The sequence below is a fragment of the Pteropus medius genome, unplaced genomic scaffold, assembly GCF_902729225.1.
Source record: "Pteropus medius unplaced genomic scaffold, Ma_sr-lr_union100, whole genome shotgun sequence".
Lineage (NCBI taxonomy): Eukaryota > Metazoa > Chordata > Mammalia > Chiroptera > Pteropodidae > Pteropus > Pteropus medius.
In genome coordinates, this window is record NW_024345600.1 from 1,751,888 (window position 1) to 1,855,160 (window position 103,273).

At 33.6% G+C, this 103,273-nt stretch overlaps 1 protein-coding gene and 2 non-coding genes across 5 annotated transcripts; 2 read left to right on the plus strand and 1 right to left on the minus strand.

Annotated features, from left to right (window-relative positions):
* Positions 1–20,767: 20,767 nt before the first annotated feature.
* CDK17 (cyclin dependent kinase 17) lies at positions 20,768–101,507 on the plus strand. 3 transcript variants are annotated; one of them, XM_039874064.1, is made up of 17 exons: positions 20,768–21,243; positions 62,155–62,301; positions 69,716–69,880; positions 73,483–73,616; positions 75,396–75,521; positions 83,717–83,773; positions 84,804–84,918; positions 85,652–85,746; positions 86,125–86,187; positions 88,347–88,470; positions 91,181–91,301; positions 93,648–93,745; positions 94,244–94,349; positions 96,387–96,429; positions 97,433–97,523; positions 98,501–98,578; positions 99,106–100,814. In XM_039874064.1, exons 2-17 carry the CDS (start codon positions 62,184–62,186, stop codon positions 99,141–99,143), a joined length of 1,572 nt encoding a protein of 523 aa, XP_039729998.1. In that variant the 5' UTR covers positions 20,768–21,243; positions 62,155–62,183; the 3' UTR covers positions 99,144–100,814. The 3 variants fall into 3 exon arrangements, with proteins under 3 accessions (XP_039729998.1, XP_039729997.1, XP_039729995.1); XM_039874063.1 differs by lacking the exon at positions 99,106–100,814 and adding an exon at positions 101,212–101,507 and having other exon boundaries at positions 20,770–21,243; XM_039874061.1 differs by lacking the exon at positions 20,768–21,243 and having other exon boundaries at positions 98,753–100,814.
* Positions 31,436–31,538, plus strand: LOC120611771 (U6 spliceosomal RNA). Its single transcript, XR_005655285.1, has one exon. It is a non-coding gene; the product is annotated as a U6 spliceosomal RNA (small nuclear RNA).
* On the minus strand, positions 32,881–32,999 carry LOC120611766 (5S ribosomal RNA). Its single transcript, XR_005655280.1, has one exon. It is a non-coding gene; the product is annotated as a 5S ribosomal RNA (ribosomal RNA).
* Positions 101,508–103,273: the final 1,766 nt, after the last annotated feature.

The window sequence follows — 103,273 nt, forward strand, 5'->3', positions numbered from 1 at the left end:
TGTCAATGATAATTGCACAAAGATATAACACGGTTGTTTTTGAAGGGTGGGGAAAGCAGAGTACAGGGGAGGTCGTTAACCAAAAAATATTAATATTCAAGAAAAGTAGTGGAGGAAAGTATAGACAATTGAGAATATTATTGTCAGCCTGTCTTCTTTATCCTTTTCTGAATTTCACATAGATTTTAGCCCTAAAGGATAAAGTAAAAAAAGAATGAGAAGAAGTGGTAAGAAAACATATCAATGGTCTAATTGGGCCTTTTTGTTTAATCTTCAGGAAGAGTGTTTTTGTTGTTGTTGTTGTTGTTTTATGTCAAGCATGATCAGAAAGGAGATTGCATGTTGCATCTCTAGGCAAAATCCTTAGAGAAGGAATTAACTTCGCTGTTTATCATTTCTTTCATTTTCAACCACCAATTTGTATACATTTTTTCTTATAGACAAATTTTTCCTTTAAATTCATTCCTTTTATTAAGGACGGCCTGGATACCAGTCAGCTTATGAACTGCTGCCACAGCCCATCTCCCAATAGCTTATTCTTGCTTCATTCTTTTCTGTGAAATCATAGCACGAGTCAACTTCCTCAAGCATTATTTGGCCTCTCGCTTTTCAAATCATACTTAAACTCCTGATCCAGATGTGAGAACAATTTGGCTGAGACATCTGTTGCCCCTTTGTTCTTCAGCGTTGAGTCTACCGATCTGATTGGTGAGGCAGATGTCCTCCTTCCTCCCTCACTGCTCCATGTGCCCCCCGCCTTCCTGAAGCTGCACACGTGGAAACACTGGCAAACAAACAGGAAGGGAAGCCATGGTCTTGGGTGAGATCGTTTAATGAAAGAGTAGAGAGTAAGAGGAGAGGGAGGCCTGGGACCAAGTTTGACATTAAATGGCCAAGTGGCAGACAGTGAGCCTGGAAGGAAGCAGATAAATAGATGTCAGGGAGGAAGGGGTAAAACCAAGAAAAATGGTTGTGGAAACTAAGGGAAGAGAGGGCCTCAAAAAGTAAAGTGAGGTCATAAACAAAACATGGTGTATATACATATGATGGAATATTATTCAGTCTTAAATAGTAAGAATTCTAACACATACTACAGCATGGATGAAACTTTAAGACGCTATGCAAAATTAAATAAGCCAGTGGCCAAAGGACAAATTCCATATGATTTCAATTTTATGAAGTATCTGCAGTAGTCAAACATGTAGAGACAGATAGTAGAATGGTAGTTGCCAGGGGCTAGGGGGAGGAGGGGCTGGGGTGTTATGGTTTAATGGGTATAGTTCCTAATTTGTAAGATAAAGAAGGCTGTTGGTGAATCGTGATGATGGTAGCAGTAGCACAGCAGTATGAATGTACTTCATACCACTGAGCTGTACGCTTAAGGTGGTTGAGATGATAAATGTTGTTATGCGTATTTTGCTACTTTTTTTTTTAAGGAAATAAATCAACAGTCAGATGCTGCTGAAACATCAGGTATAGGGGAGGGCTGAAACACACCTTGTGTTTAGTGTTGTGGATTCTGCCCATGACAAGTGAAACAGAGGTCCTGGATGACTTCGATAACCACACATGTTTTCTGGCTTATAACTGACTTTCAGTAAAAGTGAGTCATGACAGACTCAGGCCCTCTCTGGTTTCATGGATCACCTCTTCCTCCTCTTCCTGCCCTCACTTGGTATATTTCCTTCTCTCTGATGTATTCTCTGGCTCCCACACACTTTTCACCATTTTCTGCATAAAACTTAGCAAGACTTAAATGTCCTGTTTCCCAAGTAGACTACTTATACCTCCTCTCTGCCCACCTGTATCTCTCCCTGCTTTCAGACAGTGGCTGAACACTTCCCTCTTCCAAAGCTTTTTCCTACGTTAACTCCATTTGGCTTCAAAAATTCTTACCATTGTCTTCATCGTCATTGTCCACTAAATAATTTTTTGTCTTATAAAAAATGACAAAATGTCATTTGTCATGTCTTCAGTAGTTATTTATTAATTTAACATTCCATAAATATTGGTAAAGCCTCTACTTCATACCAGGTAGTATGATAGCTGCTAGAAATAGTCTCTGCTCTTAAACAGGTCATAGTCCAGTGGGGGAGAATTTATCTTCTCCTGGGCCTTGTACAGAGAAATTTTTGCCTTGAGGTTAAATTTTAAAATGTAAAAGGCCCGGGGGCTGGGTTGGGGCGGGAAACATCTTTATAAAAAGATGTACAACTATTTTAGGAGACAATATACTATTACAATTTTAGTTGGAACTCCTTCTCATTACCAATAAATTAAGTCTACTATAAATTCGCCATTCTGGCCTTCTTATATGCCCACAGCATAACTTCTATAACAGAACTTTCTCAGCTCCCCTGCACATACTCTATGTTCCAGTAAAACTGAATTACTTTATTTTCTTATTTCTAAAATGCAACTGATGATTATGACACATCAATTAAAATTTTAGAGAAAAAAAGATATAACCATAGTACACTAAGATAGTGATAATAAGACGCATACCAACTATACCGTTCGGGAAATGTTAAAATGGAAGGGAGAAGCAGGAGGATGAAGTGTGCATCTTAAGTTCAAAGTTATATAGTATTTGTTGCTCTCAGAAAATGCTTTGCATTTCTTGGGCCCCAAACATTTGCTTATCCTTTTCTTTCTGTTTGGAACGTCTCTCTTCTCCCCATCCTTATCTACAACCTATCCAGTTTTTAAAGATTCCCTTCCTTCCTCTCATGAAACCTGCCCTGATTCTATCAACCAAATGTGATCTTTTGTCTGTTCATTGGTTAATTCAACAAATACATATTGAATGCTTGCTATGTGCCAGACTTTTTTCTGGATATCAAGGATTATATAGCAGATAAGACAGACAGACGTAGTCCTGCCTTCGTGGACCTTATATTTTACATGGGGAGACAAATAAAAATCAAGTATATTAACAAATAAATGAATGATATGAAGAAAAACAACAACAAACAAGGAGCTGAGAGAGAGAATGGTAGGGGGGAGTCTCCTCTATGATGGGTGGGCAGAGAAGGCCTCTATAAGGAGGTAAAAATATAAGCTGATCCATGAAGGGAAAGGAGGAGTTATACATAGAGAGTAGGGGGATCATTCCAGGCAAAAGAAATAACATGGGCAAAAACCATGAGGTGGAGCTGAGTTTGATGGGTTTGAGGAATTCATCTTTCCTTCTTTTGAAACTCCAGAGCATTTTATATCTTCCTTTGGGGTTTACACTAGTTTCCCTTGATCATAGTCCTTGTTATTATTTTTTTGTTCTCATTTCCATGCCTTATAATTAGTAAATTCTTGGGGGCAAGAATTGACTCTAATTTATTTACATTTTCCTCTACAATCCCTAGGACAGTACCCTACACAAATGAGATGCTCACTAAGTATGTTTTGAATTAAGACAACAAATCAAGGCCATATTTACTTAGTCCATTTTATAATCTTTTAATGGAGCTACATTTTAATTGAATACTTTTGGTTTTTACCAAAGGTTATAATAACAGCCATATTAAATTCATTACAGTATTTGCTGTAAAATGTTACTGAAAACATTATACAATGTATTATAAAATGTATCCCTTGTGAGTTCTTTTTGGAATTCAGTGCTAGCAAAAATTTTATTTCTGAATTAGTTTGCTTCTTCCCTTCTGAAATTCAGATTTACATAATGGATTTTGTTTCACCTTATTGTTGTGGGAGCTAGAAAACTAAAGATCAATCTGACTATTTAATTGGAACAAATAAAGCGACATGTTTACCTACATGGTTATGTTTTTGTTTTTCTTTTTCTGAAATTCTGACTTTTCTCTTGAATGATTAATATCACAGTTTGCCAGGCACTGTGCAAAGTGCTTTACATGAATTATCTCATTTAACCTTTACAACAACCTTGAGTTTTACGGATTAAAAAAAAAAAAAAAAAACTGAGGCTTAGAATAACATGAAATAGTAAGTGCTGGAGCTTGAATTGAACCCAGGCAATCTGATTTTATTAAATATTAAAATATACTGTATTTTAATATTTTATCATGTGGGATATTATAAGTCTCAAACTAATTTCAAGAGAGAGAAAAAGAAAGATATATTCCTATGCTTACATGTGCATATGTATATTTACATAAAATTATTTGAATTGAATTAAAAAGTAAAATATAGCAGATATTAATGACCTATCTCACATATTGTTATATTTGGTTGTCAAAATGAAAAGTACCAAGAGGATTCTAACCCTTCAAATTTTTGATACAGATGAGTAGGACTTAAATAATAGAGTATTTTTTATGCAGTTTTAATACACAATAAATTTAAGATGTAAGATATTTTATTTTAATTTTTATCAGAAAATGAGTTTAGATAAAGAATCCCTCAAACTTCCAAGTTCAAAATGTGATCCAGCACACTGCAGCAAATTTCAAAGAGAGACAGTCCCCAGCTGCATTGCAGTAAAATTTCTTAGATAATATTTGCCATGTTTTAATATAAAATTTGTTCCCAATAGAGAATTGGATCATGGGTTCCTGGCTTTTTCAGACACTCAAGTTGAGCTCATCAGGAGAATTTCATATTGTGTAACACTTAAATAACTGCATTCTCTGTCAGCTAAGATTGCTTTTGAATTTTTATAAAATAATTTATGGAGAGAAGGGAATTATTAGAGTTTATTCCCAAGGCAAACGCTATCCGCTAGGGCAGTATTCAAGGCTATCTTTTTTTTTTCACTCGTGACAGGAGTTTACACCAGCACTAGGTAAGAAAATGGGGCAATTAATATATTGAGAACTGAAAGAATTGCCAGCAAAATGTATTTCCCTTCACCAGAGCCGCAGAGGCAAGAAAGCTCAGTAGGAGAACCTGTTTGAGGAACAAAGCCACCAAAGGAAATCCTCCCAGGGTATTCAAACCCATTTAGTGAGAGCCCACAGCTTTTCATTTGCAGGAAGAACAGGTGTTTCCCTAGAAAAAAAACCTGCGAAGTCACCTTGCCAAGCCAACATACAATTGTAAAACGTCAAAAAACGGATCACTAAAGAATAATTCAGGAGGAAGTAACATATCTGCACATCTACAGCATAATATGTTTTGCTTATCTGCTATTCACATAATGATATTATCTGATAATATTACTGGGGGCTTGAGGAAGGGGAAAGAATTGCTTTCAACTGAGAAGAAAATTTAGTTCTCTCCTTCGTTTGGAAGGGATTAATACAAAAAGCACAAATTAATTGCAGCATATTATCAAAGTGGTCAGAATTTGAGCGAACACATTTTAGCATGGCCAAAGGCAGCGGAAAAATTATGCTTTCCAAAGATAAGAAAATGATGGCATAAGATGGTTGCAAAAAGGCCCAAGAGACATAAGGAACTGAAAGACGTGAGTCAGCATCAATAAGGACTGCACAGTTTAGGCACATACTTGCCCGAACAAAAGTTTGCCATGCAGGAATTGCAATATGGTTCTGCCCATTGTTAAACTCGATGTCATTAATGAGATGGAGGTGGAGGGAGTAACTGCTCAGTTTTGTCTAACTATTTCTCCCATAGCACCCTTTCAACAAATTGCCGGGTGTCAGAGTCTACTTGGTGAATCTTTCAAAACCTCATGCATTATTTTATCAGTCAACTGACATTAATTGGGTGCCCACTAAACTGCCAGACACTGTGCTAGGCTGGGAGGATACAGGGGTGAATAAAAGAAGGAATTCAGAGGAGATGGCATCATTAGGTCTCAGAAAAAGTGTCTCATGTTGCTCAAACTCCCAAGAGCTTATTTTACATGAAGGAGATTCATTAGTTTATAACGAAAATTTTTAAGAACCTGGACTGTGAACTGGGACTCCATCCCTGGTGTTTACTCACTGTGGAGCCTAAGTCACCCATCAGAAGACTCTTTGGTTACACAAATTTAGAGCAAAGGGAGCCACATCTGTTTGTAACATGGTACCTTTTCCAAAGATACTTTTATTCATTTCTCTTTAAAATTAATTTCCCCTGCTATGAATATGGTATATTTTCCCTTTGGCTAAAAATTCTGCTTATACTTATTTTCTCACTTGCACCTCTGATTCCTTCACATTTGTGTAGTAATTAAGCATGCAGGCTTTGGAGTCAAGGAGACTTGCTAGAATTTTGACTCATCCATTAGTTGCGTGACATTGGACAAGTTGCTTATGCTTTCTGAGATTCAAATTCCTCATCTGTAAAATGAGGGCAATAATCATACCTGTCTCACAGGATTATTATGAAAATCAAATGAGATAATATATGTAAAACAGTTCAATTAGTTACAGCCAATACAACTATTATTCTGGTAGTATCTACACTCGTATCAAGTGGCATATTATCTTTTTCACTTCTGCAAGTCTTATGTTTTCCAATATTCTGTTTCATTTTAATATGTAATTCATATTCTGAAAACAATATAATAGCTCGTGGAGAATTCAGAAATTGGAAAGATGCAACAGCTCTTAATTTTGCCCTCCTAACCCAACCATTAAATTTTTTTTAAATGACAGTTTATTTTTTTTATAATATATATATACATAATTTTTTTTAACATTTTATTTTTTTAATTTCCCCCTCCCCGCCTTCTCCCTCCCTTCTGGTAACCACTAGTTCATTGTCCAAGTCCATGAGTCTCTGTTTGTTTGTCCTGTTCATTTGTTGCTTTTAGGTTTATATCCTACATATGCGATATCATGTGATTTTCAACCTTTCCTGTCTGGCTTATTTTGCTTAGTATGATTATTTCAAGGTCCATCCATGTTGCTGCAACTGGCAGTGTTTCATCTCTTCTTATGGCTGAGTACTATTCCATTGTATATATGTACCACTGCTTCTTTAGCCAATCATCATAGGACACTTTGGTTGCTTCTGTGTCCTGGCCACTGTGAATAATGCTGCTATGAACATTGGTGTGCATATATCTTTTCGAATATGAGTTTTCAAGGCTTTGGGGTAAATACCCAGTAGAGGGATTGTTGGATCACATGGTAGGTCAATTCTTAGTTTTTTGAGGAACTTCCATACCCTTTCCATAGTGGCCCACCACTATGTAGAGGGTTCCTATTTCTCCACATCCTTTCCAACATTTGTTATTACTTGTCCCCAACTATTAAAAATTAAAGTGATTCCTGACATTATATTTACAGATATCTGTTTATATTGGATCTAGCTGAAGTTGAAAGAAAAAAAAAGTGCTTCTAAGCATGGCATTCTTTGGTTTGATGTGCACTGCTCGGTTGTTATGACATGTGAAAGCCAGATTGCTTGCTGTGCACCATGACTCTGTCTCATGGCAGCTAACAGGTAAAGGGCTGAAGAAACACCTTTATATCTCTCTACTCTGAACATACTTGAGAAAATAAAGTAGTTTCATTGTTGTTATTTGTTTGTTTGTTTGTTTGAGAAGACAACTTGGAAAGGCGAGAATTTTCCAAAAGCTTACATTTGCTTCAACACTTCCTGTCTGAAGGTGTCTAATTGCATTGCAAGGCAAAAGAAGCCACATATAAGACTTGTTCTTTTAAATGGTCAAGTTAAATTATGGCTTGGAATAATGGAATAATATGGAACCAGTGCCTTTGCCAAATGACATACTCTGCTCTGGATTTACTGACATTTTATCTGCTATTTTGAATCAGAACATGGAAGAATTTGCAATTATGACATTTTTTTTATTCAGCAAAAAAAGCACCAATTATTTTCTGATGTTCATCTGTCAAATATGTGTTGAAAATTTTAAAGAATTTTATTTTATAAGCCCCTTTTGGAAACCTCAAAGGCCTGAAGTCCTTGAAATAGTAAAGAGTTACTTCTTCAGTTAAAAATTCCTATTGCAAATAAAATTTTAGAACTATGGTGCACATGGGATGTTTGGTAACACATCTGGTTTTTCTGCTCTGATGAAGAAAGACTGCCATGAGTCACAGCTTTCTACATCATCTTGCATGGACATCAAAGCCCTTGCCAATAGTCCTGAAGAAGTTTTGCTTATTGCCACAGAAGCCATCAATTTCTCCAAACTCAGGGCTTTAACTCATTGGTGTTTAAAGAAATTATTGTCAAGAAATGGAAGCAGAATATAAAGTTATTCATTGGTATTCAATCCTAAAATAATTCCATAGGGGAAAAGTCATCTGCAGTTTTGATTTATTTGATCATGTGAATAAGGTAGGGCTTTTTTTTTTTCGGCATAAGATCCTGTAGGCACCATTTGGAAGCTAACTGAAATACACACACACGCACATAGAAAACCCAGGAGCCCTTTTGGCCCAGTTGCCACTGTGGGAAAAGAGGTTGGAAGCAGATAAATGTGAATTCAGCCCATACTAGAGGAGATTCTCCTGGCTCTATTCAAGAGTGATAATATTTGTCAATTTATTCACAAAGCAAAAATCTATGGACACCTGGAATCGCTGCAGAACTTCTCCAAAAGTTATACTCACTTGACATGGTTTGATAAACTTGAAATATGGATTTTAACCATTTTCTTGCTAATATATACAGCACTGATGATGCAGATTTGCAAAGATGACCAAATTCATTGACCTGAAGATGGAGAAAATGATGCAACTGTATCAGCTTGAAGAGTCCTAAAGAAATCCAGTGTATCTGGACATAAGCCTACCCATTTGCCACAACCTACTTTATTGATCGGGGCTTTCTTTCACTCATTGCTCTCAAAATTAAAAGTAAAAATTGATAGAATAGCACAAATGACAAACATTATGATGTAGACTGTTTCTTAATTTCTTCTCTTCAAGTCAAACAATGGCAGCCTTCTCATTTAAATTTGCTTTGTGGAAAAATATTAATTTTATTCTTTATTTGCACACTTTGAATTTATTTCAAATTACTTAACTTATGTGAGTAAACAAGAATGAGAGAAGAAAAAATATTGTAAGTTTTTTCTATGCAAAGGAAATAAATTTCTAATGTAATAAAATAAAGTTTGTGCCCCAAATTGAAGGGAAATTTATGTGCAATTTAAAAAAAAAAAGATTCCCTTTTTTCATCATATCAAAAGAGGTGAATGACCCTCCACAAGAAAATAAAAATAGTTAAGAACAATGGATCTAATACAGTTACCTTATTTTACAGTGAATAAGTAAAGACTCTGGAACATGAAAAAATTGCTCAGAGTCCCACAGCTAATAGGTGTTAGTACTGGAATTTGAGCCCAACTTGCTTGTGTCTAAGACCATATACTAGGTCACCATTATATATCCTCAATGGGACATCCTGCAGTCACATAGAAAGTTCTTTGAAACCAAACCAAACCAAAACAAAACAAAACAAAAAAACCAACCAACCAATCAAAAAATATCTGTGAATATTGCACACCTGAAACTAATATAACTAATGTAATATTGTATACCAGCTATACTTAGAGAGAGAGAGAAAAAAAACTCTGTGAAAATGAAAGCTTCTGTTGCAAATGTGTTACTATCAGACTTTCCCAACCTTGAATCCTTACCTGTCTAGACCTGCACTGATTGCCAGTGCTTGGAAAATCCATCTGCCACCTACTCCATCTAGTTCCTGCCTGTTTTTCTTCTTTAATGACAGATGTCCCGGTTTCAAATCCACTAGCAGATTTAAGCATCTAAGCAACCAACACTGGCCTTCCCCTAGGTGTGTCTCTATTCTTTAAACCTAGATCATAGCTTTTCCTGCTGTGTCACTTTGTCATTGTCTAAACTCTCTATATAACACTATCTTAGTCCGTTCAGGCTGCTCTAACAGAATACCATAGATGGGGGGTGCTTATAAACCACATAAATTTATTTCCTACAATTCTTGTGGCTAAGAAGTCTAAGATCAAGTCACCTGCAAATTCAGTGTCTGGTGAGAGCCCACTTCCTATTCATAGACAGCCATCTTCTTACTGTGCCCTCACAAGGCAGAAAGGATGAGAAAGCTCTTTGGGGTCTCTTATATTAGGGCATTAATCCCATTCAGGTTAACCTCACTCTCATAACCTAGTCACTTACCAGAGATCCCATCTCCTAATACCATTATATTGGGGGTAGGATTTAACATATGAATTTTAGGGAAACATAAATATTCAACCTGTAGCAAATAACTTACACTACAGTTTAGTGAGTTCTGTAGTGAATATATTGTTGCCATATGATGAAATGGACCTTTCACTTTAAAAAGAAAAAAAAGGAAAAGCTAACTTAAAGCCATTTAAGTTATGTGAAAGTCAGTAAAAGTTAGATATTTTTTACATTTTATTCAATAAATGTCTTTTTGATAACAAGAACAATTTTGAGTTCAAGAATTTTTCTTAAATTGCTGATCAAAACTACAAAACAGAGTTGAAAATTTGATTCTTAGTCTATAGTTCCAGTCTGCCACTTTGAAGATAGGGTAGGCCATTTGCATTGTCTGTTTCTGATATATGAACAATTAGTAAAAACAATGTTAGCTATCAATATCAATATAAAACTGGGAGCTGGACAAGCATGCCTCTAGTCCTTACAATCACTCTGCAAAGTAGAAAGTATCATCCCATTCTATAGATGAAAAAATTGAGATCGAACAGGTTAAGCAACTTGCTAAGAATATAGTAAGTGGCTTTGCCACTTCTTAGCAATATTATATGTTACCTGGAATAAATATTTTTTAAAAAATTCATATCAAACCCAACATTTAGACACAACATCTCTTTTACCACTAAAAATGAATGTGGTTTAGATGTAGGTCAGGGAAAATGAGTGCCTACCGCTGGAGCCCCAAAAGTCTGTGGTGGCGCCCAGTCCAATTTCTCCTCTCTGCAAGTAGGAACCCTTTAGAGTGGAGCAGCAGTAAGTGAAATCAGGGCAGATGACTTGAGAGAATAAAATAAAAGTCCTATCTAGGAAGTCAACAGTAGCCAGGGGAAATTGTGGCAGAGGCAGCATCAGTTTATGCAGACTCAGCTTTCCTGAAAACATGATGGTTTCCAGCAATAGAGCAGAGTAATTAAATAATACATGTGGCAGTTTTCTAGTGAGGGACACAAGTGAGGAACCCTCTCATTGCAGTGACTCCCAGGCACACTTTGAGGAATACTTTTCTGAGGCAGGGAGGGCCCATGAAATACAGGTTACAGAGTGTTAGACAGCCAATAAATAGGGTAATCATGAAGATGGCAGGAACAACTGTTTATGATAACCATAAGTGAAGAAGATGATAAAAATTACCTGTGTACTATGAAAATATATATGAATATAAAAATAAGGGCTGGAAAGAAATACTCCAAAATGATAAAAGTTTCTGTGTTGGGGTTCCAGAGTTATGGGTAATTTTCTTTATTTCTTTTCTAAACCTTTTGTAATATTGTTGTATTTAATTTTTAAAGAGTTTTTACCAAAAAAGAAAATGTAATGAGTGAAGAAAACATTTAATTAACATTTTTATATTCTGTAAGAAAAAGAGAAATTCTTAAAAACCCTAATAATTTTTCTTTCCATCTTTCCTCTGTCATCTTTTCAAAGCCTGTCTTCAAGCTGCTTCTCATTCCAGTTTATTCTTTGTTTTGAATAAAACAGATCACTTCCCTCAGGTTCAATTATGGTATAATTTGAGCCTGTTGTGTTTTGCTGACTCGTATGTCACTTGTATGAGCCATACAAATGTTCCTAAATCTGAGTTGGAAGTACGTGACTTGCAAAAAAAAAACAACAACAACCAAAAAAACGCTGAGACATCAATTTGTAAGACAGTAGAAAGCATGAATCAGGTACAAAAGGACAATGTTTCTTAGGTGAAGAAATCAAAAAATTTAGATGCTAAACTTAGACAGTGAGGAAACTTGATTCTAGGAAAAGAAATAAGTCATTTTACATTTAATGGGCTTATAATATATGAAAAAATAAATTTATTTCTGAAGATTATTTAAAAATAATTTGTTAATAATTTATAGCATATCTCTATTGTGAAATAAAATGTTTAACTTTTCTAACGAAACTTTAGTACTCATCTTAATCTTGCCATGCATAAACACTAGACCCAAATTTCATGTGACTCTATAGTCATTACTCCGTCATTAATTCTTTAAAAACAAGGGTCTAGGCAATAACCAAATAACTAATTTAGAATTTAGTTTTTAAAATATTGTCAGGCAGCCAAGATTCATAAAGAATGGAATGGCCCACCCACAGTTTGGAAAAGGACTAGAGGCTACTGCAAAATGTCTGATTTCCTTTTTTTCTTTTTTTTAAATTATCTGTTTATCAAATCACTCACATAAAGAGAGATATCTGCCTTTTTTCTCTATACGTAATAGAGTCACTGATTTTAAAGACTGGAGTACTGTTAATAATGGAATTACTATTAATAAACAATTGGCATTTGAAATAAATATATATAAAAAATTATAGAAGGAGTAGAGATCGCCTGCCTACCTTGCAAATTCTGCCAAACATATTCCATGTGGCTAGGGATTACCACTTAAGCTGCTTCAGCATTCTCTAGTGCACTCAATGTTAGACTCCTAATTAGTCACCAATAAGTACTTGTTGACTTGTCTTACGTAAGCAGTGTAACCTGCCTTGATTTCCTACTTCTTCCACTTCTCCCAGCTAGAAGTCCTCCTCTTCTCCTAAGCAGCATATTTAAACTTCTATTTTATGTCTTTAGTTCTTTCTGAGTTATGGCTAGGCCTTCTTCTCCTCTGAGAGACACTGAGCCCTTTGAGGACAAAGATATTGCTTGTCTCTTTCTATTCTTTACAATGTCTGGTACATTATATATACCAAACACATTTTGGTTGAAAGAATACTTGAATGTAATAATAGTTGAAAAGTAAATATAAGAGCTGGAAGACTTCTTGCTCGCACTCCTACAACTGCTTATCTCTGATCAAATAAATTGAGGTTTATAGTTGTACTCGTAAATATAAGGTATAGAAATTAGGTAAATAAGAATTCGTGCTCATGTGTTTTGTTCCTCTTACAGGAAATGCTTTACAGATCACAAAGTACATGTGTTTTATTCGTAATAGCTACTATGGACCCTTCGTATTTTGAATGTTAAATAATTCTTATAATGAAATACACTAGAATATAACCATCTAATTGTTTTCTAAATGGGGCTGCTAATCTTCCAGCGAAATGTTTATTTTTCTCCATTCCTTTTCTCTAAATGTTGTAAATCCTCTCCTTGAAGACAGATTATTTCTCTTGAGCATTATAAACTTAGATCTCTGCCTTCCTAGATGCATTATCATCAAAGTATTTTTCCATGACTTTTATAGTCATGGTGTACTGGAGTGGAAGGAAGAACACTAGCATTTATTCATTGGCTGTTAAGTGCCAAATATTGTGAGGCACTTTTATATTTGGTGTCTCATTGAATCCTCATAAAAGGCTGTAGGAGATGTGTCCATTTTACACGTGAAAAAAGTGAAGCTCAGGGCTCGCTTTGCAACATATTCCACTAAAAGAAAGTAAAGCTCTGGAAGATTAGTCATTCTCATTGTCTTACAACAAACAGTGGAGCTAAGATTCAAATCTAAGTTTATTTTACTTAGAATTTTATAGACTCTATTACATCACTTTTTGTGAACATTTACGCAAAATAAAAGAGGGCTGGAATATTGAACTCCATTGTGCCTAACAACGGATAGAAATTAGTGAAAGAATGAAACATGAATGCACACAGAGAACATATGAAATATTTTTTCAATAGGCTGTTACTAACATTTTTATTGTTGCAATAAAATTATCTTTTAAACAACAAAAGTAGCCTTTGTAAAATGTCTTTGTATTTCTAGGTGTATGAGAGGTAATACTGAAATATTTAGCGCTTCTGACGCCTTCCAATCAAACTAGAATTTGAGGATAGATGATTGTCATGAGCTTTGGAAAGCGTTTCTCACTGCGGTCTACCTAATGGCTTTGACTTTCAGGGTGCCCAAGAAAACAGGACATCTGACCCAACGGCAAGCTTCTCCCTACCTAGAAGGAAAGCACTTTTAATTGCATAGATAATCTACATTTCAGGAGTATAGAAACAGAAAATACTTATATTCAGTAAATATGAAATGAATATTTCTAACTTTTTGGATTATTTTCGCATTGAGGAGGTGGAGGGATAAGGGAGCCGACATTTATTGACTCCTGCAATCTATTTTAAAAGGATGTTCTAGATTTACCAGGTCAATATTTTATATAGGGTAAAGTAGGCTTCAGGCATGGCTCACTCACTATTGCCCACTGTCATACTCTTTTTTCACGGTGGAGAGAAATCCGTCAAGAAAAATATAATCTTATTTGTAGCTTTTATTAACCTCTTCTTTGGCCCTGAGGCTATAAACTACCTGCAGGTTAAGTGGTGTGACCTCTATACAGATATACTTGCAGAAAGCCTACATTTATAACACTGTTGGAAAATTCAGACTTGTACAGACAGGTCTGATGATAGTTTTGAATGCCATTAGACAGGATAGTATTTTGGATCACATTCTCTCTCTCTCTCCAGTATTATTTAGTGCCTTTTGCCACTATAGATCAGTTTACATTTCCTATAATTTTACAAAAATGGAACAATATAGTGTGTGTACTCTTTTCTTGATCTGACTCCTTTGCTCAGTTTAATTACTTTTGAATTCATCTATGATATTGGATACATCAGTAATTCATTCCTTTTTATTGCTGAGTAGTATCCCATGCTGAGTATGAATATACCACAATTTGTTTATGCGTTTATTCATTCATTTGCTTTTCTTCTTGGTTCACCCTGCCCTCCTTATCAAAATTACTTTCTCTGATCTTTAATTTCTGGTTATACACTTGGCATTTACCCAGGTATAGTAGACACATGTGATCCAGCAAACTCCACCCTGGCTTTAAGGGTAGAGCGTATGTGGCCATTCAATCACTCAATTGCCTTGGCCACAGTGACAGTTCATTGATTCGGGCTGGGCTAATTAGAACGAATGTTTGTGCTATTAGGAATGTTACTTCCTCTTTTCTGCAAGACTTGAACAATAAAATGTAGAGCTAGAAATATTGCAGCCATCTTTGGGTAGAGGAGCCAAAACTGTCAAAGGCAGAACCAAAAGAAGGAAAGAACCCAAGTCCTGATGACATAGTGTGGGTTGTTGGATAAGATGTCTCTGAAGCCTGCGTTATCCCTGCTCTTTGAAGTTATGTAAACAACAAAGCCCCTTTTTGTATAAATTATTTAAGTTGCTGTTCATGTCACTTACAAGAGAAAAAGCTGTGAGACAGTTGCTTTACATTCGTTATCTCATTTATTCCTCACTACCTGGCAGGTATGTTGTTATTTTAATTTTACATATTGGGAAACTCTTAGTTAAGTAACCTACCCAAATCTCACAGTGGCAAAGCTAGAAATACCATCCAATGCAACTGATTGCAAAGCGTAGTTGCTATGCAATACTGCTTCAGGGCTAGAAGCCTGACCTGCTTAGCTTTGTGTATTTTTACACTTCCTTCTTATTATCTGACATTTAATACTATTAACATTTGACTTCCTTATTGCCGAAATAAAATTACATTTATCAGACTTAATTCTTCTCCTTTTCCTCTGCTGCTGCTTTTTACCTTTCTTGTCTTTACCTCTTCCTCATTTTTTATTTTTCTCTTTTCCCAATGTTAAATACCAAATATTTGCTCTAGTCTCTTCTTCACAGGTCATATCAACTCTAAAATGATCTGGGTAATGTTGGCATGGGCAAGGCAAAGTTAGTTTACTGAAAAACTTGCCTTTCTGAACTAACAGCTAAATACTAGAAGGATTACCTTTACAAATGAGTCTGATAAACTTGCCTAAAAACAAATCACTGGGCCTGATTTCAAAGATGACAAAACCAGAAGGTCACTGCTACTCTCTCCCTTTCTTCATTCTTTAAGAGGACGAAAAAGACCAATGATCATTTTGAGAAGCCCCTGGGAAAATGACTAATTGACTTATCTTCCTTCTTAAGACGTTCGAGAGGGGAAAACCTTTACTGCCCTACCTCCTACTTTTCAATATTGTTTTTTTGAAAAAGGAGGAATTTGTTAAATCTTAAGAGTGGCATCATGTTGTGCTTTATTTTTCAGGAAGCTCAAATAAGCTTTCAATGTATTTTATTTAAGAGTCCACCTCTGCTTCTTTTCAGCAGACAGAACATCAATCTAGTTAAGAGCAGTTAATATCACAAAATTTAAAAAAGAAAGAAAAATGATTTAATCCCTTCTTAGTCTCTTCATAAAGTCTTGTGCAGAGACTTCCTAGAAGCCAGAAGACTAGCACTCCTTAAGCACTTTGTCAACTAGAGAAAAACTTCATTTTAAAATGAAATGTTTGAATTATATCTTTTAACTGCCAAGACTGAATTAGTTCCTGAATTCATTTCCCTTGTAAGGACACAGGACATCACTTTCCAGAAAGCTTCTTATAATGCTCCCTGGACTGTACCAAATATTTTGGATGTTGTCAAGCCTTGGCAGTTAAATCCAGTACTGCAAATCTGAAATTTTAACTGTAGAGAGGGAAGAAGTTTCCCTTCTCAAATATGTATCTTACATGTCTTTGTAGATATTCTGATAATGATTTTAAGTAGGTCTGGCTATGTAAAATCTCTATAGTTAAACTTTAAAATAATGGGCTACAACCATATCATTATGCAATGGTATAAAGCCGTTTTGCAAATGTTGGAATGGTTCAAAATATTTATAAAAAATAAATATTAGGGTGAGACTACCTGTTTTGTTTTTAAAGGTGGTTTAAAAAAGTCCTTTGACAACACTCTTTTCTTATCTATACAGGCATATGTTTTTTTATTGCGCTTTACTTTATTGCACTCCACAGGCGTTATTTTTTACAAATGGAAGGCAAGACCCTCCGCCAGTACAAAGATTACAACTCACTTATTGCTGTGCTCACTTTATTAGGTCTGGAACCAAATCCACGGTATTTCAGAGGTATGCCCGTAGTTTCATTTTTGCAAAATATAAAATTGTTTTATTTTCTATTTTGACATAGGGGGAGGATAGTTAATTTCTGCCCTTAGCTTAACTTGCTTCACTCTTGTTGCAAAAAAAAAAAAAAGAAAAAGAAGAAGATTTATTTTATTTTGGCCTAACAAAATAAGGGATAGAGCTAGACGAACGTTTTTTCTCTGTTTGGTAAGTTAACTAATTTCTTTGAGAAATTTTTTTGCAAGTATTAACAATTGGAAATGGTTCAGCAATTCAGACATATGGAAAATTGTTTTGTAAATAGGTAAAGTTATGTTTTGATGTTGTAAAGGGCAGTGGTTCTCAAACTTTATTGTGCAACAAAATTCTAAAGGACTCGTTAAAACAGTTTGCTAGGCTCCATCCCAGAGTTTCTGATCCCGTTGGTATAGGGTGGGGCCTGAGAATTTTCATTTCTAAGAAATTTTCAGGTGATATTGCTGCTGCTGGTTCAGGGACTATCTTCTGAGAACCACTGATATAAAGAACTGAAAACCGCCTTGTCTCTTTCCCGTGTCTTATCTGGATATGTTTCACTTTTGTTTCCTAAATTATGTCACTCTCAAAGTGAGTCACAGCAAGGACTTTTTGTTTCCGTTCCCTTCCACTCTCTCTGTCCAAAGTTCAATGACCTTCAAATTCACCCCTTCAAGAGCCCCCATTCCCAAGGCTGAATAGTAAATGCCTAATGCTTCAAAAGGACAGTTTCCCAAATTGCGCTCATCAGCACACATGTGTCCCTAAATATTTTCATATACATCCTGTGATAAAGCTATTCAACGGTCCAAATGTTTTGGGATACACTGGTTCAACCGGAAAAAAATGCATAAAAACTTCATTATATTTATATAAAAATATATTTTTGTATTATAAAAACTATTAATTTCAGAACTTCTCAGAGCTTTTAATATGTAAATGTGCATTATCTCCAAAAGGGAGATAAAGTACAGGGCATTTCCCAAGTGGAATTCTTTCTCAGCTCTTCTTCCACACCAAGCGCTAGGCAATCTCTAGTAACCACAATTTGAAAAATGCTCTAAGTAATTTTATAATTTAACTTTATTTTACGAGGTTAAAAAAAAGTTCATATTACAACCTAGGGAAAAGGTCAACTAACATGTCAAAATATGATATATAATTTTAAATCAATTTAGAAAAGTAAATAAACTCACCTATTATTTTAATTGTATGAAATTTTTTTTCTGTTTTCTTTTCCTTTATTGTGATAAGAACAGATGAGATCTACCCTCTTAACAAATTTTTAAGTGTACAGTACAGTATCGATAACTATTGGCACAGTGCTATACAGCAGATCTCTAGGACTTATTTATCTTGTGTAACTGAAACCTTATACCTAAACAGCAATTTCCCATTTTTCCCAACCTACAGCCCCTGATAATCACCCTTCTACTTTCTGTTTCTGAGTTAGACTATTTGGGATACTTCACATAAATGGAATCATACAGTATTTGTTGACTTCTGTGACTGGCTTACTTTACTTAGCATAATGTTCTTGAGGTTCATCCATATTGTTGTACCACTTTCTTCTTTTTAATGGCTGAAAAATATTCCATTGTATGTATGTACCACATTCTCTATTTTCATGTGATCTTTTATTGATCAAATAATCTACTGAGAGATAAAAAGAAAGAACCCATAGCTTCTAGCCTCTGCTGATCATCAGGACTTTCCTGACCTCACCACCTAAAATACCCCTGCTTCTCCCCACCTCCAATTTCTTATCCATTATCGTTCCATTTTATTATATTTTTCATGATTCTACGTTATCTTATTAATTCTTTAAGTGATTTATATGTTTATTGCCTGTTTCTTCCACTGGAAAACAGTTCCAGGAAGGCAATACTTCATCTGTCGTGTTCATTTTTCTGTATCTTCAGTGCCTAGAATAGTGCTTGGCACACCATGCACAGTCAGTAAATATTTTTTGATGAAAAGAATAGATCAATAAAGTAATCATCTCAGTTCTAATTATAAAATCTTTATTATAGCAATAAAAGATATAGCAAGAGGAAAAGGGGCTCTTGAGCAGCTTTAGATGAGGCAATTAGAACAATCTTAATCTCTAATGAAATAATTCTAATCTAATGGTATGAAAGGGGAATATTGATATGAAACTTAGAATGCCATTTTGTAGACTCACTTTTATTATGATTTTTAACAATTTACTAAGGGACTAAAAAAAGCATACAATTTTTTTAAAAGCAAGTATGTAAAAAATATTTGACATACAAGTAGACCTTATATAGATATCGATTTTTCTCTCTCTTTAAAAGGCCTCTGAAAAGGATGCTTGTTCTTGCTATATTATAAAGTTCTTTGACTTGGACAAATCTAAAAAGCATTATTGACAGTGCTTTTTTAAAAAACACACATTTGTTCGAAAAGAAAGCTTGTGTTATATATTTGCGTTCTGTATGACAAGCAAGTGTTAAATATGTGCAGAGCACAAATATTGCTAATTTGTGGATCCTGGTAACTTTAGAAGCATTGGAGAAGTCTGACTGAACTGTATGATTGTTGGACGTTACAATAGATACATTTAACTTTATCCAACAAAATAAGAGAAAGAAGTCAACAAGCATAATTTTAGGGGGAAAGGATTCATCCAGGAATCCAAGGATATAATTGTCATGTCTTTAGAACATAATGTGATTTGAAGTTGCATTAAAAATTTATTATGTCTATTTCCTGGTATTAAAATGGAAAAATATTTATATCTCACTTCACCAGGCCTTTTATGTGGTTAAAAAAATTTTTTTTCTGTTTAGGTTGTCTACATCCGGTCCCCATTCTCTTCTTTTCAGTCTTCTCATTATCTCCCTCTGGACGTTTATGTTTGTTTTTACTTTATGTTTTTATCCTTATTAGTGGAAAAAAGTGGGTCAGTATTACTTCAGTTTGTCTTCACTTTCACTCGTCTGTTCATCCCTGAACAGCTTTTAGCCTCTGGAAAAGAAGAAAGTAAAAACATTTACAGAAACTGGGCCAACCTCTTTGCAGCCCTCCTCCTTCAAGAAAGCAAAACCTGTGCAACTGTAACAGTATTTCCTCTCTGTTCTCATAGCACCCTTATTTCCCTTCTCATAAAGTTCAGTTTTATAATTGTTTATTGAGTAACTTTCATCCCAGCTAGACTCTCAGTCCTTTGAGCACCCAGTATATTGCCAAGAATATAAAGAAATTTGTAGTTTAAATGAATAAGTGCTGCATTCAGGAATGACGGCTGCACTGGTACCCACCATCCACACGTAATAAAGGAGAAAAGTTGCAGCAATCAACATACTCAAGAGTGGGTCCTTTGACATCAACCCTCTAGAAAACCAGTGAACTGTGGCATTGGTATCTTAATTACATAACTACTAGGACAATTTAAGTAAGAGTTTTGTTTTGCTGGGGGTGGGTGGGACGCAGATGAAGGGGCTGAATTATTCAAATAATTTCTTCCCAAGTCGCTGTGACAGACAGTGCCTAAGCTTCTCACTCTTGCTGGGTCTTCTCACGCCTCCCACCCACCTCCCACCGCTTGGGAAAGCAGGCACGATGGACCCAGGCCCCCTCCTCCGGGCCGGGGGTTTCCCGGGGATACCCCGCCCTCCAGGCCCCGCCCCTGGCCCGCCGGCCCCGCCTCCTCCGCCGCCGCCGGCAGGGGTCGCGCTGCCCCCAGCGAGCAGCTCAGGCGGGGGTGGGGAAAGCTCCGGTGGCCGGTTGCTTTTCGCCGCCGCTGCTGGTTGGATCGTTTCAATAAGTCTTTTTTCTCGCTCGCTCGCTCGCTCGCTCGCTCGCTCTCCTCCGGGGAACAGGCGGAGGCGTCAGTCTGCAGCCGCCGAGTGAGAAAGCGACGCACACGCAGCGAGCGAAAGCGGCCGCCAGTGGTCTCCGCAGCTCCTCACGGTCCGGCGCCGGAGAAGGAGCCCGCGTTCGGCCGGGCCGCCTCAGCCGGGCGTCGGCGCCTCTCTCCCGCCCCGGCTCCTCCGAGGGGATTAGTGGGCCGCCCGCGCGGCTCGGCGGCCCGGGAGCCATGTTGACCGGGGGTCTTGGCAACGCGTGAGGGACCCGCGGCCCCTCCCGGAGGCTCCGGACCCTCGGCGAGAGCCGGAAGGCGGCTGCGGCGGCGGAGGCCTGTGCCTCGGAGGCGCCTCGGGTCTGCCAGCTGCTGGGACCCGGACTTGCATCCGGTCGCCGCGGGCGTCGGCGGAGCCGCTTTACCCCCCGCGCCTCGCCTCGCCGCGGGACGCGGCCCCCGCACTTGCTGGTGAGTTGGCGGCAGGCGTGGGCGCGAGGCTTTCCCTGCCGCCCGGCCAGCCCCAGGCGGGGAGGGTGTTCGGGATGGAGGGTCGGGGCGGGCAGCGGGCTGGAGCGCTGGAGGCTCGGGCCCGGCCGGGAAGTTCAGAGAGGGATACGCGGCGCCGGGGGCTAAGCGTGTGCCTGTCGCCCCTCGGGTTCAGCAAGGACCTCAGGGCATCGGGGCATTTCCGGGGATGGGATGGGGTGTGGGCGTCCGTCGGGCTCCTTCGCGGGAGGCGCCTCCAGCCGCCGCCGCCGCCGGTGCTCGCTGCCGTTTTGGTCTCCGGGGAAAGGCCGGTCTCCCTCGGGGCCGAGGAAGGGGAAGAGGCTGAAAGTCCCCCGAGACACAAAGGTCTCTCAGCGGGGGTGGAACTGCAGGCGCGGGCAGCGAAGCTCGGAGGGGAAAGGTCCGTGGGAGGTGGGCAAGGGGGCGGCGACCGCCGCGCTTCTAGCTCCTTGGAGACGCCGGGGGTGTGCGCGGGTGGGGAGCGCCGAGCAGGAGGGGGAGGAGCAGCCCTCGCGTGGGGCGTGGGCCGAGACAAAGATCAGGGCAACCTCCCGCTGGCGGGTCACACCCGGGTGTTGGTCAACAGCAGAGGTGGAGGGAATGTGGGAAACCTATGAACTGGGAGCTGGGAAATGGGGGGCTGCCAAGTATTGTCTCCGTCGCCGTCGCTTTTCTCAGCGTTTTTGTGCCCAATGCTTTTGCTCCCCAACTCAGCTGGATAGCTCCAGATTGCCTCCCTCTCATCACCTCGCTGCCACATTGGCTCTCCTGTGGTTTTCCCCTAGTTCTTCCCCTACTTTTCACCCACTCCTTTTCGGGTAAGCAGTGTTTTGTCTTCAGCTTGGAGAACGTTTGCTAATGACAGGATGCCTGAGCTTGTTCTGACCCTGAACTGCCTTGAACTCTTCTCTCTTCCTCCCACCCCTTCCTTTCTGGGATCTTGTAATGTCACGTGGCCATTAACAATTAGCTTTTCTTCTTCAAAAAGGGCAAAACCATTTAGCTGAAGTCTGTGGCTCTCGTCCTTTACGTTAATATGTCCACCAAAGACACGTCGTTGATCGTGGCTTATCACCTTCTTTAGTTAGCCATATTAATTTTCTAGATACAAAAGTGACCAATTTTGTTTGGAGTTTTGTCCATTTCTAGGGTCAGCAAAGTGTGTATTCCTAGCAGCTAGACCTCCTGTCACTTATCAGGAAGTGCTTGACTTAAAAGACAGACAATTCTTTCCTTAAACTTTGCCTATTTCTTGAAGGATTTCTTTGAAGAGGCGCTTGTGTAAGATCAGAGTAACAAATTTGAATTACTATATTTTAGACTTATTTTGTTAACCATTGGGCAGAAGAAAATGAATGGGATCTTAAGAGATTAATGCCTTGAGTAGAGGAAATCCTCCCTTGAAGCTAGAGGTTCAACCAAATTTTAAGAAAAAAATTAGCTAGTCGTAATGTCATTGATTTTGTTCTTTTATGAGACTCACTAGCTTATTAAATGTTAGGATGTTGTTTGGTTGAAATTATTTTAGTCTTTGTAATTCTAACGTCTGTAATTCTAACAGTGTTCCATAAACAGTTGGAACAAAAGAAAAAAAGTGGCAGTATTAAGGAATATTCCTGGTTTTGTGTTATAACAGAGAATATTGGAATATAAAAAGTGCTCTCCTTTTATCTGGTAAACTATCTCATAGGCCAGAAACACTAACAATTTACATGGTGGACTTCAAAGAAAATAGCCGAGCCTTTGAATTTTAGCTATTTTAGAAGTACTATGCAAATATGTCATTTTTTTACAGTGAATATACAAACATTGAAATACGAATGGAAGAAAATAAAAGTAAAGCCTATTTGATATTGGGATGTTACTGTTGATATTGTTGTGTAAGAACAGTCATACTTTGTTGCTTGCTACCATTAAAATGTGACACTGTAAAAACTGTCAAAGAGATTTCCCTTTAGGAACCAATCTCTAAATTCTGAGACTTCCTACCTTATTCCTCCTCTCCCCCCTTACCACTTAACATATTTTGAATGTCTTTGTGAAATTAACAGGTCATATTAATAATTGATGTTTTTATAACATTTATCAAAAGACCGTATTGAAGATACCTTGACTTTTTTCTGCATATTTATTAGTGTCTAATTAGATAAGCAAAATTTAATTCTCACTGGAAGGAAATCTACCAAAAAGTTAACAAAGATTTCTGGGTGGTGTGAATTATGGGCGAATAAAAATATATATTCTTTATTTCTCAAATTTTCACATTACTTTTATAATCAGAAAAAATATATGAAGAATTAAAGTCTTGTTAATATCCTAATTTGCCTATTACTAAAAGAAGCTTCTATAAAATGTGTAATTCTCAGCTTTAGATTCAGGCCCAAAAAAGTAACTTTTAGTGTTAGGTATTTGAAATAGTGCAGCTTGCCAAATGTACTCTGGTTACCAGCGGGAAGAGAGAGCTGGTAGTATGGAAAGATGAAGTTGGAAGAATTGATTCAATGTATGGTAGCTTTGTATTCCAGTAATCTCATTCTAATAAATCATTGATTTTATGAAAAATAGAAAAATTAAATTTTATTTTCTCTGTAGCACAGAATAACTGTGTTAACCAAGCAGATTTTAATGTATATGTTGATCTTTAGTTTTCAGTATTGGTTCACTCCTACAATTACAGTGGAAAGAGATAGCCTATAAAATACTTTATTTTGGCAAGGTTTTTGTTTTTTTTCCCCTCAGCAATATTTACCTCCTTTCCTTTTACTAGTGAAATAGAACTAAAAAACTGCAGATATTTCATTGTGAACAATGGAAGCTATTATGGCACCTGAGATAGATACTCAGTAGTGAAGATGGTGATGTCCCTTAATATTAAAAAAAAATCTGTGAACACAAAATTTTTGCCTTTGTATTTTCCTCGTTATTGTCAAGCAGTGCTGAATATTTATAAGGCATTACATTTTGAATCGTTATTACTGTTCTCTAGTGTGCAAAAATTACAGCATCATGTCATGGCATTCTTTCATATAGCTTTTGTACTTCCACGGTGGATAATTACTTAATGAATTTATTGTTGTGTTGTAAAAAACTATATGTCAAATCCAGCTTATAAACATATTCTTTAGAGTATTTTATTGATTTAAAAATTTGCCTCCTTTCCTATGTGAAGGAAGAATAATTTTATGATCTCTGAATTTCGAATGACATTTTTGCTTACATTTTTACGTAGGAAAGAGTTATTTAAAGGGCATTTTATAAACTGATTATGGCATTTTGCATTTTAAATGAAGATAAAAAATAGGTTATGACATTTAAAAATGAGCTTTTCTTAGTTTTTGTGAGGTAAAAACTGCCTACAATAGAAAAACCTAGTATAGCTTCTAGCCTTCAACCTATAATGTTGGTAATTTCTTTGAACTGGTGGGAAGAGGACCTATTAAACTAGTTTTTTTTTTTTAAAAATTCTATGAAACATTTACAATATTAAGTCAAGAATTCTTACTGTCCTTAGTGGATTCTTTGTCATTTATTTTGTTACCAGGCTTTTTACTTGGTAATTACTTTGATATTTGCAAAATTGGAAAGAGGAATTGCCAAAGGCCAGAAAAATGTTCTGAATACATCTAAGTGTAGCTTACCTTTCCTAGAATGTTTTCCTCTCTCTGTTGGCCAAATTGGAAAATCAGTAGACATCTACCAGTAAATCTAATAGGTGGGGTGCTACTATAAATATGTTCTGCAGTAACATATGATACTGAATACTGTATATGAGGGAGAGAGCGCTGAATTCTAGCCACTAGACCACCAGAGAAGTGTTGAATACTGTATTCGAGATGGTAGATTTACAGATCCATGGTATATTGGGATGAGAGAAAATTATCTTGCTTCTCTAAGGCTTCTTGTTATAATATATTTTGATAAAAACTATGCGGAAGAAATTAAACTTAATACCTATTTTGCTAGGTATATGCCAAGTGTTGACTTGTTAAATCTTCACAATAAGTCTATCCTGTAGATATTGTGCCTGTTTTTCAAATGAGGAAACAGAGGCCTTAGGTTAAGTAATTATCTCCAGGGTCCTACCTCTAGGGTGAAAATTGCTATTTAGGCATTCAAACCACTACGTTACACTGTCTCCATGGGTTTGTGATGTTAAAAAGTCAGTGTTGAGTGTCTAAAAAGTGGTAAATTAAAAAGTTCGTCAAAATTAGATTCAAATTTCATTGAATTAGTTTTATTTCATAAAAAATACAAAATGTATTAGGGAGGACATTTATAGCTGAATTAAAATTAAGATGCTAAGAAGGTTTAAAATACTTGTAAATTTATTTTTAATCATGGATTTATCAATTAGAGTTCTTTAGGCATAAAGTAAAATGAATATGGGTGCCGAAGAGCAAAAAATATACATATGTATATATACTTGGCCTTGTGATACAAGTATATTTACTTTCATTTTTACTTATTTGTTTGCTTATTTATTTTGATTTTTCATGTGTTAAAATTAGTTTGCTTTATTTGAGCATATGCCATAAAAGGGAAGACAGCCCACATGCATGCTCTGTAGGTTGTTTCAATATTGGTTGAAAATTTTGCTTAAAGTAGATAAGTTTTATATCTATATATACTATATATATATATATATACATATGTATGTGTATATATATAGTATATATAGATATAGACTATATCTATATATACACTGGTGTAATTGCCTGTTGGTTTTTGGTTTTGGTATTGCTTATTTTAACCAAGTAAAGTGTAAATTTTGATCTGGTGTTTTTATTTATATGTGGCTACATACTACTGAAAAATGGAAATATCAGACCAGAAGGTAAATTTTTGGTTGTAACTTTTTATATTGAAGACCGACCCTTATGATATGAAAATTGCAAATTAGTATTGTTGATATATATTTTATCTCCTGTTCATATTTAAAGAACAGGAAATTTTATTGACTTGACTTGATAGAAGTCCATTAAAGTGAAAAACAATGAAAGACTTGTTTTTTTGTTGCTGTAAAAATTTTAAAAAGTTTGTCAACTTTTTACTAGTACATTCTTGTTTCTGTTTACGTTCTCGTTAGTCTAAATGCTCTCAAGAATAGTCTAAATTTTGTATGCGTATTTGTAAAAAATGGAAAAAAGAACCCAAGAATAATTTTTCTTTCACTATATTCTAGGTTAACTCATTTTGTTTTTAAATGATATATGTAATACTGCTATTCTTACTGATGGTTAATATTTGTTATTAATGTAAATGTTAAATAACATAAACATTGGTAAAATTGATAATATTTGTGGAAAATTATTAGGTAACAACATTGAGGCTCTTTTTAACACTCCAAATTTAGAAGCATTATTCTTTAAATTAGTTAATATGTATATTTTAAAATAGACTTTTTTGAAGTATAACACAATTACATATTTTAATATTTTAATTTCTAAGTTGTACTGCTTTTTCTGGTGGGAAGAGAGCTTTTCATTGGCTTTTGAAGTAAATTTTGGATTTCTTAAGCAGACATTAGCCCTTTATTGAATTATTTTTAAGAAATGATCCTTTACGGCTTTATTTTACTTAATGAATTTGATTTTCCAGTTAATTCAGGGATGTAGGTAAGTACTTTTAAAGCATTCATCGTGTCCTCGGCATTGTGTTAGCCATCGTACATATTATAAAAATATAATCTAATGAGATATTGTAACAGTGAAATAATAGCAATATTGGTTGTCTGTAATATTCTGTGCTGGGCTCTCTTCTTATGTCTTACATGTTCCTTGGACAGTCTCATTCATATTTTGTGCTTTGTTCCTATCACCTAAATGCTAATGATCTCATCTTTATTTCTAATCCAGACCTTTTTCTGAGTTCCTCTCTAGCTACTTCCCAGATGTTGCTTCTTAGCGCTTCCGTACCTGAGCTGAACTCTTTCATTATTCCTAGCTCCATTTCCAGTCACAGGGAATGAACCACCACCAGCCTAGTCACTTACGCTGAAACATTTTGCAGTTTCTTATGTTTTTCTACTGTATTCCCCTCCCCTTAGTCCAGTCAGTTACACCAAATCTTGTTAATTTTATTTTCTAAATGTCTTTTAGGTTTATCTTTTCCTGTTGTCATTTTCATATATTAGAGTTTTGGAATGCCTCATCTGAGGCATTCCATCTAATTATTCTAATTACTACTACCAATTTTGCCCCCATTTTAATCTAAAAATTATTCATCCTTTCTTTATATATGTGTCTGTCTTTTTATCCCTCTGTCAACCCTGTCTCCCTCCCACCTTCCTTCTCTCCCTTCATTCCTTCCGGATATCCATCCATTCATCCATGTCTGAAGTACCCTGCCTGTTCTGCACTTGCACTACGGTCAGTGCTAGTATACAAAGATGAGGAAACTGTTGTGTTGATATTAGAGTGCTGTGACACTTGGAGAGAAATTCTCATTTTTGAGGAAATGTCACTTCCTCTGAAGTCTTCTTTGATCCATTCTGGCAGAGTTACGGTGATTCTGCTATCATATTTATATCTACTATAGTACTGAATACATTGCATTATAATTATTTACAAATCTCTTCCATCTTGGCTGGCTTGTGCTTCAGAGGGACCATACTTTATAAATTTTGGTATTCCTCTCAATTTTTTTATTGTTTAATTGAGTGTACGAATTGATGAGATTACGAGAAACAACACTGGATTAGTAAATTAGGATCAGATTAGTCATGACCTAGAAAAAGCTAAGAGTTAATTTTAATACAATAGATAATAACGAACCATCAAAAGTTTTGAGTATTGGAGCTATTTATAGGCAGTATTTGTGTGAGAGTAATCTGGAAGCAGTTTGTAGGCCAACTTGGAGGGGTGATTAACTTGGCATTATTGCTCCATTTTAATTACATGTGAATTATACTAACTTTATAGTTTAGATAAATTGGAAATATAAAATTACAAATCTATGTGTAAATAAAACACTACTTTCAGAGATCTCAAAACATTAGTCAATATCAAGAGTCAAATTTGGTTTAAGTGATAAAATTTTATCCTTAATGAAATCCATCTCTTTAGCTCTATTGTACTAGGCTTAAATGCATTTACTGAAGTACAGAATTACACTCAAATGGGTAAAACAGCGCATTCCTCTTACCTTGATAGTTTATGTATACAGTTGACCAGGAGCTTTGTTTTCATTGGGATTACTGAAATTAAATAAAAACTGTTTTATATGGCTTCCTTTTAAAATTAAAGACATTTTATTGAGGTTTCTTAATTGAGTTTTAAATTATACCTCTGTTATAGTATGTGTATCACAAGAACTAGGTTTATTTTAGAAATCAGATATGCCTTGATAACATCTTATTTGAGATGTGACATTTAAAAATGAATTTTTATATTTGTGAAATTTGGTGCTTTTTTCATATTTCTCGACTTATTATATGGTATTAAAACATAAAAAAATATTTATATTAGTTAAATTTTCAAGATTATATTTTATTTACCCACATTTTACCACTTCAGGAACAGTGGAGTCAGCATTGCATGTTGCAGTAATTTTTATTCATGAGCATGGATTTTTGCCCTTCCACCTTCTCCAAATATTATTTACATTTCTATTTTCTCCTGATCCCTTTTTTCCCCAAGAAGAAATGGTTGACATTTTTTTTTTTCTTTTTAGGTACAATTGATTTCAAAAAAAATATGCAACTCTCATTTCTATTGTATAAAGTTTAGGATTGGTTACTTTTATTTTCCCCCCATAAAGACCGCTTCTGTAACAAATGAGAACCATGTGCTCTTGAGCTAATTAAACTCTTCAGAGTCAGTTTCTTCTATAAAATTTTGAAATGCTAGAATAGATGAAGTGGGAATTAAATGAAATATGTATAAAGCACTTTGCTGAGTACCTTGAACTTAGCACTCAGAGTAAGCAATTATTTTTGTTTGTACTCTTTAATGTAAAGGGAAGAACTGTTGGTAATGGTACTAAAATTGTTAAGCTGATTGATTCCTTCAGGTTGATGAATGTCTAAATAAGTGATTCACGGGGACAATTGAATTAAAATCATCTCTCTGGCCTTTAAAACTATACATACTTCCTAGATTTTCTAATATGCTTCCCATTCTCATGGAATCTGAGTGTCAACGTTTTAGTGAGTTAGTGTTATTAATGGATGGTTGTATGTTTCATCTTTTAGGTATAAAGGAGGGAGAGGGATAGTATAGACTAGTGGACTAAATGATGTTGGATATTCATTGTTTCTTCTAATAGCCAATTAGAAACAAAGCTATCATAATCTTCCTAATGAGCACATTGATATGCTTTTCAACATAGGGCCAACCAAATTTTTCTTGTGTTTGTCCTGTCTGTTCCCCTTCTTCAGATCTGTGTTGTACCACTTGTTTGACATCTTAACGGTTGAGACTGTATTTGCTTTCCTTGTTTAATACTTTTGTATATGACTCAGGTTTTCTGAAGTCAGAATAATAGTCCATATAACATTCATTAAAAGAAGAGACTGGCTTCTCATTTCATCTTTTGTCATAAAATTTGCTTGAATGCTTACTACTCATTATCTTATATTTTCGTTTTTTATCTTATATTCTTCTAGTCAGTGGCCTTAACCTGAACTTCAGAAGTACTCTTGGTGATTAAAAAAAAAAAAAGGTAGATGTGTGTGAGTGTGTGTGTAAGTGTGTGTATCTAAAATCTCAAGCTCTGTCCCAGAACAACTGAACTGGAATCTCTGAGATTTTAATTAGGCAATTCTTGGGTTTTAGAACTACTCCATGGAGATCAAAATGAAAGGTATACCAGTAGTTCTAAGCATACTGTTAAGGGGAGGAACCACTCATATAAATTAAATTTAAAGTAAAAGTAAATAATGAAAACTTTCCATCATTCCATCTTATTTTGTCTCCCATTTTATTCAATTTTGAATTTTTTGTTTTGTTATGTTTTGGGGAGTTTTCTTAAGTTTATATATAAAAGTCTTCTGTTCCAATTATTTATTTTTTATCCCTTTAGTGAATGCTTTGGTCCTGCTTTTTTAGTTTGTTTTGTTGAAAGATAAACTGAAGCACATTAGAAATTTCAAGTTTATTTGAGCATACATCAATTTCAGTCAGTCATTGCCAAACCAAAGATTGTTAAGAGTGGTTCACCAATAGGAGCCAGGGTGGGGGTGGGGGTTGTTTATAGAGAAGATGTGGAAGCAAAGCAAGGAAATTATTTGATTGGCTATAGCTTAAGCAGTTGCCTTATTTGGGAAAATTTAATTAGCTGTTTGTGATTGGTTGTTCTTAAGTTTTATTTTCTCAGATTCAAGTGCATTGGCTTAGGGTTTTGGTTTGCTTATAAAGGTTACCAAGTTAGAACAACTTCACTTTAATGGCCTTCTCATTTAATTACTTTAATAGTTTATTACCAGTATCTTACTGTTTTCTATCTGTATAGTCTCAATTATTATGTTTTAAAAATTATTTTAAAATATAAGAATATGATAATGTAGAAAACAGACCATAATCTAAATTCCCTAGCAATGGTTATTATCTTTAAATATTCCTTTTGTCTTTTTTTCATATATAGAATTTAATATTTTTTATAATGTAAAAAGTTTTTATTTTTATGGTACCAAATAATTCTTATGGTTATCATTTTCATTGGTTGCATCAAACTATCAAAAAAAGTTAACCATTTCATAGCGGTTGATAATTATTTATTACTTTTCACTTTACGCTACTTTAAATTTTGCTGCGACAAACTCTAGCATCTGACATACCATGCTTCCTACCATCATTTTACATTTCTTTAGAGTAGATCTACAGAAGTGGAATTCCCAGATCAAAGCCTATGAACCTTTCCTGGTAAAGTCTTTTGTACCAGTGCCACTAGTAATGTGCCATATCTGTTTTTAGTGATACTAGTATTTAAGGCATTTGCTTTTGATAATTTGTCGAAAGATGTCGTTGCTTGTATTTGAATTTCTTTGCTGGGATTTTTTTTTTTTTTCTTTCTCTGTATTTTTCCCTCAAATTGCTGAGGAGACTGTTATCATTCTTTGAACCTGACAACTTCTTGTTTTTATTATTTCATGATGTTTTCATTTGATGTCAAATTGATATATATATAGGCTATATATATTAATTTGAGATAATCTGTGCTTGCTTTGGCAGCACATATACAAAAAAATTGTAATACAAAGATTAGCATGACCTCTGTACATGGATAACACACAAATTCATGAAGAGAGAATTTGTTTTGGTGATCCATTTATTATATTAGCTCTAGCTTATTTTAATTATCACTACTTTATAATATACCTTAGTATCTAGTATGGCAAGACACTCAATTTTTTTCTCTCCATAATTTTGATAGTATGTGTTTTTATTCTTTTGCAAATGACAAGCATACAGGAAGGTAGAAATAGGTGTCTTTTTTTTTTCTCTTCAAAACTGGTCTCTTTACTATAAAAGTTCAACTTTAGATATGTCAGCACATCTCTAAGAGTTGAATCAGGAATCAGGGTAAACTTATATTTACTCGTTGTTCGGGTTGTACCATGTAAAAATTAGGGAACTTATGATAGGTTTTATCCATTTTTGTATTCATTCATCACCAAAAGTGGACTTAATAGTTGTCCTGAAGAGAAGGAAGGAGTGACATTTAGTCAGGTAGATTTCTCAGAGGAGGTGATGCTAAAGATAATTACCTTTAAAACAAGAGGAATGAAGAAGAGAAACACTTCCGAGGATAGGAGAGAAATATGTAGAAAGGATGTATGAAAAAAGATTTATATTCTTTAAAATGATTTTTATTCTCCACCAGCCTATTAAATATTTCTCTGTAGTAGAAATAGAGTAATAGAGGTTGCTTGTGGTGGTAGTGGTAGGAAATGAGATCAAAATGAAAGGTATACCAGTAAGGAGTTTGGATTTTATTCACCTATGAAATTGAGTTTTTGAACATTTTTAAGGCGTAATATCTTTTATACAGTGAAGCCATTGGAAGAGTTTTATGAACAGCTACAAATGTGTTATTGAGTGTCGAATGGGCAGCCTTTTGTAATATGTTGATTGTTTCAGAAGTGGCCTCAAAGGATTGCTTTCCTACATTGGGAATGCTAAAAAAAAATGGTTTGATTCACCTCAGAGACATGAAACTTATTTTACTGTCTCTTAGTAGCACTTGGAAAAGTTGCAAACCTTCTGCCATTATCTTCCAACAAGGGCATGTTTTCATATATTAGAAATTACTTTTACCATTTTGTTGGAGGAAATAAGAGTTAAAACTAGTAAAATTATAGCAAATAGAAATAATAGATCTTTTTATTTAACTGTGAATGTTATCATACCAATCAAGAATAGAAATATTGTGCCTCTGCAAATAATGCAGGTGGTCATACAACACTATCAATTTAATAGTAATTCAGTTATTATACAGGTTTTAGAAATAGGCTAATTTTAGCAGCTATAGCGCATTTTATTTTTTTTCTAGCTCTTTTTTTTAAATATTTTTTTTAAGTGAGGCAACCCTTGGTTGACCTCATAGATTGCAAGGACCTTATCAGCTTACAATCCCTTACTTTTTATTTTTTATTTTTTACGTCTACAGCACCTGGGATTCCTAGGTGGTCTCCCATCCAAGTACTAACCAGGCCCGACCCTGCCTAGCTTCCGAGATCAGATGGGATCCGGCTTGTTCAGGGTGGCATGGCCGTAGACTCTATAGTGCATTTTAGTACTTTAAAGTTAACTAAGTTTGACTTAAAGTACTTTCGTTTTACTAAAGATTGCAAAGAATTTTTGATGCATAAAATTATTAAGTTAGTGTTATCTTGTCTCATAATATTTACTCTTCAGAATGATTATCTCCCCCCTTTCTTAATTTGAACCTTTCAAATCTTTCCACTTTTGTAGGCATTTTAAATTCTTTTTAAAAATTAAACTTAAGGGGATGTGCCAGGCCATGGGGGCGCCATGAGCGCATGGGAGGAGATGCCCCGCCTTCAGAGATCCAGTTCTTAAGGGGAGACGGCAACATCTGTAGGTCAGGAGTGGAGAGGGGCGGGAACTAAAGAGGGGAAAGAAAATTTAAAAAAAGAAAAATTTAATTTAATTTTTGAGTAGGTAATATGATTAAAAACTCAGAAGTACGTGGAGAGAGATGCACAGAAAAGTCTCATTTTCTCCTTTGCTCTCTCCTTCCTGTTTTTCTTCCCATACTTTTTATAGGCAGACATTTCTTCTCTGTATTCTTTCAGTGTTTTCTTTGCAGATATAAACAAATAAATGTATATTTTATTTTGGAGATTTTTCCAAATCTAGATAAATATCTTCCTTTATTTTTAATAGCTGAAAAGTACTTCCATGGATACAAGATAGTTTAGTCACTCAGTCCTGTGTGGGCACTTGGGTTATTTCCTACCTTTTGCTATTAAACATTGTCAAATGAGTAACATGCATATAACATTTTGTACTTGCATGAAGTGGGTGATTTATATTCTAAGAATAAAGGTCTTTAGGTCAATCTGTAAATGTTTCTTTACACACATATTTCCTTGCTTTGACAGCCGAGAGAGCCTTGAAGAAATGACACTCCAAGTAGCAGTGAGCACACCTAGTGCCCAGATCTTAGTTTCTAATACCATTATCCCATAAAAGGAACTGGGGCTTCTTGAAGAAATGGCTGAGTCCAGGACTGGGACAGGAAGTAATGTATAAGGTGAACCTGGAGCATCTTATAATGCTGGAAAGTAAGGAAGTACTCAAAAAACAGACTGAGGTATATAAAAGGGACAGAGGAGACAACTGAAAGAGCTTCCAATGGCTCATACTAGAATAATTTGAGCAACAAAATAAAATAGTGTTGGATTATAATTTGAATATAATATCCATGAATCCATACTGATATAAATAAATGGGGAGAATAGACAAATCTTCTGTGCAGAATAATTCCAAATAATTTATGTAGATATGCAGCTTTCAAGGAGGTGTGACATAACTCTCCTTTTAAGGAGAGGAAAAATAGGGAAAGGGTAATTTGACATAAGAGAAACCTGACAAATACTACATTAGCCATCTAACCAACGTTTACTGCCATAAATATTATACTATTTGATATACTTTTTATATACATTAGAAAGACTGTAAATATATTCAAAATACTATAAACATAAATATGTATTATTGACCCTATAGAACAAATGTTTATTTCCCTCCAAAATTTGAAACCTAATCCCCAGTCTGATAGTATTTAGAGGTGGAACCTTTGGGAGGTGCTTCTACATGAGGGTGAGCCCTCATGAATGGGATTGGTGTCCTTATAAGAGACCCCAGAGAGCTCTCTCCTCCCTTCTGCCATGTGAGGACTCAGTGAAAAAAGATAGCAGTCTTCAAATTAGGAAGTGGGCTCTCACCAGACATGGAATCTGCAGGGGCCTTCATCTTAGACTTCCCAGCCTTTGGAACTGCCAGGAATAAATTTCTGTTGTTCATAAGCTATCCAGTCTAAGGTATTCCATTATAGCAGCCTGAGCAGTCTAAGAGTTAACTTTAATAGTTATAAATCATGTTGATAGTATGAAGTGATAAGAATGTCACGTCACCTGTAGAGTCTTCTTCCCAAAAAACCATAACTCTAGTCTAATAATGAGAAGAACATTAGACAAATCCCAATTGAGGGATATTCTACAAAATCGTAAACAGTACTCCAAAGCATCAAGGTCATCTGAAACAGGAAGTCTGAGAAACTGATAGTTAAGACAAGACTAAGAAGACACAATTATACTATAACGTGGTATACTGGATGGGATTCTGGAAGAGAAAAGGAGCATTAGGTAAAAACTAAAGTAATCTAAAGAATGGACTTTAGTTTATTATAATCAGTTTTGGTTCATTGATTGTGACAAACATATCATACTAATATACCATACTTAATAGCAGAAACTAGGAGTGTGGTAAAGGGTAACTCTGTACTCTCTTTGCAATTTTTCTGTAAATCTAAAACTATTATAAAATAAAACATTTATTTAAAAAAGATAGATGCTTCTGTAAGTCTGTAGATATAGCCAAATTGCTGTTTTGTATTGCAACCTGAATGTGAGAAGCTTGTTTTCCTATAGCCTGACCAGCTGAATGTGTTGTCAGACTTTTGGAATTCTTCCACTTTGATAGATGAGAACTGGTATAACTCAGACTATTGTTATTTCTCTCATTATGAATGACGTTAAGTATTTTTTCATATATTTAATGGGCATTTGTACTTTTATTCCCCACCTTCTGTGAACTCTCATGTTCTTTGTTTATTTTTCTATTAGATTGTTGGTCATTTTCTTCTTGGTTTCAGAAGTTCTTCATAGGCCCTTTGTAATATGTATATATTATAATATTTATGTCATATATATTATAATATATATTTAGATTATTTTTTATGCAGAAATATTACTTTTTATATGGTGGTATAATATATTCTTTTACATTTCTGTATTTTGAAATATAGTTAGAAAAGTCTTCACCACTCCAAGGTTATAAAGGAATTCTTTTATATTTTCTTCCAGTACTTGCGGTTTCCTTTTTTACAGTTAAATCTTAAAAATTTGAATCCTCCTTCCCAATCATTGAGGCATTTTAAATGTTTAACCTTTTCTTTCAAATTCCTCTGGTGTAAGCAGGCCTGTGGCTTTATGGGTGCTTTAAATGATTTGTGGGAAAAGAAATGTTTATGTATTTATTCATGGTGGATAAGAAATCTCAACTTTCTGGAAAATGTATTCAGCATTTCATTGTGTCTTAATTCCAAATTATGGTTTAAAAATAATTTCACAGTAATGAAAACTCCTTTAATTTTTTTTTCACTATTCAATTAGAATATATTTAGCAGTATTTTTTCTTCTATTGATTATTAGTGTTGTAGGTTATTTATATATTCATTTTTTTTCCTTCTCCAGGTTTCCCGCTTAGATTGTAAACCTGTCTGTAATTTATCTCCTATCTTCTTTAGAACTCCTTACTGGTTTAATGACCCTTCTGATATTAGTAAGCTCTTTGCTTGGTATTATTTAGAATTTTAATTAGTGGGCCAATTAGCTGTTTTAACTCCTGAAGAAACTGAAACCAGTAGTGTCAGCAGGTGCTGCCTAATGTGGGGTGATGATTTCTTATTTCTTATAACCTTTTATAAAGGTATCGATATTTTCCTTATCCTACTTGTGATAAAATTAGTGTTGCTGAATTGAATTTTAACACATTTGGGGAACTAGTCGTATGGAATATTAGCTCCTGGAAAATACTACCAAAAATAACTTAGTGAGTTTATTGCTCATGGTAGTAAAAGAGAGTACCACCTTTCCAGAGTTGGTAGGATCTGCTGGGTGAAGAATGTGTGTATGTGTATGGGTGAAAAGAATAGCAAAGTAGAAAGGGAGAGCAAAATTGGGACATTTATTGAGGATTTGGAGTCTTTAAGGCAGGTATTTCAGTGCAGGAGCTGATTAGAATTAATCATGATCATGATATAATAGTTTAGGTTTGGCAAGGGTTTTGAGGAGAGATTTTCAGAGTATTGGAAAGTGCACAATCATTTGCTGCTATTTATTGAAAAGTTGAATAGTCTGATGTTGGTTTATATGGGGTTTTGGGGAAGTTCCTGAAATGAACAATGAAGTTATTTGCAACTCTTATCGGCCTGGGCAAGAGTTTCCTGGAATAGTAAAGTCATGTTGTTGAAGACATCTGAATGGTGATGTTAATGTAGATTGTAAACTCTGGGTGCAGATGGTTTCAGTTCTTGTGCCCATTCAGAATCATAATAAACTTGAAAATTATTTATAAAAAATCTAATTCTTAGGCCCATCTACAAAGACAACACATTCTCTTGATGTGAGGGGTTTGACATTGAATTTTTCCCCTGAGGAATGAGAGAGACAGAGACAGAGACAGAGAGGGACACCCACCCACCCAGTATAGCTGTTGAGCACCAGAACTCTTAAGGCCCAAGTATTTTTCTTCTCACTCTATGCTTCCTCCCTAGGCAAACTCATCTAGGTGCATGTATTCAATCTAAGCAGTAACTCCTAAATTTCTATTTCTGATCCTTTTCTATCTCCTTTCTGAGCTACAGACTTCTGTATCTAGTTTCTTACTTGAGTATCCAGACTCTTAATTGTCAAAGTTAAGCCTCATTCCTCAGGGGAAAAAATTTATTGTCAAACTCACTCACACCAAGAGAATGTATTATCTGTGTAGATGGACCTGAGAATTAGATTTTTTTATAAATACATTTTCAAGTTTTGTGTGTGTGCGTTTGAATAAATCTGCAAAGGAATATCTAGAGAGGTTGGAAGAAAACCAGGACATACGTAATCTCTGGAGATGAGACTGAAAAGTAGTTGGGTCAGAGCACAAAGGCCATATATGTCTAGGTGGAGAAAGACCTACTGGCTTCAGTGATAAATTTTCACTCAGCAGTTCTTGTGTGCATGTACAAAATATGGAAACATAGGCTTTCCACAGAACTATTCAGTCTGTCAAAACATTCTTCACATAAGAATTACATAGTAGGAAATTCTGTTTGCAGAGTAGTGGTTTGAAATTAATATTTTCTTAGAAATAATTTTACCAACTTACTCCCACATTACCCCATAAAAGTTATTTAATCTCTCATTTTTACTGTGATTGAGGAGGTCAGTGGTGTGTATCCTGCAATTTTATGTACAGTACATGTATTGTTGAATGCCTACTATGTGATGTGCTAGGCACAATACGTACATTTTAATCTAGATCTCACATCCTTTTGAGGTAGTTATTTCCCTTCTTTAAAGAGGAAACCAAAGTTGGCTTTCTCAATGTCATACTTCTCTCACTCTCCCAATGCTTATATGAAGGAATCAGGATTTGAACCTGTGTTAGGCTTTCTGTCAATTTCTGCTACACCAGGTGGACACCCTATGTGCTGTGAATCCTTTATCAACCAGTCCCAAAGTTGTATGTAGTTAACATTTCACCACAGGTATTAATTAAGTGTAAGAGTACATTACCTCTCAGCTTTTGAGGATCAACACTGAGCAGGTAGTAAGCAACAGTGAAACAAAGAAGCGAATCTAGGCCCATGTTACTCAATCTTGGTTTAACTACAGTCCATTTAATCCCACATAAGGAAGCTATTCAGGTCACAGAATAGTATCTTGTTTGTCAGAATTCTGGTTAATTTGTGTATTATTATTTTTAAATATTTTTCTCTTCATACGAAACCTTTCTTTGAACTTTTTTTTAAAGTCTATCATTTGTAGTGGATATGCACATTTGACCTTTTTTTTTCATTTTGTGTTAATCTAATTTAGTATTTTAATTTTCCTTTTTCTAATATGCCAAGGTTTCCTAAATAAGTAAAATTAGTAGAACAGAAAATCCTAGAAGTAAAATTGAAAAATTGGAAAAAAACAAAGTTGAGTTTAGTCAGATACAAATTTTTTTCTTAATCTTTTGATAGACTCTTATACCCTGGCCTCTACTAAAGATCTTATAAAAGTAAATTAAGTGTACTTGTTAATTGGTTCATTGTTATGCCCCTTCCCTGTTAGGATTGGTATGTGAACAGTTTCTAATTTTCCATTTGGCAAGTAATGTGGTAGAGGATTAAGGTTTTTTTTTTCCCTCCAAAATCACAAGAAGGCTTTTCTGACAGTGGTGATAGTTTAAAATTTTTGAGGTCAAGTGGTAAATGATTCAGTCCTAGGAAGAACCGTTTTTGTGGGGGTATTTCCAATATCTTCAAAACTAACTGACCACTTTATAAGTAATTTTTCCCCCTTAAACAGCCCTTCCCTTCCCCAAATAAAAACTTTATCAAAAAGTTGAAGAGTGTTGGCATTTTTAACATGTTGCCAAGAGTCTTACACTGTTGGCTAGGAAAGTTGGCTGCTATCCAATAAAATTTGTATTTATGAAAGCTTTGAAAAAGTGTTAGCTTGTTTTTTTATGTGATAAACAATTATTGTGACAAACATTATAGAATGACAAAATAGCACATTCAGTTGTCCATTTCAGATGTCTATTAGAGTGAAAGGCTAGAAAGTTGTCTACATACTTTCTCTTTTTAAACATGAAGAGAAAATCCATATTTACATTGTTCCAAGTATGCTAAGGACATTCTCAATGAAACCTACATGAATATTTAGAAGGAGATTTTGTGAGATTTGTACTTTGAAAACACATAAAAGACCATACATAATCCTTTATTTGGTGGTAATGTGTCATATGATACAGATTAGATTACTATTTTTTAAGGAAATTGAAGTTTCATTCTTATAGTAGCTATAAGAATGTGGCCTTTAAAATATACAAATGTATATTGTCTACTTAATTCTTCCTGTTAAAATAAGGTTCCTAAAATGCTTTTCACATTTCTTACTGTTGCAGTTAGGAGAAAGTCAAAAGAGTGAATGATTAACTGAGCCTTACAGAATATCTTTACAGCAGTAGAGTCATCATGTGTCACCATGTGGTGATGTCTGATCTTCTCAATTTTGTAGGTTGACATTCCTGTTTAGTTCATTTTGAGGTGATGTGGTACTGTAGAATGTTTTATGTAATTTAGAGGTGAAGTGTAGTGTTAATTTAGAAATATACAATGAGAAATAATTTGGCTTGATATAACAAATTATTTTTGGACGTGAGTGATGTGATGGAGTTAGGGAGGGACACAAAGATTTAAAAAATGTTTCTGTCTCTAAGGAGTGTATAGTATAGTAAATTCAGGAGCTTTTCGTTTATATAGGCCACTTAATCCTAGTGAGTAAATCAATTTGGAGGACCAGATTTTAGATTTGCAGATTGCTTGAGAATGGCTTTAGAGTAGTGGCTTTTCAGCCTTTTTTGGCCTGAGGACCTCTTTATAGTCTTAAACATTTCTTTACTTAAAAATTAAATTTGTTAATTTTAAAATGAAAAATAACTACAAGTATTTTCAAAAAATACGGTGAGATGAGTGGCATTGTTTTACATATTTGCAAATTTCTGTAATGTTTAGCTTAATTAAAAGACAGCTGGATTCTCAAATCTACTTTTTCATTCCAGTCTATTGTAATATTCTGTGCAGTGTAGTCTCTGGAAAACTCCACTGTAGGTACATGAAAGAAAAGTAAAAAAGGCAAATAACTTCTTAGTATTATTATAAAAATAGTTTTGACCTCAGGACCCCCCTCCCCACACTGGTGAACCTCTGCTTTAGAGCAAAATGAAATTGGATCCTAATCCTGCACTTGATCTTCCTCTTTCATTTGGGTATTCTTAGGGGCTATTTCTATTAAGCTGTAGTAACTCACTGAATTCCATTTTCGAATCTACTCCTGGGTATGTTCTACTGTGAACAGCCTTGGAGCTGTAGTAGATTCTTCTGTTGTTCCCTTCCCTCCTTTCTTTTTTTTTCTTTTTTTTTCTTTTTTTTCCTCACTTAGACACCACCAATTAGAAATGGCAAGGCTTGATAGCTATATGATCTCAGGCAAATTTGTTAACATTTTTGAGTCTGTTTCTTCATTTGTGAAATGGCAAAGTGATACCAACTCTTAAGGCCTTCCTGGGAGTCAAATAAGATAATTAAAATTATATATAGTTGCTAATAAAATCTTACTGTTAATAGAGGTTAGCAAAAAACACTACCTGAGATATGTTCCAGTTTTGTTGCATATATTTTCGACTACTTGATTAAATTTGCAAAATGTCCTAAACTCAATAAGATTTGGGTCTCTCTAGTTTATAAGTTACTCTAGAGAGTGACTTTTTGGTTTTTTTTTAAATTACCCCCCTTTATTTCCTTCTGTCCAGCACTTACTTAGGTCTTCTTTAGAGCTAGGTTCTTCACAAGGAAATGGGATTTTAAAAAACAAACAGCAAAACTTTTTCCCCAGAAGTGTTCATAATCTTGTGCTTAAGCTAATTAGAAACAAACAGGAAGATGCTATATAAAGGGTTTGTATGAGAACAGATTGTAGTGTATGGAGTACCCAATTCTGTCTCAGTAGCGAAGTAGAATAAAGAAAGGAAGAAGGCTTATTATTTGTGCCTTATTTTTCAACCACTGATTTTTAGAAGAAGAAAGAAAAACTACTAAGCACTCGGCCAATTCCTATTTGAGTGAAGCTATGTGTAAGCCCCGTTCTGGGTTGTAGCAGTTAAGAGCATGGACTAGGTAGGGTCTTGAACTACTTGGGTTCCAACTGGCTCCTCTGTTTACTATTAGAAACCTTGAGTGAGTTTTTAACTCTTCAGTGACTTTGTTTATAGATATAAAATGGGAATAATTTTAATAACAATATAGGATTATTGTGATGGTTAAAAGGGTTAATGTAAGTAAAGTACTAGAACTGATTGGCATATAATACTATTAACTACTTTTCCTATTACGTAAAAAGGGAAAAGACATCATTTCCTTGATAATATTAACTTCTAATAGTCTCACGGATCTTATATTTTAAAATGGTTGCTGAAAAGTTATATAATGTGAAAGATTACTTTTGTCTTTTTTCCATTTCCTTGTTATTGTTATTTAAAGCACATTTCATTACTTTGGCTTGCACAAGAGGAGAAAATTGATAAAAGGCCAGATCTTTTAGCAGTTAAAATACGTTTTACCTAAATTCACATAAATCATTATTTGAGGTACTTTTTTCCCCCTTGAGTTTATTACAGATCTGGCCTTCTTACATGATGTTGCTAGAGAAACTAATGGGTGGGAAAGTACCTAAACTTAAATCTCACTTATTGAGAGAAAAATTGTCTGTTGATATCAGTAGGTCCTAGTCATTGTCTGTATATTTCTAATCATTTTTGAAGGATGCGGTTGCCAGTGTATACAGACATAAACTTGTGAATTGCCTGGTTAACTTTACAAACAGAAGATTGCTCATATTTTAATGTTGAGACTGATTTATTTGAATCTCTCAAGTTGTCTTTGGTAAATTAAATATTGGGTCAAAATCAGTGTCAGACTTTACATAGTAAGCCATAAATATTGCACTCTAGGGTAGAGAAGTAAGACTCTTTTGAACAATAAATGAAAATCATTAAATTTAATCCTTTTTGCTTACAGAAAGAAAAAAAAGAATAGAAACCTTTGTCCTTTTGTGTTGCTGAGGATATCAGAGAAATAGTAATGCTAGTGAAATGTGTACATAGAAGGTAAATACACATTAGGGCTCCAGGAAAAGCTTAATTATAACAATATGCTTAAAACAAGAGACTTATGCTGCCATTTTTAATTTCCAGATTAAAAAAATCAAATTTGTATGTCAAAAAAAAAAGGTCTTGTTTCCTCTTCGGTAAAATAATTTATATTTTTTGGAAGCAGTTAGTACCACAAAGGGGGTGGGCTATTTGGACTCCTTGAGAAGCATTTGAATGTTCTAGGCACTTTAAAAAAAATCTATTAAATTGAACTTACTCACTGTAATGGTTTCCCATCCCCTTCAGTATGTGAGTAAAGTTAGAGTAAATGCATTCTGAGATTCAGTAATAATAAATTTATGCCCATTTTTACTGTATCTTACTACTGAATTGTGGATAGCCTTGGTGAGTGCCATTAGGTGTTCTTTGCTATTAATTGTTTGCACACCTAATACTTGCATTATAATCAAATTTTCAGCCTTTTGTTATGAAAGCTGTGATATAAATGAATATGTACTTAAGTGCCTAGGAGCTTACTATAAACCTTTCCCCAAAGTATGATAAAAACAGAAATTGATTTTCTAGCATCAGATCAAATCATGTAATAAATATTTATTTTTAATTTCTATTTAAATAAGTCTTAGCTGAGACCACATATTTCAAACAGTATTTGTTGTAAGAATGAAGTAAAGAAATGCTTTCTCATAATGGAATTTATCCTTATTTTTAAAAAAGAAATCACTATAGTCAGAGATTGGCTGATATGAAGATTGTGTAAAAATATTTTTGTTTAACTATAATCCTGAGTTTGGCTCGAAATTTCCTTCCTTCCCTCCCTCCCTCCCTCCTTCCTTCCTTCCTTCTTTCCTTCCTTGTTTAACTGTTTTCCAGTTTAAGAATATTAGTTAAAATTGCATATAGGAATTTTATTATAGTTCATCAGTACTCCATGTAGAAGGGAAAATTCAAATCATCCACCTATACTGTAGTTATGAAATCTGTTACATTTGGTTTAAAATATTTTGGAAGACATAGATAGTTGCGTGTTTGCAGAGACCTCTGTATATAGAATTTAAGAAGGCAGGTAGGTGAAGATATAATGAAGTTGTGATTAATTTGTGACCTTCATTCTCTCTCTAAGACTATTGATTGATAGCCACAGCATGTTTAATACTAACTGACAGCTAGTCGGCTTTTCTTTAGTTTGACCTTACATTTTTTTTCCTACCAGTTGTTGTATACAAGCTTTATTTGTTATTGTAATTACATAATTTAAACAAATATTACCTAAACCAATAAAATGTCAATGCATAAGAAGAATTATTTCTGTAAAAACTTTGGAAAGACTCAATAAAGGCTGGTTGCTAAAAAAAATCTTGAGTTAGTTGTAAGGAAGACAACTAAAAGCCTGGAAAGGCCATACAAATCTAGAAGAGTTTGGCATTCAGTGCTTTACAGGTGTTTTCAACTTTTCTTTTAACTTTTAAAGAAATCCATGAGAAATTGTAGAGTGTGTTGACACCTGTTTTTATGTAAGGAACTCCTCCCATGGCCTTTGCCTCACAGCAAAAGATTAGTAAGCACATTTAAATGTTTTAAGTTAGAATGCTTAAGGGTACATAGGTGTAATTTTTTTTTTTTTCCATTTTGTGATTCCCTGAATCATGGTCTTGTTTAGTGGACTGGTACTGAGTTAGTTGATTCACCAGTTCTTACTTTTATTGAATGTACCATCTATCAGACATTTTTCTTTAATTCTAACTTTTAAAAGTTAGTAGTAAGACTGATGTATTTTTTTTAAACTTTAGCATGGATGTTGTAGTACTCCTTGTAGCAGCAGTCATAAAATTTTGTATTCAAGCCATTTCCTTTAAGAAGACTTTGTAAGTTACCTAGGTTTTGGGACCCTCTTAATGATCATTTCTAGCCTTGTTTGCTCCTTTTCTTTTAAAAAAGAGTGGATTTCTTTTAAATTTCCTCTTCCAAGCAGTCAGCTGATGCTTCTAAGGCAGACTCTTGAGCCAGTATAACGGTTATTCATATACAGGGGTCAAATGGTGGTTTGGTGGGTCAAAATATTTTATTTTCTAGAGAATATTAGACTAGAATGTGAAACACTTCAATAATTATAGCTTCCTTGGAAAATTAAAAGGGGATATTTCCTATTTGTTTATTTTATTTCTTAGGGAGCTGATAATACCTTTTAAGAATTATAAGATTGGCCTGAACACCAATCTTAGGAGGCACAATTCCCAGAGAGGGCCCCAAAGCTTTTTCCTGGCTGCCTATTCTGGAGCAGCTGACTAACCAGCTGCAGAGCACATTGATCTGGTCATAATTGCTTTCATCCTGGAGCAGAGCAAGTTAACACAATTTAAATCAAGAGCCACATCAGAAGATCCTGACCTCAGGATAACCTCTCATTTCCTACCTTTGAAAGAGGGAACAATTCCAGGCACTTCCTAACTTCTAACCACAAAATTGAATGGGAACATATAGCCACATCTAAAGATTGTGACCTCTTGACTTTCTTTTTACTTTATACAGGTGAATTCAAAATAGGATCTTTCTAGTTTTCCTTTGTACTAAAAAGAGCAGTAGTCTTAACCTACTGTTCTTTGTAGAATAGAAAAATAATTCTTCCCCTCCTCTACTTATTTTTTTCCTATTGAAATCTTCCTAGACCATTGCTATAAATGCAGCATAGGTGAAATAACCTGAGACTGGTTTTAAAGGGCAGAAGTCATAAAAATTATCTGATAAAGGAAAAGATTTTATTTGATAATTTTTGGCCTGAACTCCTTAGATACTGACATGTTTAAACCAATGTTAATGTGGCATCAGAGATTATATGATACTCTTCCAAAAGTCACACCTGAAGCTAGATTGGGCTTTTCCAGTTCAGTTGTTCATTTCAGTTTGTGAAATTGAATATGCCTCATTCTCACCAACACATCTTCACCAACTCTTCTATGACTGTGTTCCAGGGAAGAATCCAAATCTGTCCATATGATGCCTCTCAGGTTATTGGGCCTCTGCCTGTAATGTCTCACTTTTAATTAAGTCTTCAAGCTTCTCTTTCACTTTCATCATTATTACTAAGTATATGCTAGATACAGGGCCAACCAGAGGGTTTCTAAGTCTTCTAGTTATGTTGATTGCAATATCCTTCCTTTTTCATTATTTAATGTAGTCACTCTGACCCTACATCTATCACAATTCCAGACCCTTTCTTCCACCATAGTACACCTTATAAGTACCCATGTCATTCCTATCATAATACCCTACAGTGCAAGCTACCTTCCCTTCAGTGTAAATCAAACAATTTTATAGTTACTATTTTAAAAAATTAGAGTTTAAGGGACAGCTTTCTATTCTTACTTTATATCCGTAGTAGTGGAAGATCTATTCAACTAAGTATGGATAATTTAAATGTCTTCTACAATGCTGAATTTTAAGGAAAAATACATATTTCCTTGAAAATTTTTTATACTTACTGTGGATATAGATTATTTTTTTAAATCTTTCAGAATATTGATGGGGATTTTGTTTGCATTTGACCTTTATTTGCTGTTTGGGTTTTTATGTTGTTAAATCTTTTAAAATTTAATTCTGTTGATTGATTCTTTTTAATCTTGAATTTTAAATATATCATAATATGTTAACATTTCATTTGATATTTATCTTCAAATGCTACACCATTGTGAAATTGTGAAAATTATGCTCATGTATTCTGCCTCTCCTCTTGGGAATATGGTAGGAATTCCAGTTAAAAGCAGTCACGGCCACATGACTCGATTTAACCAATGAAGTGTGAGTAGAAGTAATGTCCAGTACTCCTAGATGGAAGCTTTAAGAATTAGTAGATGCTTTGCTACACTCTTTATCCCTTTCATATTGTAGCTTCTACTTTAGCCTAGGTCCTTGAAGACTTGATGCAGAGCCCCAGTCAACCCTCAGTGGATATATATATATAGCATGGAAGAATAAAATCTTAGTTATGTTAAGCCACCAGGATTTGTTGGTGTTTGTTACTGTAGCACAACCTACTGAACCCAACTTATACAATTAGTGTCAATCAATATGGCTTTTTTGTAGGAATAGTATTTATTGAACAAGCGCATGTCAGATAAAAACAATTCTTCCACAGGGAGAGGTAAGAAGAACACATAGGAAGATGTACTGGCAATGTTCATCTACGTGGTTCAGCCTACGTGGTTGTAATAATTAGTATAAACTATGAAGAGAATCTATTGGAATGATTAATTCTGTGCCTTATTTGTGGGCAAAATAGTGTAATGGCAAGCAATAGGTAATGTTAGCAGGCCAGGAAAAGAAGAGAAGCCAAGAACAGAATGATACATCTCCCAAGAGAGACCAGATTTCATACCTGAAAACATTAAATAGAGGCCATTTGTTTCAGAAATTAAATCCATCTGATTATAGTCAGTTTTAGAAACTTAGCTCCGTTAAATGACTAGCCAGAAATTATATAGCTACTTAATGGCAGGACGGGGCAGTGGGGGAAGAGGAGGAGAGGGGAGGGGAAAATCAGCCCTTTTGACTCTAGCTCTGTGTCTTTTTATTATTAAGAGGTTTCACTTACTCTCTTAAGTTTCTTAATTCACTCATAATCTTTAATTATGTCTCTCTTCATTTCTACAGTTTTTTCCCCCCTAAACTTATTGACATTTTTTACTAATTTGCACAGAATTTTGTTACTATATATATAGCTCTTGGCTCAACACATTATCTTCTCTGGTTTGTGCATGATCTGCTTATCTAGTGTGTATGTATTTAAACATCAGTAAAGTAATTAATATCTGTGATCCAATTTCTCAAACATTGCCAGTACATCTTCCTATGTGTTCTTCTTACCTCTCCCTGTGGTAGCTATCTTCCTGAACTTTGTATTTCAGTCTTTTGCATTTCATAAATGTTTTATCATTTATATGTTTACCTAAATGATATGTTTTTATTTTTGTAAAAGTATACTAAATGTGGGCTTCTGTACTTGTTTTTTGGTTAAGTATCATTTTACTGATATTCATTCTTGTTGCACGTGGTTGTAGTTCATTCTTTTTTACCATTGTATAATCGTCCGTTCTGCAAAATTACCATAATTTATCCATTTTCCTGTCTGTAGACATTTGAGTTGTTTCCAGTATTATGCTATGTTGCTATGAGTGTATCTGTTCATATCTTTGGGTAAATATGTGCTAAAAGTTTCTGTTAAATATGTACTTAGAATAAGAATTGCAGGATCCTAGAGTATGCAGTGTTTAACTCTATAAGATAGTACCTAATTTATTTCCACCATTGTTATAAAAAGAGTGTTCATTTATGTTATTTTCTTTCTTGACCAGTATTGCCAGAGGTTTGTCTATTTTATTAATCTTCTGAAAGAACCAGGCTTGTTTATTATGAGGCGTATTGAAGTGATTTAGATCATAGCTGAAACTAAGGCCTAGCAGTAGAGCTAGAAGAGGATGGGATTAAGAAATGTAAGGGATGTGAAAGCACCATGATCGGACTTGATAATCCAATTGGATATGGCAGTTGAGAGAGTGAAAAAAAGCAAAGAATGACTTAAGAATGGCTTCTGAGTGTCTGGTCTTTATATGAATCAGGGGTATAAATGTAGTTAATTTTTCTGACCTTGCAATTGAAAAATGCCTAGGTCAGTTTTGTTTTCTTTTCATTAGTTTCCATTCCACTATTTTCAAATTTTAAAAATAAAGCATTATTACCTTATGATAATTGGTGGAATGCCTCCCCGCCTCCCCTCGTTCTAAAGCTTGGGAAACATTTCATATAAACTACCTTCCTCAAGAAGAATATGAAGCTCTTATCTTAATATTATCATTATCAAGTTCACTCTTGACCAAGTAAAATAAGGTCGAATGCTCTAGAAAGAACATAAGTCAGGTACTAAACAAATCTATAAACTCCCAGCGCTGCTTTTATTGTTTAAAAATTTTAGTTTTCAAGTAATTTGAAGCCCAGAATAATTAATAGTCTACTGTAACCTTCCTGTAGTTCTGCTTTGAAATATAGTACTTACATGCAAATGCAGGATTAGGAGCTTGTATCACTTAGCTGAGATATATAGAATAATTTGAATTGTCCTTTTTTAAAAAATTTCATTGAAGGAATTAAAATTTTTAGATAACTAATGTTTCACTAGTCACTAGAGATGATGATTGATTCTTTAACTATAGGAGATAATTGGCAGGGTAGGTGTTTAGAAACAGTTGTTTTTCTTTCCTGGCTTTACAATTTAAAGCTTTTTTTATTATTATTTTTTTAAAATCAGAGAATTTGGTAAAATAAACTTAGCTGGAATAAATAATTACATTAAAAGAGAATTTGTTCCATTTACAAAGCTAAAAATTAATGAAGTCTTCAATTTTGGGGTTACCATTTTCCTTCCTAATCTTTGCTGCTGTTTCAATGGGCCTTTTCCTTTTCGTATATTACCATTTGTGTTTCAAAATGAGCAACTATCTCAAGTGATTACAATTGTTTTCTTGGTTCTGCTCTGAGTAAGACCATTATTATCAAAAGCATCAGATGACATTTCTAATAGATGACATTCTGAATTCACTGAAACTGAACAGCTGTTTCAAACAAATGCCCTTTCTGTGGGGATTTATCATCTGGAAATCAATTAGTGATTATTCATGATGAAAGTATCTACATTTTGATTTTTAAATCAAATTTTAATATTTTAAATTTTATCTTACAGCCCAACAGACAATATTCAGAAATACATGTTTAAAGAAAATAGTTAAAATAACTTTTAGCAGAAAAATATTATCTTCTGAAAGCCAGAAGGTTGTTTATACCAGTGCATGTATTGAGATATATACATTAATAAGCCTTTTAGAAGCTTGTTGGCGACTGGTTTAGGTTTTGTCTAAACTGTTATTGAATCCAGGAAATAATGAGTAGGCTTGTCATTTTATGTACCTGTAGGATATCTTGATCTTTACAACCTCTAATAAATTCAGCCAATCAAATTAAACTTTACATAAGCTTACATTTAAAAGTGGACTGATCTCTATTATTTTCCTTCCTTTCTTCCTTCCTTCTTCAAGTATTTGAGTGCTTATTGAGTGCCAGGTTTTGTACTAAAAGTTGGATCGTACTAAATATAATAACAGTGAACAAAACATTAAGTCCCTGCTCTCAAGGAGATTAAATTCTGGTGGAGGGAATCCACAATAAACCAACATTTAGAATGTCAAGCAGTAAGGCTGGGGAGGAAATTAAAACAGGAAGGAGGATAGAGTGTAACCTGGGTATGGAGTTGTCACTGTTTTATGCAGAGTGGCCATGGAAGTGATGTTTGAGTAGAACCCAGAAGGAAGACCATTTAGGATGCTCTGAATATTCTAGGCAAAGAGATGATGTGGCTTGGATCAGGATTTCAGCAGTTCAGGTGTTAAGAAGCAGTCAAACTCTGGAAGTAATTTAAAGAGGAGCCCATAGATTTTGGTATTCAATGGGGTGTGATTGTAGGGTGCGAAAAAAGGGAAGAGAATCAGAGTGAGTGGGTGATAGACTAGAGTTACCATTTACTGGGGTAGTAAAGACTGCAAAAGGAGCAGGGCTTGGGGGCGTGGCGATAACATGTGTTGTTTTTTCCTTGATCTGGCCCTGATGCTAGACTTTAGTTCTTCTGTAGTTAGAAGAGGAAAGAGTTGCTGCCTAACTCTGGAAATGAAGGAAAACTGAATTGGAATCCCTAAGGTAGAAGTTTAAGACTTGACTCTCACTTTCAGAAACTTGGCCAATCATTTTATTTTTTGAACCCCTTCAAACTCTTTTTCCTTAAACATAGAATGAATTGGTTGGCCCAGATCGTCTCTAACATCCCTTCATTTGTCACGATTTTTTTATCCGTTCTTTTGGGAACTGCTTTGATGACTTCTCCTTTATTTACTTATTAATTTTAGACATTCCTCATGTTTCTGACCTTCTCTCTTACTAACACATGTTCTTCCCGGCTTCAGTTAGCTTTATAAATGTAACTCTCAAATCCACACTTTAAACTTTGACATTTTTCTGAGTTCCAGGTTCATTAAAATTTGTTCCAGTAGGCTCAATCCTAAATTCACTTTTTCCCACTAAACTTATTCTTCTTGTGCTCAGCAATTGGTAATCTTGATTATATGCTTATATTTCTATTATTAATAGCTGACCATATTAACCTTATTGAATTATTAATGTTCGGTTTGCTAAATAGTTTAATTAGAATTAAGTTTATGAAACTAACCTTTCAGATCTTAGTGCTGATTGTGATCCTGAAACCCTTTCATGCAGCCTGCAAGGTCAAAATGTAATTTTCATGATACTAAAGTATTATTTGCTCTTTTTTTTTTTTTTTACTGTGTTGACATTTGCTCGATGATGCATAGCACTGGTGTATAAAATTACGGACTCATTATTTTAAATCATAGCAGTAGCATTCTTCCCCTACCTGCATTTACGGGGAAAGAAAGTTTCACTTAAATTTTTTGATGAAACATTGAAATGTATTAATTTTCTTAAATCTTACCCTTGAATACATGTCTTTCTTAATATTCTATACACTGAAACAGCATAAAACATTTCTGCTATATGGTACGGCCATACAATGGAATAGCAAACATCCATTTAAAAGGATGCTGTATAACTGCATTCATTTACATAAATGGATCTCCATGACATAGTTGAGGGGAAAAAGCTGAAATATACTTGATAGAAAAACAGTCTAATGTGGGTCAGGACTTTGTTATAGCTTTAATTATATTTAGTTGACTACTGGTATCGAATGTTTTGAGTGCAGAATCAGGACTTTCCCTTTATTAGGGTTTGAGATCTTAGCACCTGTAGGACTCAGGAAATCTCTTCATGCTTTGTAGCTCAGTCAGTGGTTAGTAAAACTGTAAGAGATCTGTCTCTGTTTCACAGCCCAGCTGCTGGGATTTTGAGCAGCTGGTACATTTTCTTTTCTCTTTAAACTCACCCCTGGCTTTTCTCACCTCTGAAGAAAGCATTCACCTAGTACCGTGACTCTTTCCTGTAGTGGGTTTGGCCTTGCACTTGTTGAAGGCCCTTTTCCCAGCATTTTGCAGCCCTACTTCCTCACTCCTCCCAGTGCAGCTCCAATACAAGACTCCTTTTGAGAAAGTGCAGATTTGCTTTGTGAATGAGGCTGCTCAGGATTTTAATTTGTCTTGCCAGCCCCCATGTACCCCTTAAAAGTAGGTTAAAAGTTGGGCTAGTTTTCCCTTCTATAGTAAGTTTACCGCTCCTTTTACCATGACTCCAGCCATGTGTTCATTCCTGGAAAGGGCTTGCTTGTTCCTTCTAGAATTAAGTTCATTTATGTTTCTTTGCATCTCAGCTCTCTGAGTTTAAAAAACGGTGATTTTATAGTCTATCTGGCTTATTCTTATTGTCGAGATGGGAGAAACAGTATTTTGGGATTTCTACATCTTGAATCATAAGCAGTAGTCCTAATATTTTACTCTGCTGTGTCTAAAATAATTGGTATAGGTTGACTGTACACATCGAAAATTATATAGCCAGTTTTTTTCAATGAAGTTCTACTAAAATAAGGTATTAGCTGTGTTTAGGCTTAGTGAAAAACTGATATAAATGTCTGCTGGCAAAATAATTAAAATTTTTTTATCGTGGTAAATATTAAATAATAGCAAAATTTACCATTTTAAAAATTTTAAGTGTCATTAGTGGCATTAAATTTAATGACATTAAATACATTCAGAATGTTGTGTAATCACCACTATTTCCAGAACTTTTGCATCATCTTAAACAAAAACTCAGTACCCATTAGACGACAGTTCCTCATTACTCTCTTCTTCCTACTCCCAGTAACCTGTTCTGCTTTCTGTCTCTATGAATTTGCCTATTCTAGATTTTTCATATGAGCAGAATCATACAATATTTGTCTTTTTTTGTGTCTGACTAATTTTACTTTATCATAATGTTTTCAGGATTCATCCAGAACTTTTTTCCTTTTTACAGCAGAATAGTTTTGTTTATCCATTTTCTGTTGATACTATTATGATTAATGATATTGTTAACATTGGTGTGAAAATATCTGCTTTAGTCTGTTTTCATTTCTTTTGCGTATATATCCTTAGGAGTGGAATTGCAGGATCATATGGTTATTCTATGTTTAACTTTTTGAAGAACCCCTAGACAGTTTTCCACAATAGCTGCATATTTTAAATTTCCACCAGCAATGCACCAGTGTTTAATTTGTGCACATCCTCATGAACACTTATTATTTTCTGGGTGGGTTTTTTTTTTTTTTTTTTTTTGTTTTTGGATGATAGCCATTCTAGTAGGTGTGAAGTGGTATATCATTGTGGTTTTGATTTGCGTTTCTCTAATGAGTAATTATGTTAAGCATCTTTTCATGCTCTTATTGGCCATTTGTGTATCCTCTTTGTTGCAATGTCTAATCAGGTCTATTACTTATTTTTTAATAGTTTTTTGTTGTTGATGAGTTCTTTATATATTTTGGACATTAAACCCTTATTGGATACATGATTTGCAAATATTTTCTCCCATTCTGTGGATTATATTTTCACTCTCTTGATACTGTCCCTAGATGTCCAAAGGTTTTTTATTTTAATGAAGTCTTAATTTGTACTTTTGGTGCCATATTTAAAAAATCTTTGACAGATCTGACATACATCATAAGTATTTCCTCCATGTTCTGTTCTAAGTATTTTATATTTTTAGCTCTTACATTTAGGACTTTGATCTATTTTTGAGTTAATTCTTGTATTTGGCATAAGATAAGGGTCCAACTTTATTCTTTTTCATGTGAACATACATAATTTTTCCAGCATCATTTGTCAAAAAGATTATCTTTTCCCCATTAAATGGTCTTGGTACCGTTGTCAAAAATCAGTTGACCATAGATATGAAGGTTTCTTTTTGGGGTCTTAGTTCTATTCCATTGGTTTATATGTCTATCCTTACGCAAGTACCATAATGTTTGATTACTGAGCTTTGTCTAATGCACTAGGCACTAGGTATATAGTGTTGTTTAAGTCCTCTGTTTCTTTATTGGTCTTCAGTTTGGTTCTTATATCCAGTGTTGAAAACAGAGTATTGAAGTCTCCAGTTATCATTGTAGAACTATATATTTCTCCTTTCAATTCTATTAGTTTTTAATTAATATATTTTCAGGCTCTGTAATTAGGTATTTATATGATAATTGTTATATCTTGTTCTTTTATTAATATATACTGTTCTTGTCTCCTGTAACCTTTTTTTGGACTATTTTAGTCTGTTTGGTCTTACAAAAGTATAGTAATTCCAGTTCTTTTTTTATTTGCATGGAATACTTTTATCCTTTTACTTTTCAATCTCTTTGTGTCTTTGTATCTAAAAAAATCTTTTGTACACAGCATATAGATAAAACATTTTTAAACTGTGTTTTGTCAGTCTCTGCCTTTTAATTGAAGTTTAACGCATTTACATTTAAAGTAATTACTGCCAAGGAAGGGCTTGCTTTTTCCATTTAGCTCTTGTTTTCTTTGTGTCTTATTTGTTTCTTATTCTGCAGTTCCTCCATTATTATCTCTTTTTTGTACTTAGTTGATATTTTTTGTAATATACCATTCTGATTCCCTTCTTTTTTCCTTTTTTGTAATATTTTTAATTTAATTTTAATGGTTACTTGGGAATTACAATTAACATCTTCAACTTAACAACTACTTTGAATAATACCAACTTAGTTCAATAGTATACTAACACCTGATCCTATTTATCTTTATTCTTCTCTCCTTGTATTGTTATTGTCACAGATGATCTTTTTATACACCATTGACATAAATTTATCATTTTTAATGTGTGTGCATTTGCTCTTTAAATAGTGTAGGATGGAGAAAAAAGAAGTTACAAACCAAAAGTACAATGATATTGTTTTTCATAACTCTACTGCTGTTATTTCTTCTTACAGCTTTGAGTTGCTGTCTAATGTCCTTTCATTTTAGCTTGAGGCTGTCCCTTTAGAATTTCTTGTAGGACGAGTCTACCAGTAATTAACCTCATCGGCTTTTGTTCATCTGGAAATGTCTTAATTTCTCCTTCATTCTTTTGCTGCATATAGAATTCCTGGTTAACAGATTTTTTTTTCCCATCTCTTTTCAGGCTTTAAATACATCATTCCCAGTGTTGTTGATCTTTGTGGTTTCTAGTGAGACATCGAGCTGTTAATATTATTGAAGGTCTCTTGTATGTGTCAAGTCATTTCTCTCTTGCTGCTTTCAAGATTCTTTCTTGGTCTTTGGGTTTTGCCACTTTGAATATAATGTGTCTTGGCATGAGTCTCTTTTGAGTTTATTCTTTTTGGAGTTTGTTGAGATTCTTAGATGTGTATATTCATGTTTTTCATCAGATTTGGCTCTTGTCAGCCATTATTTCTTAAAAAAAGTTTTTGTCTCCTTTTCTGAGACTCCTATGGTGTCTATTGTGTGTTCATTTGATGATGTCCTACAGGTTTGTCAAGCAGTGTTCATTTTTCTGTATTTTTTTTTCTGTTCCTCAGATTAGATAATTTTGACTTTAATATTTTCAGGTTCACTGATTTTTTTTTCCTACTTAATATCTAGTTGAATCATCTAGTGAATTTTTCATTTAGTTATTGCACTTTTTTAGTTCTGAAATTTCTGTTTGGTTTCTTTCTATAATTTGTCTCTTTATTGCTATTCTCATTTTTTTTCACACATTGTTATCCTGATTTTCTTTAGTTTTTTATTCTTGGTTTTCTTTAGTTCTTTCAGCATATTTAGGACACTTGATTTGACCTCTTTGACTACTAATTTCATATTCTGAGCTTCTTTAGGATTGGTTTCCGTCATGCTTTTTTTCATGTAAATGGCCATGCTTTCCTGTTTATTTGTGTGCCTTGTAATTTTTTTTGAGACCTGGATGTCATGTGGTAACTCTGGAAACCAGATTTTCCTAATCCATTGGTGTTTCACGGTGATTGAGGGCTATTGCCATCCATCTGTGATTTTCCCAGACTATTTTTGCAGATATGTATTTCTGGTTGTGTATGGTCACTGAAGTTTATATTCCATTATTTTTGTAGTCAGCTCGTGACCTGACATATTTTTAAAAATATCTGACTCAACAACAAAAAAACATTATTATCACTATATCTCCCAATAGATGCTGTCACAGGAAACCCCTATAGTCCGAAAGAGCCTAAAGGAAGGCTAGTGTCTCCATCTGTCCCATTCTCACAAGAGATCTGCCAGACTGACTAAAATGTGCAACCCCTATTCCCAATTTTTTGATGTCAGTGTTCCCCACTGTGTGCCCCGGCACCAGCCAGCTGCTCTTAAGAATGCAGGTTGCTGTCTCCATTGCTGGGACAGAGTTGAGTAATGGGCACTGTTGAATGGTTTGTACGTGTGGTTCTCCTATCAAAATCAATGGCCTCTCACCTTCAGCAAGCACTCCCCTGGTTGTTTGTAAGTGGCCATCAGGTTCCAGAGTTCCGAGATAGTTGATTCTGGTCGTTTTTTCCAGTTTACTGGTTGTTTTTGGTGAAGGAACCAACCCCAGTAGCTTTCTACTATGACATTTTCCTTCTCAAGTGTCATAATAGCCTTATATTATCTTTCTAATGTGGTTTTTATGAAAAGAGGAAAATCCTTGGTAGGTTTCTTTTTTCTGGTTTGTGTGTTTTAGTATTTATACTATCAAAGGAAAATAGTCACCCTTAGATATCAATACAAAAGATTAAGATATTTAAGTGTTTGGGGGGAAAAATACCTATAATCATGATTGAAATTTTAATTCAGTGTTCTGTCAGTATTTTGCACAATAACTGTTTTATGCAAATAAGAAATTTGTCTCTAGTGAAGAAAATTATTTGTTTATGATAGTTATTCCTCATTAAGTGTGGGTGGCTTAAGTGTCCTAAAGAGCATTGTTAGATATTTGTCATTTAATTTTGTGGGAAAAATAATAAAAAATTTGCTTACAGGTCACTTAATGAATTTACTTCATTTAGAATAGATTTAATTTAAAGCCATTATCACTGCAGAAAATGTTATAAAGAAATAAAACTATATTTATAGTGATATCATATTGCTCTACTTGGTATTTCGAAAAGATTGACAACAGCACTGTTAAGTGGAAAAGTACTAGTCTACCATTTCAGTAGTGGATTTTAATCCACACTTTAAAATACTCAGTTTGTTATACATGTAAAGTTTGCTTCTTCATCTGAAGAAAAGTCATTTAGGCATTTAAAAAACAATCTTTAGCTTTTTCTTCAACTTCAGCTATACACAAGAAATTGTTTTATGACTATTTCAAAAACATACTCTAATAAATTCTAATATTAGAAAATTTCGAATTATAAGGTAAATTTCTTATTGGAAGTACCAAATAAGAAATTGAAAGTACCAAAAGGGCCACAATATGACACCATTTATACAGGTAAATACTCATAGTAGAGGATCTGGTTTGGGAGTGTTTACAGCTTTACAGCTGTTGTCTTTAAAAAAGAAAAAGTGTGCATATGTATGTGTGTGCTTCACATTCCTAGGGCCAAACTCAGTTGACATTCCAGAATGATTATCTATATTCTGTAAGTAAATAGAATAGTTACATTTTCAGGATTTAAAAAAAAAAAATGAAAAATTTTCTTAATTGTACAGTATGATAGTTCCAGATCAAGTTTAGCTCCAGATGACTTTCTTTTAAGCATTTGTGGTTAGGAACTGATTTTGAACATTTTCAGCTATATATATGTATGTGCGTGTGTGTGTATATATATATATATATACACACACACGCACATATGCGTGTGTATATATATGTATGTGTATATATATACACACATATATATGTGTGTGTATGTGTGTACGTACGTATGTATGTATGTGGAGAGTTTTATGCTGTCTTTTCAGTATCATTTATTGCCCTTTTTCCTTTTTAAATTTGATCTAGCTACAAAAAAGAAAAAAGAAAACTGGAGGTTTTTTGACAACTAGAAAACCATAAGTTTTGCATTATACATAGATATATATTTGAATGAGTATGTATGAAATATGTATATATAAGTTGTGTGAGTTAAAAAAGATAAAGGACTAGAGAGAGGGTCAGGATCAGGAAAGAGACCTCTGAAGAGTGACATTTATGCTGAAATTTGAGCATTTATAATAATTTACTATGTAGTTTAGTCTTTAAAATATTAAAACAACAATTATGGAGTTTTGTTTAGGGCTTATTTTAAATTACAGTATGTTTAACTTTAAAGTGAAAATAGCTTTTTCATTGGCATGAATTAAATATAAAAGTAAAAATTTGGCATCCATAAATTATATTGTCAGCATTATTAATCTATCTTAATGTTTATGAAAATGATAGTATAGAGATTTTAACAATCGCAAATAAAAGTTTTTGCTAAACTAGATAAAATATTTCAATCAAATTCTTGAGGATTTTGATTTTAATAAATCAGAAATTTAGTACTGCTTTATTACAATACGGTAAAGATTAATTTACATTAAATCTATAGTAAATAGTAATTTTTACTTCTCAAAAAGTTTTTATTGTAGCATATATGTTTATATCCTCAGCTAATGAGGGAAGTAGACATGCATAATTCTACTTAAATATAAATAGAAATGTTAAGAAATCTGTTTGATTTGGGGATATTTTTTCTTTAATAATCTAAGCTGTGACAATGAAACTCTTTAACATCTATTTACTGATCATTATGACTTAAAAGTTTACAATTCTGCCATGAAAGATAAATATAGAACCTTTTTGAAGGTATAGTTTTATTTAAAAATTTTGTGATAAAGCCTAGCTCTATAATGAAGTGCTTTTTTCTTTCTAGGTAATATGAGTTAGAAATGTCTTTCTTGTTCCTGACAATAGAAAATGCATGTAGTTTGCTATTTTATAGACGAGAATTTTCTTCACTCTTGATGGACAATAAGTACAGTGCATGCTGTTTTGAGTTATAAATGCATAGAATGTCTTATAATATACTGTTCAAATGTTGTATGAAGAAAAGTTTAAGACTTATGTGATCTTTTTTCATACCCACTTAAAACCACTGAGATCTACTTGATGCTCTATACCAGCATTGTCCAATAGAAATACACTGCAAATTCTTTATATTTAATTTTAAAATATTTTGCAGGCATATAAAAAGTGAAATTAATTTAATAATAGATTTTACTTAAATGTATCTAGAATGTTTTTTAATCGTTTTATCCATATAACAATGAATTATTTTTACATTCTTTTAAAATACTAAGTTTTTAAAGCCCAGTGTGTATTTTGCATTTATAGCACAAAGCAGTTTGGTCTGACCACTTTTGAAGTGGTCAAAATGGAGTTACTTTATTATGTGAATTAATTATTTTCTTGAAGGAGAGTTGTTGGGGTTTCCCAAGACCACCATTAGGCTTGATGATTTGCTAGAAGGATACAGATTAGAGAAAATCTGTTAAACTCACGGTTATAATTTATTATAGTGAAAAGATGAGATAAAATCAGCAGGGGGACAGGTTGTATAGGATGGAATGCAAGAAAAACCATGTGCGAGTTTTCAGTTATCCTCTTCTAGTGTAGTTGCATGGACAATGCTTCATTTTTCCAGCCACCTTATATGACAGTGTATGTAAAGTGTCAACCAGGGAGGCTTACTTGAGTCTCGGTGTCCAGGGTTTTTATTGGGAGTTAGTACAAAGGCATAGAAGTACCCACATGATTGCTTTTAGCTAGTCTTTCTCAGCTTCTCTTATCTTTCCTTTTCCCAAAGGTCAGACTGACCCACTGTGGCCCAAAACCCCAGGCATACAAAAACGGGCATTTACCTTATGTTACGTTGTTAACAAATCATCTGGTGTAGCCTAAGATCTCAGGTCTATAGAGAGGTATCAGGGCAGGATATTCCAAGAGCTCAGAGATTATCTCCCAGGAGGCGGTCCTGGCTAGTCCTTTGGAATGTGCAGAGTTTGAGCCTCCAAACTTAAAGAGTTATCTCTTTACTGCACAGAGTAATTCTGGAGCCTTACAAAGGAAGGGTCTAGTATGAATTCTTACAGAAACAAAAGGGTAGATGAAATTGGAAACAGCTCAGTTCCCTTTAAATATCTAATATGTTTAAACAAATGGCATGGATTACTGTCAAGGTAGATCTATATAAAGGCAGACTCTGAGAAGTAAAGAGCCTAGCATTTAGGACAATGCTGCAGTTACAGGTTTCTTAGTTGGAATAAACTCTTACAGTTGACTGACTGCCTTCTATAAATTCACTTTGCTTAGCGAAATACATATATTCCAATTCTTATCTAAACCTCCATTTCCGCCTATGATGGAACAACTTGTATCTGACTGAGGCTTCTGCCGAGAACTACTTGGAAAGCTAGTGAAAAAAATTAGTTTGGAGGCATTGTACAGTTTCTGAGTCAGTCAAGACTTGAGGAGTCAAGATTCAGAAGAGAAGGGAGGTAGGCATATTCTGCGCTTGGTTTCCTCTTGAGACATTTTCCAACTTGTAGGCTATTTTGGATAAGGATATAAAAGCTGAGCAGTGTGTAAGAGAAGAGCAAGAAGTTGAGTGTAGCTTTCAATAGTTTGATTTTCTTGTTGTTCTGTTCCTACTTTTGCAGTTGAAATTCTTTGAAGGGCCACACCATAAGAGTGGAAACAAACCACACGTAGACCAGTCTTTACAGTATCTGAAATCAAGTCTCAAGCTAGCTCAGTCCCTGATTGGATTGAGGTGCTCTGTTCCTATTCTGTTTGCCAGTAAAAAGTAAATCCTCTCTAGAAGAAGGTAACTTCATCCAGAACCTCTGTATTTTTCCATGTTTTTTATGCAGTCATTCTCATACAATGTATAGCTTTCAATAAAATACTAGGTATACTAAAGCCTAACAGAAAAATCAACAATAAAAACAAGTTATGTAGATTATCCATAGGTTATGCAGACTCCAGATTACAGATAGCAGTTTAAAATACTGTATCTGACCTATTCATGAAAATAGATGACAAAATGGAGAATTTCATGAGAACTGGAATCAAATAGAAATTTTAGAACTGAAAAATATAGTAACTGAAATTAAGAACACAATAGATAGGGTTAACTGCAGATCGAATATAGCTAAAAAGAGGATTAGTCAACTGTAAGATAAATTAGAAAATATTCAGCAACATCAGTTTGTTTTTTTGGTGTCACGGTCAAACGAAGTTAAGAGATAGGAGCTTTTAAATATCTCACTAAAGTATAGCTCTCGTTTTTAAGCGTGTAGATGAAAGGGTCCTTATTAGACTGTAGTTACAAATTTTGCTATTTTAATGTGTATGTGGTTTTTATATTTATGTTATAGTAATCTTGTTTTTTAAATAAGTATGTAGTATGGAGCTGGTAAATATATTATCATCACTTATAAATTTGTACTTGATACCCTTCCCCCGGGCTTTGAGCAAACAAAAAATATTCATAACTATATCTTATGGAGAGTTCACTTGTTCATAGCACTCAGATGCTTAGAATAGTCTTAGAATGAGAAAATAAGCAAAATACTTACAGATTCAAAATAGATATCCATAACTATATGGTAAAATATGTATTTCAACATAGAGGAGTTACAAGGCCCTGACTCTTAGTTGGGCTAATGGTTATAGTATGCTTGGTAATCTGGTAAACTAGCTCATCACAAGTAAGAAATAGTAAATTAGAAAAGAAGTTATAGGTAAATTATTGAGGATTTGTTTTGGTAGCAGATACCTTATTTGATCATATCTAAGACTCCACTATGAATTATACCATTGGTGTATGTACCACTAAAATAAAAGAAGGTTGTCAATTATATTTCAACATCTCATTAATTGTGAGATACGTCCTGATTTTGGAGATATTAAAATGTGGAGGGAAAGCTAAAAAGGTAAATCCTAGTTTTAAATCTTAGTTCTATAATTTGTTTGTTTGACTTCAGTCAGGGAACATCTTTGAGCCTGTTTGCTTATTTGTGAAAATGGAATATGTAGTCTAATCTTCAGAGTTAGGAAGGCTAAATGAATTAAGAGATATGAAAGTGTCTAGTATGGAGTAGGCATTTGATACCAGTTAATTTGGCTTTCATTTCTTCCTTCTAAAGCTTGGCATTGTTATAATAGGAAGAGACTCCTGATAACTGGCCAAGGGAAAAACAAAACAAAAATCCAATATATTGGCTAAATAAGAACTTAAGAAATAAAATTCCTATTTAATAAATTGTCAAACATCATTCGTTATTCTCTTCCCTACCCTCTTTACCTCTCCTATCCCCTCAGTTATATCTAAAGATATCACTGGTTCCAATGTAACGATTGGTTATTTATAATGATAGAGCCTACACACCAAAATAGTATTGATATTTTCACTGTATTGGTTTTTAAAACACATTTTAGGAAAATTTCCTACTTTTCTAAATTTAATTTTGATGCCAACATATCAATCTTTAGGTTATAAAATTCCTGCTTGTCTTAGCATTAATCAGAGTGAGTGGATCTTTTGGGGGTTGAATTTTGTGATGTTTGGCAGAAATGGGAATTCCTCATTATATTTCCGTTTTGAACATTCTTAGTAAACCCTGAACAATATTTGTCTTGAGCTGTAAAGTATTCATTCCTTTAATTTTGTGTTCATCCTGTTCTGTTCTTTCAGGATTTTTCAAGTCACAGTCAATCGATAGGATGAAAAAATTTAAGAGAAGGCTATCCCTTACGCTTCGAGGAAGCCAGACTATTGATGAATCATTGTCTGAACTGGCTGAACAAATGACTATTGAAGAAAATAGCAGCAAAGATAATGGTAAATATTTGGGAGATGGGGAAAGGAGAAAAGTTGCTTCCTACTTTTGATTACAGTATAAATAGAATGTGAATTTACTTTCCTGATTAGTGCTAATAACTTCCTTTTGTTTATTTCTCCATCTGGGTCGTTCGTTCTTAGGAAACATAAGACTACACAACTTGCTTGCTTACTGGAATGTTCCACTCTTACTCAACAGTATTGCTATACAGTAGTCTCTAACCCTGATGAATTCTCTTATCCCATTTATCCATTTTCACTGGCTCTTAAATAAGAATACTTTGTATAGAATTATCTTAGTTGTTAAGTAACTGTTTAAAATTAACATTTAAATGTTGTGTTATTCTTATAACTTGTAAGTTAATACAGCTTAAAAGTGCATAGTAAATTTGTGAAATTCCTTTTTGAGGCTTCACCACAGTTTTATGACATCATATATATGCATGTTGACAATCCATATAGAGGACAAGTTTTCTCACATGAGTGAATCTTACTATTTTCTTATTTCATATTTACTGCAAAATCTCATAGTATTGAGAGCACTTATAGAAGATAAGCATATAATGTTTCACACATTTGACAGTACTTTTTACAATGTGAAGTAGCACGCAGATGGTGTAAAATAAAAAGCTTGTTAAATTGAATGGATCAAAATACAAAATCCTGATGAAATTTATAGAATAAGACTATATATTCAAAACTGAAATAGCCCTAGGGATGTCATAATAATAACCAGAAAGAAGCTTACAGGAATGGCTGCCAGTGTGTCATGATGTATAGATTCTTTGGCAAGCCTTCCTTGTCTGTGCCTGAAATTCTTCTGTTAGGGATTTGTGGCAGTGGGTGAATGCATGAATACCCCTACCCTGTCCAGCTGAATGCAAATGCCCTTGTTGTGAGAGACAGTGGGATAGTGGAAAGGGCTCTGGACTTTTAAGTTAAAACTCATGGGTTGGAATTTAGATACACTAACATACTTAAACACTTATTAGTTGTATGACTGGGTAAATAATTTACTCTACCCAAGATTTAGTTTATCTCTTTTCCTCAGAAAGGTTATTATCAAGGTTATATGGCTTTTTGTAATGTAGAAGAGGAGACATGGATGATTTCTTTAGAAACTTTAAAATAATTTGAATATAATTTATATGTAGGAGAGAAACTTTTGCATTCGGGTCAAATCTCAAAGATGATTTTATCATATCTTTTATTCTTCTTGCCAAGAGCATAATTCTTCATTCTCTTTCAGACCCCTCCCCTTTGAATTCTTGGTATTAATTAAACACAGTGTGTTCGTTCTTTGGTTGAAGAGCCTTGCTAGCTATTTGTCAATGATGTTCAAGAGTAAAATAAGCATAGTATATATTTTGATGTGTGGTTTCTGGGCTACATTCCTAATGGGTATTTGACAGCAAGATAAACCTCTCCTTTTAAAAGAAAGAATGTGAGTCAAAGAAAATGTATATACTTTTTGGAGAGCTAATTAATATTTTAGATTAATTGGATATTTTGCAGAATATTTTAGTGTTGACTCTTAAAACTTGCTTAATTTATAACTAATGGTGAAATGTTGAAAAATATTTTTTCAAGTAGCACATATTGTTTTACTTTATTGAAACTTTCTTTTATTATAAAGTAATTTATTTAATTCTTTTATTATAAAGTAACTCTAACAGGTAGTAAAGAAGGAAAATAGGAACTCTTTTGGGCTTTCTCTTAACCTGAGTTACTTGAAATAATACTAAAAGATGATGTCATACTAGACATTGATTCTTCTTGAGTTGAGGAGATTGCTGGCAGCATAGGCTCTCTGAATTATAATCTGCTATGGCTGATTCCCTACGTGTAATAGCACATAAGTTCCAGGTTTGACAAAGATACTATACCTTTTAGGTCATTTATCAGTGCCTGATAGCTGGTTCTAACATATTCTTTCGTAATGGAGTTTATCTTAGAGCATGAAAAGCTCCCTAAGGTAGGTGACACGCACAGTCCACATCTGAACATGGTTTAATGAATGAGAAGTGGTAGATTATACTTTTCAAATGATTTCACAGATGATGTAACCAGTTTGTGAAGCAAGAGATCTGTCTAACAGTCATATAGTGGCAATGCTAGCTTAGGGAGGAGAAAGAATATACTATATAATTTCCCTAAGTAAATTGCTTTTGAACCAATTTTTGATCTGCTGTGGCTTGTTCAGTCACGTTCATGAGCACAATCTTGTTACCCTTGGGTTTTACATAGGCAAGTGACTCATGCATATTCTAGGACCAGTTGAATGGGGAAGTTAATGCATATGGGGATAATACTCTAAACATCTTGAAAAAACTATAATGTGTATGATGCATTTGGTTACATGTGCATATATACTCTCACTCATAGATACTCTACCTCCATCCAAATAGAATTTGATGTACTGTCTTTGTCATTTTGATAATTGAGTCATATTTTGAAGGCTTTACCTCAGTCATAAATGTATAATATAATTACAATTCACATTAAATTGCCTGTCTACTGTGTTTTGTACATTGATAGGTAGATTGAACCCAGGGAAAGAGGAATCTCAAATTTATACTTAGTATGTTAAAAATAAGTTGACAGTTTGCAAGCTTGGTTAATTTAAGCATATTGGCCTTAACTCAATATAGCTTTTCCTAAATATGAAATGAAATTTTTGTATGAATTATAAAAATTTTTAATTAAAATGTAAGAAATTTTGTTTTTAAAGTATCTTCAAGGAAAAAAAATGCTGAGCACATCAGATCTTTTTAGTAACTGAGAAGACATTAAATATTTAACTTTTTTACAAAACTGTCAAAATTAATTTATATTATTTCTCAAAAATTGAAAATAATAAAATTACCATATGACCCAGCAATTCCATTCCAAGACATATACCCAAAAGAATTGAAAAAAGTATTCAAACAAAATTTTGTACATAAATGTTTATATTCATAGCAGAGCTATTCACACTGGCCAAAAGGTGGAAACAACCCAAATGTCCATCAACAGATGAATATATAAACAAAATGTGACATATTCCTATAATGGATTATTCAGCCACAAAGAGGAGTGAAGTACTGATACATGCTACAATGTGAATGAACCTTGAAAACTGAAAGGAGCCAGACCCAAAAGGTCACATATTCTGTGATTCCATTAATGTGAAAATCCAGAGTAGGTAAATCTATAATGACAGAAATCAGATTAGTGATTTTCAAAGACTCAGTAGAGGAAGGAATGGATAGTGACTGCTTAATGGGTATAGGGTCTTCTCTGGTAGTGATGAAAATATTTTGGAACTAGATAAAAGTGATGGTTGCACAACACTGTAAATGTACCAAATGCCACTGAGTTGTGCACTTTAAAATGCTTAGTGTTATGCTCTGTGAATTTCATCTCAATAAAACTTAGCATATCTGAGAAATACTTTTTCCTCAGAGATCTTGATTTTCTTGATAGAAGTCTTAATACTATTTTAGACATCACAGAAAGTTATGATATTTCAGGATCTTGTCTCTTAATAGCCTTGAACTTAATTTTTTTTTGTAATGAGAAGGCGTATTGAAATTATTGAATTTGATGAGGAAGGATAGGTGACAACTTAAAATATGAGATATAGATCTCAGTTTTACTTATAGAAAGGTAAAAATAATGTTTTGTAATACATATAGTATTTGGGGCTTCCAAGTGCAGCTCCAACAAAAGTTACTTCTTTTGACACAACTAAAATTCTTCACCCAAGAAAATCAACTTCATCTTCATGTTCTCAGGAAGTATAATAAAACAAATGTAACAAAATGTCACTTCACAATTATTTAGGATCTGAAGTAACCCCAAAAGGTAGAGATTGAAATGGTCTCTCTTTCCAGATATTCCAGTTGTTTGTCCTTATTCCTCCATCTCTGCATGAGGTCAGTTTACCATGTTATTTGGAGTCAACAAGACTAGTTTTATGGATATTAGCAGCCTTTTTTCTTCCAGGTTTTTTCCTTCTCTTGCTGGTCTGATAGGTAATAGCATTCACAGTTAGTTTTTAACAGTAGTGGATGACACACAGGGGATTGTTAAGTAGTACTAACTCCTACCAATAGTGCAAGGTCCATGAGAGGATGTGGTTGAAAGCACAGACTTCATTGGATGTATGTTGAGTCTGGTATAGGATCAAGTTAATAATAGTGTTTAAAAGAGCAGGATTGGGAACCAGAAATGAGTAAGGCTATGGGGTGGGCTAAAAAATCGCATGTTCCTGATGATAGTAGTTCACTGAATTAGAAGATCCAGATAAATACGATGCCAGATAAATTTCTCAGTGGAATCATGATTGCCATGCTTCTGTGTTAAAAATCATTGGAAATCCTTAGTTGGACCTAATTACTTCATTGAATAAGATTTACTACAGTTTTTCATATAGATTTCCATTACTTTAAAAAAATATATTGTAAAATAAACATAACCTATAACTTATTATTGCAACCATTTTGAAGTATACAATTTTAGTGGCATTAAGTACTTTCGCATTGTTGTGCCACCATCACCACTGTCCAGCTCCAGAACTTCTTCGTCATTCCAAACTGAAACTCTGTACCCAGTAAACAATAACTCATTATCCTCTCCCCTCAGCCCCTAGTAACCACTATTCTACTTCCTGTCTGTGAATGTAAGTGGAATCATACAATACTTGCCCTTTTGTGTCTGATTTATTTCATTTCACATAATGTCTTAAAAGTTTCCATTATTTTTTAAAATACAGTATTATCTTATTGGACTTTCTAGATAATTGCTGTCACATCTTGAAATGTTAGAACGTTTTATGATTTTCTCATGCTCCCCATTCTCTTCTCTATATACTCTCCTTTGGTGACCTCATCTACACCTGTGATTTCAGCTACTATGTATATGCTGACTACACCTAAATCTGTATCTCTGGTCAGGATTTCTATCTGGATCACTAGATTCTATTTTAAATGCCTATTTGGCTTCCGCATATAAGTGTTTAGTAGAAATCTCAAACATAATATAACCAAACCAGAATTCTTGATTTTCTTTCTCCCAAATTTGCTTCTACTCGTTTTCCTCAGTTAACCTAAACAATTTAAAGCTCAAAATCCAGGAATTATCCTTAATTCTTTTCTCTCCTTTACCTTTCCGTTTTCCCCTTCTCCCTTCTGCCATTCCAGCTTGCTGTATATTTACTATGGAAATAACTTTTAAGACTCACTATTAATGATAGCCATTTATATATTTGATATGTGATTCCAATTGTCCTTTCACACATCATATTTTATATATTTTCAACAGTCTGCTGGAGTTAAAAATATTCTTTGGATAGATGTTTTTAATATGGGTGGGAGAGTATGTGTGAAAGTAATTTTGCAGCCATGTCTGCTGGCCTCTTGGCTCTGCTTTTGCAATGTATCCTATATCTGCCTGCTTCTCTCAGAGCATTTTCGTCCAGGCCACCATTTTTAATTGCTTAGGGTACTGTAATAGTCTTCTTCTGTTTTCCTTCCATTGATTCTCTATCATCTGTTCTCCAACAGCAACCAGAGTGATGTTTAAAATTTTTTTTATTTATGATAATTATAGATTCAAAAGAAGTTGTAAAGATAGTACAGAGAGGTACCTTGCACCTCTCAGTTCCCCCCTTTGATTATGTCTTCCGTAGCTATAGAATATTGTCAATCCCAGGAAATTAACATTGGAATAAAGCGTGAGTATAGTTCTGTCATTTTATCACATGTGTAGATTTGTGTAACTACTGCTGTAATCAGAATAAAGAGCTATTCCATTGTCACAGAGATCCCTCATGCTACCCCTTTATAGTCATCCCTACCTCCCACTGTCCCTTACTTCTCAGAGTGATATTTTTAAGATATGAGTCAGATCATGTTACTACATACTTCAAAGCTGCCATAATTGCTTCCAGCCCCAGAATAAAATTCAAACTTTTATGATAATGTACAAACCTGCTTATATCTCTGACCTCAATAACACCTCCCCCCCAAATTATGTACTGCAGCTACACTTGCCTTCTTTCTGTACCTCTAAAACTTTGGTTCTCGATGTGTGATCTCTGTACCCAGCAACATCAGCATCACCTTAGATCTGTCAGAGATGCAAATATTTGGATTCTGTGCCAGACTTGCTAAATCAGGAAGTCTAGGGGTGGGGCCTAGCAATCTATGTTTTAATCTTGAAAGGTGTTTCTGAAACATGCTAAGGTTTGAGGACCACTGTTTTAACAAGACAAACTCTGCCATGTGTTAGCTTTTGCAGTAGCTTTTCTCTCTGGAATATCTTATAACCCACCACTCACTCATCTTCTCATGACTGGCTCTTGTATTCATATCTCTGTTAAAAATACCTCTGCAGAGAGAACTTTACTCAATAGCCAGTGTCAGAAAGCTACTCATTTGTTTTCTATCATATATCTTTAAATTTTTGCATATTGCCTGTCATCTGATATATATTTTTTTATTAGTTTCTTATCTGTCTTTCCCTCCATTCAATTTTATAGTCTCAAAGAGTAGAGCCTTGTTTGTTTTGTTCACCTCCTGACGCCCAAGGCCTGTAGTAGTGCTTGTCAAATAGTAGGCACAGAACAGATATCCCCTGAATAATTTAAGGTACTTATGATCTCCATATTTTTTAGCTATATTGTCCAGGACTATAAACCTGTATTCCTTAGGATAGCTTTATAGAGCAGCTAAAACAAATGTCTATAGGCAGAATACTTATATATTTTATTATGAGTCCAGATATGGAATATGATAACCTAGAAAGAAAATTTTTCTTATGTGTTCTAGCCTGTTATATTTTTAAATAATTTCTGCTTGGTTTTAGGTCTGTGATTTAAAAAACGATATTAAAAATCTCAAATTTTGGGTAATAAATTTCAGAACCTCTGCATTGATCTATACTTAAGTACTTCTGTTTCATTTACTAACTGACATACCTTTTTGAATGTCAAGCAAATAGGGATATAAGTCCCTTTCAGCCAGGACCATATTTTTTATATTCTACAGCATGCCTAATCATAAGGCATGTATGAGGCAGTCAGTAGATGTAGGACTATGGAAACAATCTTGAGATATATTAAAATAAGCAAATGAATCAAAAATCTATGGGCTGTTAGTTTTGTGATTGCTAACCAGTTTTGATTATATAAGATGGATAATAAGTTACTAGACCAATTTCAAATATTAAAGTATTTTCTATAAATATTTTTTCATAGAAATTATTTTAAGTATAGTACTTTGTATAGATATGAGGTTAAGAAATGAGGTTAAATGTAATGGTCTCTATTATAATCTTTTGTTTTGTTTTCTGTTTTGCTTTCTTTATTCTTCTCATGTGATCCTGGATCTTGGACTGTTAATGGATGCTTTTTGGATACCGTGAATCACAGAGCCTATTGTGAAGAATGGCAGGCCTCCAACTTCTCACAGTATGCATTCCTTCCTCCACCAGTACACAGGGTCCTTCAAGAAGCCCCCATTGCGGAGACCACATAGTGTTATTGGAGGAAGCCTTGGCTCCTTCATGCCGATGCCCAGAAATGGAAGCAGATTAGGTAATTTAATTATTTGTCTTTTTTTTTTTCCCCCAACTTTCTGAGTGTATATAGGTCATATATATAGCTGCTAGGTTTTTAGGTGTATGGAAGTCGGCTAGTTTTTATTATCTGATTTGTCCTGTAAGATAAAAATCAAGTTGAGAATAAGAGAGAGTAGAAAGACGTAAGGTTCTAGAGAGGTAGTAGTGCTGACGCTACAAAAGGGGTAACCTTTAAAAACCAGTTGACCAGGAAGAACACAAAACCCTTAAGAGGTGGATGCAAGGTTTCAAGATATGGCAGCTTGAGATGGTGCTTAATTTAGGGTCCTACCCTAGTAACTCCAGATTATCACCATATGATGGCCCAGTACAATAGTTACTAAATATGAATATCACCCAAGTTGTTATGTCACTATGCCATTTTAATATCCAGGGAAAATATATGTCTGCAGAGTTCTGTGTATTTCTCTGGTCTTTTTTTGATGGTGTTTTATTTGTTATGTTTTGATTTTAAAATAACTTTAAGCATAATTGTTTTATAGTCTTATAACATAATTATATTTACTGAAGTTTCCAAGGGTTTTACTCTGCCACTTGCTTTATCTGTTTACACTTGCTATGGTAGATTATTTCTTCATGTGTTTTGTTAATTTGGGGAATATGAGTTTATCTACAGTGGGATTTTATCTATGGGAAATGTATGTAGCCTTTATCCCTATGGGGGTAACTCTACAGAATGGTGTGTTGGAGTTGGCTCACACTGGTTCATGAGTTTTAATTGTTAAATTTTCAGGAATTTTGCAAGTTGGTGGTTGAACATAGCCATTATTAAAATTTATATAAAATTACAATTAAGCTAAATTAAAAACAAAGGTAATGAATACTTAAACGTAATTATTTTCTGATTATTTTATTATACTTTATTATTACCAGAGCTTTGGGGGTTATTTATTTCTATTGTATCTGTATAGTCAAAATATTATGTAATGTACACATTTCTTTCCAACTGCATATTAAATGATGTTGTGTTGGTAGTTTGAAGTTGACATGAAGTATTTACCCCACACAAATTGGAAAACACTTTAGATTAGGGCTTGATTTATTATTTTAGTAGTTGTGTAGACCAGGAGTTGACAGACTTTTTCTGTAAAGGGCTAGATAGTAAATTTTTCAGGTGGGCCACTTATGGTCTCTGTTGCATATTCTTTTTTTTTAAAGTGACACTTTAAAAATCCAAAAACCACCTTTAGTTCAGGAGTCATACAAACACAGGTCATGTTTGCTGACCCTAGGTCTAAAGAGCGATGTCGAAAATGTTAGTAATGCAGATTAAATTTAAAAGTGCATTTTGTCTGTAGCTGTCACATTGTGAATTAATATAACACAAAAATTGAGCAATTTGAGAAGTAAATATTCTTCTAATACTCAAAAACTATTACTTGATTCAGCACAGTGACAGAGTGAAGTTTTGACATAAGCCTTCATTGTTTCGCTTTTGTCTTATTAATGGAAATGAAAATACCAACTGATATTCATGTCGGAACTGCACTTGTTTGTTTGACATGGGCACTTTCTTGGTTAAGTCAGAGGGTACACAAGTATTTATTTATAGTCTGAGGTTAATGTGCTGTTTCGTAGTCCTGGTGCAGTAGAGTAGATTCGTTTTTTAAGTCTGCCCTTTACTCAGGATGTAGCACTTTGCGAGTCTTGTGCCTTTTTGTAGGAAGCTCTCGCTTGCAACTCATCTTTTATCCTACAGTGGCGTCTAAACCCAAGCACTTTCTTAACAGAGATCAGCAGCCCCTCTCAAGAAAGTGACAGTCAATTTATTTATGCATAACAGCTTTGGATTTTCAATTCCCTGTCTTTGCTTCTTAGGTATTATGCATACATTCTTACAAACCCAGCTATACATTTTAAAGTATTATTATCTTTTATTCAGCATTTCCTTGAGAAAGAAAGATTTTTAGATTTTGTCACACTTTAAAGGTGTGATAGAAAAGAATAGTTGGCCTTTGATGTTCAGTATCAGGTCAGGAATCAGTCTCTGATCCATCAACTTTTACTTCCAAGTTAATTTTTTGTTCGGATAATCAGTTTAAAATTTCTCCAGAAATTTCTGTACTGGAAGTATATTCTCAAATTATATTTTGATCTATTAAAAACCATTGCCATTTGCAACTCTTTATCAATGCAAATAAGAATTTTCTCAACAACATAAGACAAAATATAGAAATGTATGAATTCTAAGACCGATTTGATGAGATCCTTGAGTTTAATTTTTGTTAAACAGTTCTCATATTTTTATAAGCAAACGTTTATGAAAGTTCAAATTTATAGTTTTAAATACTATTTTTTGTTTTATATATTATTGCATATAACATTTCATTTGGGTAAGGGAGTCCCATTTATCTAGTCTGTTCCTTCAGTTTTAGTTAATATTCAATTCATTGGAATATTCGTTGAGCACTAAATACCAAGGACTTTGTTAAGTTCTGGGAATGCAAAAGTGAATAAGCCAAATTCTATCCCCAAGGATCTCAAAACTTAGTATAAAATCATGTGAACTAAAAAATGCTCTTCAGTGCAGTAGGTACAGTAGGTGTGGGCACAGTAATCATCTGTGTCTGAGAATAGAAAACACTTTACTGAGTGATGACACATGAGCATAGGTTTGAAGAATAGGTTTGATAAAGTAGGGGAAAGACATCTCTTACGGATAAGACAAAAAGTATGTTAAAGCACTGCAACATGAAACAATATGATGCTTTTTGGAGAATGAATAATTGTATAAAGAGGACTAGTGACAAAAGATATGTTTGAGATCTGGCATTTGTTTCTAGTGGGCTACTCTTGCTAGATAAATTAGAGGATGATTGACAAATGCAGATATACAAGCAGGTGTACAAGTTTGTTTTTCATATTCCCAGATGGAATTAATCTCCCTCCCCTCTACTTCCATTTAACTTTTATCCCTATTTTTAAAAAATACCGTAGTCTACCTTGTATTGTATTTTAAATATGTTTTTGCCCCCAGCAGATTCAGTGAATAATTTTTGAATTATTATTGTTTTAATTTTAACACTGGGGGAAAAGGTATCTACATTAGCAGTTTTTAAAGTTTTTTAAAAATATTCAAAGAACTAGCTCATTTGGCTATAGATCCAATGGTACATTATTTAATGGAAAGAATACTAAACTAATTGAAGGCAAATGACCAGGTTTTTGTTTTAGTTCTACTTCTAAGCTGTGTGACCTTTGAAAGTCATTTAATCTTTCAAGGTCTCAGTTCCCAGAGCTGGAAAATGAAAGAACTGACTAATCCTTGTTGTTATTTCCAGTCTATAATTTTATTATTCAATCTTGATAATAACTTGAATGTTTATTTTTTTAGTTTTTTTATGATTGAGAATATAAAAAGATTTCTTACTACTGTTTTAAGACATATGACTTATGTTTTGATCTATTAACTGCACACCTCTGCTACCCAGAATGTACAGAACTTTTTGTGTTCCAATTTTTTTATGCGTTGGCTGTCTACATCTTATCTGTAGTGTTATTAAATTACGTGACAGAATATAATATATTTCTCATAAAATGTTTTAATTTTTGATGCAGATATCGTTCATGAAAATCTAAAAATGGGATCAGATGGTGAGAGTGACCAAGCTTCTGGGACATCATCTGATGAAGTCCAATCACCCACAGGTGTTTGCCTTAGAAATCGTATACATAGACGGATCTCAATGGAGGTAACCATTTAAAAACTATAAATGTCCCTATGTGTATGTGTGCATGTGTATGATACACCATGTATATATCAGACTAAATGCCTATTGAAAATTTTCATGAAGGCAAATGAAACTTGTAAGAAAATTGTTTCTTTGCATTAATGTAAAGTAGCTTTGTGAATATTTCCTTTTTCTAATTATTACCTCAAGGCAAGTATATGTTAATTATATTTAACATTTTGCAAAACACTATGTAGGTTCTCTGTAAGGGAAACACAAATTTTCAAAAATTCTGGAAAGCAGGATGATATTAGCAAAGTCTTTTTAGAAAATATGATTTTAATTATATTTTTGAGATTCAATATATGCTTTATATTTTATAAGTATTTCAAATTTCAAAACATATGCATAAAACACCAGATTTCTTTTTTTGCTTTACGTTATAAACATGGGTATCACTTCCTTTGTGGTTCATTATAACTAATCTCTGTAGTACACACAAGTTATTTCTCCATATGAGAGAATGAAGACCTATTTCTTTTTCTTTGTCAATGTTATTTATAACCTTGAGGACAGAAGTTGATTATGAATGTTATTATTTCAGTATATACTATAGATTAAAATAGTTTTCTCAAAAAAAATTGAGCATGTTTTAAAATAAGAGTGTTGTTAACTTCTTCCAGTGCTGTTGAGTTGAGATAATGATGATTAGGATATGTGTTCCATTGGTTGATTACATTTTCACTGATAAAAGATTACCTCTGAATCAGTTAAGGAAAACAATGTTTCCTAAATGATTAAATAACATTTTCATCTTTTAAGATCAACTTGATATCTGTTCATATCACTGTAAAACTTACATCACAATAACAGTAAAAATAATACTCCTGTTTTTCTTTATCATATATATGATTTTCTTTATTATATGATTAAAAGTTTTATTGTTAAGATCTATATCTAGACTTTCTCATTCTTCCATTGAGCTATATTTATTTCTTTCCCCAAAGGTTACACAGTCTTGATTATATTCCTTTTATTTTATATTTTAGTATCCAGAAAGGCTTCTTTCTCAGCAGCCCCCTACACACACTCTAATTTGCTTTAGAATATTTTTGTATATTTGTTTATTCTTCTAGATAAATTTTAAATGTTTCATTCCAAGAATAATCTTATTGTGATTTGTTTGGGGTTATGTAAAATATAAAACTAATACGGGAGAACAATTATCTTTTCATTATTTAATCTTACCATTTGAAAACATGGTATAATTTCTGTACTTAAGTCATATATCTCTCAACCGTTTATACAATTCCTATACTTCTCAATTTTATTTCATGATTTATTTAATATTATAAAAGGGATTTTTATAGAATTTGTTTCTTGGTTTGATAATATAAGCAAGATTTCCTTTCAGGTTTCTTTCAGTTCTAATTCTATAATTAAATGAAATGGAAATGCCTTTTACTTACTTCTTTCCATTGACTTAGCAATAATAAAATATTTCAGTTGTCTTACTGTGTTGCATACAAAATCATATGATATCTCCTTGGTTAGTTAATTTAAGCAAATCACATTTTGTGGTAGTTTTGCTTATTCCTACTATATGACATGTCAAGGTAAATTCCGTGTCTAATTTACCAATGAAAGGAGTTCAGAAATAACCTGTGTTGTCTACTTTGCTTAGAGGTCAGCATGTTTGCATTATCACTAAGAAAAAATATATTGGAGCCCATGAATCCAAAAGTCAAATGCCCTTATATTTTCTGTTTGTAGTTATCTATAAAAAAATTTTTTTTTAAGGATTTAAATAAGCGGTTATCGCTACCTGCGGATATCAGAATACCTGACGGATATCTTGAAAAGTTGCAGATAAACAGTCCACCATTTGATCAACCAATGAGCCGAAGGTCTCGTAGAGCTTCCTTAGTAAGTTTTTAGTCTCCTTTGCCTATGCCATCAGATGCACTTTGTTTGATTTTTCTGGGTGTGAGCATTTTATATTTAATTTTTGAATAGCTAAATTTTATTACATTTACTTCTAGGTTTTATTGTTTCCCATTCTTAAACGTTTAAAGATGCATATTAGAATAAGATTTAAGCTGTGTTCTATTTTATTTTGGGTAAGTTTTATTGCTATATGGTAGATGTACAGAATATGTACTAGACATATTAATATATATGAATATATATTAGATATACAGAAAAGTACATAATCCATAATTGTACAGCTCAGTGAAGTTTTGAAGTTAACAAACCTATATAATTAGTACCTAGATCAATAAAAGAAAATTCCAGAAATCCAGAAACTCTCTCCTGCCACCTCTCTGTTTACTTAGCCGTTATCTCTGCCTTCTAATGCCAAAGATTAGTTTTACCTATATGTTTTCCACTGTTTTGATTATGTTTATAGTATGTTTTAATATCTGAAAAGACTTTTTAAAATTCTCATTTACATGCATTCTTAATTTTAAAATGCTTTAGATATTCTATTTCTGATGATTTTATTTAAACTTTTAAAATTCTATAATTATGAATATATAAATTATTAAAATACATTTAATAGAAATATATAATAATGTGTATTCAAGTTTTTATATATATTATACAACCTGCATCCTAATATGTTTAGAAATGTACAATATATATTCTTTTTGTGGTTGGCTTCTTTACTCAATGTTATGCTTATGTTTTATCTAGGTTGTTTCATGTAGTTATAGTTCATTTGTTCTTATTACATGGTGTTTCATGTATAAGTATACTATACTTTATCTAGTCTTCTGTTTATGGACATTTATTTGGGTTGTTTTTAGTTTTTGGCTATTAGCAGATAGATTTATATATTCTGTCACCATTTCTATACATGTGTTTTGGTTAATGTATGTAGGCATTTCTATTGGGTGCATACCTAGGACTGGAATTGTTGGATAAGATTATATGCATATGTTCAGCTTTCCTAGATAATGTCAAAACAGTTTCTAAAGTGGTTGTACCAATTTACATTTCATTACCAGTACATGATAGTTCTAGTTGCTCTACTTGCCAATTGTTGATATTGTACCTTTAAAAAAATCTTTTTAACTTTTCTGGCGTTATCTCACTGTGGTTTTATTTTGCATTTTCCCAATGACTAAGTTGAACACTTTTTAAAAAATGTTTATTTATGTTTATTGGCCATTAAGATAGTCTCTTTTATGAAATAACTGCTCAGGGATCAGGTCTACTGTCTCTTTTCTGTTGGATTTTCTGCCTTTTTCTTGCTGATTTATGGGAATTCTTTATACATTCTGTCTAAACACCTGTCAGTTATATGTCTTGCAGATATCTTCTAGCATGTAATAATCAACCCAGCACTGGTTTTTGAAAGGGCAGGGCAGCTTTCCCTGTTGCAGTATCTCCTTGACATAAATTCAGGTGATTGTGTATGTGAGGGTCTCATATGGATGGTTATAGTCCTATAGCAGAGGTACATATAGAGTATTGTGAGATAACAAAAGACATAGCAAGTAAAATGTCTTTGCACATCACAGGCTCTAGAAGATGGGTAGGAATTTGTCAGGTTGATAATAGGTAGAAGAGTTCTAAGCGGAGGAAACTTCAGGATTAAAACCCAAAGGTATGAATGTAGTTGTCATTGTAACTGATATGAATGGTAAATGTGGAATAATATTAAAGAGTAGTAGGGTTTGAAAGGATAGGATGGATCCAGACCAAAAAGCCTGAAATATCAGGCCAAGGAGTCTGGACTTTATTTCATGTAATAGAAAGACCTAAAATGTATTTATTTAAACAAAGACTGACATTACATTTTTGTTTTAAACAATAGCTTTAGGAAAAGTGTAAATGATGAAGTAGAAAGAGAGACTAGAGACAAGGAGATGAATAGGAATTTATTCAAAATGAGGGATGATGTACAGTCATGTGAAAATGGAAAGTAGGACACGGATCCTACGGACCATGTAGAGATAAGACAGGCAGGACCTGGTACCCAATTGGACTTTGCATCTGAGGAAAGAACAATCGATGAGGATTCCTGGGTTGCTAGCAGTTGCTACATCTCCTTTTTATATATTATATCATGGAATGTTTTTATCCACCAAAAATTTCCGGTTTGGGTTATATATTCTAAAGAATAAAATTACTTTATGCTCTATACAATATGAGGACATTGTTATTTGACATTCACCTATATACAGAAAGGTAAAAGTGTAATGCCAATTTGATTTTGGTATAGGTTTCTCATCATCATGGTTTTGCATCACTGCCTAAGACATTTTTATTCAAATAACTTTGTCATTTGATTACTGGTTAAAAGTGTCCTTTGGCTGTCACTTTTTATCAAAAATTGGTACTTAGGATAAATTTTGGAGTTATTAAATGTCCAGATTGGGACTAAACATATGATTTAATTATTACCATGTAATTCTTAAAGCTATCATGTAAGAACTATATTTTTCAGTCTACATGAAATTAAACAGTGCCCTCTAATGAATGCTAAGTGACTGAAGTTTTTATTGTGGTTGGGTGTTCCTAGCTACCTACCTTGTTTTTTGATTGGAAATGGCTTATAGATTTCAGATTAATCATACCAGCTGTGTTTTGGTTTCTGTCAATGCATCCCTTTCATTATTCATCAGGGTTTCTTTTGAAATATATTAGAATATTATTCTTCAATACCCTAGGTTTATGTATGAAGGGGCTGGTTAGGAAGTGGATAGAAAGGAGATGGGAAAAGAAAAATATTCTTTACATGTGTTAGGGCTTATGTTTCTATAGATAATATACATTTTGTCTGAAAAATAGTTTTTCAAAATATGAAATTTTAGTTGTCTTTCTAAAAGCAAAAAATTTTATGTTTTCATTATTTTCAATAGTGTCGTATAGTAAGAGTAGTAAAAATAACGTAAATCCTTTGCGTAGGAATTAAGAAACAAGTCACAGAATTCATTTTTGGTAGAGAAAGACATACAATAGGGCTAACTGGTTCTTCTATAACTTTATGATTGTCAACCTTCAAATGGACCCTCAGTATTGTTGGCTACCCTACTGTCTTTTTCTGGTTAACTTTTCCCCTCACACTCTAAGCAGATAATCTCTTCTGCTACATGATAAGGGAGAGATAAGGCACTAACCAGAACTCCCTTATTTCCTGAATAACAAATGTGCTTATCTACCTATGCCTGTACTCATTCTATTCTTTCCTTCTGAGGAATCATCCTTTTTCCTATCCCATCTCCTCAGGATGCTTAGAGTATTTGTTATCCCTCAAATATACTTATGTATATTCAGTCTTCCTCTCTCAACTGAATCCTTCCCATTGACTTTTTATTTAAATAAACCTTTAATTTTATAATAGTTTTAGATTTACAGAAAAATTTAAAGATACTATAGAGAGTTCCCATATACCACATACCCAGTTACCCCTATTATTAACATTTTACATTACTTGAGCACATTTGTCACAACTAAGGAACCAAAATTAGTACTATTAACTCCACACTTCATTCAAATGTCCCTAGTTTTTCACTAAGGTTCTTTCTTGTCCCAGGATCCCACTAGGAAACGATATTACATTTAGTCATCATATCTCATGTTAAAGGTATTGGTTATTGATTGAATTGGTGAAGTGCTATTTATGTTCATGATAGTTGATAAGAAGTGGAATATTCTCTTAATATATTTATACACAAACTAGAAGGAAAGCCCATATGCAGTTAGTCAAGATTCTTTCGAGCATTGTTGCAATTATAATGATGGCAAAGCCAGTAGAAGTTTTGTGAGATTGTTAAGTACAATTTCAAACTGAAAACCCATATATATGAAAACTTATCTCATTATATGGAAATTACAGGTTATACACATTTTAAGAATCTGCTTCCTCCTAAACAATGAGTATTGGATTCCTTATTCATGGCTTTACTGGTATAGAGCATATGTGGTCCTTCCTGTTTCTAAAATTAGGTGAGAAAACAGGATATCAAGTCCTGATCTCTTTTCAGAAATAATAATATATTATGAGGTGTGGAAGTGAGGTTCAAAGTCTGCCTACAGATTAATTTACCTTTGGTATATTATTTACAGGATTAAACTAATGTCATCATGATGGTACATCACAGCAGTTTTTCTAAGGCAAAATAAGCAAGTAGAACAGAGGTTCTCAGTCTCTTTTCTGCTCCCCACATATCTTAAGAACATATTTCTGTCAATAACAGTAACTCAGTAATTCTCACATGAGGTAAATGGGTGTTTGAAAAAAATCTCCTTTTGTCCTGAGCATTTCTTATATACGCATTCACTTTTAGAATGGCATTTTTAGAACTTTTGCACATACTTTACATGTTTTGAAACTCAGTTAGAATTGCACTGCCAGCATGTTAATACATCATTACAGCTGTCATACAATGATTATGATGCCAGGGCCAAAGTAATCAAGAAATCTCCCATGATGTTCAATATCATTTATAAGTTACACTGAATTACAGGAAGGCTATTTTAAATCATAATTTATTTTGGATTTTTTTAATGTACTTATGCTGTAAGAGCCATCTGAACAGGAATTTGCTAGGGACTGCCAAAAAGTTGTCAAGTATCCTCTTAGATTAGTGAAGTATCAGAAAAAATTATCTTCATTTGTTTAGAATGCAGAATTAAAGGGGTGTTTATATTATGTTAAAATATAAAGCTTAGCATTTTATTCCTTTAGTTATTTCTGTTTTTATGAAACTTTTAAACTATTCTGAAATAATCTAAGGTGGAATTCAATCTAGATTGTCAACTCATGAAAGCAGGAATCATATCTGTCTTCTATACTGTATCCCTAGTACCTAGCACTGTCCTTGGTCAGATGTTGAATAAATAAGCTTTGTACTCTGTCCTCTGAATAATTTCTATAGGAGAGCATAGCAACCAGCTAGTCATTATATCTATTGTTAATCTTGTCATGTTCATCAGATAAAAATGAGCCAAATTTTCTAAAACTTCCATTTAAAGATTCACTAATATTTGGATGTAATTATTAAATCAGTAAGGTTAAAAATTATTAAAACGGGTGGTGAAGTAGTTATGGTTTTACTCTTTGAATTAGTTTCTGACAATTTACTAGTAAAACTACCTTTTGTCTGAATTCTCTGCCTACCTACCTGGGTGGAATTCAGTTATGCTGTTTATTCTATAGATCATTTATTAAATTTAACTTCATAATTACAGTACAGTAATTATTTCCTTTTTTAAAAATAGATTCAGCATATTTTATTTTAATTAGCTTTTTTTTTTTTTTAAACTTTCGTTAGCATTTACTACCAGGCCATCAGTTTTTGTTTCTTCAGTTTCTTCTGGGATATCTTTTTCTCCCATGCAACCTCTTCCGATTTAGGAACAATCTGCTCTTTGTCAGTGAGGATCATCTCAGTGTGGCAGGGAGAGCTGAGGTAGGGGTTAATCATCCACGAGCTCTGTAAGTCCTGTGCCACATCTCGGGAGCTTTGTTCATCTGGATGTGCTCAATGACCAGAGAATCCACATCTAAACCCTTACTTAAGTTCAGTGTTACTTTCTGCATTTTTAATCACATGCAGCGAAAATTCACTACTCTTTTTGGGCCACAGACCCTGCCTCCAGCGCCACTCTTTGGCCTGGGCACACCTACCAACTCCACCATTGTAACAACGGAATGGCACACGTTTCTTCTGTAAAGTGACATCCTTTGGACACATTGTGGTTTTTCTGATAAGCATACCCTCAATGGCCTGGGTAGTTTCACGAGTGTTCTTAAAGTGAACATAAAGATTTGAACCTCTCAATTTGCATGATTTTCTGGACCAAATGAATAGCAAACAATTTTCAGAGGTCCCCTTAGCCAGCTTACAGGAAAAGCTCAGCATATTTTAATGAACTCATTAAATTTCATTCTCTGAAAGGTGACTTTTTGTAATGGTCATTTTTGATGCATATCTTACAGTTTATTCCTTATATACTTTATAGAATAACAGTAAAATCTATAACATTTTTACCTTTAGAGTCTTGAATTTGTGGTCTACTTACATATTCTTTAAAGCAGACCTCAGTGTTTTTGTCATAGCCGCCATTGGACCAAAGTGTATTTGATGTTTTAAGGGAGTGCTAGAGTTTATTCACTTAAGGTCAAAGAATGAATAAGATAACATTCCAATTCCTGATCAGAAAAGGTTTCTAGCTTGCAGTCATATGTTTCTTTGTGCTTCTCATTGTTATACTTGATGGCATTTTTATTTTTTTAAAAAACATTCATTGTTATGTTCATACTAGTTTCCATTCTCAATATAGTTTTTTTCCTTCATAAAATATATAACAACACTTAAAATTTATAGTGAAAATGAAATAGTTCCATATTTGTGAATTTGAGCACCTAAATTCCAGAGATACATGTAGGAAAATAAACATATTCTGTCGTAGTTTGTGTAATCTTGGCAGTTAGCCCTTTTTTTTAGTAAGTTATTTAAGATCATGTGTAAATGGACTATAAAAATCATTTACCTAAAGATTATTCAGAATCAGGCTTTTATGTATTAGGTGGTGGGCTGTTTGCCATATTTCATGTATTAAAGTTAAAACTCCATTTATTTTTGGAAAGTGTTGTCTATTGTAGTTTTACTTTTTTCTGCATTGTTATTGATAATAGAAAACAAAGTCTTAGTTTCTTGAGTTGTGTACAAGACAGTACATGGTGGATATATGGTGTATGATGGTTCCAAAACTTCATTTTTTTTAATGAAAACTTTTGAAACACCGTATATAGAAAAAAGTCTTAAAGAGTGCATAAAGAAGCAGTTTTTCAGTCATTGAATAATATGACCTGTGACCAAAGTTTTTATTAGTTTACCAAAATTGATTTAAGTACTGTCAGATGTACAATTTTCCTCATGACTTTCTAACATGATATATATCATTGTAACGAAAGGACAAAAACAGGTCCTTTGAGAGGTCTCTGCTACTTTTGGCCATTCAACTTTGGGCAGGTTTTCCTATTCAGAGTGTGGTGAGTGGTATTAAGTCAAAATGTCAAATTTTATTCAACACCTCCCGAAAAAATTGTATATTTGAACCTCCAGAATTTGATTAAAACACACTATTTAATGATCCAGCATAACTGATACATGTTTGAGAGCTCTGGTTATATATAAAAGAACATTATTTCCCTTCACTAGCTATTTATTTAAGGGTATTATCACCACTCTAAGTGAGAAGCAAATCTTGTTTTACGTTACTATTGCCTTTTCCACTATCTACAAAAGGGTACTAGAAAGTAATTTTAGAAAAATTCTTATTTTCCTCTTCTGCTTGTTAACTTTTTTCTGTTTTTGCTCTCTCAATCCCTAAATTTCCATCTTTATTTTTTCTGTTTTCCTATATCTTCTGTTAGGTTTTTTTTCGTTTTTAGTTTTTAAATATTAGTTTTCATTACATATTTGGGTGCATTCCATTTACTTCACTTATTGACTCCATACAAAATAGGCAACCAAGTTCAAGGTTCAAAAGCAATGGTTTTGAGAACTCCACTTTTAAAGTTTTCTTTGGTGGGGAGGTACAGATTTGGGCCTAAATTGATTGCTTCTTCTGTGTCAGCCATTTCCTAGTCCATAATAGAGTTATGATTTGCAGTTGACTTTTTTGTTATATTTTGGTTGGAAAACCTGAAGCAAATAGTATTTTGTTGCTTGAAGGCATGCATTCTTAGAGAACTCAGAGATTAGTTAAAGAAAATTTGTGGGAAAATAATTTATTTTGTAGTTTTGTTAAAAAGAAAAAACATGTTATCTTTTATAAAATTCTTCAGTATTAAAATGCTTTTGGCATCTTAAAATCTCAGTGTTTTAAAATAAAACAATTTTTTAATAGCAGAGTGTTAACTAATTTATATGGATTAGTTAAAAGGTAGGTTGACAATTTTAATTATGAACTTTGATGTTTTTGAACCTTTGAATGTTCCAACAGTAGGTATATGTTAAAACTTGACAGATGTTCAACAATTTAATTATAATCAATTTTTTCTATTCCAAGATACGCTTTATAGCAGGAAGGTTTTAGAAATTGAGGAAGAGATTAATTGAAATTTTAAGAATATTAAATTTATAATTGTTTGCTTTCAGTCAGAAATTGGGTTTGGGAAAATGGAAACCTACATCAAATTGGAAAAGCTTGGAGAGGTAAGTAAATACTTATTTAAAAATGTAAGATTTTTTTTTCTTGTTCATCATCTAAACTTCTCTATTAGTCTACAGTTTTTGCTAACCTGGAAAAAAAAATGTAAGCACTATTGTCTGAAAGTTTATATCTTGTTCTGAAAAGGTAACAGAATGTTAGAAGGAAAAAACTTTAAGTCCTTGAAATTATCCCATCAATTTGAGAGGAAATGATTATTTTTTTATAGCTTTATAGTCTTTATTGAATCACAGAATATTGAGCTTTCTTGGTAAGAAAATAGGTGTCTATTTGTTAGCCTCCTGGCAGTCTGCTGTCTGTACTATCATACTGGAAATTATATGAGTTCAAACCTGTGAAAAATCAAAATACTCTCTTTAAGTTAAAGATAACGTCACAGAAGGAAATTCTTGGTTAATTAGACCTTGGTTTTCTTGAACTTGCTGCTACTACTGACTGATTTTGAAATGATCTCCCTCCCAGAATGAGAGATGCAACAGAAAAAAGAATTAGTTAGTAGGGACTCCTTAAGAGAGTTTGAGGGCTATCCTGGCAAAGATGGATGATATCTCCTGAATATATATATTTAAAGGAGAGTTAATGTTTAAAAACTGAAAAGTCCGAAAACTAGTAACATTTTTATAGTTTAACAATGTTAGTTACAATTTCAATTTTCAGTTACTATGTTTAGTTAGTTTTCTCAATTTCCACATACCATTGCAGGTAAAGTACCTTTGATTCTAAAGCTGTTGATCTAGTTGTTTATCTGATACAAAGTACAGAAAGTAAATTAAATATTCTCCTATATTTTCATACTTTTGAGGCACTCTGTAGGGTTATAAGTATGGAAGCTGTGCTTATGGAACTGAAAGTCCTCTTAGGTATAAGAAAAGAAAACCAGACTATCGTGTTTTCCTTGCAAGGTGGAATTTAACATATGCTTAGAAATTAGAAATTTAGTTAGGGCTCTTTATTGTGTAGGTGGTATAGATAGACTCTCATGATACTTTTGTTGTGTCTTTCAAAAATATATAGGGTACATATGCAACAGTATATAAAGGAAGAAGTAAATTGACAGAGAATTTGGTGGCATTAAAAGAGATCCGGTTGGAACACGAAGAAGGTGCACCCTGCACAGCTATTAGAGAAGGTATAATTTGATCTTTTGTGAATAAAATGTATTATGAAATTGATGTAGAACATTTTAAAACCAAGCTGCATGATAAGAGTTCATTTATTTGTAAGTAAAAAGAGCTCAGGTATAGAAATAATAGATGACTGGAAGATAAATTTAGGCCCTAAAAAAGCTAATTTCCAAAACCAAAATATTCAACAGAAAGAAGTTAGTTAATTATATTATTGTATAGCTTACAGTGAAAAACTATGAAGTCATTAAAAATCATTGTCATAGACAAATATGTGACATTGAGAAATGTAATATAGTGGCACATGGGAAAAGCTAAGTGTGAATTAGTATATACAGAATGTAAATATATTTCTATCTTGATATCAATTTTTTAAAAAACGATAGATAATCCAGAAAATGGTTTGAGGCAACTGATGAGCAATTTAGAGGAAAAAAGGTACCTTGCACTTCATATCTAAATTAATCCTAGAAGTCTCAATACATTAACATTTGAGGAGGAAAAAAAGATAATATGGAGGATATTATACTATTGGGGACAATTTTAAGTATTAAAAATATCAAACCCAGAAACATAAATGAAAAGAAAAAAATTTGATTCTGTTAAAATTTCTACAACAAATCCCCTTGGTAAATTATTGTTTCAAACTTAAGAGAGTCTTAAACTCAGTCAATTTCAGGTTTTTATAAAGACTGGCTACCACAGACCAAATAATTGACTTTCTTTTCTGTTTTGCAGTTTCACTATTAAAGGATCTAAAACATGCAAATATAGTTACCTTACATGACATCGTTCACACAGATAAATCTTTGACTCTGGTCTTTGAGTATCTGGTAAGCATTTAATAAAAATTTAGTATTTATTTTTGCTTTAATAAAACAATTAGCACATTGGATTTTTTTTAACAGCCCCAGGGACATTATTGCTTAGTTGTTGGTATTTAATTAAATTAGATGCATTCAATAGCTTTCCTTTTAGAGGAAACATAAATGAAAAGAAAAAAATTTGATTCTGTTAAAATTTCTACAACAAATCCCCTTGGTAAATTATTGTTTCAAATAGCTTTTAGAGGAAAGCTATTGAATGTACCACACCTAATTTAATTAAATACCTTATTTTTAAAAATTAATAGTATTTATTAATAGTATTTAAGTAAATCAGCCATGCCCTCTGAAAACTGTATTACATAGTAAAGTGCTGTATTTTTTCAGGATAAAGACCTAAAACAGTACATGGATGATTGTGGAAACATTATGAGTATGCACAACGTAAAGGTATGTTTTAATGTGTCATTTTAAATTTTGTCTAAAGCAGAGACAAACTACCTTAATGAAATATACCATCCTCGTAACTGTTCTGCTTCAGAATTTTCTGTTTGGCATTTTAAATAGGTCATTGTCCTCTGAACAAATTTACTCAGAACTTCTGTTTACTCACCACAGGTCTAAGGATCAGACCTTTCTATAGAACCTGCTTTATTTTAAAAACCTTAAAAAATACTCTCGATGTTTCCTGTCACACTGATTATAACACAGAATCTCTTAGATATAGAATACATTTACAGGTGTAATCTGCCGTAAAAAAACCAACAAGCCTATTACATCAAAATCTAAATGTTTAAAACAAATAGAAATAATTAGTGCATTCTGCAAAAGACCTTCTTTAAATGGCAAACTCCCCTAACATATTTAAAATAGTATTTAGTTATAAAACACCAACTAGTTTTCAAGTTACTAATATAATGAGTAAGGCCAGAAATTATACAAGTATTATGAATACTAGGCTGGAGATACCAGTCTGTATTGTCAGGAAGAAAAGTAAGGTAATTGTCACATTTTCTTATCTGTATATCTAAAGATGCATATAATGCCAGAAAAGTTTGGCATAATAATCAGTACCAGATGAAACCCAAAAGTAAGATAAAAGTAAAATCAAGTAAAAACATTTGATACAATTGTATTCTTATAGTAGATTTCTTTGACTTAAGTGCTATACTCCAAATTTAGCAAAGATTTATTTATCCAAACTTAGTCAACAGTTTGTGAGAAACTATTCTGGAAATAGGCTGTCCCAGCTGTGTGTTTGAGACAGTTCGAATTCTGTAGGTAGTAACTTTAACCTTAGATTTTTTTAAAAACTAGTAATTTTGGCGGACATAAAGGAGAACCAATTTCTTTTACTAAAAGACATTTCAAAACACATGGATAACACATTGCTAAGAATTTTAGAATAGGACTTTAAGTGAATTTACATATATATTCTATGAGAATTGTTTTCATCATATTTTACATTTTGTTTTACAAGTTGTGAATCTCATTGCGTGTATTTCTGTTTGTGGTTTTTATTTTGTTTTTCCTGCTTTAATATTAGCAATAACTTGGAAAAAAATAAGTTTATCATAATTTGACAAAAATTTGAGAAGTTTATATATTTTAAGTTAGGTCTATTTGGTTAAGGTGTAAAGTGTTATTTGTTTAAATAGCAAATTTAACTCTGTACTTGTATTTTTCTAAACAAAAAGTAACAGGAATACATGGAAATAATAATTTTAAAGTTTTTAAAACACATAAATGTATAGTGTAGAAATTGCTGCTTAGAATTTCTTTAGGCCTGTTCACCTGCTGCCTTGGCGTATTCTCAATGTTCTGATGCTCTGTTTTTCATCTACATGTAAACCACAGATACATTCTTCAGTCCTCTGTATTTGAGGCTTTTTTTGCTAACTCTAGAGAACCAAAAACCTTCTGTTTTGCACATCCCCTTTTTCAACAAAATCAACAAAAAGTCTGCCATTAGCCTTACAGGAATTGCTTCTTTCAAAGTCATTCAGAGCTCTACAGTGCTAATTCCCTTTTTTGAATCATAGCAGATTTTGAAGGCTGAGTAGGAGGTGCTGAAAGTAAAGTACCCAGGAGGTGGATGATAGAAGCTGGTTTGGGTTATTTTTATATCACATAATTTGCTGGAGCTATGCAGCCCCATTCCATGCGACATCTCAGCATTTTCATAAAACCACCAATTTTTATACCTTAAAGACACTATCCCAGATCAGGTTTTTTATTTTTATTTTTTTGGAGGGAGTGTTGGGGGTTGAGGTTAGTTGGTTGTTTTGCCAAAATTTAATAATCAAACTGTAAGCCTTGTTGATAAAGCTGTAAGTTTATGAGGATATGTTTATTTTAAGTCATTTTCTATAACAAGTGAACTATTGCTACTAAGACAAAGTTTTATTTCATTTTATTTTCATTAAAAAAAATAGGTAGATGTTTCAAATAGGAAACAATTATATAAGGAAAGGGCTTTATACCTATGTGGTTCCTTTTTTTTTTTTACTATTCTAGGCCAGTGGCTTTTCTGTTTATCATAACCTATGCTTATACCAAAGTATACCTCATTACCTATAAAACTGACTTCTATTTATTTGTTTCTGTAGCTGTTTTTATACCAAATTCTACGTGGTTTGGCATATTGCCACAGAAGAAAAGTGTTGCACCGAGACTTGAAACCACAGAACCTCCTCATTAATGAAAAAGGAGAATTAAAGCTAGCAGATTTTGGTATGGAATGTATGAGAGATATTTATAAATAGTTCTGGGTCGTTAAGTTTAAAAGAAAAACCGTTGACACTGTGTAATTGCTTTTATGCGGGTGTGGAAATTTTCTGTACAGCGCATGAAATAAGATATTTGACAAAACTTTGGTGGGTGAGATATGTTAGTAAATGCTAAAAGGCACCGTTCTCAGGTATAATCCATAAACCCCTAAGATACTTTCAGGAGGTCTCCAAAGGTATAATATACTATCAGAATTATACTAAATGTTATTTGCCTTTTTCACTGTGTTGTTAATACTTGCACTGATGATCCAAAAACAATAAGGGGGAAAACTTCTGGTGCCTTAGTGTATAAATCAAGGCAGTGACACCAAAATACTTAGTAGTCATTGTGTTCTTTTAGTAATGGCTTAAAACTTCACTGTTATTAAGTGGTGAACTTGTTCTGGAAATTCATGTATTTTTACTTATTTAATACTTTATCATTTGTTTGGAAGGTAGGTTGCTAGGTCACACGTGTTTAAACAAGAAATTACAAGTTATTTGCATATGCTTATATAAATTGTACAGTTTCTTGGGCATAGTTTATGCTGTTATTTTCTTTATAATTGTTATTCTCTCCCTCTCCCTGTCCCTCTCTTTCCCTCTCTCTCTCTCTTTCTATCTCTCCCTCTCTCTCGTCAAGCTGCATTTACCGTCCTTATTTCTTAATCCCAAAATGAATGGCAAAGACAGAGAAACCCTGCTTGACTATTAAAAATTCAAAAAGAGAATGGCAAGGGCCACCAAAAGTTACTTTGGGGGTCGCGGGGGAATGCCGTAAATGCTTAAAATTATGCTTGCAAGCCAAGCAAATCTTATCTTCTTATAGGCCAACAAGAAATTCTCATTGTTCCATGAGCTAGTACAAACAACTTTGTCTCTGTTGCTTTTAGTTATTTTTTTTATTGGTTGAATAGTAGTAAATATACTTATGATTGCAAGTAAGGGAGGGTCAGGTAACTTTGAGTATTTTATTGTAAATTGTTCTTGATCTCTATGAAAATTCTACTCTTTTTCCTGTAATCGATGAAATTCGGGTCTAGGAAGTACAATTTAGACATTTTCATCAATAATAGAAAATGGCTTATATAATAATATCACATCACATTTAATTAGTATGGTTTGGAAGAGATTATTTCATTTCCTGCCAATACTGAAATTCTAATTGTGAACCATGAGCTTGTTTGCACAAGCATTCTGCTTCATAATTCTCTCAGGAGTAGGAGAGTAAAGTACTGAGGACACTATAACTGGCAATTGTTTTGATGCCATCCTTGGTTTAGAATAAGTGAACTTGTGGCCCTGTCCTTTGCTCCCATATAACCCACTATTGATATCAGGAAGAGAGATCAGAAAAATCTCTTCATCTTGCAATTACCAGAGTTGGTAGGAAAATAATTTGTTATTTTACCAAGTTGGGATGGTAGAGTAAAACTTGAAATTAAATAAAATAGTGTCAACATTGCTCCAGTCGTATCCTTTAGCCATTATACTAAACAAAAGTAGTACGAGTGATACTGTTATTTTAATTTCTAGTTTCATTTGAATAACTTTATCTAGTTTAACAGAGTATTGAATTATCCTTTTATGATATTTTTAAGTATAATTTTAATAAGCTATATAAAGTTATACATAGCAGAAATCATAGCCCAAAAAATGAGTCATGCCTTGTTGTTTGAAATAAACTATATGTTAAAATAAATTTATATTTCTTCAGGTAGTTTTTAAAATTGCTTCTTCAGTATTTTAAGGCTTAGAGGTAGTAAAAACAACTCTTTCATGCCAGTGGCCCAAGAGATAATGTTGTGAACTCACACCTTTATTTCTAGATAATCAGTAAATTCCATATTAAATTGGCAAAGGAATGGCATGTGTTTTACATCATTTACAACAATAATATCTAAAGCCAGTAAGGTCCATCTTATTTTAAAATTATACATATTACTTAAAATTTTAAATAAGTACAGAACAGCAATGTAATTTATTCTAAGGAAAATTTCTCTAAATAGACTTCTACAAGGAAATTGTCAAACTCACCAGGATCAAATAACTATGTATGGTATCAGATGGGTACTAGACTTATCAGATAATCACTTGTAGGTTAGGTAAGTGTCTAACCACTGTGTTGTATACCTGAAACTGATATAATATTGTATGTCAACTGTAATTGAAAACATTTTTTTAATTATTAAAAAAATAGATTTCAGAGACAGAAAAAAAGAGAATCTTGGACCAATGGCTTCATCTTTTTGATAAAAATTGATATAGTAAATAAAAACTGGAAAGTTAAAAGGCAACAGAAACCTATGGCTGTAAGAAGTAAAATTGTTCAGCTCAATATCATTGGCTTATTTTGCATTAACTTAAGTTCTGCTAGGAAATAATTTTGGCAAGAAAAATCTAAAGTTTAGATTAACCGAGACACTCTACTAGGAACAGTCACACTCATAAAGTAAACATAATCTCTGATTGTGAAATTACTGTTATTTAGTTTATATAAGGGTTTGTTGACCCAAGACTATGTATACTTTTAAAAAATTCAAAAATAATTTTTTTAAGATTCAAGAAGCTACAGAGTAGCTACCTCAGGCATCCTTGTGACTGGAGTCATGGTGAGGATATGGGCTGAGAAATTCATTGTAGCTATTTCTTGTTTTCTTTTCCCTCTGAAGGACTAGCCAGAGCCAAGTCAGTTCCCACAAAGACCTACTCAAATGAAGTTGTCACATTGTGGTATCGGCCACCTGATGTGCTTCTCGGTTCCTCAGAGTACTCAACACAGATTGACATGTGGTAAATATATGCAGATGTTATTGCCATTTGTAATTTTGAAAGAATATAGCCATTAAAAGGGCATATTGATAGATATTTGACTTTTAAGGAGATACTATTCTAAAGAGCCACAATATAAGCAGTGACTAAGTTCTGGCATGTAAGGTCACCTAGGTTTACATACCAGTTCTACCACTTATAACTGTATAATAACTTTATTCAAAGTACAAGCCTGTGTCTTAGTTTCCTCATTTAAGGAAATGGGAATAGTAATAATAATTATTTTAAATGGCTGTTCTGTGGATAATGTTAAAACCAAATGAGCTAATCTAAAGCACTTAGAAGAGGGTCTGGTACATAATTTAAAACAAAATTGTTTTTATTATTTAATATTCACCAAAATCTGTTAGCTTTAAGTCGATCTAAAAATAATAAAATATCATAGCCATCTTCCTCACATATCACTTTGATCGTGACACTCCTTCACTCAACACTTTTGCTCCTTCCCCCTTCATTACCTGTAGCATGAGGTACAATTCTTCAATCTGATACTTAATGATCTCCATACAATGTCTCTAAACTACCTTTCTCAACTTACTTCAGACTATTTTTCTACACAGTTGTTCCTTTTCAGCCAAATAGGCTACTCACTAAATCTCAAAATAACCTGGGCTCATAGGTACAAAGAAGAAACTGATGGTTGCCAGATGGGAGGGGAGTTGGGGGGTTTGGTAAGACAGGTATAAAGGGATTAAGAAGTACAAATTAAACGTTATAAAATAGTCAAGGGGGTATGTAAAGTACAGCATAGGAATACTGTCAATAATATTGTAATAGCTATGTATTGTGCCAGATGGGGGGATCACTTTATAAATTATATAAATGTCTAACCACTATGTTGTACACTGGAAACTAATATAAAATAATATTGAATGTCAACTGTAATAGTAAAAAGAAAAAAATAACCTGGGCTTTTCTACCTTTTCTCCTATGTACATACCAGTCTCCCCATCTGAAATGCCTACTCTTTCTCTAACTGGGGCCTGTACCTAGGAACTTTCAAAACACAGATTTTCATAAATCCTTCCTGAATATAACCTAGCCTCTGGTGGCAATTCTTTCCTCTGAACTGCGGTTGCATTTAATTGCATATAATCTTCATGTAGTGATGTCATATACTTCCTTCTGTTGTCTTGGAATGAACAATTATATTTAATTTTGTTCTGCATAACATTTTTTCTTTTTAAAAACTTACTTTCTAAACTGTAAAATTTACATAACAATTCATTTTAATCCATTTTTAAGTGTACAGTTCTCTGGGATTAAGTACATTCATATTGTTGTATATCCCACACCACCATCCATCTCCAGAACTTTTTCATCTTGCAAAACTGAAACTGTTATGTACCTATTAAACAACTCCCCACATCCTCCTCCCTCCAGCCCCTGCAACCACCATTCCACTTTCTTTTTCTATGAATTTGACTTTTCTAAGTACCTCATATCAGTGGAATCATACAATATTTGTCCTCCTGTGACTGGCATATTTCACTTATCCTAAATGTCTTCAAGTTCACCCATGTTGTAGATATTTGACTTTTTCGTGTATCAGAATTTTCATCACTTTCAAGGCTGAATATTCATTGTATATGTATGCTACATTTTATTTATCCATTCATCCATTGTGTTGTTTCCACCTTTCGGCTATTGTGAATAATGCTGCTATGGACACGGATGTACAAATACCTCTTTGAGGCTTGTGTATATACTTAGGAGTGGAATTGCTAGATAATCTGGTAATTCTGTTCTCAGTTTTTTTGAGAAACTACCATACTGTTTTCCATCGTGGCTCCATCATTTTCATTCCATATAACATTTTAATATATAAAATTAAATTTCATATACAATTGTTAGATTGTGAGTCCTTTACTGGAAGGACTGTCTTAAACTTATGTGTATTCACACAGATACTAAGAAGACAGTATCCATTCGCTGAGCCTCCATCCATTTTTCTTCCTTCTCATATACAAATACACTCACACACTCTCCATCCTGCACTGTGTTCTGTCTCTGCTTCTTACATAAAAACATCTTGAATCGTTTGCCTCTCCCTATCCTTACTACCCACTACCGAACACACCATAAGCATTAAATCACTATCAGCTATTATTAGTGTTATTCTTCAAGGATCAGAGGAGAGCTGGACATTTTAAGTGGGATTTTAAGTGGGTTAGCAATTTTGAAATTGAGACAAGTAGAATAAATGCTAGGACAAAATTCTCCAGAGAGGTGATCTTAAGGAAAAGATTCTTGTGTGTCATAATATGTAAATGAATTACTTATCATTTTTTATGATATATTTTAAAGGGGTGTTGGTTGCATTTTCTTTGAAATGGCTTCTGGAAGACCTCTATTTCCAGGATCAACTGTGGAAGATGAACTGCACTTAATTTTCCGACTGCTAGGTAACAGAAGAAATCTTTTCCCAGTGATTTGTTTCCTGCGATTGACTAGCTAGATAAGACTATCTTTAAAAAAATATATTTAAAAATTTGATACAGAGACTAATATAAATATTATAAGAACTATAATTAACATAATTATGATAAAGAGAGATTCTTCTAGGTAACTTTTCACTTACTCAATTTCACCTTTGCCATAAAGATTTTATAGAAGGAGAGAGAAGAGAAATATTATTGAAAATTGACCTTTAGCATTTTATTAGGAAATATTTCTAGCTTAGGTGTCAATTAGGCATCATCATTTTTATGGCATCATTGCATAGTCCAAAAAAAAGTTCATATATGTTTTCTATTTCTGTCATTTCGGTTTTAGTTGAAAGTCACATTATCTATTAAATATAAATTGTTCTTTAAATTATTTTCTTAGTTCTGCCTACTTATATATTTGCATATATTTACATTTTTACATATTTTTATATATATGTAATCTTTTTTAATTAGGAACTCCATCTCAGGAAACTTGGCCAGGTGTTTCTTCAAATGATGAGTTCAAGAACTACAACTTTCCAAAATATAAACCTCAGCCTCTAATTAACCATGCACCCAGGTATTTTTTTTTTTTCATCTAAGTAAAAGCCGGGAAAACCCACATGATTCTTTTCAGTCTCATGAAGCATTGGCCACAGTAAGGATTCAGGACAAAATATGTAATACACATATACAGTTCTTAAATATTTTAGTATCTCATTTAATTGAATTCTTCCTTGTATCAGATTTTATAATTTTATAATTCAGGGACCAAAAATTACCCAAGTATGTAAATCATAGAATTTAGCTGTATACGACATGAATATAGAACATATGTATTAGAATTGTAGAGTTTATGTAGATTGTTTTCTTTTCCAGAAAGATGTTAATTAACACCTTATTCAGTACCACGAAGATCATGATGCAATTTTTCCATATTTACTTTAAAAAACCTGAGCATATTTACTTAAAAAAAAACTAAGAAAGTGTTATAAGTAAAATTTTGACTCTAACAAATGTTGACCCAACAGTATTTTAGTCAAAGTTCAGTCATAATTTGTATTTGAAAATGTAAACTCTGACCCCTCATGTCCTAAATGTTGACCATTCAATTAAAATTTCTTCTCAGACCTACCCCCAGATTCATCTAAGACTCCCATTAAAATTTGACTTATAGAATATAGTACATTTTAGTAAATAACATAGATAATAACTTACCTCTTTGACTTTATTTTTCTATCTTAAAAAAAGTAAAAAAAGACACCAAGATACCAAATAAGGCCAATGTCTGTTTTACTCAAAAGCCATTCACGTTGCTTACAACATAACACACTCACTGTAGTTTCATTTATTCTGCAGCTATGGAAGAATAACAATACAGTTCTGACACCAAAAATATTTTTAAAGTATTTATGTGAATTGATGTTAATATTGTTACCATAGCAGCTAATAACATTCTAAGTAGACTTGCTTGAGAAGAATAATATGTGCTGGACTTTTTGAGTGTACGTATCTTTCCCAAGCAGCATAAATTCTGTTTTTGTCGTTTATATATTGCTTGCCATTGTAATGTCAGGTGTATACAAGGTCGAAGCTCTTCTTTAAAGCAGATTCTCCATAACCTTAGCACCTAGCTACAAAAAGAGCTCTGGATATTTGTCAGAATGGCAAACTACAAAGGATTGAAAGAGTCTGGAGAATGTATAGTCCACAGCATCCAAATATCCAAGGAGCTCTGGATATTTGCCAGAATGGCAAACTACAAAGGATTGAAAGAGTCTGGAGAATGTATAGTCCACAGCATCCAAAGTACCCACAGTACCCACTAAGAGCACTCGGCTGGGAATATAATCTTTATTCGTAATTGTGTTTTTGCCAGTGAAAGGCAGCAAAATAGTACTCGTGATTGCTGATCAGGAGATTATCCCATTAAGATAATCCCTAAGCCCTCTACTCCCTGATATATTAATTTCATCACTATAATTATCTATCTTTGTCGACTATATCATTGATTTTGTAGCTCTTTTTAAATAAGTTTTATGAAGTTATTAAAGCATATTTAAATTGAACTTTATACCTTCTAGTACCCCGTTCTCAACACACTACCCTGTAAAAAAGGTCAGATTTCCTTTTCAGGATATAAAGATGTTGAATGGACTCATCTGTTTATCTTGACCATAGTGATACATTTTCGGGTCATTTGTCTCCTTGTTTTCACTTGTATAATAGGAAAATGATGCTTTTGTACTCTTGCCTTAAATGGAGCACTATGAAAATTGATGCAGTTTACTTAAACTTTCCCAATAAATAGAGCTTACTTTGTTTTGAGACAGAATGGTGATTTTTAAAAAATTCTATAGTTTTTAATCATCTAATTTATTCTTGAATATTGAAAATTCGAATTGAAGCCTAGTTATTTATGATTTCTTCTTAAACAAGTGGCAAGATAAGTCTTATAAGGATAAAATAGATTTGAGTCTCTGAAAGCACCAAGATAGGCTAATTTAGAGAACTTGAATCTCACAGATTAAAACAGTTGGAAATAGTTTTATTTGAAAAGTTACTATTAGCTAAAATAAAAGAGAATAAATTACCATTTGTGTCTTCTTGTTTTTAGGTTAGACTCTGAAGGAATTGAGTTGATAACAAAATTTCTTCAGGTAAGTTACATCTTTTGTAATTGTTAAATGGGTTAATTTTCTAAGCCTCAGTTTCTTCATCTGTAAAATGGGATCAGTAATACCTCCTTCAAAAATTTTTTTATGATAAGATTACTGTAGTGTCTAGCATGCTTAAAGGCATATGCTTACGTAAAAAAAACAACAAAAAACAGTTTCTCTTAATGTGTCTGGTGGGCTTTCATTGTAACCTAGAACATTTGGAGGTAATCAGCTTCTTGCATAGATCAACTATGTCAAGGCCATGCTCTCTGCAGTCCGTGTTCTCTTACGTTCTTTCTTTTCCTTATACTACTGCCATACAGGCTGTTGCACCTCCAAATACCATTCATATCTTTATTCAAACAGGAAGAAATAGAGGATAAGGGTTGTGTCCGCTACATTAGCCTTCTTGTATCTGGAAAGCAGTCTTTTCCAGAAACCCCTGCAAGGCTTTTTCCTAAGTCTTGTAAACCAGAATATTAATTGTAAGAGAGGCTAGGAATTGAGAAGCAAGATTGTCATAATTGTCATAATTTTCCCAAACTTAGAGCAGTCGTGATTCATGATGTTGGAAGCAGGGACACCTTAAATTCGTCTAGCTTATTTCATCAAAGAAAAAAGAGAAATGGGTATTGAATAGATAATTTAATAATGTCTGTCATAAAGGTATTGGGTATATTTTCCAATGATCCATTGGTGTTCATGAAGAAAAGTAACACTAAAGGTCAGATATTTTAATTTTTCATCACTTTAGAAAATACAGAAAAATCTAAATTTTTAAGATCCAACTTTATCTTGGAAATTTGGAACTGAGATATAATCATTACTGCATAATCTCAATAGCAGCTCAAATATTAGCGTATCTAGAGTACCTCCCAATTGATTCTTTAAAAAATAGTCATTTTATTAAGCAAAATAAAAGTAGTACTAACTCCCCAGTATTTACGGTATTTTACAATATTTAGAGAAAAAGTTAATAAAGCAGTTCTTTGCTTTTCCACAGTATGAATCTAAGAAAAGGGTTTCAGCAGAAGAAGCCATGAAACATGTGTACTTTCGAAGTCTAGGACCAAGGATACATGCTTTACCTGAAAGTAAGAGAAATTCTAAAGCGTTCTCCCCTTTCTTTATTTTCATTTGTTTAGGGCTGGAAACTGGAATAAATTAGGGGTTTAGGAAGAGATTGCTATTGGTTTTTAAGCCTAAAATTCTAGCCTTGTAATTATATCTGAATTCTTTGAAGGGAGGTGTATGTCTTGTTTGCCTATGTTTAATTTATTTCTTTAAACACGAGCACATTGGCACTGCTCTGTAAGAAATCATTAGCAGTTAGGCATGGGTCATTAATCTTATTGGACTTTAAGTTGGAGGATGCCATATAATGATAGACATTGTCATTAATCCCAATCTGGATATCTTTGATTTCAGAATTGTTAAAAGTGGATTTCAGGCAAAGAACAATGAAATACAACCAAAACATGTTTGTTTTCTTAAGAAAGTAGATTTCCTTTTCAGGATATAAAGATGGTGGCAGAGATTGGAAATGAGAACAATGAAGTACAGGTGTTTTTTTAAGATGATATTTACTTTTCATTATTAATATCGAGTTGTATAGTTTGAGCTAGACAGTTATGTAGAAACTTATTCCTTATTCTTCTCTAAAAATCTGAAGATAGTTTGAGGACCTGATATCTTCATGCCTGATATTTTCATGCATCATAAGGAGGAAGAAAAAGGACAGAGAGGATAAAAACCAAGTAATACATTTTGATTAGGTCTCCCAACTCCAATAAGTCCTAGAAATAGACAATGTATATTCTGCTCAGAGAAACACATACTCGAAGCATGATTAAAGCAGAATTTGGATGGGAGGGGTTCTGAAGTGAGATTATTTTGTTTGGTTTTCTTAAAACATTGGGACAAAGGGGAATATATGTCAGCAGGGCTATAACCTTGTAAGTGTATAAATGTTTCATATTGAATCAATATATATTTTTAAACTTCCATCTATATTTGGATTATATTTGTTTTAATAATATTAGACCTGATAATTTTTGTCTGTGCATTTTAGGTGTATCAATATTCAGTTTGAAAGAGATTCAGTTGCAAAAGGACCCGGGTTTTCGAAATTCGTCTTATCCAGAGACAGGTGTGTTTGTCATAAACCATTTCACGTGTCGATCATGAAGTTTTGTGTGGAACCAAGTTTTTGGTTTATAAATTGATCAGTAAAATTATTGATGTAAAAACCAATGTACAGTGCATTCCACAACTGTGTATGTTTAACATTGCACGTACTCACTTTTCTGTATGATGTGGGCAGCTCAGTAATTCTTCAGAGAAATCTGACTCAGTCAAGTCAGGGATCCTGAAAACTGCAGATGACACAAAGACCTTTTACAAGTGGCCTGGCTTGATCACTGCACACGCCATCCCTGGTACCTGAGGCAGAAGACACATCTTGTGCTTCCCTAGTCATCAGGTTCATCACTTCGAAGCATAGAAGCTGTAGACTGACCCTATCAACAAAAGGGGCATTTAAGACAGTGCTGATCACTCCTACCATGGAATATTAGCTTTTGCTGGTGGGAACATTAGCTTCCTAGAGTCAACAAATACTGTATGTGGGATAAAACTGAACCTTGAACTGCCTCATAAAATGACTTTATATTTTAGGACATGGGAAGAACAGAAGACAGAGCATGCTCTTTTAAGTCTGATAACATGGTTTCAAGCCCAGCCCCCAGCCTTTCTTACCAATCAAGGACTCAGATCTGAAGGCAAATATTTCTTTTGGTGGACTTGGAATCTCCGTTTGTCTACACTGTCCTCTTCACAGTGGAGTCTTTTTATTTCAGACCTACAGATTGTTTTTTTATATTTGTTGTCACAGTGTGACAATTTTTTTGTACAGTTGATTTTAAGGTCTTCTCTGCCATTAGAGCCAGTAGGTTACAGCTATTGATGTAACTGTAGCTGCAATTTTTGTGCAGAACTGAGAAACACAGTGCATTATTTATTGCGGAATCATTGCTGCTAAATAACTACTGTCTGTTTATTTAACACAACAGTTGAATGCCTGAAGAAGTTGCAGTGGCTTTATTATATGTGAATGCATCTGTTTCTCCTCATGAATTGTTTTACTGCTGCATTTTTTGTTTGTATGTTTTTAAAATTAAACTGCAGTGTTTCCTGGAATGTAAATTTAGCTTTGCTTAACAGTGAGCCACCTTGAACACTCTAAGTTCGTGCTCTATAATCTATATAATTTTTTATTGAACATTGGCGAATAGAGTAGCTAAAAAATTGATAAGCACATTATGTTTAGGAAAGCATGTGATTCAGAAGTTGATTCAAGCAAGTGAATTACCTGACATTTTGGGGATCTCACATTAGAGACTAGTAAATTAAAGCACCAAAATTATTTATTTTTACCTTTCCTCATTTTAGAGATATTTACTGCATATTATTGGATATTCATATACTAATACACTTAGTTATTTTATATTGTGCTTTAATTTAGTTAAAACTGTACAAGTCCAATCAAACATGGGAGGTCTTGTTTTTGTTATTGTTTTTTAAATACAGTTATTTTCTTAGAAAAGATGCTGTGTCATTGAGGAACAATTCATTTCATTTGGGGGCTGTGTGTCAATAACATTCACTTGGAATCAGCTGAAAGCTGTCTTTGAAATGAGCCATGAGAAATACAAATGAAAGAAGTGAGAACTTAGAGGATTGTTTTAAAGCATTGTGTTTACCAGATATAGTAAAAATTACAGTTTTAATTATGCATCTCTTTGAACATCATAAACATACCTTGGTGTTGGTAACAGTGTTTTAAGCATTTGTGTTAACTTTTAAGGCTATTTGTTTAGTGCATCTTACAAACTACAAATCTTAATTGGTATATTTTGAGATGGTCATGTAAATTCTTGACTTATATATCATGAAAATAGTCATAACTTAATTTTTTTCCTGTCATTCACTGTAAAACATTCAGGGGTCCTACCATTTCTGTTCAGGAAATCTTGTAGCTTATTGTTATTTAACAGTATTAAGTGAATTTTTGTATATTTCATTTTAACTTTATTTGTGAATAGTGATCGTGGCATGTTTGGGGTGTTATTTTAATATTTCATGATACTGAAATTTTAATTTTTTAAAAATTTCTGGAAGAAACAGATTCATGTGTAATGGTGAATATTGGACCACTACTGCTTTTCACACTTGTAAATTAGTTTTATGTTAAACTCTGTAGCCTAACAAACTGCTGTTATTTCTAACTGACAGACATGTATTACTTTGAAGATTATAAATATTAAGTGGAAATTCCTCCATTTTGTTTTGAAATTTATAATAACAAAATCTTCATGTTGTTAAAATGTGGTTTTGTTGAGTCAGTTCTTTCTGGGGGATGAAGGCTGTGCAGCTTTGGGATCATTTTCTTTTATGGGTCTCATTTCCTAAGATAAGTCTCACTGTGCCAGTAATACTTAATTTATATTTGTGTTGGTCATTCATTTAGTAATCTCTACTGTACTTTTATAGGATAGCACTCTCAATTATAACATGTTGTAGTTTTTGTCTCATGGGTTATATATTTGATTTGCAAATTTCACAGTTATTCATGTTTGATTCTCATATATAAAAGATAAATATATCCAGTAGTTATATAAAATTCTTCGTAGGAAGTCCAGGAATGTTTCTTCATTTTTATTAAGGAATCTGGTTTTTGTTTTTGTTTTTGTTTTTGTTTTTTGATACTTGAGCACCATTCAGATCCTGGAAACTTTGCAATGAAGAGAATTGAAACTCAGAAATTTTGAACCTTGAACACTTATGATTCATCTTAAACTGACAAGGTTCATAAAGGTAAGACAGGATGACTTTTGTTTTCATTCCAAGTGATGTTGTTAACATACTGAATATGTTCATTCCAGGTGTAGAGAACTGGCTGCTTTCTATTTGGTGCTTTATCAACTTATGTTTGAAGTTGACTTGTTAACATGTTAAAAGAATTTATCTTTTGGACCTAAGACAATTCATGAGGGGTTGTGTGTGTACGTGTGTGTATGTGTGCTATTTTTTTTTTAATTTTGGTAAAATATATATAACATAAAATTTGCCATTTTTACCCATTGTAAATATACGATTGAGTGGCATTAGATTCACAGTGTTGTACAGCAGTTACCACGATCTCCAAAACTTTTCGTCACTCCTAACAGAAATTCTGTACCCGTTTAGAAATAACCCCCCATTCCACCCACTCCCTGGGAACTTCACATACATCTTTTGTCTCTGAATTTGCCTATTCTAGATACTTTATATAAGTGGAATCATATCATATTTGTCCTTTTGTGTCTGGCCTGTTTCACTTAGCGTAATGTTTTCAAGGTTCATCCATGTTGTAGCATGTATTAGAACTTCATTTTTTTTTTATGGCTGAATAGTATTCTGTGATATGAATATACAGACAGCATTTTGTTTATCCGTTCATCTGCTGATGGAAACTGGATTGTTTCCACTTTTTAGTTACTATGAAGAATGCTGCTGTGAACAGTGATGTACAGCATCTGTTTGAGTCCTTGTTTTCAATTCTTTGGGTTTAAATACCTAGGAGTAGAGTTGTTGGGTCATTTAGTAATTCTGTGTTTAACTTTTTTTTAATAAGTTTCAAGTATACAGTACATTGGTTAGACATTTATATAGTTTATAAAACGATCTCCCTAATGCTCTTTCTCTCCTTTGGCTCTCTGCCTAGCCAGGACATTAATGCTAAGTGCATTCCGCTAAACTGTTTTCCATAGCGACTGCAGTATTTTACATTCACAGTGGTAATGTATAAGCGTTGCAGTTTCTCTTCATCATCGCTAGAACTTGTTTTCCTTTATTATTATGTTTATTCTAACAGGTGTGAAGCGTTATCTCGTTGTGGTTTTGATTTTTATTTCCCTAATGACTAAGGATGTTGAACATCTTTTCATGTGCTTATTGGCTATTTCTATATCTGCTTTGGAGAAATGTCTATTCAAGTTCTTTGCCCATTTTAAAATTGGGTTGTAATATCTTTTTGTTGTTGAGTTGTAAGTTTTTTTATATATGTTCTATATAATAGTCCCTTTCGAGGTATATGATATGTAATTTCTTCCAGTCTGTGGGAAGAAATTCTTGATGATATCATTTTGATATCCTAAAGTTTTAATTTTAATGAAGTCCAGTGTATCTGTTTTTTTCTTTTGTTGCTTCAGCTCTTGTTGGCACATTTAAGGAACTATTCTCAAATCTCCAAGGTCATGAATATCTTCCTATTTTAAAATTTTAATACTTTTACTGATTACATTGCGGGCCTTGATCCATTTTGAGGTAATTTTTATATATGATATAAAGTGAGGGTCCAACTTCATTCTTTTGCATGTGAATATCTAGTTTTCACAGCAGTGTGTGTTGAAAAAACCGCCCTTTCCCACAGGTCTTGGCACCCTCGTTGAAAATCAATTGACCTTAGATATGAGGGTTTATTTTGGGGCTCTTGATTCTATTTTGTTGGTCTACATCTCTGTCCTTCTGCCGTGTACCATGTTTTGATTACTCGTAGTGTGTAAGTTTTGAAATCAAGAAGTGTGAGTCCTCTAACTTTGATCTTTCATGAGTTGTTTTGGCTATTCAGGTCCGTTGAAATTCCATATAAGTATTACACTGAATCTGTAGGTTGCATTGGATAGTATTGTGATCTTAACAAACCATGAACACAGGATATCTAATTTCTTTCAGCAATGTTTTATAGTTTTCAGTGTTCAGTGCCTCCTTAATTAAATTCATTCCTTAAGTTTTTTGTTCCTTT

Bases quoted from the DNA above. Each gene is read 5' to 3' on its own strand.
- CDK17 (XM_039874063.1), top strand. From the start codon at position 62,184: ATGAAAAAATTTAAGAGAAGGCTATCCCTTACGCTTCGAGGAAGCCAG. The intron at 86,188-88,346 runs GTATGTTTTAAT...TTGTTTCTGTAG, and splicing joins TGAGTATGCACAACGTAAAG to CTGTTTTTATACCAAATTCT. The intron at 93,746-94,243 runs GTAACAGAAGAA...TTTTTTAATTAG, and splicing joins CTTAATTTTCCGACTGCTAG to GAACTCCATCTCAGGAAACT.